This window comes from Bos javanicus, chromosome 2 (genome assembly GCF_032452875.1).
Source record: "Bos javanicus breed banteng chromosome 2, ARS-OSU_banteng_1.0, whole genome shotgun sequence".
NCBI classification, from domain to species: Eukaryota; Metazoa; Chordata; class Mammalia; order Artiodactyla; family Bovidae; genus Bos; species Bos javanicus.
In genome coordinates this window covers 39,095,257-39,239,435 of record NC_083869.1, presented here as the reverse complement: position 1 = coordinate 39,239,435, position 144,179 = coordinate 39,095,257, and the positions used below count along the sequence as shown (strand labels likewise).

The window sequence follows — 144,179 nt, the reverse complement described above, 5'->3', positions numbered from 1 at the left end:
CCTGGAGTTTTTAACCAAGAGTAGGGTTTTGTCACAAACCAAAATGGGAACCCAAGAGCTAAGTTGTGTTCTGGTTCTAGTGGGACATGTAACTGAAAGGATCTATCAAACAGCTAAAAATGTATGGCTGGATCTGAAAATCAAGAACAGAATTATGTTTTGGAAGTCATATTTGAAGACTACTATTTGAAGACTAGAGGACAGGAAGATAAAGAAGAAAGGGCAAAAGAGGCAGAAAGGGAAAAGGAATGAGAACAAATGAGAAAGTAGATAACTGAGTACATGTTATTTAGAAGACAGGAAAAAAATCAGGAACTAGAGAAGAATACTAAAATGTCAGTGACGTCAGAAGTGACAAACAGATTCTAAATGCAGTCCCTCAGGGATGATGGAAAAAGGTTTCGTGTGTTGGGAGAAAGGTTGAAGTTTATGATATCTGAGTTCTTTGCAATTCAGAGACTCAAATCGATTATTGTAGCAAAATGTGAAGTGGATTTTGTCAAATTTGACTTTCACATTGCATTTTATGTCTATGCCACTGACTAAGGAATTCATAAATGTAGCTTTTGTACATTAACAGTAAATATTAAAACTGCTAGGACTACAAGTTCCTTGGGCACTGTTTTATATCATGGGAGTAGGGGCCAAGTATAAACCAATACACACACGCGTGCATGCACACACACATGCACACATGTGTAAGCCATATGGGCCCTTTGATTACCCTGTGTGGAGTTTGTTGCACTGCAGTGACCTGATATGATTTGTGACATTTTCTTCCTGTGTGCTACAACCATTTGGAAAGTTGCTCTCTGCAGAAGGAATAGGTAGCTTTTCAAAGTACAAACCATCTACTCCCTGGTTTTTTAAGGGTCTGATACACAAAGTATACACAATAAATGTAAATCATTGACAGAAGCTACCAGGAGAATCTGTAAAGAATGAGTGGTCAAAGGTCACTTCAAAATTATTTCAGTATACAGCACCCAGTTCAGTTCAGTTCAGTCGCTCAGTCGTGTCCAACTCTTTGCAACCCCACGAATTGCAGCACGCCAGGCCTCCCTGTCCATCACCAATTCCCGGAGTTCACCCAGACTCACGTCCATCGAGTCAGTGATGCCATCCATCCATCTCATCCTCTGTTGTCCCCTTCTCCTCCTGCCCAAAACAGAGGCAAACCCAATTCAAGGTTGATGTACTAACATAAGCGGGAAACAAAAAAGAACATTAATTAAATTTCTTTCTTATCTATAGTCTGAGCACATTTTAACTATTCTCTGAATCATTTCTTTATTTTGGTGCTTGAACATTTTCAGTGTGTTCAGGGCAAATCTGCTCTCTTCTCTGGGATCCCACTGGATTATTCTGTTAGAGGATCTAACACATTGTTTAATATGCAGTTTATACAACCAGAAGGTCCCCCAGTTCTCACCACATTGTGAGTGCACTTAAGGTCATACTAAAAGACAGAAACATATTTACTTGAAAGTTCTTTCCTCCCTTCCCAAAGCAGAACCTCTTCCCTCTCCCCTTTATGGGTCTTCTCACTATAGAATCTCTATATGCATACCCATGGCAGTAGACAGTCCCGCAGGTGTTCCCACCATCTTAGCCATCAGTCTGCTCAGCTCTCTGTGTGTGCCCGCTCAGTTGTGTCTGACTCTTTGTGACCCCAGGGACTGTGGCCCATCAGACGCTTCTGTCCATGGGATTTTCCAGGCAAGAACACTGGAGTGGGTTGCCACTTCCTCCTCCAGGGAACCTTCCAGACTCAGGGATTGAACCTGTGTCTCCTGCATTGGCAGGCAGATTCTTTACCACTAGCCCCTCCTGGAAATCTGTCAGGCAGCCTTCTGATGGATGCCTTTGTGATAGCGGTCTCTCGGGTCATTCTGCTCCAGGCCGTGCTGTGCTGGATTACCGCCTGTCACCACGCCAGGGCAGTCCAGCTTGCCACCAACCTCAGCCCCTGTGCCCGAGTCTCTGAGGCACTCTTGGCTTATCCTTCTGCATCAATGCTGCTCTCAGCTGCTGCCCAGTGCTTTAGAGCTAATTCTTGCAGCACCCTGGCATTGCATTCCAGACAGGTCTTGTCTTCCCTTTCACATCTCATTGCCAGGTCACCAAATGAAGTTCTTCTGCTCACTGGGTCTCTAGGGCTTGCAAATAAAACAAGTAGCTTTTTGGGAGTTCCCTGACTGCCCGGTAGTTAAGATTTTGTCCCTCCACTGCAGGAAACGCAGGTTTGATTTTTGGTAGGGAAACTGGAGACCAGGGTTCAATCCCTGGGTTGGGAAGATCCCCTGGAGAAGGAAATGGCAATCCACTCCAGTATTCTTGCCTGGAAAATCCCATGGACAGAGGAGCCTGGCAGGCTATAGTTCATGGGACGCACAAAGAATAGGACACGACTGAGCGACTTCACTTCACTTCAGGGGAACTAAGATCCCAGATGCGGCATGGCCAAATTAAATAAAATAAGAAAACTGCTTTTAAAAAGCAGCTTCTCTTTGTGTTCTGTTCCTTTAGAAAAGCCCCACAGTCCTTCATCCTCAGGATATTAACAATAGCTACATTTGTTGAATGTTCAATACATGTCTGAATCTTTTCTAAACACTTTTAAGGTATTGACTCATTTCATCTCTCTACAAAAACTCTCTAATATAATGCTATTGTTTTGTTGTTGTTGTTGTTGTTTAGTCGTAAAGTTGTGTCGAACTCTTTGCGACTCCATGGACTGCAGCCCATTAAGCTCCTTTGTCACTGGATTCTCCAGGCAAGAATACTGGAGTGGGTTGCTATTTCCTTCTGCAGGGGGTTTTCCTGACCCAGGGATCAAATCCTCGTCTCCCACATTGGCAGGTGGATTCTTTTATCACTGAGCCACCACGGAAGCCCCTTAGATGCTATTGTTAACTCCATTCTTCAATTGTAGAAACTAAAGTACACAGAAATAACTTACCCAAGGACACCCAGCTACCAAGTAACAGAAGCAGGATGTGAACCCAGGCCATCTGGCTCTGGATCTTGTACTCCTAACAGCTGTGCTATGCAGCAGGACTTTGGGTCATCGTGGGTCTCCTAAGAGCCACATGTTTTTCCCCTCTAACTCCCAGGCCCTGCTGGTCACTCTGGAATTTCTGTTTAGTCATTGTTTTCCCTCTAAGAAATACTTTCCTAGGAATTTTCAGTCAAACCTCTACAAAGCAGCTCCTCATTCCAATTCAACTCAGGTGATGAGTACATCACCTGTTGTGAAGTCAGAATTCAAGATTTTTCTCAAGAAGTTTCTAGCCTAATGTAAGTCTAGGGATACCGCCACCCTGCAGTGGGTGAAGCATCGCCTATCCTACCTTGTTCTCGGGCTCATGAGGAGCCCCCTCTCACTGCTCACAGCCATGACTCCCAGATGGACTGGGAGCTTCCATACTTTGTCTTCTGTGTTTTAATTGCATGCATAGCATTTAGTAAGCACTCAGAAGGCAATGGCAACCCACTCCAGTACTCTTGCCTGGAAAATCCCATGGACAGAGGAGCCTGGTGGGCTGCAGTCCATGGGGTCGAGAAGAGTTGGTCACGAATGAGCGACTTCACTTTCACTTTTCACTTTCATGCATTGGAGAAGGAAATAGCAACCCACTCCAGTGTTCTTGCCTGGAGAATCCTAGGGACGGGGGAGCCTGGTGGGCTGCTGTCTATGGGGTCACACAGAGTCGGACACGACTGAAGTGACTTAGCAGCAGCAGCAGCAGCAGCAGTAAAATTTTAACAGACATGTTTAAATGAATTGATTGGATCTTTTGGTTATAATGAGAGGAGAATGTTAAGTAAATCTAGAGTATCGGTTCAAGGCCTACAAAGATGAGCTAAATATTTAGTAAAAGCTATGTAAATATTTGCTGTAATATCATTAATATGCAGAAGTGGCACGACTGGCTTTGAAACTCTACTAAGAAGATGTAAGACAAAAATATCACAAACAGAGTTGAACCAATAATGCAGTAAGAATTCAAAAATGAGTGTACAAGAAAAAGTTTCATATTTCATTGTTTATTAATTTTATTTCGCAAATTCTATTACTATGGGAAAAATTGGTTCTAGTGAGAAGTTTGAATTTTTTAATACATTTAGAATATTTACAATTCAACTGTAGTTGCCACTCTGCTCCAAACAGTAAAATGCCAATATACAAACACGTGTCTTAGAATGTATACAAAAAGAATTGTTAGCCCCAAGCCCCCAGTAGAAAGTTCTGCCTGTACATCCTATTGCCTGCACTTGAGAAACACTAATAGAGGTAGGTGGAAAGTGCATATGACATCGGCTTTCTCTAAAAACAGAGGAGCATAAAGCTGCATCTGTTTCTAGGGTTTTAGGAACCTAGTCTCTGGCTGTAAAAATACTTGCTATAGTTTATTCCCATTTCTCCTTCAAATATGTTTTCCTCATGTTATTTGTTAGTTGGTACATTAGTTTTCTTTTGTGCAGCAACAGATTACCATAAACGCTAGCTTAAAACAGCCTAAATGCATTATCTTACAGTGCTGTAGGTTTGACGGAGCTCACCAGGCATCAGCATTACTGCTTTCCTTTCTGGAGTCTCCAGGGGAGGATCCATTTCCTACTCATTGGGGCTGTGAGCAAAATTCAGTATTTTGTCATTGGGTGACCAAGGTCTATGTTCTCTTGTTGCCTATAAAGTGAGGATCCCTCCCAGGTTCTAGAAGCTACCGCACTGCTTGACTCACAGACTTTTCCTTCATCTTCAAAGCTCTTCTTTTTCCCTCTTCCATTTTTAAGGACTATCTAAAGCTATGACATAAAAGTTAGCATTAAAAAGCAGAGACATCATTTTGCCAACCAAGGTCTGTATAGTCAAAGACATGGTTTTTCCAGTAGTCATCTATGGATGTTAGAGTTGGACTATAAAGAAAGCTGAGTGCTGAAGAACTGATGCTTTTGAACTGTGGTGTTAGGGAAGACTCTTGAGAGTTCCTTGGACAGCAAGGAGATCCAACCAGTCCATCCTAAAGGAAATCAGTCCTGAATATTCATTGGAAGGGCTGATGCTGAAGGTGAAGCTCCAATACTCTGGCCACCTGATGCAAAGAACTGACTCACTGGAAAAGACCCTGATGCTGGGAAAGATTGAAGGCAGGAGGAGAAGGGGACGACAGAGGATGAGACGATTGGATGGCATCACCGACTCAATGGACGTGAGTTTGAGCAAACTCTGGGAGTTGATGATGGACAGGGAAGTCTGGCGTGCTGCAGTCCATGGGGTCACATAGAATCAGACATGACTGAGTGACTGAACTGACTGACTGATTGTGCTTAGATCAAGTCCACTTACATAAATCCAGGATGAGCTCCTCATTTTGAGTTCTTAACCTTAATCATATCTGCAAAGTCCCTGTTTCCATGTAATGTGACACATTGGCTGGTTCTGGTTATTATAGCATAGATTTCTTTGGGGGGGATGGTCCTGCCTATCAGACTTGGCCACCAAGGATCCTTGATACAAAAGATCATATTGTCTCTATATGTATAGTATCAGGCTGCATCACCTTCATATCTCCATGTAATTGCTTTGCATGTTTCCCAATATTAAAGAAATGCATTTGTGTTCATATATATATATATTTTTTACTTAAACACCAGAATTGTGTGATGCCCTTGTTGGCATAGTCTGTAGTTCAGTATTTGCAGGTTTACTTTGGTTGCTTAGGCACAAAGAAGACATTTTTATTCATCAATGTGTTCGAGATTGTGATCTTTAAGTGGAACTGTGCAAACAACCACAAAGTCTTAATATCACCCTGGAAATGCAAAAAGTTGATCTTTATTCTCAGACTTTAAATTGCCTATCAGACCCTATAAAAGACAAAGTAAAGACAATAAAAACAAACGTTGGGCATTGTTATGGAAAACCAAGAGAAAAGAAAATCATCACACAATTTTGTCAGCAAACATTATTCTGAGATTCATCTATAGACTCATTTTTGAGTGATTGCTTTCTCCTTTCACTGCTAGGTCCTATTTCCCTACACAAACCATTAATTTAGAAATATAAATAAGGCTTTGGAAGCCATTCTTATAGCATCAGAGAAAAATGGGAGAAAAATAAAGAAAATAAAATCTAAACCTGCTTAGGTAATTACAATAGGAAAGTCATGAATTAAGAATGGTAGTATTGAAAACAAAAATATGGATCCCAATGTACAGCATCATGCCAATCTTTATTCTAGGCTGTATATTTTTTATATCAACCTGAGCAATTCTATTTCTTATCAAGTTGTCTGTGATCAGGAGATGCTCCTTAAAGTGAATATTTATCTATGCTTGCATTATATCAAGATTTCCCAAGCTGATTTTTGTATAAAACACTATTGCTCCATGCATGTACATAGGGATTCCTCCTCTAAGAAATACAACTATAGGGAAACTCAGTGTTTCCCCAATTTACCAAACTATAGCACTTTTTATTTTAACAAGTAAAATGAATAGTCAAAAAATTATTGGATATATTAGAAGACAGCAATTTATTGTTTGAATAAGGGAGTGATATGATGAAAGTAAAGTTTATGGTAGATTAATCTAGTACAACTGTGGGATAGATAGGAAGTAAGAGAGTTGATTCGAGGAAGCCAGATCAGAGAACATTGCAGTTAATATAGAAGGGCTTGATTTAGTATAGAAGACATAAAAATTAAGCATGTAGTCATGAATCTAAAAGACTCATATCCACTCTGGGCTGTTTCTGTCACTAAATCAGAGTTCACTTGTTTTACTCTATTAGCTATGTCAGTGCTTACTTGACTCTATGCTATCATTTAGAAAACTGCATTTCTCTCTCTCTTCGTCTACCTCCAACCTGCACCCCCCGACCCTGCCTGCCATCCCCTCCAGGTAGAATTTGATCTGACTCATATAATCACGCTCTCCAAGTTGGCCACAATGTAGAGGATTACACAGACTGTGCTAGCAGCCACACCATGTATCTGATATGCATTTAATAAACTGATTTCTCTTGATAAGTCCTTAGTTCTGGATTGTAGCTGCATTCCTTTACAAAGGGTTTTTAAGTTCTTAAGAGAAGTTTCAATTTGATGCTGAACAAAATAAGCATTCATGAAGACTGTTGGGTAGAAAATTTCTTTTCTTTCCATATTTTCTTCATTTATCATTCTAAGAAAACAATGAGACAATATGCCTTTATATTTTACTTTTCCTGTGGTCTCTTGTTCCAATAGGCTTTTTTTCTATCGTGAAACATCTGTGGAATGGACAACTATAAATATTTTTCAGCTGGAATCAAGAAGTGTAAGATTGTCCATAAAATAAAAATCCTGCAGCAGTTTTGGTTCTCTCTAGTCAAAGCTGCTCCTAATCCAGGCTATTACAGAAGCAAGAATTGAAAACAATAAGAATCAATTTTGGCCTACAGATACATTTTGTTGGCAAAAATATTATTTTAAAAAACTTATATGTGAATATCTTTAAGCAGAACATAAGTTTTCTATTTTACCCTAGTCTTCACCATTCCCCATCACTTAGCTTCCATCATGGGATTGCTTCAATCACTGAATTTGTTTGCTTGGCCACTGAAGATATATGAATAGCAAACTCTGGTTAAAGGTTCCTCTTTACATTTAAATTCCTTTAAAATCAGTTTACTGGACACAAAATAATTTTCAAAAATATGGTACTAGACACACAGCAGAATATGATGAGGCTAAAACCTGAAGTCCTGCCTTTATAGTATATATAAAAAAAAGAAAACTCTATCTTAAAACACTGCTATTCTATGTTATTTTGTGCCATAAAGTAAAACCTGCTTAGAATAAAGACATGGATTTGAATCTGAACTTTGACACTTACTACCTATGTGATCCCAGTCAATTATAACTTTACTTAAGCTTCACAAATAATGTTGAAAGTTTCATCAATCATGCAAGAAATATTTAACAAACAGTCAAAGTTTTGAGCAGAAGGAAATGTGAGACTCAAGAGGAAACACGGGCCAGCACTGAAAGAGTCCACTGGCCTTGCCAAAGCATCACGTTTCATAGTTGGATGTTGCAGCAATCAAGAGCCATAGTGAAGTACCAGAGCCCTGGGAGAGGACGTAATGATTCTGGGAATCTGTATGGAGGAGCAATACAGTAAGGGATATAAACACTAAGGAGTGGGCAATGGTGGGAAATGTTTCCAAAGGAATTGAGGAGCAGCTAGAGATTGGGAAAAAACAGGAGACAGCAGTCATAGGAAAACAGGGAAAGAGAAAAGTATAAAGGAAGTGTGTGGCCACATAAATGCTCCTCAGGGGTCAGATGAAAGGGACTAGAAAGCTACCTCCTTACCAAGAACAGAGTGACGGTATGAGATACTGACAACACAAGATGAGAGTAGAACTGAGGTAAAGACAATGGAGATGTAAAAAAATCTCACAAAAATCCAGTAAGTAAAAGAGAGAAAGATAAAAAGCTTTAGCAAGATGTGTTGGTTTATAAAAGATTTACTTAATGGAAGAGATTACATATATACTTGTATTGGAAAAGCCACATTAATCTCCTCCCTTACTCTTACACTCACAATACTTCTGACACCAGATGTGTGGGTTATCTACACGAAGCAGTTCTGACACTAACTGCCTGGAGTTAATGCAGGTCAGATTAAGGACACAGTCTCACAAAACTGCCTACCACTTCAGATGCCAGCCTCAAGCAGAATGTCCCCAGGTTATCTACAACTTCTGAGTTTGCTACAAATCAGAGGTTCCCATAAACCCCTCTTGTGTGTGTGTGTATGTTAGTTGCTCAGTTGTGTCTGATTCTTTGAGACCCCATGGACTGTAGCTGACCATGGGATTTTCCAGGCAAGAATACTGGAGTGGGTTGCCATTCCCTTCTTCAGGGGATCTTCCTGATCCAGAGATCAAACCCAGGTCTCCAGCATTGTAGACAGATTCTTTACCATCTGAGCCACCAGGGAAGCCCTAAACCCCCTATTAGATTCTATAATTTTCTAGAACAGTGCATAGAACTCAGGGAGACATGTTTACTGGTTTATTATATAATAATCAATATGATGAAGGATATAGTTGGACAGTCTGATGAAGAGGGCAAGGTCTGGAAATACCCTAAGTGCAGGAGCCTCTGTCCCTGTGGAGTTGGGTAGACCATCCTTCTAACATATACATGCATATTCACCAGTCTGGAAGCTCTCCAACCCCTGTACTGTAGGGAATTTTATGGAGGCTTTATCATCAACTCAGTTTCTAGCTCCTCTTCCTTTCCTAGAAGATGAGGGTTATGGTAAGAAAGTTCCAACCTTCTAATCATAGCTTAGTCTTTCTGATAACCAGTCCCCATCCTGAAGCCATCCTGGAGTTCACCAAAAGTCATGGCATTGGAATAAAAGACAATCCTATCACTTCAGAAATTATGGGTTTTAAGAGGCCAGTGTTAGGAACTAGGCTCACCTGTTAGCTGTCAGAACCATTCTTCACCCTTACCCTGCTCATCTTTACATCACAGGGAACAATATTGGCTCTCCTACTAGTGGGTTTCTATTAGGTTCAACTTATGGGAAGCACTGGTGGAAGACAGGAGGGCAGGGGGACAAGTCAGGGTTCTGATGATTCTTTGGTGTCTTTATCTTCTTTCTCCCTCCCCGCATGCCCATCTTCTAGAGGTGATATCCCCAGCAATGGACACTTTTCTTTTCTGGCTCCAGATCCTGCTAGAGAGTCCCTCCCATGGTGTCCACACCGTCTACCAGGCAGGCTCAGATCTTGGGCTCTGTTACACTACCTCCTATTTTTGACTCCCCAGCCCTGTAAATGCAGACCCTTCTGGATGTGTCTGAGCCTTAGGTGCCTCTCTGCATTTCCTTAACTTTCCGTTACTTGTATAACCAATTACTTGTATTGAATTTTCTCTGCTTATGTTATCTAGGGTAGTTCCTGATTTTTCTCATCATATTCTAACTGAAAAAAGGCTAATGGATTGATAGAAATAGAGAGACCAGATTAAGAGAAGTAGTAGTCTTGTGTTCTGCAGCGATCAAACCACACTTAGATTCTTTGCTTTAGCTCATTTGAAGAAAACTATCTCTAAACAGGATGTCTGGAATAAGACAGACTCTAATTATGAGGGATATAGAGACCTCACTACATCAGACAAAATAAAAGAACTTGGGAGCATAGTTATAGGAATCACCTTGAATGTGACTATTCAAAGTGTGGTCACACTGAAGGAAAAACCGGACATATTTTATGTTTTACAGTGTGAAATGAGGAGGATCAGATTATGAAGAATCTTCCAATAAATAAAAATGAATGGACTGCGTCATGAAGTTTGTGTTTTTAGTCATTAAAAATGACCAAGAAAAGGCTATAAGGCCATTTTCAAGAGAGTCCTGTACTAGTGCTGGGCTGTACTGGGTGATGCGTAAAATTCTTTCCAAAGTGAAAAGTATATGGCATACAGTATCGGCAGCACAATCCATGAAAGAAATAGTAATTGTCTAACAGTTAAAAAATTCTCTAAGAAAGGCAATGTCTAGAAAATGAGAAGCCACAGATTGGGAAAAAATGGTTGTCAAAGACATACGTGATAAAGGACTTGATCCAAAATATATAAGGAACTCTTAAAATTTAACAATGGGAAAATGAACAGCCAGATTTTGAAATGGCCCAAAGACCTTAACAGACCCTTCACCAAAAGATATACAGATTACAAATAAATATTACGAAAAAGCACTCCACATCATAAGCCATCAGGGAAATGCAAATTAGAACAAAAATGAGATATTATTACATACCTATTACAAAGGCCAAAATCCAAAACACTGACAACATTAAATGCTAATGAGGATGTGGAGCAACAGGAACATTCATTGCTGGTAGGAATAGAAAATGCCACAGCCACTTTGGAAAATATTTCGGTAATTTCTTACAAAACTAAACAGACTCTTACTTACCATAAGATTCAGCAGTCACACTTCTTGATATCTACCCAAAGGAGTTAAAAACATATATCCACAAAACACATGCACACAGATATTTATAGCAGCTTATTCAGAATTGCTAAAACTTGAAAGCAGCAAAGATGTCCTTCAATAGGTTAATAGATATGCAAACTGTGGTACATCCAGACAATGGAATAGTATTCAGCACTAAAAAGAAATGAGCTACATAGCCGTGAAAAGGCAAGGAGGAAATTTAAATGCATATTGCTAAGTGAAAAAAGCCAATCTGAAAGGCTATCTACTGTATAATTTAAACTATATGACATATTGGAAAAGGCAAAATTATAGAGACAGTAAAAAGATCAGTGGTTGCCAGCAACAGGGAGTATATGGCTTACCCAGGTCTCTGCAACCAGATCAAATATAGTAGCACAATGAGAGCACGGTACCATGAATCCATAAAATTTCCTCATTTTAAAGATACCTATTTAAGTCAACCAAGTTCAAGTCCATGCACCCATCTCCAAAGCATCTCACAGTTACCAATTTACATTTGCAAGAAGACTAAGATATGGCTCATTTTATATCATGTTCCTCTCAAAATAAGCTCTGTCAACTTGTGGTGTGCTATCTGAGTGGAAATTATCAAGAAGATTGCTATTTCAATAGGACTGATACTTGCCCATCTGGGAAGATCCATATCACAACAGTTCGCTGATAGACATATTTTGATAAAAATCTAAATTGTGTTTTATCTCTACAGATTTTTTCACCTCGCTTTCTTCTTGATTTTATCTCAAGTACTTTGAAATGTTCCAATTTTGACATCAATCCAATTGCAGAGAACTCTAGCATAAAATGAAGAAAGATACATGAAAAGAACAGCATTAACCATATAAAACATATTCATGCTACATTCAAAGCAATCGGAGAAAACACGCTTACATACCCAAGATATGCAATCTAATATGTGTGACATTCTATTTAATAAAGGAATACATTTTTTTAATTTATGCTGGTCAATTACATATTTGCTTTTTCTTTTGGCCACACCACAAGCATCCATCCCCTAAGAGGAACTGAACCTGTGCCCCTTACATGGAGGCACAGTGGCAATGTGTCACAGTGCCCCCCTCATGGCAGTCCAGTGGTTAAGACTCCATGGTTAGTCATGGAGTCCATGGAGTCCTAACCACTGGACGGTCAGGGAATTCCCTTACATATTTTCTTTAACAATAACTAGAAATTAAATGGCATCTAATCACGATATTTTCCATGCTAAAACAAAAAAGAAATTCTTGTGTATCAACTGCAGTAAACATAGCACTTATATCTATTTTTCTTGCTATCTTTATTATAAATGTCTTTTTGCTTTGAGCCAATCCATAAATAAAAATACAGTATTTCTATATATAGTATTAACAATGCTGCATGATAAAACCACCTCAACACCAATGGCTTAGGATAATAAGCTTTTACTTAGCTTGCAAGCCTTCACATCAGCAGATCAAGTTAAACTGCTGGGCTGGTCTTGGTTGGGCTTACTCACACATCTGGTGGATAGCTGGCTAAAGTGACAGTAGTGACTAGGTTATTTATCTTTCATCATTCAGGAAGCTAGTTTGAGCATATTCTAAAGCTGCAAGCAGAGAAGAAAAAAAAAATGGAAACTTGCACATGTTTTTCCAAGACTCCCTCATCTCAAGACGGCCACCAACCCACTGGTCAAGGAAGTCACGTAGCCAATTTCAGAGTCACTGTTGAGGGTATAAGTAATTTGTGTGGGTACAGCATAGCTGGGTAAATTGGGGCCATTGATTCCACATAAAACAAATCAAGAACATGTTCTTAAGTACACAGTTTATGCAATCTGTGTACTAACCAATCTATTGGTATGTGTAATAACCAATCTAACAAAGGGGTAGATGTATCCCTTTATCTGTGCTAAATGTTTAAATTAAAAACTTAGATGCCATCTATTTACAATATTTTCCTTGACAGAAACCTTAAAATATTTCATATTTATCATTTGCTAATTAGCTTAGTTATCTACATTTACTCTACTTCTTTATTGTAAAAGTCTTTTCCTTTCAGCTCAATGAATAAATAAAAATTTAAACACCTTGTTGGTGTGCTGTTGGTTTTGCTGAAGAGCTTCTATTCTTGAATCAAGATGCTGACTGTTTATTTCCATGAGTCAAAATGAAAATTTTAAGCATATCAAATTGCCCACTGTTCATGGTTGGATCTTTGGCAAACACAATGCAACAATTTAAATATGGCTGTGGAAATGGTTACGGCTGATGACACAGAGAATTATTCATCATCAGCTCGTACTCTCTGTTCTTTATCTTCTACTCCTCAGGAATATTGGAAGGATAGCTGTTGAAGCTGAAGCTCCAATACTTTGGCCACCTAATGTGAAGAGCTGACTCATTGGAAAAGTTCCTAATGCTAGGAAAGATTGAGGCCAGGAGTACAAGAGGGCAACAGAGGATGAGATGATTGGATGGCATCACAGATTCAGTGGACCTGGTTTTGAGCAAACTCCAGGAGCTAGTGAAAGACAGGGAAGCCTGGTGTGCTGCAGTCTATGGAGTCGCAAAGAATCGACACTTTAGCTACTAAACAGCAAACTCAGAAATAAGACTGATCACCATTAACTGACCATATCCGAAATAATTAGTAGTCATAAGCCCCTCCCCCTTTACCAAATACTTAAAAAAAATAATTTTTAAAAAATTTAAGAATAAATAATCCAAGTAACTTTTGTTATCTACTAAACCATAATTTTTAAGTGTTCATGCAAACCAATACCTCCTCAAACTTCTGAAGTAATTGAACAGGTTATATTACAAAAAGTAGGAAAAATCTACTAAAGGTCTTTTTTCTCACCTTCAAAGTGGTTCTTCAAAGAAGATTCACAGTAATAGATAGAAACCAAAAGATTATTTCGTGTGAAATTTCCCTTTTGCTTTATTTTCCTCCATTCAAAAGAACACTCATACATTGGCATGAATATCACTTGTCTCATTATAAACAAGTATCCAAACAAATGATCACATTTTAAAACAACAAAGTGTGTACAAAGATCAGTCTTCTGGAAAATGTTTAAAAGACAACATGGATTTTTCCATTTACAGAAGCCTTATTGTTTATTCCTCTCCACATCTGCTGTTCATTTGAGTGACTTCCCAACAATTCAGTGAATAAAGGTGCCAAAATGTTGCTACTAGTAATTCTCAAGAATCTTCTTTCTTTGCTTTGAATAAAAGGTCTTCAAACACATCGAAAATTACTTAGTTTCATGTGGACCAGGATTCTTAACTACAAATCCTTAGTTTTGGTGACCCTATTTTGTGAAAACATGATGCATTGACATTTAGGGGGATTTAATCCCCACAGTGTTTAGTTTGTACTGTCAGAGCAGCTAAACCCAGGAAATGAGGACCAGTTCAACCTGGGTGTCACCAAGATTGCTATGAAATTTAGCAACTTCTCTAAGTCCTAGTTTTCTCATCTGCCTATAATTTTTATAACCATAATTGTGACATAAATGTCTCAAGGAAGCTTACTTACTGAAAAAAAGAAGGCAGGAAAGAAGAAAAGGAGAGATGGAAGAAGAGAGGGAGAGAGAGAGAACGAAGGAAAGAAAGAAAAAGTTTGTAGAAAATCATTCAGTAAAAGACAGTATTTTGTAACACAAATCCCAATCTCTCTCCGTAAATGTAGATTTTTGCATTTTGATTTTCCTAAAAAGAGGCACACCTATATTTCTAGAATAAACAACGACAAAACTTTCCTAGTTTTGGAGCTGAAAATATGAAAGTAATGATGTTTTTGTCCCACTGGCGCAGATGCTTTAAAAGAACCTCCTACTTCTTAATCCCTCTCTCCCTATTCTTGCCAAGCTCTCTGGAAATCTGAGTCTTGGACACCCTCCAATCCCACATCTCATCCATCTGCCTGCCCCAGAGGAAGACATTCCGCAGGCTCTTTCCTTCACTCTATGAATGATTCATATGTTAAAATCTTAAATACTAGCCGAACCATGAACCTAATAGCTTGAAAACCTGATCTGACGTCAAGGAAATGTGTTTTAGGTCCATGCTTCTAAAATTGGTTGTTGATCCTCGTTCCATCCAGAACCAGAAATTCCTGTATTAGGCAAGCAGAAGGCATGGATTTTTTCCCCTGAGATTCACATTTCTGATGAGGACGTCAACTCTGATATCAAAGTGGGTCAGTGGGCTTTTGTTGACCACAATATGTTTATGTTTATGCTAGGAAAAGTAAGTGGTAAATTAATTCAATTATTTTTCTCCAAGAAAAATAAGCCATACTGAAAAATCACTTTTACCATGTATAGCAAAATTACAAATTAAAACACATCTAGGGAGAGTTGATAACTAAAAAGAGTAGACAAGTAAGAATGATCCAACTAGAGGGTATGTCCAGTAAAAGGAGGCTGCCTTATTTAGTAGCAGGTCAATGATTTTTCTCTGGACACATGGAACTAGAGATCCCAGAACTTCCAGAACTTGAATAGAAGCTAGTAATCTTTATTCTTACTTGAAATCTCTCAAGTTTAAATTTTGGCTATTAATTGAGGCAAATGAAGACTATATGGGCTTCCCTGGTGGCTCAATGATGAAGAATCTGTCTGCAATGCAGAAGACCCAGGTTCAATCCCTGGGTCGGGGAGATCCCCTGGAGGAGGAAATAGCAAATCACTTCAGTATAAGCCAAAGTCTGGTGAAGACTGTATAAGCCAAACATACACATTTGTAGGGCATATTTGACCTGTTCTGCCAAGCAGCCTTCGACCTATAGCTTACTTTCTGTTATTTCATTTAAAGGTGTTTTAAATGTTGCATTGTTGTTTAGTCGCTAAATTGTGTCTGACCCTTTTGCAACCCCACAGACTGTAGTCTCCAAGACTCCTCTGTCCATGGGATTCTCCAGGCAAGAATACTAGAATGGGTTGCCATTTCCTTCTCCACGGGATCTTCCAGACCGAGGGATCAATTCCACATCTCCTATATTGCAGGTGGATTCTTGACTGTTGAACCACCAGGGAAAACCTTAAACATTATAGAGAAAAAATTAAACAGAGCCCAGATTCTTTAAATCATCAGTAAAACTCTGTTGCAAGACTATAAAATAGTGAGAAAAGAAAATATTTACCTTGTGGAACAAGGAGAGAGTACAGGTCTCCTGTGAGTTAATGTCTTGTCTTCATCATCTGCTGGCTGAGGCAACAAGAGAATGTGATCTAAACTCTCTAAACTTCAGTTTGAGAAATGGTGATAATGATGAAAGTGAAAGAGGAGAGTGAAAAAGTTGGCTTAAAGCTCAACATTCAGAAAACTAAGATCATGGCATCTAGTCCCATCACTTCATGGGAAATAAATGGGGAAACAGTGTTAGAATTTATTTTGGGGGGCTCCAAAATCACTGCAGATGGTGACTGCAGCCATGAAATTAAAAGACGCTTACTCCTTGGAAGGAAAGTTATGACCAACCTAGATAGCATATTCAAAAGCAGAGACATTACTTTGCTAACAAAGGTCCATCTAGTCAAGGCTACGGATTTTCCAGTGGTCATGTATGAAAGTAAGAGTTGGACTATAAAGAAAGCTAAGCACCGAAGAATTAATGCTTTTGAACTGTGATGTTGGAGAAGACTCTTGTGAGTCCCTTGGAGTGACTGTAAGGAGATCCAACGAGTCCATTCTAAAGGAGATCAGTCCTGGGTGTTCTTTGGAAGGACTGATGCTAAAGCTGAAACTCCAATACTTTGGCCACCTCATGCGAAGAGTTGACTCATTGGAAAAGACTCTGATGCTGGGAGGGACTGGGGGCAGGAGGAAAAGGGGACGACAGAGGATGAGATGGCTGGATGGCATCACTGACTCGATGGATGTGAGTTTGAGTGAACTCCGGGAGTTGGTGATGGACAGGAAGGCCTGGCGTGCTGCAATTCATGGGGTCGCAAAGAGTCAGACACGACTGAGCAACTGAATTGAACTGAACTGATAATAATATTTACTTCACGCAATTGTTGTAAGAAGAATGCATTGTTTACATGAATCTCACAGTCATAGAGTTCCTAAGACACAGCAGGAACTTAATAAGTGCTACCTACATTCTTGTTAGTGGGCTTCTCGGGTGACTCAGCAGTAAAGAATCCACCTGCCAATGAAGGAGACAAAGGTTCGATCCTTGGGTCAAAAAGATACCCTAGAGGAGGAAATAGCAACCCAGTCCAGTATTCTTGCCTAGAGAATCCCATAGACAGAGAAGCCTGGTGGGCTACAGTCCATAGGGTGGCAAAGAGTCAGACACAACTAGGCATGCACACATTCTTATTAGCACAATTTTCATGATCATTTTGATAATAAACCTATATAGGTTATTTAGGAAACTAATTATATTAGCTAATATTTGTTGAGTCCTTACCAAATAACAGGCAAAATTCTAATTCTAATACTTTTAATCGTTAAAGCAATCCTACAAAGTAAATTCTATTTTTAACTATACTTTATACATAAGGAATGGCACCCCACTCCACTACTCTTGCCTAGAAAATCCCATGGATGGAGGAGCCTGGTAGGCTGCAGTCCATGGGGTCGCTAAGAGTTGGACACGACTGAGCCACTTCACTTTCACTTTTCACTTGCATGCATTTGAGAAGGAAATGGCAACCCACCCCCATGTTCTTGCCTGGAGAATCCCAGGGATGGGGGAGCCTGGTGGGCTGCCGTCTATGGGGTCGCACAGAGTTGAACACGACTGAAGTGACTTAGCAGCAGCATACATAAGGAAACAGGTCCAGTTTGACTGATTAACATACTCTTGTGTTTGTGTTCAATCACTTCAGTTGTGTCCTACTCTGTGAACCCAAGGACTATAGCCTGCCAGGCTCCTCTGTCCATGGGATTCTCCAGACAAGAATACTGAAGTGGGTTGCCAAGCCCTCCTCCAGGAGATCTTCCTGACCCAGGGATCAAACCTGTGTCTCTTGCATCAGCAGGTGAATTCTTTATCCACTGAGACACTGGGAAGCCCGGTTAATATACCCGAGATTTCACAAATAATAAAGTGAAAGTTGGAGGCTGAGCAGAATTTAAACAAAGATGCCTGCCTCCAGCATCCATAGTCTTCCCCATTACACTAAATTTTAAAGTACACTATATTCAAATTAATCTTTGAAATTGTTCCAAGCTATAAAGGTCTTGGAATTTGGAAAGGCATTTCAAGAAAGAGTAAATAAGGCTCCTTCTGACTACAAAAGACCACCCCAAGCAATTCAGTGTAAATGTTTCTCTTTTAAACTTGGAAGAAAAATCCAAATTTACTCTGAACTGTGCATAATAACCTGGGGAAGTAAGATAAATATCTCTCCTTCGTATGCATGTATATGACTCTAAATCTCTTGTCTTGATGTAAATTGAATCATTCTTTATATATGAGGAAGTTGTAATTAGTTAATAGAATTCTTTGATAATAGTTATGCATAATTAGTTTTATTTAGAAAAAGCACAGGGGCCTGCAAAAAGTATACATTATATATTTACTAAAGGCAGAAAAAAAGTCTCTTTCACTTAAGTCCACATCATTTATCATTTTGAAAAACTTCAGGTATTCAAAATCCAACCATCTTCCATTTCTTCTTTTTTCTGTCAGAAATTCGATTTTGTTCAGCTTCTCACTCCTTCCTATCATGAAAGGGAAGATGAGTTCTTTCCCAGCTCCGGAAAGGGATCCTGGTTAATCCAGAAATGGATTTCTTCTAGAGTTTCCTACAGATTTAGACACAAGCACATGACCTGAGTGGGCCAAGTCAGACTAAAAGCAGAGACTTGCATTCCATGCTAGATGTAAAGAGTGGCCTCTGGCTCCGCTTGCGGGGAGCAAGACTCATATACGTAACTGACACAGGGAATCATCTTCCCCTTGCTACCAGAGAGAACCAGACTCAAAAGAGGCCTCATGCTTAAGATAGAAGAGAAGTTCAGAAAGATCTGAAGTTTTTCATGAAATTATTCATTCATTAGAGTTCACTGTTAAATTTTGTGTGATAATGCATGTGTGCTGAGTTGTTTCAGTTATGTCCGATTCTCTGTGACCCCATGGACTATAGCCCACCAGGCTCCTCTGCCCATGGGACTCTCCAGGCCAGATTACTGGAGTGGAGTGGGTTGCCATGCCCTTCTCCAGGGGACCTTCCGACCCAGGGACTGAACCCACCTCTCCTGTCCCCTGCACTGGCAGGCAGGTTCTTTACCACTAGCACCATCTAGCAAGCCCTGATAATATATAAGCTTATTATTATCAGAGGTTTTTTGTTACTTATAGTGAAAATCATTCTATCTGATAAACCATAGCTTTCACATAATATATGATTAATGAATATTTTAAATAATTCAATATATTTGATTCAATATATTAACTCTGCCATATGGAAAACCAAAGAATTAAGATTCTGTGTCTATGGTTCAGTAACAACCATCTTTCTCATGGTCAGATGTAGTCACAGAATCTAAAAGGAACTTAAACAGCCTCTGCAAAGTTATGTTACTAACTTTCAACCTTTAGCCAGTGCTGGGAAATTTCTCTCCTTTCAAACTGATGTGCCCACAATTGTAGCTGATATCTAATTTCCTTTGAAGCAAAAATATTTATTTCTCTTAATTAGTAAGTTCCATGAGGTCAGAAATCACATTTGTAAATATATGTCAAATGCAATTAATGTTTTCTCTTTCCTGTTCAAATTAGAAATAAAATTTTCTTAGTCTCATGCAAAATAAAGAGATATCAAATAAGAAATTTATTAATAATTATGTCTTAGTTTAATCCATGGTTCTCAGCTTTAGTAGAACAGTAAAATTATCTCTGGAGCTTTTAAAGAATATCTATGCCTTCCTTCCATCCCCAGAAATTTATTTTTTGTTGGTCTGAGACAGGACTTAGATATAAGGATTGGATTAATGTTTCTAGGTGATTTTAACAGAAGCTCAGGTTATAATGCAGTAGTTTAAATTATCTAAGTAGAAGTGTCCAAGCTATATCACTATTTCTTCTTCAGATGAAATTTCATCAGTGTCTCCATGTAAGTACAATACATTTCCACATTATATATTTTTCAAAAGTCTCAAATAATTCTTGGTATAACCACATTATTTTCAAACAATTAGTTATAGCATCTGAGATATTATTGTATTATTTAAGCATTAAAGCTTTCTTTTTTCTATTTTGAAAACATAGAAGAAATCCAGAGCAGATTTCATGAAGATTTTCTTGTATATAACTATGTGAGTCATAAAAGAAATTCTTTGCTCACATTCCTGAAAAAAATTCAGAAAAACACTTTCAATATAAACAAATGACTCAAGGAAGTTAAAGTGCAGGTTGACTTTCCAAATCACTTCTTCCAGTATTTTCCAAAGTGTGATCTTCAGCCCACCTGTGCTAAAGTTGCTACAGTCACATCCAACTATTTGTGACCCTATGGACTGTGGCCTGCCAGATTCCTCTGTCTTTAGGACACTCCAGACAAGAATACTGGAGTGGGTTGCCAGGGGATCTTCCTGATCCAGGAATTGAACCCATGTCTCCTGCATTTCCATTTTTAGAGTCACCTGGGAAGACCAGCCCACCTACAGCAGGTGCTTATTAAAATGCAGATTCCAAAGTCCCATCCCTGATCTACTGCATCAGAATCTCCGAGGAGGGAGCCTAATAAAGACATTTCAAATGAAACCACATGATTCTAACAAACACTAATGAACTCCAAGCTTGGGAATCAAAAATAATGGCATCCAGTCAGATTCACTATTCAAGAAATTGTTGAAATCTTTCTCTTTTTTAAACATAACTCCTTTTGACCCATTGAGATTCTTACACTTGATTAGGGGGAAATGTTTTAAACTTCCCATAATCTTTGCTGATAGCTTGACGGGAATTCAGATAACCTCTTAGTGATATCCTCTGTATTTAACTGTATTTACTACAGTATGAGAACACTACACACGTATTTTTAGATTAGTACCTAGGAAGGCAGTCATTTTGAAAAGACACACAAATATTCAGATCCTAAAGATTTACATTTGTCTCTTCAAAATGTATGAGTATAGACTTTCAAAAAGCATTAAAAATTGGTCAAAGTCCTTACCATGACAAAATTGACTCTTCCAAAATAAGCATTAATAGTGACACTTTTCAACTTATAAAGCACTGTGTAAACCATTTCACAACACCCAAGAAGTAGATGCTAGTTTTAGAACATTGGTGACATGACTTGTCTCAAACCATGTTGCCAATGTGTATCAGAGTTAGAGACCTACAAATTCCTGCTTCGTAATGGCTACTGACTCAAAAGTATTTCTCTAATCTTTTGCCCAGAAGCCAAGGATTCATTCTGTTCCCACTCAGAGTTTGCCCTCTCCTCAGTTCAGTTCAGCCGCTCAGTCGTGTCAGACTCTTTGTGACCCCATGAACTGCAGTACACCAGACCTCCCTGTCCATCACCAACTCCCAAAGCCTACCCAAACTCATGTCCATCGAGTCGGTGATACCATCCAACCATCTCATCCTCTGTTGTCCCCTTCTCCTCCTGCCCTCAATCTTTCCATCAGGGTCTTTTCAAATGAGTCAGCTCTTTGCATCAGGTAGCCAAAGTATTGGAGTTTCAGCTTCAACATCAGTTCTTCCAGTGAACACTCAGAACTGATCTCCTTTAGGGTGGACTGGTTGGATTTCCTTGCAGTCCAAGGGACTCACAAGAGTCTTCCCCAATACCACAGTTCAAAAGCATCAATTCTTCGGTGCTCAGCTTTCTTTATAGTCCAACTCTCACATCCACACATGACTACTGGAAAAACAATAGCTTTGACTAGATGGACCTTTGTTGGCAAAGTAATGTCTCTGCTTTTTAATATTCTGTCTAGGTTGCTCATAACTTTCCTTCCAAGGAGTAAGTATCTTTTAATTTCATGGCTGCAATCACCATCTGCAGTGATTTTGGAGCCCAAACTTTTCATAAAAGGTCTCTTGTTACCACACAATGATTCCTGTATAGCAAAGATAAAAGAGTTCATCTCTGAACCCAGTAGATCACTGGTGATCTCCCTAAGCACTTGTTCTTTTCTGTCACTACGTCATCACCAAAGGCCCGTTTTCTGACCCCAATTATCAGGAATTCCTTACCATACATTTGCACAGTAGGACTGTTTCACGCTACATAAGGCATCATTACCCAAGAGGGCACCGTATCAGTAGGAAATCTAGCCCAGGCCCCTCTTAGCTAACTTTGACTCAAACTAAGACACAAATACCTTTTGGTAACTGATATGCCTACAGAGGGACACCTTTTAAACAGTTTGTTTGCCAGAGGGAAGCACCTTCTTCTGATTTGTGTTAGAACATTGTATCTGCCTGTAGAGACTCAGACTATGTACATAGTCCGAGAGTAGGGGAAGGCTGGTGCTTTTTAAGGTTAAATTTTGCTTTCTTTTGTCTTCCAGGGACAGTTCTATAGCTTGTGGAGAACTGAAATTCACAAAGAAACATCCAGTTCCTTATATATTGCCCAGTCCAAGCTTCTGATGTAATTGCTCCTTCATTCATTAAATTTCACATTGAAAGTGAAAGTGTTAGTCGCTCAGTCATTAAGGATAATGAAATTAGCCTTTACCCAACTTTTCACAGCCATAAAACTGGATTTGCAGCTACCACTGAAGAGTTGGTGAATGCTATAAGAGCCATGGATAAAAATAGGCATTAAAAAAAAATCTATGTAATAATAAGAAATCCAGGGTTCAATGTTCTCAGACCTTAGAGTTGCATAAGACTCACCTGGGTAACTTGTGAAAAATGCTGATTCCTGATTCCACTCCAGCTCTCCTGATTTGGATCTGGGGTAGGGCCAGCTCTATCTCCAGGATTCTATGAAGTGTAGGGCTTAGGGGAGGCCATCTGGTTGGAAGAGGAAGCTGGGAGCTTTGCCACGAGGCTATGTTTGCAAAGCAAGCACTCTCTTTTTAACTTAGTGTGTATGTTACAGAGCACTATCGATATTAAAGTTTCCTAAATAAACTTCTAGTCACACTTTACATAAGAACGATTAAATTGGACATATTAAAAATATATTTTATTTATGAATGGAGGAAGCTGATGGAAATCAAGGCAGCTACAGCCCTAGGTACTAACAATGAATGGAGCCCAGGCATTTGAGTGGAGCCCAGATGTCTGCCCTTCTAGTCATCACCATGGAAGAGTCTTGTTTACTAATTCACTCATTCAACAAAATATTTACTGAATGTGCCAGGTATTGTTCTAGGTAAATTATTGGGATATAGTGATAAACATAATTAATAAAATAATTACTAAAAGTCCTTCCTTATGGATTATATTTTAATCAGGGAAAATAGGCAATAAACAATAAATATAAAATATCAGATATTGCATGGTATGTTGAAAGATATTTCTCATCTTTGAGAAACATAATCTGAGCAAGTAACACATTCCTCAGTGAGACACCCCATCTCCTCATATATATACTTAGATCATTACTAGGGCATTTCCCCAGGAGACAAAATTACTAGAACTAGAAGCAAACAAAATGTGTTTCCCCAGGCTTCAAAATGACAAATACCAAGTGTGTGTGGTTTGGGAGGCAGGCATGTGTGTGGGGGCTATAAGTGTAAGCTTGAACACCTCGTGGAGAACTATCAAATCTTATCTATATCTCTTTAGATTACAAATCCCACACCCTTTGCACTATACAATGCTGCCTTTCCAAGGAATGAAGCAAGCCTTGTGGAATCTTTGAAGGGACAATTATGAGCTGAACCAGTTGCATGCCTAAACATTTATGCAGTTAACAAACACACACACACATTTGTAAGTATAAAATAGCTCAATAATTCCTTTTTCTACAAAAAAAAAAGATGCAAAATTCATTTAGAAAGTTAAAGAGAAATAAATTGACTTTACACTAATTCCATTAAATTAATCAGACCCAATGTCAGGACAATGTTATTTAAAGCCCTTTAATGATTTTAAAACAAATGGTCCCCGTAGCAGGAAAATAGCTAAACTAACATTGCTAAAATTAATTTAATTTCTTTGGAATTGAAATATTAAATGAACCCATTCGATCCTATTTACTTTTCAAACAATGTCAGAAAATACCTGAGGACCTCTCAGCAAAAATCTAACAGGATCCTTCAATCTGTTCATCAGTTCAGTGGAAATGTAATTGTATGGGAATTTGGTCGTAAGTCAGTTCTATTTGGTACATAGAAAAGAGTCTATTATCACTATGTATGTCTCTCTACAACCTTCCTTTGTGAAAATTCCAGGCTCAATTTATCAACAGCAGAAACTTACTTAGCATGGTTGTATATTCTATATATATTTTTTCCAACGTTAATGTGAGTCATCATAGCATATCTCCTTAACCATATGTGCTAGAGCTAAGGACAGACAGTTATTTTAATATTCCTGGCCTAGAATCCTTCCCACAACAAACACATTTGATGCTCATACATGGTCCCTTTCTTGCCGACACTCACGCCTGTCAAAATGGCATGGTGCCTACTCAACATATGGACTGCTAGCTTTTCTCACTGGGGCACAGTTGCCAAAGAAAGATGGGTTAAGCTGGGCACCCTGTGCAGCAAAGCAGGTGACAGCTCTCCCGTCCTCCATCATGTAGCTGCAACTGCTCTAGCCACATGCCACCCTCTAACCTCTCTTTCACGGTAAAGAGAAAAGGAGAGGGACCTTGAACAGTAGTAACCTCTTTCAGACAATTTCTGCTTACTGCCTTTGATCTCACTACCTTTTATACAAAGTGAGGAATCTCTCCTCTGCCAAAAACATGCTAAAATTTCAAAATCATTTGGAAGCACAAAGTTGTAAGAAAACTTGATAGCCAGCAAAGGCTCTAAGTAGATGTGTGTGCATGCATGCAGGCTCTCACACACACACACACACATACACACACACACACACACACACACAGAGGAAATGTGTGTGCTTTCCTCCCCGCTGCTTTTCATTTTCCACCTAGAATAGAACAGAGCTGGGCAGCAATAGCAGCACTAAGTATTAAAGAAAGAACTGGGCGATTGTTTAAGTCTTGCACAAATAGAGCCTATCTAATTACGTTAATCCAGTGAATCATTTCCTCCTGAACCAGACTACATCCTGTTTGGTTAGCAATTTTTGTTTTAAAATTTCCAAATCAATTTTTATTTGTCCAAATGAGTTTGTCTTGGCAATAACAGAAAAGTATCAAGTTTCCCCAAACAAAGGCTTTTCCTTCATGTGCCTTCGTCATTCTACAGGAAACCCAAATAAGGTATTTGATCTGAGTCGGACTTCTGAGGCCAGAGACCACAAGAACTTTTACCAAACAAGTCCATCCGGACTTAAAGATACCCGATTTAAATTGTAGCCTGGAGTTGGTGGCCATGGATTAGCCAATTAATAATCTTTAATGACTACTCTAATGTCAGGTACCTTTACAGGAATGATTTCATCTGACCATGTCCACATCTCTGCAGGGTAGGAGTCATTTTTTCCATTTTAGAGATGTATATAAATCTGATCAGTATTTCCTACATGGAAGCTGTTTGGCACTGTTCTCTAATAATAAAAATAGCCAACATTCATTAAAGTCTTACTGTGCACTGTTCTAGAAACCTTCTGCATATCAGCTCATCTACAAAGTTATGAAGTAATCCCTGTCAATATTCATAATTTATAGATGAGGAAAAGACAGCAGTAAGAAGTTAACTGATTTTCCCAAGGTTACAGATAATAAGTGGTGATGCCAGATTTCAAATTCAGTTAGTATTACTCTGGAATTATCATTCTTAACCACTGCTCTAACTGTATTGGTGATACTAACATGTATCTCTGACCATTCTTTAGTTTTGCACCTTGTTAATATTTTAAGGTCTAAGGCAAATGTTTCCTTTCTTTAAGGTACTGTTTTCATCTCGCTTCTCCGATCAGGGTCTCCTATGGCTCTGCATTCCCCGCAAAATAAAATCCAGATTGGCACCTTGGCATTCACAGGACTTCAAATATACCCTGGCCTCTATCAAACCCTCCACAGTGAATTTTCCAATTTGGCTATATGTGCTTTATTCTTGACCATTTTACACATTTACTCATGTGATTTGTTTTGTTCCTTAATCCAAGATGTCCTTGCTATTTCTCTCTATCCATACAAAGCCTACCTTTCAAACCCATTTAGGTTCACTTCCTCTCTGAGTACCTCCCCTGTCTCTTCAGCCCACAGCAATTTCTCCAACCACTAACCGTCTGGGTTACTGGCCAATGGACCACGTATTCAGAATGCTTAGCCACAATGTCATCACAAGGCTTGCTCAGAATATTTATCACATACCACATACTGTTTTTAGGTGTATATGTGCAATCTCCCCAATTAGTACAGCCACTCTTCGAGGAGATGACTCATGTCTTGTATCTTGATGGTATGTTATAACACCTACCATATCGCTTAAGTGACCCCCATTTTTTGATCAGTCTCCAATAATTCTTTTTTTCTTTTGCCATTACTATATTCTGTACTCCTTGTGAGTGACTCTTAAGACTGCAGACAGTGTAAGGTCCGATTACAGAGTTGGATGTGATTACCTTACAAAAGGTTGCCTGCTAACCAGTACCATTTGCATCACTGTGAAAGGTCAGTACCCACGTGAAGATAAAAGAATTCCATAACACTAAAAGATCTCTCAAAGATGAATTCCTCCCAAACGTTATGTTTTGCAGAAGCTGAAAAGTTGCTTTAATTTCTTAAGAGTTCAGTAACTTATGCTGGGAAATGGAAGACCATTATTAAACTTATTTCATCTTTTAATATTATAGTGCCTGTCATTTGCATGAATAAATACATCACCAAAAATGAAAACTTGCATTATTCTAAGCAGTTAAGATTGTATATTCAACGTTCAACTTTTAATAGCCAATTGTTGCTTAGAATCAATCTAAAAGTTGACTCAGTCATGTGTGAGTAAATGTTAGTGGTATTCCTGGACAGGCTTTTCTGCAATCCTGCCAAGAGTCCAGAAAATTGACTAGTTGACTTCTCAAGTCTGTTTCAACTGATTCTGGGAATCCAGGATTCTTTGCCTGTCTACCCGTTTCTGGTTAAAGGCAACCACTTTGGTCTCATTTTCTCTCGAACACTTTGGAAGGTCTCCAAGTGTAAAATGGTACAACATATGTAGCCCGCAAGCAGGGCAGGCATAAGAAACACCATAAGGATACACTGAAGCAAACCTCAAGCTGTGGGATGCTGGGAAACAATCACAGGCAACACACCAACTTGGCATAAAACAATCAGAGAATGAGGTGGCTCTTTTTGAGCAAAAGCATAATACTGGCTAAGATGCAAAGAAGACCACACAGATAGAAATATTGTACTGAGCCATCCATCCTGCCAGTCAAGGGTAATCTTTGGAGGCGCTCAATGCCAAAAAGCTGATGGTCATTCTTTCTTTCCATTGGCATTCACATGCCCGAAAATACTGCCCCAAGATCAGCCTCTTTGACTGTAACCACATATCCCTGCAACTAAATGAAACTTGTTCTCCTTTTGCAGGCTTTTTTCCCCCTAGTAAATTTCTACTCATCCTTAAGAATGTAGCTCAAAAGCCAGCCCCTCAGTAACTGCTGTCTACCCTCAGAAGAGTTAACAGCTCCGTATTCTGCAGGCTTTCCGTATTTTATGCCATTTCATTTATGGCAATAGCATGTTAGGGCTCCCCAGGTTGTGCTGTGATAAAGCATCTGCCTACCAGTGCAGGAGACACAATAGATGCGATCCCTGGGTCAGGAAGATCTCCTGGAGGAGGAAATGGCAACCCACTCCAGTATTCTTGCCTGGAAAATCCTATGGACAGAGGAGCCTGGCAGGCTATAGTCCATGGAATCACAAAAAGTCAGATGCAACTGAGCATGCACACATATCATTATGCTGTTTTTACTTATATGCTATATTTATATACTTACGCTATATTTATTGATGGACCTGTCTTCTTGAATATACTGCAAACTCCTTTAGAGCAGAATTCATGTCATTTTTCACTATCATATCCCAGGTGACCATTATGATGACTTGCACATAGAAAATACTGCCTAAATATCATTAGATGAACAAAGGAAATTACCTATTTTTCCATTAGTCATTTATTCAATCAATCAATATTTATCAAATGCCTTCTCTGTGTGCCACTCCAGATACTAAAGACAGCAGCAAACAAGAAGCACACTCTTCCACCCTAGAGATTATATTATATTAGAAGAAGACAGAAAATATATATGAAAAATAGGAAGATGTTGATGTTGCATTACAATAAATAGTGAGAAAAACAAAACAAGCAATGGGCTAAAGAATTTAGAGAAAGGTTGTAATTTAAATACGATGATTAGAAGTGACTCACAGAGAGTATGTCATTTAGGTAAAAACTCAAGGAGATGAAGGATGGGGTCATAAGAATATTAGAGAAAAGCAAAGAGTAGAGGAAAGCACATATGCAAAGGCCCTGGGGCAAGAAACTTTATAAGCACTTAATGTCTGTAAATCATTCCTAGGATATGTGATCAGTCGTTTCTGTCATTGTCCGACTCCGCAACCCTATGGACTTATGCCCACCAGGCTCCTCTCTCCATGGGATTTCCCAGGCAAGAATACTGGAGAGGCTTGCCATTTCCTTCTCCAGGGGATCTTCCCGACCCAGCAATTGAACCCTCGGCTCCCGCAGCTCCTGCACTACAGGCAGATTTTTTACCACTGAGTCACCATGTACAATGATTTGATCTAAAAGAGACTCAAACAAGAAAAATATTGGCATAATTTCTAATAAAGTCTCAAGAAATTCTTTGATCACATTTAAGGTAAAACAATTACTAAGCATTTTCTATTTACGTATTCAGTCAAATCTAAATTCTGTGTTGCCTGGGTAAATGCAACAATCTCTCTCATGGCTGATACATTTATTCATAGTGGGGAGAATTCCTTTAACCTCAATCAGACTGAATAGGGAAGTCTTAGTTTTCTTCTCAGACAGACCTACCTCTGAACCAGTCTTCAGCATGGTTTGGCCAATAGGACCCTTTCCAGGTCATGAGCTTTTCCTAGTTCCAGATCTGTATAGGACTTTCCTTCCACTTTCCCATTTCTGACCTCAATCCCCTCAAATCTTGTGGCCCACCTATATATTTACTACCATGAAAATGTTCTCAACGGATCTTCAGAAATGCATAAGACTTGCAACCAAGGTTCCAAACATCAAATTCTGAAATCCACCCTATGGTTTACAGAATTCTCTTGCCATTGGCACTGACTCAGGCACCCACAAAGGTTGAAACAGTCAATCATAATAGGAGAAAATTGCCACACATTTTGCTTAGTGTTACTGTTTTCTTAATTATGTTCTTTTAAGCTGTCTCAGACACACATCTATAATTTCAAGTTATGGGGGAAAAGTAAGCTTCACTTTATATATAAGTTTATTAAGAATAATTTCCCTGGGACTTACTCTATGTTCCCAGTGCAGCAGGCCCAGGTTTGATCCCTGGTCAGAAAACTAAATCCCACCTGCCTCAATTAAGATGTGGTGTGGCCAAAAATAATAATAGTAATTTTCCTATGAAGGGGTGTAAAAGAAGTTTTTATACTATAATCATACTAGAAGAAAGATCTTAACTTAGTACTATTTGATAAATAGTTGTATTTTCAGGACAGAGAGCCTATGGTTTTCATAAAATTCTCAAGAGTATCAGTCATGTATTTTTTTAATATTAAGAATTAAAAAAAAAAAACATTTCCACATGTCAAAAATAACAGACCTATGAAATGATATTTGGGGGTGGAAGGCAGTGTGTACGTGCCCAAGTTATAGGCAATGTTACCAAAGAGATTGTGTACAACATGGAGGATATAGACAATATTTTAGGATAACTATAAATGGAATATAGGGCTTCCCAGATGGCTCAGTAGTAACAAATCTGCCTAGCAATGTAAGAGATGCAGGAGACGAAGGTTTAATTCCTGGGTCAGGAAGATCCCTTGGAGGAGAAAACTGCAACCCACTCCAGATTCTTGCTTGAAAAGTCCCATGGGCAGAGGAACCTGGTGGGTTACAGTCTGTGGGGTCACAGAGTCAGACACAACTTAGCGACTGAGAATGAACAGTAGAGTACAGCCCTTAAGAATTGTTAATCACAATTTTATACACCTGTAACTTATACAATATTGTACAGAAGCTATACTTCAATTTTCAAAAACAGAGATCATTATTCAATACTAACTTACATTTTAGTCAGTGATCTCTCATTAAAATATCTAAAAATGCCCATTAGAGGAACAAAGATACATTCCCTTTCTTTTTTTTTTGATAAATTATTTATTGGTTTATGATCAATTTATACTAATATATTATTTGATTTGTATATAAGTATTTGTTAGTAAATTATACAAATATTTATCCCACACTAGGAGTTCAGTCATTCTCGACTAATCTAATATCTCTTTTTGATTTTATATTGGAGCATAGTTGATTAACAATGTTGTGTTAGTTTCAGGTGTACAGAAAAGTGATTCAGTCACACATATGTATGTATCTATTCTTTCTCAAAGTCTTTTCCCACCTTGGTTATTACAGAATATGAAGCAGAGTTCTCTGTGCTATAAAGTAGGTCCTTGTTGCTAATCTATTTTAAATATAGCAGTGTGTACATTCTTAACGGTATAGTTCTTTGTGAAAAGTTATCTAAAGGAGAAGAATTTTGGACATATGTAATTTACATGGAAGCTACAACTAATGGCTTATTATATTATTTTTAGAACTCTTGAATACATACACAAGATGTAAGTGTATCCTCCAGTTGTGGCAATTATAAATATTAAAAGCTCGAAAGCAGTTGTTTCAGAACATGGGAGCTTGGGAAGCTGCTCATATTTTCTTTTTCTACTTTTGTCTTAGGCTCACTTCACTGAATCTCAGGAAGATGTCTTAGTCCTTTGACCTCCATTTTCTCCCTATAACCTCTTGTAAATTATTTACTCAAGTCTATTCAGAGCAAATTTTTAATCTCAAGCTGGGTTTCTATTACTACTCAAGATATTCTATTAACTGCCTGACAAGTGTATACCCCATCAAGAGATACAAATTATTTTCAATATTGTCTTAAGGACTGCTAAGTGAATTCAAAGAATTAATCAGCAAGTCACACAATATATGTCCTATAAAAGTGAAGACACTCAGTCGTATCCGACTCTGAGACCCCATGGACTGTAGCCTATCAGTCTCCTCTGTCCATGGGATTTTCCAGGCAAGAAAACCGGAGTGGGTTGCCATTTCCTTCTCCAGGAGATCTTCCCAACCTAGGGATTGAACCTGGGTTTTCCACATTGTAGGCAGATGCTTTACTGTCTGAGCCACCAGGGAAGTCCATAGATAGATATAAAATAATTTAAAATTATATTTTGTTTTAGTAACAATCTCATTAATGTTGTCTTCTAGAATAAGGCAATGTTCAACAAAGGTGATGCACGAACCCCAGGGTGTTGTTTAATACAGTCTGTTAGATTTGGAAGGAAAATCAGCCTTGTATTTATACTTACATTTTCTTTCTTATCATGCTCTTTGTTTCCTATATTTTGTGTACATAATAGAATATAAGGTGAACTACAACATTTTATAATGTAGTAGACACTAATTAGTATTAGTACTAGTTTTTAATATATTGTGCTAATGTTACCATTACTACATTATTGTTGTTTTTGTGGTTCAGTGACTAAGTTGTGTCTGACTCTTTGCAACCTCATGAACTGTAGCATGGCAGGCTCCTCTGACCTCTACTATCTCCAGGAGTTTCTCGAATTCAAATTGAAATTCAAAGTCAGTGGTGCTATCTAACCATCACATCTTCTGCCACCCCTCTTCTCCTTTTGCCTTCAATTTATCCCCACATCAGGGTCTTTCCCTCTGAGTCAGCTCTTTGAATCAGGTGGCCGATATATTGGAGCTTCAGCTTCAGCAAGTCCTTTCAGTGAATTTTCAGGTTTGTTATTAATAAAACATACACTATATTTTACATTTTCCAATTTTTTTATTATTATTTTTTTTAGAGTTTCTTTCTTTTTTTTTTTTTACTTTACAATATTGTATTGGTTTTGCCATACATCAATGTGAATCTGCCACGGGTGTACACATGTTCCCAATCCTGAGCCCCCCTCCCACCTCCCTCCCCATACCATCCCTCTGGGTCATCCCAGTGCACCAGCTCCAAGCTTCCTGTATCCTGCATCGAACCTGGACTGGCGATTCATTTCTTATATGATATTATACATGTTTCAATGCCATTCTCCCAAATCATCCGCCCCCCTTCTCCTACAGAGTCCAAAAGACTGTTCTATACATCTGTGTCTTTTTTGCTGTCTCACAAATGAGGTATTTTAATGATAATATCAAATTTATAGTATAGTTCTATACACATATAAATTATCTATGAAATATATAAATATGCATAGTGTGTAAATGCATGTTCAATAGCATGAATTTATTACTGATGGAGTAAATGATTGAAATCAGTTTGGAGACCACTGGTGCTGTAATGTGATGCTTAAGGATTCATTCAAAACACAAGCAAAAATCTAAATATATATAAAAAAAATCTAAATGTGGAGAAGCACAGTGGGTGAGGATAACGGTTGTTGCCATCACTGTTGACACCTGTGAAGTGGAATTTTAACAAAGCATATTGCAGGGTGGTTAACACAGAGGATTATGCTGGGGGAAGCATATGGGGGAAAGATGTTTCTTTGAAAAGAGCATGGAACACTTGAACGTGTCTGGTTGCGAACGTGTCTGAACAGCAGAGATGTGTACACATCTCCCCGTGCCTTGTTGGCCTGCATCTCTGGGAAGACTATAATTAAGAGCCGCAAGTTTCCAGTGAGCAAGGTAAAATGGATTGAAATTGGGACTGGGAAACAAGCATGAAGAGACTATACATGAAATTCAGCACAGTGCCTCTAGTTCTAGAATGAGAAGGCAACATGAAAAGAAAAAAAAAAAAAAAGGACTGGCACATTAGTGAGATCTCCAGGACAGGACTTGCCACACACTGACCTTGACAATGGAGACCTGAAAGCCACTGCAGTTTGTTCCCATCTCAGAAAATAAATTAGAGGAATGACTAAAATACAAACAAAAAATTATGCAGATGAAACTACAAATATGTAAGTTATTCTTGAGTTGAAATACAATGAAAATTCTAGGTTCTGTCTCAGAGGACTAGGTGGTTAGATTCAACAAATTTTAGTTGCAGAAGGTAAACCGTCTTGTGTGCACATCTAAGAATCAATCTAATGATTGATTCACCCAAGATTGGAATAGAACATAGCAGAGAAAGACAGCGTCTACAAAGGACCTGGTGTTCCACGGCAGACAGGCACTGCTTGAATCCTGGTACTCCCTGACCCATGTTCCTGTTATTGCACTAATGTTCCAAAACCACGGCATTCCAAAAGGGGACAGGCATAATCAGGCCCAAGAACGATCTGAAACATAAATGTGGCTCAATTTTTAGATGATATCAGATGTGGAAATTAAGAGTTCTTTAGCTGTCTTCAACTTAATGGAATTTTTAAAAATCTGTTTGTTGGTGAGTCAGTCTGCACACTGCTCCTTGTCTCCCCACCCCCGTGTCCCTTCAGATGCTCTATGGTGCTCTTTGATGCACGGTGACACCTGACACCCCAGGAGACGTTTCCTGCTTGCCTTCGTGTTTTTCCTCTCTCCTTCAGCTGTCATTCCTTCTCAGTTTATCATCATCATCGATAAAGCCTAGAGGTAGCTTGTCTGCCATAAATACCTATCTTATAAAGAAGGGAAAAAGCCTTTTGGAACACGTAGGTGGCCTGTCTTGTCCATTATTTGCCTGGGGAAATGTGAGAATTTGTAATCCCTATTGCTAGAGATTTCTGGTCATTTTGAAGCACCATTAAAATGATTATCAAAGCTTTAAATTCAGCAGTGAAACACATGATTCTCTTAATGACAAGGTCAACTTAACTGGGTGTCTGTCCTACGTGAAATATTGCTCATAACTTGCATCCCCCCATGAAGTTTAATCTAAAATAATTTAAGTTGGAAATTTTAATTTTTTTTAATTTTTATTTTATTTTTTAATTTTACGATATTGTATTGGTTTTGCCATATATCAAAATGAATCCGCCACAGGTATACATGTGTTCCCCATCCTGAACCCTCCTCCCTCCTCCCTCCCCATACCATCCCTCTGGGTCGTCCCAGTGCACCAGCCCCAAGCATCCAGTATCGTGCATTGAACCTGGACTGGCGACTCGTTTCATATATGATATTATACATGTTTCAGTGCCATTATCCCAAATCATCCCACCCTCTCCCTCTCCCACAGAGTCCAAAAGACTGTTCTATACATAAGTTGGAAATTTAAAAAAAAAAAAGCAGTGTATAGGAAATGAAACTTACGAATACACATCCAGGTCTGAATTTTATAGCAGAGATTACATGAAAACATAACCAATCAACAATCTTTATCAATTAAACAGATTTTAATTAGTCCTGTGCTAATAGGGAAATCTGAGTCATATCATTTCCAGCCCCATCTTTCAAGAAAAACTTGTTTAAAATTTGTTAACTTGATTTCTCATTTATTTTCATTATTAGTAAGGTGAAGCACTAGGTGAAGGCTTCTTCTTCTTTGCTTTGTCCCTGTGTCCTTGCCTAGAATCACAGATAATATCTCAATTGTTGTGATTATATTTACTGATGAAATGTTAATGTCTTACCAAATTCTCAGCCCAGTCAATGCATTTAATGCCCACTTAAGCTGGTAAAGAATCTGCCTGCAATGCAGAAGACCCCAGTTTGATTCCTGGGACAGGAAGATCTGATGGAGAAGGGAATGGCGACTCGCTCCAGTATTCTGGCCTGGAGAATTCCATGGACTATATAGTCCATGGGGTGGCAAAGAGTTGGATATGACTGAGCAACTTTCACTTCACTTCAATGCTAACTTACAGATGTGCATTCATTTGTCCTAGTCCTAATTATTTTCCAGTACTCACTGGGCTAGAAAATTTTAAAATTGCTTAATGTGAAACCACATTTCCACCTACTCTTTTCCTAAAAATTGTAAATACATGGCACAATGGAAGCCCTCACTCCATGACCTCAGGGAAACTGCATTAAACAGCACTTGGCACTGAGCATTCAATGTGTATAATCATTATGGCCGGCAGTGTGCCAATCCCAGGAATACACAACCCTCAGCATGCAAGGAACAACAAGTATGGCAGGCATCCCATTGAAGAATGAATTAGTGGGCCTCCTGGCCTTATCAGATTGGTCAGTAATTATCCTCTAACAAACTTCATCAGATTTTAGAAGAAAATGCCATTTGAATTGATATCACTGGTTTCAATTCATTATGTAAAAGCTACCAGTGACTACACTTTTACATAGGACTTGAACAATGCCCCAGTGGGTGGTGAACATTAATGTCATGTTCTCCTGCCTGTCACAGAAAACTAATCAAACTGATTGCATGGACCATAGTCTTGTCAAACTCAATGAAACTATGAACCATGCCATGTAGGGCCACCCAAGATGAGCAGATCATGGTGGAGAGTTCTGACAAAATGTGGTCTGCTAGAAAAGGGAATGGCAAACCACTTCAGTATTTTTGCCTTGAGAACCCCATGAACAGTAAGAAAAGGCAAAAAGATAGACCACTGAAAGATGAATTCCCCAGGTCGGTAGGTGGCCATTATGCTATGGAGATAAAAGGAGAAATAACTCCAGAAAGAATGAAGAGATGGAGCCAAAGCAAAAACAACACCCAGGTGTGGATGTGACTGGTGATGGAAGTACAGTCTGATGCTGTAAAGAGCAATATTGCATGGAAACCTGGAATGTTCAGTCCATGAATCCAGGTGAATCGGAAATGATCAAACAGGAGATGGCAAGAGTGAACATCAACATTTTAGGAATCAGCAAACTAAAATGGACTGGAATGGGTGAATTTAACTCAGATGACCCTTACAGCTACTACTGTGGGCAAGAATCCCTTAGAAGAAATGGAGTAGCCATCATAGTCAACAAAAGAGTCAGAAATGCAGTACTTGGATGCAATCTCAAAAATGACAGAATGATCTCTGTTCATTTCCAAGGCAAACCATTCAATATTACAGTAATCCCAGTCTATGCCCAACCAGTAATGCTGAAGAACCTGAAGTTGAACAGTTCTATGAAGACCTACAAGACCTTCTAGAACTAATACCCAAAAAAGATGTCTTTTTCATTATAGGGGACTGGAATGCAAAAGTAGGAAGTCAAGAAACACCTGGAGTAACAGGCAAATTTGGCCTTGGAGTATGGAATGAAGCAGGGCAAAGACTAATAGAATTTTACCAAGAGAACGCACTGGTCATAACAAACACCCTCTTCCAACAACATAAGAGAAGACTCTACACATGGACATTCACCAGATGGTCAACACTGAAATCATTGATTATATTCTTTGCAGCCAAAGATGGAGAAGCTCTATACAGTCAGCAAAAACAAGACCAGGAGCTGACTGTGGCTCAGATCATGAACTCTTTACTGCCAAATTTAGACTTAAATTGAAGAAAGTAGGGAAAGCTAGTAGATCATTCAAGTATGACCTAAATCAAATCCCTTAAGATTATACAGTGGAAGTGACAAATAGATTCAAGGGATTAGATCTGATAAACAGAGTGCCTAAAGAACTATGGACAGAGGTTCATGATCTTGTATAGGAGGCAATGATCAAGACCATCCCCAAGAAAAAGAAATGCAAAAAGGCAAAATGGTTGTCTGACAAGGCCTTAAAAATAGCTGAAAAAAAGAAAGCTAAAGGCAAAGGAGAAAAGGAAAGATATACCCATTTTGAATGCAGAGTTCCATAGAATAGCAAGGAGAAATAAGAAAGCCTTCCTCAGTGATAACTGCAAAGAAATTGAGGGAAACTGCAAAGAAATTGAGGGAAACTGTAGAATGGGAAAGACTAGAGATCTCTTCAAGAAAATTAGAGATACCAGGGAACATTTCATGCAAAGATGGACACAAAAAAGGACAGAAATGGTATGAACCTAACAGAAGCAAATGACATTAAGAAGATGTGGCAAGAATATACAGAAGAACTATACAAAAAGGATTGTCACGACCCAGATAACCACAATGGTGTGATCACTCACCTAGAGCCAGACATCCTGGAATGTGAAGTCAAGTGGGCCTTAGGAAGCATCACTACGAACAAAGCTAGTGGAGGTGATGGAATTCCAGTTGAACTATTTCAAATCCTAAAAGATGATGCTGTGAATGTGCTGCACTCAATATACCAGCAAATTCGGAAAACTCAGCAGTGGCCACAGGACTGGAAATGGTCAGTTTTCATTCCAATCTCTAAGAAAGGCAATGCCAAAGAATGCTCAAACTACCACACAATTGCACTCATCTCACACACTAGTAAAGTAATGCTCAAAATTCTCCAAGCCAGGCTTCAACAGTATGTGAACTGTAAACTTTCAGATGTTCAAGCTGGATTTAGAAAAGGCAGAGGAACCAGAAATCAAATTGCCAACATCCACAGGATCATCGAAAAAGCAAGAGAGTTCCAGAAAAACAACCACTTCTGCTTTATTGACTACACCAAAGCCTTTGACTGTGTGGATCACAACAAACTATGGAAAATCTGAAAGAGATGGAAATACCAGACCACCTGACCTGCCTCCTGAGAAATCTGTATGCAGGTCAGAAGCAACAGTTAAAACTGGACATGGAACAACAGACTGGTTCCAAATAGGGAAAGGAGTACATCAAGGCTGTATATTGTCACTCTGCTTATTTAACTTTTATGCAGAGTGCATCATGTGAAATGCTGTCTGGATGAAACACAAGCTAGAATCAAGATTGCCAGGAGAAATATCAATAACCTCAGATATGCACATGACACCACCCTTACGGCAGAAAGCGAAGAAGAACTAAAGAGCCTCTTGATGAAGGTGAAAGAGGAGACTGAAAAAGTTGGCTTAAAACTCAACATTCAGAAAACTAAGATCATGGCATCCAGTTCCATCACTTCATGGCAAATAGATGGGGAAATAATGGAAAAAGTGAGAGACTTTATTTTGGGGGGGCTCCAAAATCACTGCAGATGGTGATTGCAGCCATGAAATTAAAAGATGCTTGCTCCTTGGAAGGAAAGTTATGACCAACCTAGACAGCATATTAAAAAGCAGAGACATTACTTTGCCAACAAAAGTCCATGTAGTCAAAGCTATGGTTTTTCCAGTAGTCATGTATGGATGTGAGAGCTGGACTATAAAGCTGAGCGCCCAAGAATTGATGCTTTTGAACTGTGGAGAAAACTCTTGAGAGTCCCTTGGACTGCAAGGAGATCCACCAGTCCATCCTAAAGGAAATCAGTCCTGAATATTCATTATAAGGACTGATGCTGAAGCTGAAACTCCAATACTTTGGCCACCTGATGAAAAGAACTGAGTCATTGGAACAGACCCTGATTCTGGGAAACATTGAAGGTGGAAGGAAAAGGGAGCAACAGAGGATGAGATGGTTAGATGTCATCACTGACTCAATGGACATGAGTTTGAGTAAGCTCTGGGAGTTGGTGATGGACAGGGAAGTCTGTCATGCTGCAGTCCATGGGGTTGCTAAGAGTCAGACATGACTGAGCAACTGAACTGAACTGAACTCCTGCCTGTAGGCAACCCGAGTCATCCCGACTTCTTCATCTTATCCCAATTCTTGGGGTAGCTTTTTCTTTTCTTTGACCTTAATCCTGGTACCACAGTTATGTGCCCAAGTGTTGGATTGATTCAACATACTGATCCCCCTTTTCAGTGTGATTTTAATCCTGTCTGCAACTTCAAATGCAAGGACTGTTCCTTATCATCTGTCCCCAGTCCTGACTCTGGAAGAGATTTCATAGATGTTGCTTGTGAACACCTAAGGACTAGGCATTGGTCAAGTGATAATGCTTTGTCAAGTGATAATGTTTGAGACAGCATATTAAAAAGCAGAAACATTACTTTGCCAACAAAGGTCTGTCTAGTCAAGGCTATGGTTTTTCCAGTAGTCTTGTATGGATGTGAGAGTTGGACTATAAAGAAAGCTGAGCACCCAAGAATTGATGCTTTTGAACTGTGGTGTTGGAGAAGACTCTTGAGAGTCCCCTGGACTGTAAGGAGATCCAACCAGTCCATCCTAAAGGAAATCAGTCCTGAATGTTCTTTGGAAGGACTGTTATTGAAGCTGAAACTCCAATACTTTGGCCACCTGATGCATAGAGCTGACTCATTGGAAAAGATCCTGATGCTGGGAAAGATTGAAGGTGGGAGGAGAAGGGGACGACAGAGGATAATATGGTTGGATGGCATCACTGACTCAATGGACATGAGTTTAAATAAACTCCGGGAGTTGGTGATGGACAGGGAGGCCTGGGGTGCTGCAGTCCATGGGGCACAGAGAGTCAGACACGACTGAGCAGCTGAACTGAACTGAACTGAACTGAATGCTTGAGAACTAGATGACTGATAACTGGTTAATCTACCTGAGGTGGAGTCTGTGGGAGGGACTGCTTCTGCTGCTGCTAAGTCACTTCAGTCATGTCTGACTCTGGACTTATTTATTCTTCCAGGCTTTAAAGTAGAATAAGAAATGCATTTCAACACCTTCCCCGATAGTAGGCATCCATAAGTCTTACAAACCAGGAACTGAGCTACTTGAAGTAACTTAAGGGAGAAAAGTAAAAGCCAAGTATAGTTAGGACAGACTTTGATTTGAGAGAAAATCATTAAAAACACAATAAGTTCAGGTGCTCTCATAGCTCAGAGTCACACCAGAGCATCATGGAACTGAGAACCGTAGCAGATGAGCTGTAGGTGGTACTGTACTCAGGATCACTCTCTTGCCCTCACATGCACTTGAGGAGAAGACTGCAGCGTGGCATCCGTTGAAATCTGACAGCATGCAGATCTTCCTTTCTCAATTTTGACAGGACAGTGACTGTGGACAACTGGGAAGAAGAAAATCATCAGAGTTATTTTTGCCTCAGCAATGTTGCCGAAGAATCTTTTTGTTCCCTCAAGTAGTTAGGCGTGGAAGGTCCCTGTCACTGATGTGTTAACCTGAGTATTTCATGCACTTCAGGTATTACTAACCTGAGATGGAGGCAGATAAAAAGTCAAGTTTCCTTGACTAACTTCCCTACAAAACATCCCTTTTTCACTGACAGGAGTGTGCTGATTGCTCAAATCTTTCTTAGAAGTAAAGAATTCAGGAAATAATATACTCAAGACGGTAATAGTCACCCAGTCATCAGAAGAAAGTAATCCCTGAGTCAGGAGTTGAAACTATGTCTTCTCTCCTCCACTTTTAGATGACTAAGGACTTTTTACTCTTACACAGGACCCACATGCTTCAATACAATCTTAATATATAGCAACAGAAAAACCTGTCTCAACCCTCCACCCTGGGGAACAGGTAAATCAGTTGCTCAGTAGAGGCGGTCTTTAACAAAAGGTCAAACAAAATTGTTCTGGAGACTTTGGGAGACTTTAAGTAGCTGCTTAAGACAGGGAGCCACTTGCAAAGGTGAGTCCTCTATGCAGGGGTCTCCTTGCTGCCTCCATGTACGTTAGGTAACCCCACATCCCCCTCATTTGCCCGCCCTCTGCTTCAACCCAAACCCCACTCACACACAAAGCCTTGACATAAATTGAGGTAAGCAAGAGGTTATCAATTTAGTGAAATTTTGTTTAAAAACATAAAATAATAATTGTTGATTTAAAAAAAAAAGGACTATGCTTCACAGAGTTGGCATTCATTTTTCTGTTCTGCCACTGGGATCAGGCAAAAAGGTAGTCAGGTGGAACCGGAACATTTTAAATGTTTTGAGGTTGAAATTTGAAGTCAAGTTGCAACTATGGCTCTGGATAAAACTCTGGATTCTTTTTATAATGGTAACTTGTTTCCTGAACGCTTCCTGAAAAAAATTGGGTTGCAGTATCCCCAAAAACCCTGCCAGGCTGGTAGATGATGATTCTTTGTTCCAAAATAATTTGCTCCAGTGCCTTACATTTTAAATGGCAAGATATAGTAAAACTATGAAATACTTGATCTTTATGAAAATCTCTTAAGGCAGGAAATCTAAAAGAAGGCTAGCAGATTAAAATGAAAAAAGTGAGCAAAGCATTTCACAAGAAGGAAAAAAAGTCTTTGCAGAAAGGTTTTTGTTAACAGAACAACAGTTGGAAAATCAAGAGACAGTATACAAAGAATGCTTTTTTACAGCTAAGAGACTGAATGAAGGATATTTACAGGCTCTTCAACTTCCAAATCTTAAGATGGACATGACTGTCATGGGAAAGGAATAAACTCAACTTGGTACAAGCCAAGAAATCCTTTTAGAATAAAAAAAGCCAATGAAGAATGGAACAATGGCATCCATGCCAAAAAAAAAAAAAAAGTAAGACATCGTGGATATAAAACACAGCAAGTTTATATTTAGAGGTTTCTTTTTACCTTCTTGCTTTCGAACCCAAACACACTAAGAGAACCGCTTAATAAAACTAGCATTTCACAAACTCTTGTTTCAGCATCTTAATAAATAGGTCTATGATATGTCAGGGATTATATAATATACAGATGTTGGTTACGGGAAGGGACTCTCCTCAGTTGTGAACAGAAGTAACAAACACTGAGTTACAAACCCTGCTTAAAAACAGATAAAATGGATTGTCCCTGTGGATTAAAAAAAATGCTTTTCATTTTCACCCTCATATTAATATTTCTTACCCAAGGGTATAGGAAGTAGTGTGCTTTGGAAATGATAACAAGTGCTTTGAACTTTAATGATTCTTATAAAATTAAAGTCTTTTGTCAACAATTTTAGTTATTTGTGTTCTCAATAGACTTACAGAATACAAAAGCACCATCTTGTGGCTAAAAAGGAAAAGTACTTCAACACAAGCCAATGAATCACATTTTTTTTTCACACATACTTTTTATGAAATATTTGTCAAATTTAATTTTAAGCGCTTGGTAACTTTTTTCTAAAACAGATGGCTAACTGACTTAATACAATTTAGAAACGAATGTATCTTTAATACATTTGTATATGGATATGATTCAAGATAACAAATCGCAGTATGTGATAACCATATGAGATTGAAATTCCTTAGTCAAATTGAAACAAAAATAGAATTTAGCTTTAATAAAAAGAAAATTTAGTCTTTGTGTTTTATTAATGAAACTCTTAATTGATCATTTTAACTTAGAAGTATAGTCAGTTGTTTGTCCAGCAGGAAGTAGAAATTGCTCTCCCAGAATTATTACAAATAAAATTTTTTTAAATGTTAGCATTTGTATATGGTGAATTTCTTTCATAGGGAGAAGAAAAATGATGAGATAAGAAAGACTGAAATGGCAATAGATATTCTGACACAATTTGACATAATAAGAGGTACAAAACCAGAGGATATTTTTGTCTTTTAGCAATACTGAATATCTTATACACTGCAATTTCATTACTATTTTACCACTGCTCTCACTTTAGAACTGGGATAACCAAAGTACAGAGAGACCGAGTAAACTGCCCAAGTTCATAGTGCCGGGAAAAAGCAGGAGCAGAATTGGAATCAGTACCTCAGGACCCCCGTCCTCATTTTTCTAGTTCCCAAACCCTGTTCCTCAGCTATGGCTGGGATGGCTGCCCCCAAATCATCAGGAATGTTTTTCCAATTCTTGGACATTTTTATTTAGTCGATAAGAACCTGAAGTCCGAGTCTGAAAAATTCCCTGTAATTCTAGTGAGAAAAAGCTAAAAATAACAGGCAAGATAAATATTGAGCAAAAAATTGAACATCAGTGAATTCTGTTCATTTTAGTTATGTCTCAGAGTATCGCAATTCATAATGCCACTTTCAAAATCTACCAAAAAGCACACCTACTTTAAAAGTTTTTCCAGATGAGTTGAACTCCTTTTGTCAATTACTCCTTTGTTACATAGACATGCTTAAAAATAACATCAACAACTGCTACCTATATAGAAGATATTATGCTGGATGTTTTAGTTTATCACTTTTAAATAATGATAAAATATACAATAATCTTTATTGCAAATTCCATATAGCCAACTGATTCTCATAGAATACTTCTGTTGACTTTTGTCCATCTCTTTATCTATAGCCAACCTATGGTTGCATGTGAGAAACAACCGTAGCGCCTAAATATAAATTGATAATTCTATTTAGGTTATTAAATAAAAGTGAAAAAAAAGAAGACATGTGTTGGACTTCATTCATTCATCAGTGATTGAGTGACTATTTTGTTGAATTGAATAACTGCTTCAAATACTAGAAGACTATGTCCTCAGTTTCTGTGCTATTGACAATGTGACAATTAAAACCATGACACTTCTATATTTAATCCTTTAATATAATATTCATCACCATTTCCTTGAATATAGAAATCAGCCAAAGGATAATCCCTAATTTATATGGTCAGCAATTTGTGTACAGTATATAATATTGTATGTTATTTTCACCCTATGAATAACATTGACATAATGAACTTCAAAAACATGTAATGCTAAGGTGCTACAAAATAATTAGGAGGTCATGAAATTTTTAGTATATGTTACCTTTGATTTTAACATAATTTATTTAATTGAAAGTTTATATAATTTAATTTTTAATAATGACAATGTTTAATAATCAGATTTCCAAATTCCTGAAAATTAAGCAATCGGCTCTTGCAAGCCAATGAGAATAGATTCTACCATACTTCTAACTATTCACACTTTATAGATGAGAAAAATAGGTAATCCAAGTGTGATCTATCCTATGTCTTAAAGAATATAATACACAGATCATGATTAAAAAATCGGATCTCTTCATTTCCAGTTGGTACTTTTGCCCAGTCTCTGTACTATCTACCTACACGGTCCACCTGTATAACATTAGTCAGCTCTTGCTTATATATTGCTTTAAAATATTTTTCAAACATTTTTATGTGTGAAGTTTTATTCCTGTAATTTGAATTTTGTGTCCTTTTCCTTCTAAAATCTCCCATAAAAATCTGATATATTTTTACTGTTAGTAAACTCTCAAAATTTTGTTACTTGAAAAAATTCAACTATAAATTAATTTAAAGCTACCTGTTGTCAAATTTCAAGATAGCCTTTAGAAGTTAACTTAAAGTTAGCATTAGGTCTAATACAGAATACTATTTTCTTTTGGGAACCATTTTATTTCCAGATTTCTTTTTTTGAGTTATGTATTAACTGCTTTTCTTAAAGATCAGGACAGTTAAGGAATCTACGACAGAAGTCACTTATAAAAAAAAAAAAAAGGTCCTATCATTATGAAATTCACACCGGCAACAGGAGAGGTAAATAAGATAGTAAGAAAGATGAGTTTTTTAAGAAATTGATATAAAATAAAATTCAATTTTTTCTCTATTGAGAACTTAACTTAAATGTTTCTAAAGTCCATGTAAATTTTAAATCTAGTAAATTTTTCAATAAAGGAGCATTTAAACTTTGCTTATATAACTTTGTTTCTTCCTTTCTCACTTGAAATGGAAAATAGAAACTTTCTGAATGTAATGTTAAGTGTAAAATTTTGTCTGCACTTTTATCTCACTGAGGAAAGTTACCTTGGTAAACATGTTGTAAATTTGAATTTGAAAATTAAAAATCAATAGTTTGTCAGCTACTTTGAAGGAAACTAACCCAAAATTATCCTCATCAATTTTTGATGAATAACAAAAGGAACTAAATAATTGCACAGCAATATAGCCACATTAATTATTTGAATTGTAATTTGATTATGTCTTACCCTTAAAATTAAAAATAATAATGGCTAAGCGTTGACATGAAAAATGACCCTAAATATTAGAAGATTAGTCTGTATGTAATATTATGTGAGGAACACTAAGAGTTTTCCCAGCCACTGTTTAAAATAGCCCTAGTCATCACTGGTCTACCATGGCTGCCTAAATTCCCATATTACTCTTTCAGATATTTCAAAAAGACAAGAAGGCATGCAAACCAAGTTGTTACCACCCACTAACATCTCCACAGAAATTATACTGTCATATTAGCTAGTCACTCTGAAGAAACTACTCAGGAAAATCAAGTTGTGAAGTAACTGGAGTAAAGAAAATGGATGTCTATGAAGTTAAACATATAGAAATTTTCCATCACCTATGAAAGGCCACAGTGAGGGGAGATGGTTCTGCTACCCCTGGAACCATAATAAAGGGTCCAAATAGAAAAAAGGGCAACACTGAAACAGTGTTAAATTGCTAAAATACATAAGTTGGTAGAAATTTTGTTTCCCTTGGAAGAAACAAGAGGAAATAAAATTTTAGGTCTTTTATACTTTATATTTTATTCAACTTAAGTAAAATTCATTAATTCATAAGCCAATTGATTAAGATTTTATTATTTCACTAAAAGAAGATCAGCCCTGGGATTTCCTTGGAAGGAATTATACTAAAACTGAAACTCCAGTAGTTTGGCCACCTCATGCGAAGAGTTGACTCATTGGAAAAGACTCTGATGCTGGAAGGGATTGGGGTCCGGAGGAGAAGGGGACGACAGAGGATGAGATGGCTGGATGGCATCGCTGACTCGATGGACGTGAGTCTGAGTGAACTCCAAGAGTTGGTGATGGACAGGGAGGCCTGGCGTGCTGCGATTCATGGGGTCGCAAAGAGTCGGACACGACTGAGCGACTGAACTGAACTGGACTGAGAAGTTGTTTTATTTTTCTTAATTTTTGTTTTTTTAAACAAATCAAAGTCATTGTGTTTATAAAGAAATAGGTAAAATATTCCATCTGTCTTTTAAAGTAATAGAATGGGAATCAGTAATTAATTTCAGTTTCAGCTTAATGATCGGCTACACTTGATCTCAAGAGATAAGCTCGTAAGCCTAGGTTTGTCCCAATAGAAAAAAGATTTTAGATTAAATGCACCTGAGATACATACTATTCTCTCCTGCCCTTCTGGAATATCATAAGCAAATCCCACGCATAATTTCACTTTCTTCGTAAATACTTCAGCATATGTTTCTAAAAAACAAAGCCTTTTTTTTTTTACCTCTAATCACAATGTGATTATCACAAAAAAGTTCTCAACATTGTCAAATATCCAGTTAATATATAAATTTTCCCTATTGTCTCATAATTTGTTTATAGTTTATTTTTTCAAATTGAAATTCAAAGACCACAGACTGCAATAGCTATTAAGTCCTTTTGAATCTATGTATTTCCCCTTCTAGCTTTTCTTTTTTTTTTTAATTTAAATTTATTTATTTTAATCTAGCTTTTCTTTATTGTCTTTTCCCCCAGTGTACTTACTGAAGAAGCAGAGTTTTTGCTAGTAGTATTTTTCATACTCTGGCTTTTGCTAATGGTATCCCTGTGGTGTCAACTAGCAAGTTTCTCCATCTCCTCTTATATGAGTTGGTAGTAAGATCTTGAGGCTTGATAAGAATAATGTTCAATGTTTGGCAAGACTGCCTCACAGGTGATGACGTGTATACCTTACCTCCTACACACAGTGTTTTGAGTGTTTTGGCTGTTAAGATTGATAAGGGTGTCAGCTTGGTTCATCCACCTAAAAATTCCCATCAGCATAAGCTTTCACCTGTTTTAACAAACTTCAATAATCATTCTCCAAATACGTTGTTTTATTAAGGAAAGCAAAATGATGATATTTTGATTTTGTTATAGGATGGAGTGGTGACTTCTAAGCTCTTTCAAGCTGAACCAGAAAACAGAATTTGGAACGTTTTTCTTTAAGGAAGGATTCTGCTCACATGTTTTGTTTAATCTGCTAACCCGCTTTTAGACTTTTCTGGCTTAAGAGATTTTCATAAAGATCAAGTATTTCATACTTTTACTATGTCTTGCCTTAAAAATGTAAGACACTAGAGCAAATTATTTTAGAGAAACAATTCTTCTCCATAAAAAAAAAAATCAAGAGAATGAGGAAACAAACTACAGACTGGAAGGAAATACTTATAAAACACATATCTGATGAAGGACGGTTATACAAAGAACTCTTAAAACTCAACAATAAGAGAATGAACAACTCAAATAAAAACGGACAAGAAACCTGAACAGATATCTCAACCTGAGATGTCAAATAAGTACATGGAAATATATTTAATACCACATATTAGGGAATTGCAAATTAAAATGACAGTGAGACACCATAACACACTATTAGAATGGCCAAAATGCAAAAAGGATATGGAGCAACAGGAACTCTCACTTCTTGCTGTAGGGAATATAAAATGATACAGCCACTTGGAAGATGGTTTGATGGTTTTCTTAGAAAACTAAACATACTCTTACCAAATGATCCACCAATTTTACTTCTTCACATCTACCCAAAGTAGTTAAAAACCTGTGCGCACACAAAAACCTGCCCACAAATTTTTATAGCAATTTCATTCATAACTGGCAAACTTGAAGCAGCCAAGATGTCTTTGGGTAGATAAATAAACTATGGTATAATTAATAAACAATGGAATATTATTAAGTACTATAAGGAAATAGACTCTTAAGCAATGAAGAGACATGGAGGAAATTTAAATGCATATTACTAACTGAAAGAAGCCAATCTGAAAAGACCATACTGTATGATTCCAACTATGTGACATTTTGGAAAATGCAAAACTATGGAGACAGTAAAAGATCAGTGATTGCCAGGAGCTAAAGGAGAAGCAAGGATAAATGGGCAAAGAACAGAGGATTTTTTAGGGCAATGAAAAGTATTCTGTATAATCCTACAATGCTGGTTATATGTCATTACACATTTGTCAAAACTCATAGACAGTACCATACCAAGAGTGAACTCAAATGTAAACTGTGAACTTTGGGTGATGATGTGTCAATGTAGGTTCATCAATTGAAGTAAATGTACCCTATGGTCCAGGATACTGATAGGGGGGAGGTTTGGGAGGGGTGGAGTGTAATGGGAATGCTGTACTTCCTGCTCAAATTTGTTGCTCTAAAAATGTTTTTATTTTTTTAAAAAACACATATACATTGGGATCAAAGAAGTTTCATTCTGAGATTGATAATCTAAGGATAAAAATGATGATTTTAATAACTTTCACTAGTTCCTGCCTTTTAAAGTAGGTAGGCCTATGGGTTTTATTCTGGAAATCACTGATGGGTCACACCATTATGTTTGTATTATGTTATTTATCAACTAAACAGCATTTGAAAGAAAAATCCAATTTCTTTAATATGCCCTCTGATCTTTTACAGCATCTCTTATTTGTGATGCAGTAGGACACTTGCCTGTGTTAAAAGGGCCAAAAGTAAATGCCTTTTTTTGTTGAACATGTCTATAGAGTTGGCAGTTAATGCTGAAATTTGTCAAGTAGCCCTTCCAAAATTAAACTTGTAAAATACACAAAAAATAAATGTCTACCTAGTAAAAAAAAAAAAAAAAAAACACATATACAGAAGAAGAAAAACCTCCCTTTATCAACTATTCAGTTACCCTGAGATACAATTCATACAAAAAGTCAAGATAAACAAGGTATTTCCTGTTACTTATTAGAATGATGAGATATTCTCTTGCATTTTCCAAAGGTTCATAGGTTTTTTAATACTTAAATGAAATAACTTGTATGATAGCAGAATAAATATATAATGTATATAGTCCATGTCTTTATTTGCAAACAGGCACATAAAACTTTTTCAAAGTCACACTTATCTTTCATTATTATATCTTTAGAAGAATTATGTATATTTGTTGCTGTTCAGTTGCTAAGTTGTGTCTGATTCTTTGTGTCCCAATGGACTGCAGCGTACTGGGCTCCTCTGTCCTCCATTACCTCCTGAAGTTTGCTCAAATTCATGTCCATTAATATACCTGTATTAAAAATGCTTAGTGACACCACCTGGTCAGGCAACCTTGAGACTGTACCTTAACCTATCTTCACTTTACCTTCCCCATATGTAAATAGGCATGATAATACCTAAGCTTTATGAAGAAGGCAATGGCACCCCATGCCAGTTCTCTTGCCTGGAAAATCCATGGATAGAAGAGCCTGGTAGGCTGCAGTCCGTGGGGTCGCTAAGAGTTGGACACGACTGAGTGACTTTACTTTCACTTTTTACTTTCATGCGTTGGAGAAGGAAATGGCAATGCACTCCAGTGTTCTTGCCTGGAGAATCCCAGGGACTGGGAAGCTTGGTGGGCTGCCGTCTATGGGGTCGCACAGAGTTGGACACGACTGAAGTGACTTAGCAGCAGCAGCAGCAGCAGACCATACTTGGGTTTTAAAGACAGGAAGATTATCAGAGACCACTCATAAAGGGTTTTCAGCCTTGACATAATGAGTGCTATGAGCTTGATAGGTCTTTGCCTGGGAGAGGACTTCACTCGTACGTTGTGCATGTGTGCAAAGCTCACTTCAGTCATGTCTGACTCTTTGGGATGCTATGCATGTTAGCCTGCCAGGTTCCACTGTCTATGGGGATTCTCCAGGCAAGAATACTGGAGTTGATTGCCATGCCCTCCTCCAGGGGATCTTCCTGACCCAGGGATCTAACCCATGTCCCTTATGTCTCCTGCACTGGCAGGCAGGTTCTTTACTACCAGTGTCACCTGTGAAGCCCTTAGTATACTGTAGGATGTTTATTCAACAACTTCAGATGGTAAAGAATCTGTCTGCAATGCAGGAGACCTGGGTTCAATTCCTGGGTCAGGAAGATCCCCTGGAGGCCCACTTCAGTATTCTTGCCTGGAGAATTCCATGGACAGAAGAGCCTGGTGGGCTATAGTCCATGGGGTTCCAAAGAGTTGGACACAACTGAGCGACTAACACTTTCACTCTCATGCCTTTTTTCTACCCACTAGATGCCAGTAGCAAACCTCCCTACACATTTGTGACAACCAAAAAGTCCTCCGGACGTTGTCAAATGTCCTTAGGTGAGGGGAGGAGAGCTAAATCACTCCTGGCTGTAGAGTAATAGTGACCTTCAAAATGTAAAAGATAAAATCATCTTGACCTTTTCCTAGAAAAATTGCCCTCATACTTTAAACTTTTCCTGCTTTAAGTATGACAGGCTTTTTTTGACCAGAACTGTCTTTGTGGTTTTTCTCTGAAACTCACCCTGGTTTTCAACTGTATGGAAAGACAAGTAATAAAAGGCCAGGTACTAAATTATTTTGAACCTTTATACTCATATTTAGTTTCACTATTGTTCTACTATTAGCAGTTTGTTATGGCGGTCGTGATACTGACTATGCAGAGAACGCGCATGCTCTGTTTCGAAGCCGTGTCTCATTCTTCGTGGCCCCATGAACTGCAGCCCACCAGGTTCCTCTGTCTATGGGATTTTCCAAGCAAGAGTAACTGAGTGGGCTGTCATTTCCTCCTCTGAGAGATCTTCCCCATCTAGGGATGCAGAGTAAATATGTTCAAACATATTCTCTCTCCACACGTTGAACATAATCTTTAAAAATAAGATTTAAAATCTTTCAAATCATCAGTTTAAATAGCAAATCATAATAACGTTTTTATGCTATATTTTGACATATTTTCAGTGGATAGTTTGAAGATCACAAAAATTAATCAGTTTTCCATAAAAAATAAACAAACACACAGTCTTCAAAGAAGGACCTTATAGGAGCCCTAGAAGTAAATACCCCCTTCTTTCCGTCTAGCCTAGCCTCAAGACGCCATGAAGACCTCTATCTATTGCCATCTCGTGTACCAAGAATGACAAGCTTAGTCTGAATTAAAACTTGTTTTGATTAAACCTACAGCAAGCTGTTCACCAGAATTTCTAACAAATAAGCCCTTCTGTTCACTTGTTAGAGTCATAATCAACAAGAAGCCAAAATAAAAATGTTGTTAGCCCATTAGATTCTTTAATCACTGAAAAAAAGAAAGATTGAGAAGAATGAGTCACTGAGCTAGCAAAGAGTTAACCATTGGTTTAAGATGGGTCACATGACAAAAAACTAAAATATTTCTTCTCTAAAAGTCAATATTTAATACCATGCTATATGGTTATACATTTCAATGTCCGTGTCAAAGATAAACCTATACACTGTTGTTCAAGACTTTCTCATAACAAGAGAATGACTTCTAGTGAGGGAAAAAAAAACACACATTTAAATTAGTATTCCCATAACTCTGCTTGTGAAACTCAGTATCCACTCAATAAAAATCAGTCCTTATTGACCAATTACATGGCATCAAAGCAATATAAATCCATCCATTTGACAGATTTGAGAAAATCTGGGAGAGGGAAGAAAAAACATGGAAAGAAGTAAAATTTCCTTTGACTCATTTTCCAGTGGCATCCCCCCACAAATGACTATAGATAAAAAGGAATAACAAGTTTAATACTAAGTTCTAAGATAAATTTTCTCTTTGATCTTTGTGAGGAAAGCTTAGATATTTGTAAATATTCCCTGTTAAAAAGATAAGGCTTTACAAGCGAGAAAATCCTTGAAGAGAATCATCTTGTATTAGATGTCACTGTTCATATAACTGCTAATAAAAGTAATAATTACAAAGATACCATAATTTGCACACATACTATATGCTTTAAATATTTAATCTTCACCACAAACATGAATGTGGGATTATTATCTCTGTTTATAGGTAAGAAAAATGAATGCTATATTAAGCAAGTATTTTTTTCAAAGTCATATACCCAGTATTATCAATTTCATAATTCACATTTTTATGCGTATATGTGTGTCCTTCTGAGAAATCTCCTCCAAACATGTAGCAGAAAGATTTTTCCCTATGTTTTATTATGGAAATTATTTTAGTTTTAGCTCTTAGTCTTACATTTAGGCCTATAGTCCATTTTGAGTCTGATAAGGGTGTTGAATTTCACTACTTTGCATCTAGATCCAAATTTTTCAATCTCATATTTTCAATAAAAAATAATGAAAAAAAATATTATTCATTCTCCATTAAATTACCTTGGCACCTTTATCAAAAATTAATTGACTGTATATGTGTAGGTCTGTTTCTGACTTATTCTGTTCCATTGCTCAATGTATCTATCCTTAAATCAATACTACATTATTTTATTTAGGATGACTTTATAAAAATGTTTTGAAATCAGGTAGTGTGAGTCCCCTCTGTTTTTGAATATTTTAAATTATTTTGGGTAATATAGGTCCCTTGGATTTCAGTTTCTATTTTAAAAAAACCCACTGGAATTTTGATGAGAATTAACATTTTATCATTATTGAGTATTCTGATCCATAAAAACATATTGCTCCCAGTTATTTGCCTTCTTTGTTTTCTGTCAATAATATTTCATTGTTTCCAGTATAATGGTCTTGCATATATATGTTTATACATACACTAAAAAAATTTTTACTAAGTATTTGGTGGAATTTTATGCTATTATAAATGGCATTTTTAACTTCAATTTCCAGTTTGTTTCTATATATGGAAATATAATTGATTCTTATATGTTGACTTTTGTATGCTTTTCCATATCCATTAATATAATGTTATGACCATTTCCTTATTTAGTCTTTTAAAATAGAACATTACAGTAACTGCTACTTAAATAATCAACCAACCTTGCATTCCTGGGATAAATCCAGGTTGGTAATTATGTACTATTATTTTTCTGTATTGATAGATTTAATTTATTAATTTTTTTGTTAATCGTTTTTATGTCTTTATGAGAAACACTGGTTTCTCGTTTCTTATCTTGTAATGTCTTTGTCTAGTTTTTCTACCAAGTATTAGGGTAATACAGACTTGATGAGTTTAGAAGTCTGTCCTCTCTTGTTTTTCTGGGAAGAATTTGTAAAAAGTTGGTAATGTACATCATTTCTCCCTTAAACATTCAATAGAATTTACCAGTGAAGATAGTGGAATTGGAACTTCCTTTGTTGAAAGATTTCTAACTACAAATACTACAAATGTAATATCTTTAATAAATATAGGACCTTTAGGTTATATGTTTCTTCTTTTTCTCTTTTGTTTCAGTTTGAATGCTTTCTATTGATCTAATTTTAAGTTAACCAATTCTTCCCACTGTTGTATCCAGACTGCTGATAAGCCCATCAATTGAAATTTTCTTCTCTGTTAGCATGTTTTTCATTTCCAGCATTCTTATTGGATTCTTTTTTTATCTCCATATGCCTGCTGAAATTTCCCATCTGTTCATGCATGTGTTTCTCTTTTCCACTACACTCTTTAACATATTTAACATAGTTATTTCAAAGTACTTCATCTAATGTTCCATAATCAGGGTCACGTTCTGATTTGATTCTGTTGATTGTTTGTCTCTTGCTAATGGGTTATTGTTGTTGTTGCTGCCACTTTTTTACTCATTTTGTAATATTTAATCAAATGCAGGCATTGCATATAAAAGAAAAATAGTGAGATAACTGCTCAGTATTATGTAACAACCTAAATGGGAAAATAATTTGAAAAAGAATAGATATATGTATATGTATGACTGAAAAAGAAATGTATTACAATCCCAGGCAAGGAAATCATTGAATTGTACACTTTAAAATGGGGGAATTTTATGATATGTGAACTATATCTCAATAAATCTGTAATTTTAAAAAGAAAAATAAATTGAGAAATAGTGAGGTCAATTTAAAACAGCAAATGGACACATTTCTTTATCTGCCAGTCCATGAGTGTGGAGGATGAGTCAATCCATGCAACAGTGGAACTCGGTTTTTGTTGTTGCTCTAACTAAGTTGCTAAGTTGCTTCAGTTGTGACTGACTCTTTGCGACCCCATGGACTATAGCCCACCAGGCTTCTCTGTCCTTGGGATTTTCCAGGCAAGAATACTGGAGTGGGTTGCCATTTCCTCCTCCAGAAGATCTTCCTGACTCAGGGATTGAACTCAGGTCTCTTAGGTCTCCTGCACTGGCAGATGAGTTCAACCAAGTTTTTCCATTCACTAGTGGCAGACAGCTTTTTCCTTCTACTCCTAACCCAGTGGGAACCAAACTTTGCTTGCCATCAATCAGGGCATATGGAGAGTTACCTACCCCTCCCCAGTGGCAGACATCTTTCATTCATGTAAGAAAAAGATTCAGAAAAGCACCAGACATTGCACCTTTCCATCGATAGCAGGCAGTCACCATCCACATCCTGTACCACTGAAGAGTTCCCTTCAGGTTTCCTTGCTTGCCTCCAATCCTATTCATGAGCACACAGGTAGGGCTCCTGGACAAGCATTGGTGAGCACTGGCAAGCTCTCTTTTGTGTGGGGTTTTCAAGAAATCTAAATTGTTATGCTCAGTCAAATTTGACCTTCAAGAGTTTGCTAAAATTTTAGTTTGTATTAGTCACGGGTCTCCAGAGAAACAGACCAAACAAGATGTGTATGTGCATGAACGCATATGTGTGTGTGTGTAAAGAATTTTATTGTAAGGAATCGGCTTATATAATTAGAAGCTAAAAAGTCCAGACCCAAAGGAGCTGATGGTATACTTCTAGCTTGGGTCTGAAGACCTGAGAAGCAAGAAATGATGCAAGTTCCAGTCCAAATCTGAAGGCTGGAGAAGACCAATATCTGAGCTCCAAGTCAGGCAGAGAAAAAGAATACATTTGTACTCGGCCTTTTATTCTATGCAGGTCTTCCCAGATTGGAAGAGGCCCACCCACATCAGGAAAGGTGACCTACTTCACTCAGTTTACCAATTCAAATATTAATCTCATTCAGAAACATCCTCACAGACACATCCAATAACAATGTTAATAAAATCTAATAATAATAAACAATGTTTAATCAAATATTTGGGCATCCTATGGCCCAGTCAAGTTGACACAAAACATGAATATACACACATTGGTTTTCTTCTTACCTGATTTTATGGCTGACTCCTGTTTTTTACTGTATTCTATCAAAGGCAATTTTTGCGTGGCCCTTATCTCCTTGGGGGCTTTCCAGGAGGCTCAGCGGTAAAAAATCTGCCTACCAAGCAGGAGACACAGGTTCGATCTCTGGGTTGGGAAGATCCCCTGGAGGAGGAAATGGCAACCCACTCCAGTATTCTTGCCTGGAAAATCCCATAGACAGAGAAGCCTGGCTGGCTGTAGTCCATGGAGTCACAAAAAAGTTGGACACAACTTAGTGACTAAACAAAAATACCTCCTTGGAGGGGCTTGTCATCTTTTGAAATTCAGTGACACTAATTGTCTCGAGTCTCTGATAAGTACAAACAAATTATGACTTTGTAAATTATCCCATGCTTTCATAGTTAGAGTAGGAGCAATCTATATTTAAAAATAGAAACAGTATTCCTGCATACTCCTAACATTCAGAGTAAAAAAGCTCTTGAATCAAAACATGTTCACTGAACACCTGTCAAGTTTTGTTTTTTACAACTGGAAAGATAAATAATAATGTAATAATATGATGTCTCTACTCAATGCATCACTAACATAGTGCCTGAGAATGATGGGTGGTGTAACAACAAATAATACCAATATTAATAGTTTAGTGAAAATAATTTAATAATAATATTCCTTACGCTAAGAACCTAGGTCACAGAAAATAGACCCAATTCTCACAATAAATATATTATTAAGAGCTCAGTAAAAAAAAAAAAAAAAAAAAACAATTAACTGTTTTATGAAATTGTTATTTGAAAATTGTTTTAGCTCCTTTGAGAATTATCCCAGAAATGTTGACTAAAAAGTAATAGCGTCAAGGAAATTTTGTAGGCAGCAGCCGACTTCGACTTGCTTTTCTCCCCATTTTCCCTGTTACAGGCCATGGAAAGATGTCAGTGCAGTTGGAATCCTTAATAGAAAATGTTCACTCACTCTAACAGTTTAGCCCACTCACTACAAAACAAACTAAGGGCCAGGGGTCAGTGCCAACAGCTCTTTTCTGTTTGTCTTGTTGTTTTTAAAATATGATATATGACAACTGTCCCCTGAATTTCAGTTTCCTGAAGACAATATGATAAATTTATTTCAACTATTCTGATGCAGAAAGCTAATTAAGTAAACTAGTTTAGCAACCGATCACGTTTCACTAATTTCAACCATCTGCTTCAACATTTGTTCCTATGTGCACTAGCTTTCATAGCTTCTTTCCTCTAATAGCAATTAATGAAATTGTTAATAAGCTACATATATGATATGATGTTGCAACAATTTACCAAAGGATTACATTATGAGGCAAATTTAACAAATGTAGAAAAATGACTCTGATAATCAAATGTTGTACAACAGCAACTAGTTTTCTTCTTAACTCATACTTCTCAATTAATCGTCTAATTAACACACATTTTATACATAATTCATAATTTTAAACTCATGGTCATATTTACCACCCCTTTTTACATGCTAACTGCTTATATAAGACACATATTAATGAAACACAACCTCTGTGCAAATTCTGAGCCTTGATTTTGTTTTAATTCACTGAGCATTTTCATAACATTTACTTTCAATTATTGTGGAATGCATCAGGAGGCAAGCTATGCCACTATCCAGTTTCTATGCTATATTCAGAGAATGGTCTATGCACAAACATACACTTACATCATGATTTTAGTATTTTTAAATGAGATTAACTTATAAAGACCTTGAAACGTGAGTCCGATTGAACTACTTTAGCTTACTGCAATAGCTTGATACATTCAGTAACATTCATACAAATGAAAAATATAAAATATCGTTAGACTTTACTAAGTATTGGGGCTTTATTTTCATGGCAATTTAAACAAATAAATATTAACACCTCTTTAATATGCTTGCATGAAATACATGGTCAGTGCTAAAAGTTCACCTCATCAATATTGTCTCCCTCTGGTTTTAGCTACTACTCTTGCCCAAATATACATGCCTATACAGTTGATCCTTGAACAACAGGAATTTGAGCTACTTGGGTCCACTTACACGAGGATTTTTTTCAATAGTTGATACTACAATTCTACACAATCCATTGTTGGTTGACTCTACAGATGCAGAGGAACAATGAATATGGAGGAACCACCAATATGAAGGAGGAACCATCAATATGAAGCTATGAATTATATGCAGATCCAACTGCAGTAGGTTGCACCCCTAACCTCCTGGGTTGTTTCTGTGCATGCCCTCACCCATACTGAAAACTACTCCCTTCTCTCTGATGACCACCACCTTCTATTTCCATATCCACAATCAAAATATTGTTATAGAGGGGAATAAAACTGGATATTGTGAAATATCCAAAACATCTTTACAAAGGTGCAAACTTTGTTTATAGATGTGTATATGTATGTATAGATGATCCTACACATTCTTCTTCCAATAACTTGTTTGGATAACATAGACCTAAGTTAGGAAATTTTTAAATTATTTTATCAATTTACAGTGAATGATATGAATAAGAAAATATATCTGAGATCATAATATAACAATGAAAATATACAACAAGTTTCCAAATGACTTGAAAATGCAAGTTGGGGTCTCAATGAATCATAAAATGGATATATTCATAGACTTATTCCCATCTTCCACCAAGCAGCATTCATCCTATGACTCAGGTATATGAAGACTGGACACAACTGAAGGACTGATTAAGCAAACTTACAAAAATCTGTTTAAAAAGGATATTACAGCAACTCATTCCAAAGGAGGAGAGAAAAAGGCACCAATTTGGTTCAAGTTCAGAAACTCAGCATTGGTGAGGCCAAGCAAATGAGAAAATCCTCCATTCAGGGTATTGCTAGCTTAGTTCCATAAACATGTGTTTTTAATCTCCTTTAACCCATGAGGAGATTGAAGTTTAAAGAATTTTGGTCAACATCATAAAACTCAAAATATAACCATTAAATTTACAGCAACTTGCCTAGAAACATAACTAGCATTAATCTGTATCCAGATCACTAATTATCCATCAATCATTCTCTGTTCCTCAATCAATTGGCAGATTATATTTGTCCTTCCCTGCCTAAAAAATTTAATACCAAACTATTGGGAACACCTATATATACTTCTCACGAAAAGCTTACTTCTCAGATTTTGCTTGATATTATAATTTGTGGACATAAGCAAAAATACAGTATATTGATACAGTTGCATTTAGAGTGAGGATTGAAGAAATATAGTATGATACTAAGCAGTCTTGGTTCTCCTGTGTTTTACATGTTTTTGTATAATTTAGCAATTCTAATTTAAACTAATGTCATTTTACCATTGGTATATAGACATAATTTAAATAACAGAATAAAAATAAAAAGAATTCAAAACATAAGAACTACATCCTTAGAAGGAATTGGGAGCCATGTTAGAAAGATTAAACTCAAATTGATAACATAATCTGGCCTCCTTTAAATATGCCACTTTTTATGATGTAAGTAGCTTTCATTTTACAATGGATACTCCATGGCTTAATTAAAATAATCAGGTTGAAAATACCTTGAAACAGAGGCAATAGAACTGAGAAACACTGTTTTCTTCAAATAGGGCGAGAATAAAACTGTTAATCTCTCAGCTGTGTCTGAATCTTTGGGACCCCATGGTCTATAGCCCACCAGGCTCTTCTGTTCATGGAATTCTCCAAACAAGAATACTGGAGTGTGTAACCATTCACTTCTCCAGGGGATCTTCCCAACCTAGGGATCAAACCTGGGTCTCTGCCTTGCAGGCAGATTTCTTTGCCATCTGAACCACCTGGGAAGCCCTGGTGTGAGAATAGTAGGGAGAATAATTCCACCCCAATCTAGGATTCACTGAAATTGCTCATCAACAAATTACTTCATCAGTTATGTCTGTATCAGTTTCACCACTTAAAAAGATTAAAGCCACTGTTTATATTTTGTATTTCATCCTAAGCAACATTCACTCTTAAATCTAGTGTCCACAGTTTTGAGAGCACACTAATCATAATTCTACAGTTTCTCAGTAACTCAGTGACAGAACTAAAATGTTATACCATGCCCCAGTGAAAATAGAAGTTGTGCATGGGCCATGAAAAAGAAAACTTCTCTTCCTTACATCAAAAGAAAAAAGGAAAAGAAGGGAGGGAGGAAAGAAAAAAAATTGTGTCATGATTACATAGTATGTAAATATCACACCCAAAGTCATAAAACCCAATAAATCTGTATTTCACTAAGGACCAAGTCAATGATGAATGAGTGAAAAAACAAGTGTGCCCAGTTCAGGGCACTGTCACCATAGATAAGGCATGACTGACTGTCATGGCCCAGGGAAATTTGTGTTTTAATGGGTACAACTTGAGTGCCTTTTGATGTTTATTAAACACATATGAGAGCTTCTAAGTTTGACTTGTCATTTTCTAACACTGTTTACAATCACAATTTTTACATTGTCTGAAACATTCTACCCCTTTCCTTTTTATTTTATAATTTTCTTACCTTTTTCCTTTCTATTCCAAGAAGCCTAAGGAGTGGTTCAAGTTAATTTTTTATCAATTTTACTATAGAAGATACATATCAGAAGACAAAGAACTCATTCATTAAGACCATAATAAAGAAAAAAATAAACCATTTGGCAGAACCTGAAATAGTTTTAATTTTTTAAATGGGGTAAAATGTAGCTGCAATATTTAAGCACCAAATTTAATCTTTAAACCAATTTAAACTGAAGCCAAGGGCAAAAGAAGATTAAAATGTTGGTGTCTAGTCCCCTAGCTATTTAGAGTCCTAAGAATGGAGCTTCCTGTCCCTACTGGTAAAGAACCCTCCTGCCAAAGCAGGAGACATAAGAGACACAGGTTCAGTCCCTGGGTGGGGAAGATCCCGTGGAGGAGGGCTTGGCAACCTACTCTAGTGTTCTTGCTTGGAGAATCCCATGGACAGAGGAGCCTGGCAGGCTAAAATCCATAGGGTCGCAAAGAGTCAGACATGACTGAAGGGACTGAGCACTTAGCACATGGTGAGAAGCAGGATATAAGCAGCACCAGCAGCCACAGCAGAGGGCCCCTGAAACAGCTAGTCTTCTAGGCAGAGACTCCTCTGGTATTCTCATTCTGGCTCCATTCCCCTTTCCTAAAATAACCTCTTAATCTTGACCTCCATAACCTATGCGGTGGATAAAGACAGAGACACACACCACAAAACTGGACAAGTGCGGCTCATTGGCTGGCAGCGGGAAATCTGGTCCTAAAAGTTTCCTAGATCAGGGATCTAACTCCGCAGGCTTTGAAGGAGTAAGCACTTAGACCACCCCTTCCCTTGACCACAACTCCGAACACAGCCACTGAGCAGCCATATTTCATTGTGAGGGTGAGACAGAGGAGTTCCAAATTAGTGGCTTTGTTCATTAATAATACGCCAATCATTTTCTATAATGAGCAAAATCTAATATGTCTAGCAATGTCAGGAAAAGCAACTGTTTAGCCTTTTTTTTTTTTTTTTTACCGCATAAGTAAAACAAACTTTTAACAATGACACTTTTGAAAACTATCTTTTTAAGAACAGCATTTAACCTGTAATGACAATTTCAGGGTTATCATTTTGATTATTAGTTACTGAATTGGGTATAGTGAAATAATACCCTAGGAAGGCAGGTAGAGCTGCATAAATGATCCCTAGTCACTGTTCTTTTGCATGAAGAGTCTTGTGTCCTTCATTTGAAACCTGCTATTATTTCTCATGACTGTCAATATGCTACCACTTTTCATCTGCTCCCTTACTCTCTATATGATTGTCTGGGTAAGGTTTTGAAAGTGTGCCAACCTCTCCTCTGGAGTAAACTCTGGACTGTCATTTATCATTTAGAGGACTGTTTCACTTACTCCCTGGTTCACAATTTGATCTCAAATCATGAGCTAAAATCTGCCTTTTGGAGCCATTCAGGTTCGCCATATTGTATATGTTATTGTTGTTTTCCCAGAGAGCATGATATGTTTAAACTAGATTGTCTTCTGTTACCATAAACAAGACATAAGAACTTGCCAAGAGTTTAATATATGGCCTAATAGCTTTAGAGAAATTCAGGGAACCTTGAAGTTTCATTCTCATAGGCGTCTTGGGTTTCCACCCAAAAATGTCACTTAAATAAGAAAAATATACCTATTTTCTTCATGACTAGCTCTGGTTATTTAAATCAGGCCGACTCAAATATATACATAAAACCTTAAAGCAAATCTTAAATATGCGCCAAAGTTTATAGCTTTCTTCATGAGTTTCCTCTTAGTTATTCCTAATATAGTCCTTCATTTCAACTTTACTGAACCCCAGTCTTCTGAATCTGTGACCCTTAACTTTATTTCTTCTTCTGGTGTCTGAGTTTCAGGTTTTTTCAGTGAACCTGACTTGGATGTCCTTCTGGCTTTTGACTATGAATTACCTCTGGTAGAAATCTCTTGCTATAATAGCTCCAGGAAAGGAAGGAAGGAAGGGAGAGGGAGGGAGGAAGAAAGGGAGAGAGAGAGGGAAAGAAAGGGAAGGAGGGAGAAAGAAGCAGCAAACAGATATCTAGTCATAGGAGCTCAGACATTCACCCTTTACACTTTATATAGAGAGAGTATTTAGACTTCCAATTTCAAAGTCACTGTTAATTAGAGCAAGTTCAACTCCAGCTGATATTTTGTACAATAGGAAGCAAGTTACTTTCTATCTACCAACAAAGTGGTAGATAGACACATGGAATAGGAGAATGGGAAAATTATTTCATGACTTTTTTCTTCATCATATGCATTTAACCACTTCACAGAATTAAGTGTGTGCAAACTTAATCAGAAGCATGTGAAAAATAGTGATTATGGAACAAGAATATTTAACTCTTCAAAAACATGAAAATTGCCAGCCACAATTTTTAATAACTTGCTGACTATTCTGTAAGGATTTCGAGGGGACTTTTCCTATTGTCTTAGAAATTCTGTTGAAGCTCCAATATGAAAATGGTAGGCAAGAAGTACATTTATCTTCTGAAAAATATACTACACACTCTGTGCTCAGTTCAGTTCAGTCACTCAGTCGTGTCTGACTCTTTGTGACCCCATGAACTGCAGCACGCCAGGCCTCCCTGTCCATCACCAACTCCCGGAGTTCACTCAAACTCACGTCCTTCAAGTCGGTGATGCCATCCAGCCATCTCATCCTCTGTCGTCCCCTTCTCCTCCTGCCCCCAATCCCTCCCAGCATCAGAGTCTTTTCCAGTGAGTCAACTCTTCGCATAAGATGGCCAATGTATTGGAGTTTCAGCTTTAGCATCAGTCCTTCCAAAGAACACCCAGGACTGATCTCCTTTAGAATGGACTGGTTGGATCTCCTTGCAGTCCAAGGGACTCTCAAGACTAGACCTGACTAAAAGATGGCAGAAACAATCTAATGATTCTATCAATTACAATGATCCACTTCCTACCTCTATAGAGTAGAAAATAAACTGGAAAGGGTTGTTGAAATGGTTCATCAAATAGTCTTGTGTCATTCATTTCCTTTCCCAACCTTTAAAGAAGAGAAAGAAATTACTTCCCAATCACAAGTGAAGAAAGTCTGAAGTGCCTTCAATTCAAACAGGCATTTAACTTCCCAGTGAAATATTTGCTAAGCTAAGGAAATCTTGCAGAACCAGAAGTAAATGAGATAATGATGTGATTGGAGAGTTTGCAAAGTGCTCATGGAGACCAACAACACAGTTGAATGAAGAGATTGACAACTGCTGCCTGCTTAGAAAATGTTGAAGGCAAAGGACCTGGAGGGATTGTCAGAGGAGACAATTCAGCTGCGAGATAAACCAGTCTTTTAAGCAGATGATGTTCTTAAGAAAACGTAAGCCTCCTCAGGCTGGATGGTCACCCACTTATAGTAGCTGGACTCAAGGCAAGTCAATGGGATCTTACCCAAGATGGCAGCCTTCTGGATTAAGGATCTCTAATAGAGTGGGGTGTTCCACCAGAGTCAGGAAGAATGTCACACAGAATTCACTGCTATGTCAGGGAATGGGAGCAGGTTCCGAACAAACTAGGAGTTTGTTATACTATGAACCTAATCTTCCAGCAAAATCATCATGTGTTTTGGACAAGGGACTAGTCAGCATTTGCCAAAGGAGTTTTAAAATTCCAAATATTAGTATCAATTTCAGATGATAGATTGTGACCAATTCTAAAATATGTTCTGAAAAAAATCTATGATGGACTAGGCTGCACAAACAGATCTGTGCTTAAAATAGCACCAAAAATCACATTAGAGCATTCTACCACATCTTGCACTATCAATATTCTACACCTGATGTGGCTCTAAAGGCTATGTAGTGAAAGACAGAACTATGAGAACAAAAGCCTGAAGTGGTTGTTAACTCAATGAAATAAGATGTTGATTTAACATTAAATAGGGATATTTTACCCTTATGGCAGAAAGTGAAAAGGAACTAAAAAACCTCTTGATGAAAGTGAAAGATGAGAGTGAAAAAGTTGGCTTAAAGCTCAACATTCAGAAAACTAAGATCATGGCATCTGGTCCCATCACTTCATGGGAAATAGATGGGGAAACAGTGGCTGACTTTATTCTTTTGGGCTCCAAAATCACTGCAGATGGTGACTGCAGCCATGAAATTAAAAGATTCTTACTCCTTGGAAGGAAAGTTATGACCAACCTAGATAGCATACTCAAAAGCAGAGACATTACTTTGCCAACAAAGGTCTGTCTAGTCAAGGCTATGGTTTTTCCAGTGGCCATGTATGGATGTGAGAGTTGGACTGTGAAGAAAGCTGAGCGCCGAAGAATTGATGCTTTTGAACTGTGGTGTTGGAGAAGACTCTTGAGAGTCCCTTGGACTGCAAGGAGATCCAACCAGTTCATTCTAAACTAGATCAGTCCTGGGTATTCTTTGGAAGGACTGATGCTAAGGCTGAAACTCCAATACTTTGGCCACCTCATGCGAAGAGTTGACTCATTGGAAAAGACTCTGATGCTGGGAGGGATTGGGGACAGGAGGAGAAGGGGACGACAGAGGACGAGATGGCTGGATGGCATCACCGACTCGATGGATGTGAGTTTGAGTGAACTCCAGGAGTTGGTGATGGACAGGGAGGCCTGGCATGCTGCGATTTATGGGGTCACAAAGAGTCAGAAACTACTGAGTGACTGAACTGAACTGAACTGAGGGATATTTCAAGTAATGACTTGGACTTTTGTAAACAAATGTTGAGGAGGACTTCTAAAAAATAGTATGACAATACTCCCAAAGTGGTAGATTAGCACAACTAAAAGGCAAGGACCCAGCCCAAGTGGCTATGCTCATTCATCCACTGACAGGCAGGGAAAACCCTGGGATTTATGTCAGGGTCAATCACAATACTAAATGTGATTTTTACCCTCCTTTCTAAAAATAGCCCCCTTGATTGACTATGCTATGCTAAGTCACTTCAGTCGTGTCCGACTGTGGGACCCCACAGACGGCAGTCCACCAGGCTCCCCCGTCCCTGGGATTCTCCAGGCAAGAACACTGGAGTGGGCTGCCATTTCCTTCTCCAATGCATGAAAGTGAAAAGTGAAAGTCAAGTCACTCAGTCGTGTCCAACTCTTAGTGACCCCATGGACTGCAGCCTAACAGGCTCCTCCGTCCATGGGATTTTCCAAGCAAGAGTACTGGAGTGGGGTTCCATTGCCTTCTCCGCCTTGATTGACTACAGTGAACTTAATGAATGAACGAAATGACAGTCCAAATCTGACACTTTTAAACAAAAATTAAAGGTAATACTTCTGAAACTAAAGTATTATTCAGTTCCAAATCTAAAAACAGTAAGAGATGAAAATGTGTATTGTTTAAGAGAGGGGGAAGATTTTGGATTTAAATAAGTGATTTGATCATGAGGTGAAATCTTTCACTGTGAACCACACACCTTCTATACTTTAAAAACCCATTGCTACTTTTCTAGACACAATTCTGCCAATTTTAGATCCTCCTCAAATGTCACAATTTTGATTTCTAAAATGATTTTGTTTTGATATGCCAAGTCACATCCTATTGTTTTCAAAGTCTTTTAAGTTTATCAAACTACTAGAAATGACCTTTTGAAAACAATACCTGGAATATCCAAAAGGAAAAAAATCTCTAAATTTGAAATTCACCTTAGGTTTAACAATTTGGAAAAATTAAGAGGGAATAACTTGGAGTTTTTGATTTTGTTTAACTCAAGGTTTAACTCAACTCAGGGGCTTCCAAACACCAAATGTGGGGAGTATTTTGCTCTTCTTCCTGGTAGAGTTTGTTTTTTTTTTTAAAGGAACCTTTTATAATCATTCTCATATTCTTACATTTTTCAGTTTATTAAATACATAGATGATTGCTAGGTAATTAAGATATCCTTATGTCTTTCTGAGTCCTAGAAGTTTCAAAATATTTCAATTTTAGAGGTAAATAACGCCAAACACATTTTAAATTAATATAAGAGGGAAATCAGACTTCCCCAGTGACTCAGCAGTAAAGAGATGCAGGTTCAATCCCTGGGTTGGGAAAATCCCTTGGAGTAGAAAATGGTAACCTACTCCAGTATTCTTTCCTGAAGAATCCCGTGGACAGAGGAGCTGGCAGGCTACAGTCCATAGAGTCAGAAAGAGTCAGACATGACTGAAGCAACTGAGCACACGCGCACAGAAGAGGGGAAGAACATACTGTGTTAATAGCTCAAGATTTCAGTCAGGCATCTTTTGTGCCCTCTGCCCTTTTTGCTGTTTTTAGTATATGTATGGTAGATAAATGTGGCTCAGCTGTAGAAACACATCAGGACATGTGTAGACTAACTTGAGCTTCAGAATTTAAGGCTCCTCTGGTATCTTTCCTCTCCTGAGACCGGGCAGGACACACCAGGCGAGACAGGGTTGGGAATAAGTGAATTCTCTCGCTGAATCCTTTGTAACTAAGGAATGACTGTTTTTCTACCATCATGTCCAAATGACAAAGAAAAAAACTCAAAAAAATAAAAAGTTTGCATCTGTTAGGTACCACCTACATCTGCCTACGTATCTTCATGACACAGACCAAGAACAACATGTGTATTTCACTAGCAGAGGGGGCTGGAGTTCATAGCATGAATCCCATTGGCAAAGACGTATTTTAGTGGGTTGAATTACACCCATCTGATAAACAACATTTGGGTTCACCGCAGGGAGGGCTTGGAAAGAGACAGGCTGCTCATGAGGAGATACTGACACTTGGGAGGAAAGCAGGGAGGAAATGCAGCATAACAAAATCCCATTTAGCTACTCAAGATGACTTCTCCAGCATGAGAGTATGCTGATCTTCTTGGAAGAAGTTACACAGATATTGATATGCTCAACTTAAAAAAAAAAAAGTTCGTTCTTCAAATACCTTCTTTTAGATTAAGTTTTTTCCAAATAAATATACCTGTAGAATTATGCTGCAAAAAAAGACTATAAAAACCAAATATCAGAGAATTTTAAGGACATTTGTGATAAAATCTTCCCAGATATTCAATTGGATTAAAACTAATTCCTCTTATCCTCCAACCTACTGAGAATTTGCTTATCCCCTAGCCCTGTTCTGCTCACTTTTCTTATAATAACCTATAATGGAAAACAATCTAAAAATATATATATACACATATGTATGTATATAATTGAATTACTTTGCTGTACACCTGAAATTAACATAATGTAAATCAACTATATTTCAATATAAGTGAACCTAATTCCACTTCTGAGTCTGTCTAAAACTTTGTGTTTGGCTAGGTGAGTTAGTGATCACTTATTTTTGAAGTTTATTTTAGCTTTTAAAGTGTATATAGTGTGTAGTATATCTGAAAGCAATCAATATTTTTTCTATTGACCTCTTACACAGCAATGTTGCTAAATTGACTTAGAAATTCTAATGATTTAGTTATAGATGCTACATAATTTTTTATGTAAGCAATCCTATCACCTGATATAAATACAATGACAATTCTATTTCTTTCTTCCAAATTCTCATAGCTCCATTTTCTTGACTCACCACACTGGCAGAGCCCTTAAGAAAATGTTGAAAAACAGTGAATATTCAGTTAGATTTTTCAATTCCTTAAATCAAAAGTAAATCTTTCAGCAATCCTGGTTCAGGATGGTATTTCTGGATTTTTTTTTCTAGATATTCTTTATCAAATGGAGAGTCAATCCCTTTCTAGTCACAGTTTGCTAAGACTTTTGATCATGAATAAGAAATTTATTCTATCATAAGCTTTTTCTCCATCTATTGAGATAACCACATGATTATTCTTTGTTAATTTATAAATGCACTGATTTTTTTAAATGGAAAACCAATTTTGCATTCCTTGAATAAACCCAGTTTAATCATGATGTATCCTTTTTGGATATTGCTATATTGGGATTGCTGATACTTTGTTTAGGGTTTTTATATCTATTTTCATGAGTAAGATTGGTCTGTACATTTTCTTTTGTATAATGCCCTCCTGAGGTTTTAGTGTCAAGGTTATATTTGCCACATAAAACAAGTTGATGAATGTTCCTTCTTTATTCTCTGGCAGCATTGATCTAAATTGATGCAGTTCTTTTAAACAGATAAAATTCATCAAAGATGACAAGTGGCTTGGGAATATTTTTTTGTGGCAGAATTGGATTTTTTTTCTGTTGGTTTAAGTTTATTTATCTTTTAAATTCAGGATTCAGTGTCTTTAACAGTCAAATTATTGTTCTTTTTGTGTTACTTTTGGTCAGTTTTATATTTTGGGATCTTATCCATATTTAAATTTATTAATATGTAGTTCATAATATCCTCTTTTAATATTTTTAATTGCTGAAAGATCTATAATGTAATTTCTTCCATTTTTATATTGATTATCTGTGCCTTTTAACTTTTTTTTCTTCATTCTTACCAAATGTTTATCTGTCTTAGTCTTTGCAAAAAAACCAAATTTTGGCTTTGTTTATCCCTATAGTATGATTGATTTTTATTATATTATTTTATGCTTTATTATTAACTTTCAGTGGATTTAACTTGCTTTGTTTAACTAAGTTGTTAAACTTGCTTTGTTGATGTTCAGTCATTCTTTTTTAACATATAGACATACAAACATATATCAGCTTCCTTGGTGGCTCAGATGGTTAAAAATCTGCCTATAATGCAGGAGATCTGGGTTCAATCCCTGGGTGGGCAAGATACCCTAGAGAAGGGAACGGCTACCCCTTCTAGTATTCTTGCCTGGTAAATCCCATGGACAGAGGAGTCTGGAGGGTTACAGTCCATGGGGTCACAGAGTCAGACACGACTGAATGACTAACATGTTCTTTCACTTTTCATACATACATATATATATATATCTATATATATATATCTCACAAGTTTGGATGTGTAGTGTTTTTGCAATCATTTATACATTTTCCATTTTTTACTTTGATTTTTCCTTTGACTCATTGGTTACTTGGAAGTACACTCCTTTAATTCCAAATACGTGAGAATTTTATGGTAATCATGCTGACTAGTTTCTAGCTCAACTGCATTGTAGTCTGATAAGATACTCTGTTTTCATTCATTTAAAATATTTGAGACTTGATTTGCAGTCTAAAATAATGTGTCTCTTGTGAAGGGGTGGGGTGAAGATGGCAGAATGAAAACATCTTGAACTCACTATCTCCCGCAGACAGGGCAAAACTACCACTACGCTCAGGATAATTCTCTGAGAGCAACATGAAGACCAGCAGAACAGCCCTTCCACAATTAAGAATATTAAGGAAAAAACACATTGAGATGGGGAGGAGGGGCAGAGATGCAACCTACTCAGTATTCACACCCCCCACAGAGGACTCACAAGCAAAAGGGATTTCTCAAACTCCCAGTACTCCCTAAGGAGCAAGCGATTCAAGCCCCATACTAAGCACTCCCCAGGGCTGGGGTTTGGCACCAGAAAGATGAGCCCCAATAACTGGCTTTGAGAATCAGCAAAACTTACCACCCAGAGAGGCAGAAGTTTGTAGGTAGCCAAGACTCTGCTCTTAAAAGACTCATGCAAAAATTCACTGACTCTCAGAAAGAGAAAAACAAATATGTATTAACACACATATATGGAATCTCGAAAAATGGTACCGATGAATATATTTGCAGGATAGGAATCGGAACACAGACAAAGAATAGACTTGTGGACACACAGGGGAAAGAGAGGGTGATATATGCATACTTATGGCAGATTCACATTGTATGGCAGAAACCAATACAGTACTGTAAAGGAATTATTTTCCAATTAAAAACAAAACAAAGCTCACTGACTCTGGATCAGCAGCCCTTACCTGACCTCCCCTGTGTTGACTCGCTCACAGTCTACCGGCAGCCACAATGATCAGCCATTACAGAGGGCTGGATTCATCTAAAAGCCAGCTCAGCATCTGCTATTGGCCAGACCCATCGTCAATCCCTGAAAGAGAGAGGTGAAGACCGCAGAGATTTGTTAAATCATTGTTCAAACTTTCCATCAGTCGCCAAGCTGAGGGTGGTATCTGCCTTATTATTGGTGAAGGGGTCGGCAGACTTTATAGCAGTATGGAGACAGTCAGCTGATTCATCGCCTGGAGGATTTATGGAAAAGGAGACTAGCAATGAGGAATGACTGGTGCCCTCTCACAGTAAGCAACACTAGGTCCTCCCACGTAGGGCTTGGCCTGCAGTAGCCTCATGTCTGCAGGCTTCCAGAAAAGCTGATTGTGGGGCCATACTCTCCTCATACTGGTCATATTGGCTATGGCCGAGACCATTACTAATAAGTGAGCCAATCAAAAATCAAACTGGGTCACTTGGTAAACCCATTACAGAGTTGCTGTGTGTGTGTGTGTGTGTGTGTGTGTGTGTGTGTGTGTCAGTTGCTCAACCCTGTCTGACTCTTTGTAACCCCATGCACCCAGGTTTCCTGCATTGCAGGCAGATTCTCGACTGTCAAGCCACCAGGGAAGCCCAAGTGTTGCTGTTGAAATAAGCTATTTTCCAGATTTTCAATGCGGGAAACCTGTCTTCAATCCCTGGGTCAGGAAGATTCCCTGGAGAAGGAAATGGCAATCCAGTCCAGTATTCTTGCCTGGAGAATCCCATAGACAGACAAGCCTGGTGGGCTACAGTCTATGGGTTCACAAAGAGTTGGACATGACTAAGTGACCAGCACACACACACAACTGCAAGAATACCTCTTAAATTGTATTAAATAATTAGTTGCAGCCTGATGAGTGTTATAAATTGCTCTAGTAAGTTGGGGGAAGAAAACCTCTATGTAGCAGATTGAAAAAGCACCTGATATTCTAGCTGACCTGCCAAGACTGCCCCGGCATGACTCTGGCCATTACCCAACTCCAGCTTCAGCTCTCCCAGCAAGACTGCAGCCCTCAACACACACAAAAAATCACAGCTGTCCCTGGGCCCCGGGACACCCCAAGAAAAGCCTTGGTCTGTGCCCATGGCAATTTTAGCCCTACTGCCAAATCTACCAAGCACACGCAGTCTGCATAGAGTGCAGTCTACACAAGGCCATGCTCCTAAGATGCACAAAGATAACTGTTCTAATTCACAGAAGTTAACAGAAAGTCAAACAAAATGAGAAGACAAAGGAGTTCATTCCAAATGAAAGAACAAAATATAACTCCAGAGGAAAACTCTAATGAGAAGTCATTTACCTAAAAAAGAATTTAAAGCAATAATCACAAGAATGCTCACCAAACTTGGCAGAAGAACATAGAAATACAATAAGAACTTCAGTAGAGTTAGAAAATATAAAAAAGAATGAATCAGAACTGAAGAATACAATAACTCAAATGAAAAATGCACTAGAGGGAATCAACAGCAAATTATTAATAGGTGATTCAGAAGAACACATAAGCATCCTGGAAGATAGAATAATGGAAACCACCCCTCTTTCAGAGAACTTCCAGATAGTTGGGACAAAAACTTATTCCATTTTGATATTGCAAGCATTTAGCACGATACCATGAAGATGGATACTGTGGATGAATAAATGCAAAAAGAGGGAAAAGGAAGGCCATTTCTCCAGATACTTGAGGATCATAAAATGTTCTCCTGCTATGAAATTCTTTTCTTCTTGAGTGATGCAATACACTTGGACTAGAGGCTTTAAACTGTGTGCAGTACAACATCTGGAATATCCTGACAGCAAGTAAAGTAGCTGCTGTTGGTGTTCAGTTGTTAAGTCGTGTCTGACTCTTTGCAATCCTATGGGACTGTAGCATTCCAGGCTCCTCTGTCCTCCACTATCACCAGGAATTTGCTCAAATTCGTGTCCATTGAGTAAGTGATGCTATCCTACCATCTCATCCTCTGTCATCCCCTTCTTCTCCTGCCTTCTATCTTTCCCAGCATCAGGGTCTTTTCCAGTGAGTCAGCTCTTAACATCAGGTAGCCAAAGTATTAGAGCTTCTGCTTCAGCATCAGCCCTTCAAATGAATATTCGGGGTTGATTTCCTTTAGGATTGACTGGTTTGGTCTCCTTGGTGTCCACGGGACTCTCAAGAGTCTTCTCCAGCACCACAATTCAAAAGCATCAATTATTTAGTGCTCATCTCTCTTTATGGTCCAAATTTCACATTCATACATGACTACTGAAAAAACTATAGCTTTGACTATATGGACCTTGGTTGGCAAAATGATGTCTCTGCTTTCTAACACTGTTTCTAAGTTTGTCATAGCTTTCCTTCCAAGGAGAAAGCATTTTTTAATTTCATGGCCGCAATCACCATCCACAATGATTTTGGCACTCAAGAAAATAAAACTGTCACTGCTTCCACTTTTTCCCCTTCTATTTGCCATCTTGAAGTGATGGGACCAGATGCTATGATCTTAGTTTTTGGAATGTTGAGTTTTAAGCCAGCTCTTTCACTCTCTTCTTTCACCCTCATCAAGAGGCTCTTTAGTTCCTCTTCACTTTCTGTCATTAGAGTAGTATCATCTCGATATCTGAGGTTGTTGATATTTTTCCCTGCAATCTAGATTCCAGCTTGTAATTCATCCATCCTGGCATTTCGAATAATGTACTCTTCATAGAAGCTAAATAACCAGAGTAACAATATATAGCCTTGTATATTGTATATATGTGCTGTGTGCACTCTAAGTCATTTCAGTTGTGTCTGACTCTGTGCAGCCCTATGGACTGTAGCCCACCAGGCTTCTCTGTCCATGGAATTCTCTGGGCAAGAATACTGGAGTGGGTTGCCATGCTCCCCTCCAGGGGATCTTCTTGACCCAGGGATCAAACCCACATGCCTGTGGCTCCTGCCTTGCTGGCGGATTCTTTACCTTTGAGCCACCAGGGACCTTTCCCAATTTTGAAGCAGTATTTTGTTTCATGTATGGTTCTAACTGTTGCTTCTTGACTAACATACAGGTTTCTCAGGAGACAGGTAAGATGGTCTGCTACTCCCATTTCTTTAAGAATTTTCCACAGTTTATTGTGATCGACACAAAGGCTTTAGAGTAGTCAATGGAGCAGAAGTAGGTGTTTTTCTAGAATTCCAATGTTGACAATTTGATCTCTGGTTCCTCTGTCTCTTTAAAACCCAGATTGAACATCTGAAAGTTCTCAGTTCATTTACTGCTGAGCATAGCTTGAAGGATTTTGAGTATAACCTTGCTAACATGTGAAATGAGTGGAATTGTACAGTAGTTTGAACATTCTTTGGCATTGCCCTTCATTGGGATTGGAATGAAAATAAAGTAGATAATTCTATGTTAAAATGAAATGAGAAACTCTTTTTAAAAAGAAGAGAAAAGAAAAAAAAAGCCTATTTCTTCCAGTTATAAACAGATCTCTATGTTAAACTTTCAATAACAATTAGTTAATATGTCACTTTTTTAATTAAAAAATTAACATTTTGAAAAACGTGGAGGAAGGTAATTTTTTTAAATGAAGTTTGTTTGACAAAGCTCAGTTAGATAGCTGGTCATTCATATTTTCTAACAAGGAGTCCCAAAGACAACACTATACTTTTAAATTTTCAGTTCTTGGCCTGAACCCTGAAAATTATTTCTGTTAACATGACTAAACATTCCCATAGCAAGTACTGTAGACTGAATTTCTGAATAAATACACACATGTTCCTGTCTTTTTGAACAGCATGTCCTTCCTTGAGAAAATAGTCACCGTTATGTAGATTAACTGATTAGTTAAGTCCATACCACTCCAAATTTAAAATAGCACAAAGGGCTATATTTTCAAACTCATAAGTAAGGAGTTTTTGATTTGCATTGAGAGGTGCTTCAAAGTGTTAACAATAGCAGAGTAAGACAAATCATTCTCTGTGACTAAAGAGTTTCTCCAGCTAATGATTGAGAGGAAATCAAAATGTATCCCAATATTTTAGGGAACCTAAAGAGAACAAGGAAAGAGAGATCAAGTTTCTCTGATAGTCTTGTGGTCTTCGGTGGTTATGTTAATACACTACAAATGTCTGTGTACAACTTGTCTGACTGCAAAGAGGGTCTTCAAAAGACTTTAAAAGTAACACAGGTAACTTCTATTCAAAATGTAAAATGTACTTTTGCCACAGAGTGGAAGCATGTGACCAGAACAATATCATCAAAGAAGAAATAGTCACAGCACTCTCCACCCACCTAACTCAACCTCCTGGAAGCCAGTGTTGAGACTGGCCTTAGGTAAAGAACAAGAAGATCTCATTTTATTCTAATTAATATGGAGAAGATTATTGTGGTTTGTCAGAGAGAACTTTGAGTTGAACAAGGTGTATAAGAAGATAGTGAAAAGCACAGGTTAAGGAGATGGAGTAATAGTCAAGCCAAAAGTGGATAAATATTGTACTTATATACAGTGCAAAGTTGCAGTATTACACAGCTCCAAGGGCACCATTCTCAAAGAACAAGTTACTGATGACTCTATAATCATGCAATTCATTTCCCCTACGGACTTCGCCGGTGAGGATACATGGAATCATGGTCGAGACAGTAAATGCTCCATCTGACAGGACAAAGAGTGAATGGTGACAAAGTCAAGAGTTTAGTAACTACAGTTGCTGCTGTAGATATGTTAGAACATACAAAGACTGCAATAGGGGCTGCTGATTCTCCAGTGCAGCTGTGGCTCTTGTAGTTCTTTTAAGTAAAGCACAAAAATTTATAGCAAGCTCTGAAATTGAAGAGTGAGAAGCATTAAATTTGAGTGAGAAAATTCCTTGATGTAACTAAATCAGTGACCTCAGTGGGCTGAATGATTTAAGGAGAGGCCAAAGGCCTTGTACACAAAATGTCACCAAGGTCAGCCACTATATGCCATTCCTCCCATGTAGCCTATGTTTGGTTTTAACGTTAAAGGGCCTTTGGAAGCAAAGGTACGCGGCAGCACCCTGAGTGTCCCAGTCACACAACAATGAAGATGACTGCTTGTTGACTTTTCTTTCCAGGCTGGGCTCCTTCAGAGACAGAAAGATACAATTTAGTGAATGAAATTCCTCATAAAATCAAATTCTAGTAAGTGTTACCACCCCATTGGAGCTGGAGGTTGAGATACACATGAAAGAAAAAAATACATGATATTATACATGTTTCAATGCCATTCTCCCAAATCTCCCCACCCTCTCCCTCTCCCACAGAGTCCATAAGACTGATCTATACGTCAGTGTCTCTTTTGCTGTGTGGCGGATTCATTTCGATATTTGGCAAAACTAATACAATATTGTAAAGTTTAAAAAAAATAAAATAAAAAAGAATTATTTCCTTAAAAAAAAGGAAAGAAAAGAAATAATTTAAAATTTTGGTTTTCAGATCAGATCCAATCAGTCGCTCAGGCATGTCCGACTCTTTGCGACCCCATGAATTGCAGCACACCAGGCCTCCCTGTCCATCACCAACTCCCGGAGTTCACTGAGACTCACGTCCATTGAGTCAGTGATTCCATCCAACCATCTCATCCTCTGTCGTCCCCTTCTCCTCCTGCCCCCAATTCCTCCCAGCATCAGAGTCTTTTCCAATGAGTCAACTCTTTGCATGAGGTGGCCAAAGTACTGGAGTTTCAGCTTTAGCATCATTCCTTCCAAAGAAATCCCAGGGCTGATCTCCTTCAGAATGGACTGGTTGGATCTCCTTGCAGTCCAAGGGACTCTCAAGAGTCTTCTCCAACACCACAGTTCAAAAGCATCAATTCTTCGGCGCTCAGCTTTCTTCACAGTCCAACTCTCACATCCATACATGACCACTGGAAAAACCATAGCCTTGACTAGACGGACCTTTGTTGGCAAAGTAATGTCTTTGCTTTTGAATATGCTATCTAGGTTGGTCATAACTTTCCTTCCAAGGAGTAAGCATCTTTTAATTTCATGGCTGCAGTCACCATCTGCAGTGATTTTGGAGCCCAGAAAAATAAAATCTGACACTGTTTCCACTGTTTCCCCATCTATTTCCCATGAAGTGATGGGACCAGATGCCATGATCTTCATTTTCTGAATGTTGAGCTTTAAGCCAACTTTTTCACTCTCCTCTTTCACTTTCATCAAGAGGCTTTTGTGTTCCTCTTCACTTTCTGCCATAAGGGTGGTGTCATCTGCATATCTGAGGTTATTGATATTTCTCCTGGCAATCTTGATTCCAGCTTGTGCTTCTTCCAGTCCAGCGTTTCTCATGATGTACTCTGCATATAAGTTAAATAAACTGGGTGACAATATACAGCCTTGACGAACACCTTTTCCTATTTGGAACCAGTCTGTTGTTCCATGTCCAGTTCTAACTGTTGCTTCCTGACCTGCATATAGGTTTCTCAAGAGGCAGATCAGGTGGTCTGGTATTCCCATCTCTTTCAGAATTTTCCAGAGTTTATTGTGATCCACACAGTCAAAGGCTTTGGCATAGTCAATAAAGCAGAAATAGATGCTTTTCTGGAACTCTCTTGCTTTTTCAATGATCCAGCGTATGTTGGCCATTTGATCTCTGGTTCCTCTGCCTTTTATAAAACCAGCTTGAACATCAGGAAGTTCACGGTTCACATATTGCTGAAGCCTGGCTTGGAGAATTTTGAGCATTACTTTACTAGCGTGTGAGATGAGTGCAATTGTGCAGTCGTTTGAGCATTCTTTGACATTGCCTTTCTTTGGGATTGGAATGAAAACTGACCTTTTCCAGTCCTGTGGCCACTGCTGAGTTTTCCAAATTTGCTGGCATATTGAGTACAGCACTTTCACGGCATCATCTTTCAGGATTTGGAATAGCTCATGGACCCTGAATTCAGTTAAGTTCAGTCTAGTCGCTTAGTCGTGTCCGACTCTTTGTGACCCCATGAACCGCAGCACACCAGGCCTCCCTGTCCATCCCCAACTCCCATAGTTCACCCAAACCTATGTCCTTTGAGTCAGTGATGCCATCCAGCCCTCTCATCCTCTGTCATCCCCTTCTCCTCCTGCCCTCAATCTTTCCCAGCATCAGGATCTTTTCAAATGAGTCAGCTCTTTGCATCATGTACCCAAAGTATTGGAGTTTCAGCTTCAACATCAGTCCTTCCAATGAACACCCAGGACTGATCTCCTTTAGAACCCAATCTTAATCCCCAAAATATGTTGTAAGCACTTAATGTTCTTCACTGGTGGCTCACATGGTAAAGAATCTGCCTGCAATGTAGGGTCCTAGGTTTGATACCTGGGTCTGGAAGATCCCCTGGAGAAGGGAATGGCTACCCACTCCAGTATTCTTGCCGGGAGGATTCCATGGACGGAGAAGCCTGGCTGGCTACAGACCATGGCAATGCAAGAAGTCAGACATGACTGAGCAATTAACACACAAACACACACAGCAGCATTTAATAGACTTTACTTTTTAGGGAAATTTTATTTCCATGAAAAAAAAATAAGAGGAAGTACAGAGAGTTCCCACATATTCACTGTCCCACACATGCACAGCTTCCCCCACTATCAAGATCTTGCATCAGCGTGGTACACAGTGTTCTCTTAACTTAATAAATTTTAAGATATCTCCTCTTGATGAAAGTGAAAGAGGAGAGCGAAAACGTTGGCTTAAAACTCAACATTCAGAAAACTAAGTTCATGGCATCTGGTCCCATCACTTCATGGCAAATTGATGGGGAAATAGTGGAAACAGTGACAGACTCTATTTTGGGGGCTCCAAAATCACTGCAGATGGTGACTGCAGCCATGAAATTAAGACACTTGCTCCTTGGAAGAAAAATTATGACCAACCTAGACAGCATGTTAAAAGGTAGAGATATTACTTTGCCAACAAAGGTCCATCTAGTCAAGGCTATGGTTTTTCCAGTAGTCATGTATGGATGTGAGAGGTGGACTATAAAGAAAGCTGAGCGCCGAAGAATTGATGCTTTTGAACTGTGGTGTTGGAGAAGACTCTTGAGTGTCCTTTGGACTGCAAGGAGATCTAACCAGTTCATCCTAAAGGAAATTAGTCCTGAACGTTCATTGGAAGGACTGATGCTGAGGCTGAAACTCCAATACTTTGGCCACCTGATGTGAAGAACTGACTCATTTGAAAAGACCCTGATGCTGGGAAAGATTGAAGGCAGGAGGAGAAGGGAACAACAGAGGGTGAGATAGTTGGATGGCATCACTGAGTCAATGGACATGACTTTGAGTAAGCTCCAGGAGTGGGTGATGGACAGGGAGGCCTGGTGTGCTGCAGTCCATGGGGTCACAAAGAGTTGGACATGACTGAGCAACTGAACTGAACTGAACTGAAGATATCTCCATCCTCTCCATGGAATTTGTGGCACCTAGCACATGGAAGTTTCATGTGCCAAAGGTTGATCACAAATGCATACATGAAAGGCAAGAAAAAGTTGAACACATCTCAATATATATTCTTAGAAAAATACAGTAGTCATATCATGAGGGAATAATAGGATTCATTCCACATATTATCATATGTACTTGTATTTCCCTTCAAAGAGTCAGTCAAAGTAGAAAAGAGATGGGACAAAATCATTGTAAACAAATAGGAGACAATCAATTGAAAATGTTGTTTATCATTCCCAAAGTACATACTGTTATGAAGAATTTGATTGACTCTGTCTTCATAATACAGATTAAAAATGAAAAGTAATCAAATTAGTGTCTGGGATTTTTTTAAGCAATTTTTTGGCACTACAATGTTTTAATAGATTCTGCTTAATCAAGTGTGCCTTCTTAAATTGACTTTTAACAAAATTATCATGAAAATCCATTATTATAACCTTGGGATTAGTCAAATCTTGAAACACCTTCTGAGTTAGTCTTAAAAAGATAAAATAATTTTTATCAATGCAGGGTTAAGAATGCTCTGTTGTATGAATCACAACATTTCCAAGCATGAGAAACTGAAGAAAATTTTTTTCAAAATGTCATAGTCCTCTCATATATTGTAAACATATTTTTGTATCCATTTATTGAGCAAATGCATAGGAACAAAATTCCTATGACTTTAAATGAATTTTTATTTTGTTAATTACAATGCTGTATTAGGGAAATGGTTGAGTATGTATTTACATATGTATGAAGAGGAGAAAGAAAGGCAAACTGGTGTTGTCATGTCAGTGCTCACTGCACATATATCCATGGTAATACCATAGCAGCTTCACAACTTCCAAGTGTCTATAGGTCACACTTTTGTAAGTATTGGTTCATAATGTTCTAGTTTCCAAAGAGCTAGTTAAAGTATATGGAAACTCTCACACATTCAACCTGTACGATGAATCCAAATAGCCCATTCCCAGCCATTTCAGAAAAATCAAAATCATAGCTGACACTTGTTGAATGTTTTATTGCCTATGCACCTCTAAGCCCTCGAACTGTTAATTCATTTAATCTTCACAGCAGCACTGTGGGGAGGTCCTCTTATTACCCTTCATAATACAGATGAGGAAACAAAAATCCAGAGAGGTTAAAATGCCTGTCCCAGATCACAGAGCTAAAGAGGGTAGAACCAGAATTCAAACCCAGATTGTCTGTCTCCAAAATCTCCGCCTCATCTACCTCAGTTGGGTAGATATATTTGGGATGGCATAATTCTGGATCAGATGAGAGTGTTCCATACAATGCAGGACATTCAGCTTTCCTTCCCTCCTCCCATCCAATGCCAGCAACAGTCCCCAGTCGTTGTGACAATCAAAAGTGGTTCCCAATCCCCAGCTCTTACAGGCATCCACTTGGAAGAGGACTCCTCTAGGTTAAAAATACAATAAGCCTTATTCTCCAGGCAACGTGACAGCTCACTGAGGGTCTGCACGCACGCACACACACACACACACACACACACACACACATGCGTGTGCACACGCACACTCCAGTATACACACACATATTCACATACTGATACACAGCTAGGATCTTCCCTTCAGGGAAAAAAAAAATGTTAACCAAGTTAAACGCTTTCTTCCTCATGTTATTGTCTCAATGAAGACTGCCTTCCCTCCATCTCTAATATTTAGAGGGTACAGGTAGGATGAAGGAAAGGTAAGGAAAATAGAACAGAAAAAAAAAAAAAACCTAAAAGCAAGAAAAAGAAGTAGGTGAAAACAGAAATCAAATAGAAGACAGAAGAAATTGTATGTTTAGTACCTATTGAGATAGGATTCACTGCTCATAAGTCACTGAATAAAATAAAAGCAGTCAGAAAACCAAAACCATTATCAGACTCAACTCCCCTTAAAAGGTGTTTGTTCATACCCAGAAAGGTATGAATATTTTAGAACCATTGAATTTCAGAATGGAGATGGCCCAGCAATAGCTACAGTGCAAACCCCTCACCAAATGGAAAAATGCCCCCTGCAACTTCTGTAACAGATGGCCACGCAGCCTCTGCCACATGTCATTTCCAAGAGTAGGCAGATCATTATCTCCTTTTAGAAGGAATACATGTCTCTTTTGTGTAGTACTAATTGTTAGAAAGTCGTTCTCATTTAGAACAGAAATCTGCTACGCCTCGGCCTCATTTCTAGCCTCTGGAACCATATGGAATGAGTTAAATCCTTCTTACATGATATCTCCCCAAAATTTTGAAGCAGTAATTATGTTGCCCTGTGTCTCCTTTTACCCAAAATAAACATGTGCACAGCATAGCATCTGCCCTCCAAAAATCAGTATACCTGGTAGTATGACCAGTGTCCTCAAAAACCCTGTTTCATTTCCTTCTCAATAATAATCTTTTTTGGAGCACTCAGAATCAGCACATCTGGTGTGTATTTGTTTGGGAGTGCTCTGTGAACTCTGTACATACATATGTGTATAAATATGAATATGTACACACAAGCATAAACCACACATGGAGTTTGTATGTTTGCACATAAATATATAGACACATATGTGTGCACACATGTAAAACATACACATTGCTCATCTCTCCTTTTCTCTCGAGTATTTCTTCTTTGCATGGCTCCCATCCAGTCCAAGCTCATGGAGAGAGTTCATCTATTTCCAGGCTTATTTCATTCCCCTGGAAATAAGGTGGGGACTTTAGGGTTATATTTACATTCCTTAGTTCAACCATGAGCAGATGCTTGCATGTTCCTATCTCCTACATGCCCAGCCTTGAGTAGCTAGCTAATCTTCAGCTTCCAAGGGGAAGAAAAACACTTAGAATTCTATATCAGAGGAGCTGAGTAACTCTGAAGATGTCATCATGTAAACAAAATTCAGGTCCTGTGATAACTGCAAGCCTGACATTAATCTAAACCCCCTTGTCTTTTCCTCTCTTAGTTTTATTTCCAGTTAAATATCTCTTCCCATCATTTCTGGTTAGTTCAGCACTTGTCCATTTCCTATCCTATTTTCAGAAAGCAGAAAAATGAAATCCTCCTCCTTTGATATCAAGGAAAATGTCCAAAGGGCCATGAGTTCAAATCGCTTTCATTTCTCATATTGTAATTTGAGTTTTACAGTTCAGTACTTCAGCAAACCTCCAATGCAAGGGTTGTTTCCAGGTTATGATAATGTAATTGGATCCAAAGTCATTGTCATCCTTTCATCCCACAGAAAGTTATTTTGATCTTGCTCCTGGGGGCAGAAATTGAGTTGGAGGTGGTGGGGAGAGATATGAAGCAGCCTCTAGCTCTTTTTCAAGTATTTCATTTCATCCTCCTTCTTCACAGCACACAAAAGTGCCTTCAAGTGCCCTCCATAGTGCCTGCCTTCTTCCCCTCCCACAAGATTTCTATCTCTACTCCTTCTCCACTCTTCCTTCTCTACTCTTTGTTAAAATGAAGGCTACAGAGAGAACAGAATGGTTCCAGGGTGGGACAATAAGAAGAAGACAAAATCAGGACATGTCCTGAGGGCATCTTTGGTACAGCACCTGGAATTGGGCAGAGGTGGTCCCAGCTGAGCACAGAGGACTCCTCGGGGCTCGGGGCAGAGGGAGGGAGCCAAGCACTCATTTCACTTCACCTGACAGTTTTGCTCTGGCCAGCCCCTACAGAGACTCACTCAGGTCTTTGTTTCTTTAACTCAAGCCTTGCCTATGAGTCGTTGAAACTCAAGTGGGTGATATTGGAGAGTAACTGAAGATGAATCCAATTTCTGCCAAAAGAGACAGAGGGGAAATTTTTAGATCATTAGTGACAGGTTTGTGAAGGATAAAGTCCCTAACATGCCTGTGGTTATTAGAGAATATTTCCTTCCACCAAGCAAACAAAGAAACACCCAACAAAACCCTAGTATCTGTAGAAACTACTAATGCCTCAAGAGCCAACCCTTCTGCTTCCTATAGGAAGCATCCCATGACATCCTCCTCTCCACCACGCTGGTTAGAAACCATCAGTCCATACCTGCTTCTCTATCACCCTGTGTCATTCCGTTCACGGACACTATGGACTGTCTACACCCCACTCTGTTCTGCTCTCACTCAGTGTGTTTCCCCTGGATTAGAGGCATCGGTTTAAAAGTCAGTGGGATGCTCCAAGCTCTCTGACTGTCTTTGCTCCTGTGGTGAGTTAGCTGCACTTCTCTCTCTTCATAACAACTGATTCCAACATTCACCAAGTGTCTTGTCCCCTGCCTACCAACTCCCAACTCCACTGTCTATCTCGTGCTTATGTAAAATCATTGGAAGCCCATCGTGTACAAATTCCCTGAACTTTATTTCCTTCAACTCCTCTCATTTTTATCTGCCCTGGAACAGGTACAATTTCAAAATGAAACATGCCCCTAGTCATTTCTAAATTGAGTTAAATAATCCACCTGTGTTCTTAACCTTATTTCCTGTCTCCTCTGGGACCTCACTTTAATCTGATAAGGCTTTACCTACTCTTTGTCTTCAACCTCCCCACCCCTATGCCTTAGTCTTCAAAAACATTCAAGTCTAGCTCATCTGAAAATAAAAAACAGTTCATCAAGCCACTGATTAAACCCCTTTTATTTCCCTATTTATTAAAAAATTATACTATAAATGCATTTATAAAAGAGATATAATTTATTTATTAAAAAGTATTCTTATTTATAAAAAATTTTGTTACAAAAATTATTTGTTTAGAAGAGATATTACAGTGCAGTGTATGCAGTTTTCTCAGTGAGGTGTTATCACCTTCAAGAGGCCAAAAATTAGTTTTTGGGGGATGCCTCAAAAACATTCTACAATATTGCAATGGGTTCTGGCCCTCCAAAGCTTAGGGTTAGGGTTAGGGCTAGTGTTAGAAATACAAAGTAGTATTTCTTAGTATTTAAATTCTCTCTCTTCCGGGAGAGTTTTAAATTAATTTTTCTCCCAAGGAGTGGGCTTTGATAACGAGAAAGAGATGGAGAAACACTGATGCAGAGGATCCAGATCACATCCTAAGTCCACATCCTGAACCCACCACTACTTGGCTGGCTGTGTGACCTTTGACAGGTTACTTAATCTCACTGTCTCAGTTTTCTTACCTACAAAGTGGAGATATCAGTACCTAAATTATAAAGCTGATTTTAAGTAAAGACTACATGAGGTAATATAGGTAGTGCTATAAATGTTAGTCCACTCTTTCAACCAATTGAGTCATATACACAATAAATTGGCTAGGAAATCTGGACCCTGCCTACCTTTTCATCTCCTCACTCATTCTACTCTAGCTACACTCACATTCTTATCAGTCCCCAAAATGCCAGGCTTGCTTCCAATTTCAGATCTTGATTTTTCTGTTTTTACCATCTGGAATCTCCTCCCCCAGATTTTCTCATGGCTCACTCACTCTCTTACTTTATTCAGGTTACTGCTCAGATGTTACCTCTTAAAAGAGGTTTCCCTGATTTATATTCTCTTTTCTTTCCCTATTTCCTTTAACTTTCTTTCTAGCATGCGTGAGTACCTAAAATTACACATTTTTGTCTGTTTATTTTGTTGTGTGTGAACTGCAAGATGATGGAACTTCTCTGGTTTAGTCACTATTGCATTCTTGGTGCCCAGAACACTGTGGAAAGTATTATTGATTGAGTAGTAGACTCTAAAGATACCGTGGTAAGTAAAAGAAATTCAGTCTTTGCTTTCATGGAACCTAAAATCTAGTGAGGGGTCAGACATTAAACAAGAAAATATACATTAATGCTTAAGAAATAACCACAATTACACAAGAGCCTGCTTTCCCAGATAGTCCGAAGCAACACAGTACAAGTCATAGATTCTGCATGGCCCAGATGATCCCCTCTGACAGGACCGCAGATCCTTCTTAGGACAGAGACCTAGGACCTGATTTCTTGTAAAACTTCAGGCTATACTAATGGCTAGTCACATTTTTGTCCTATCTGAAGTGTTATTAAACTAAAATGCTTGTCTTCTTGTTAAGAATTATTTTTATTTTTCATTTCTTAATGCTTTATAGAGGTATAATAGACATTCAGTGAAATGCATGTTTTAAGGTGTATGACTTGATAAATTTTGATGTTGTGTTACACAGGAAACTATCACCAGGATCACAATAATCTATCATATTTAAAAGTGCCTTTGTGTCCCTAATAGATAGCAAAATTAATTCATTAAAAATGGACAAAATGTATGAATAGGTCCTTTATCAAAGAATTTATGCAGATGACCAACAAGCACATGAAAATTTGCTCGATATCATTAGTTATTGTTATTGTTGTTTAGTGGCTAGGAAAACATAAATTAAAAACCACAAATTGATGTAACTGCATACCTAAAAGAAAGACAAACATTAAGAAGCCAAATGTTGTTGAATTTGGAGCAACTGGAACTCTCATACAGTATTGGTGGAAATATAAAACTCTGTTGATATAAATTTTTTGGAAAATACTTTGGCAGTTTCTTAAAAGTTAAACATACCCTAGGCTTTTAAAGATGGGGTAGAGGCATTTAGTTGGCTCAGTGGTAAAGAATCCACCTGTAAATGCAGGAAGACACAGGTGACACAGATTTGATCCCTGGATCAGGTAGATCCAGTAGGAAATAGCAACCCACTCCAGTATTCTTGCCTGGAAAATTCCATGGGCAGAGTAGCCTAGTGGGCTACAGTCCACGGGGTCACAAAGAATTGGACACAACTGAACAACACACAACTGAGCAACTGAGTGACTGAGATTACACGCACATGCAGAGGCATTTATAGTGTGCTTTATCTGTATTCTAAGAGTTTGTATATTTAATAAAGCCCATTCTTTTAGTAGGAAATGATTCTGTATATCTAGAAAAATATCTTTTAAACAGTCTGCTGCTGCTGCTAAGTCACTTCAGTCATGTCTGACTCTGTGCGACCTCATAGACGACAGCCCACCAGGCTCCCCCGTCCCTGGGATTCTCCAGGCAAGAACAATGGAGTGGGTTGCCATTTCCTTCTCCAATGCATGAAAGTGAAAAGTGAAAGTGAAGTCGCTCAGTCGTGTCCAACTCTTCGTGACCCCATGGACTGCAGCCTACCAGGCTTCTCCATCCATGGGATTTTCCAGGCAAGAGTACTGGAGTGGGTTGCCATTGCCTTCTCTGATTAAACAGTCTAAACACCTACAATTAAAGTTTGGATTTTAATCCATGTCTGATTAGACTGTTGGCAAGAAGGGCAGTGAAAGTGAATAGGGAGCATTCATTCTAACTGGTGTCCCAGCCCACAGCTTCAGTTCAGTTCAGTTCAGTTGCTCAGTCATGTCCGACTCTTTGCGACCCCATGAATCTCAGCACGCCAGGCATCCCTGTCATTCACCAACTCCCGGAGTTCACTCAGACTCACGTCCATCGAGTCAGTGATCCCATCCAGCCATCTCATCCTCTGTCGTCCCTTTCTCCTCGTGCCCCCAATCCCTCCCAGCATCAGAGTCTTTTCCAGTGAGTCAACTCTTCACATGAGGTGGCCAAAGTACTGGAGTTTCAGCTTTAGCATCATTCCTTCCAAAGAAATCCCAGGGCTGATCTCCTTCAGAATGGACTGGTTGGATCTCCTTGCAGTCCAAGGGACTCTCAAGAGTCTTCTCCAATACCACAGTTCAAAAGCATCAATTCTTCGGTGCTCAGCCTTCTTCACAGTCCAACTCTCACACCCATACATGACCACTGGAAAGACCATAGCCTTGACTAGATGGACCTTTGTTGGCAGAGTAATGTCTCTGCTTTTGAATATGCTATCTAGGTTGGTCATAACTTTCCTTCCAAGGAGTAAGCGTCTTTTAATTTCATGGCTGCAGTCACCATCTGCAGTGATTTTGAAGCCCAAAAAATAAAGTCTGATACTGTTTCCACTGTTTCCCCATCTATTTCCCATGAAGTGATGGGGCCCACAGCTTACCTACTACCAATTCTCCATATAGCCACTAGTTTTCTATTTAAAAACATGAGTGTATCACACTCCAACTTTAAAAAAGCTCCAAATGCTTCTATTCCCTGAAAGAGAAAATTTCTAAATCCCAACTTGACCTAAGAGCATATCTCAACCCAGGTGCAGCCAACAATCTGTGCCTCATTGCTTGGCAATCCACTATAGAATCCAGTTATTTCAAGCAGTTATTCATCCATGTCATTCTCAAGTCTTTCTCCCTCAGTGCTTTGAGGCTGGTCTTTCCTCTGCTGGAATATTCTTCCTAAGTTTCCCCTTCCCTATCTGTAAGGTGAATTCACACTCAATCATTACCACCAGGAAGCCTTCCCAACCACCCTGATAAATTATTAATCGTTTCTTGTTTTACCTTTCCCATTTTAATATAAATGTTTTCCTTTGCCACTAAACCAAGTGTAGGTTTTGATCCATTCATATCAAACTCATTTGATACTCTAGTTAAGAATTTAGATTCCTGTGCCTTATATCCAACCTCACAATTGTTGAGAGTAGAAGATGAGAATCTGTATCCCTGCCCATGAGATTTTTTGATGTGAAAAAATTTGAAAATAACTACATTAAACTGTGAGTTTTAGCTTCTTAGTTTTCCTAGAGCCTAGTGCACAGTTGGAGAAGGAAATGGTAACCCACTCCAGTTCTCTTGCCTGGAGAATCCCAGGGACAGAGGAGCCTGGTGGGCTGCCGTCTATGGGGTCGCACAGAGTCGGACACGACTGAAGGGACTTAGTAGCAGCTTAGCAGTGCACAGTTGGTACTCAATAAAAATATGCTCACTATATACATGGTTACATATTCCACATGTATTTCAATCCCAGCATGTTACTATCTGAACTTCTTTTTTTCCCAAACTATCATTATTCTTCATACTTTTTCTGTCTGTATTAGTACAGCCTTTATCAAAGTCATCCTGAGCTATTTTCCTTTTTCCTCCAAATTTATAGTTAACCAATACCAATGGCTCTGTTAACTTAGTATCTGAGTTAAAAGTCTTGAGTTCATTCACAACCTGTTTCTTAGGGCAATTTTTTTCCCCTTCTGATAACTAGTACAGTTCTTTATCCAAGGTGGATACTCAATAGATGTCTTATTTTTAATTTATTAAGTTTTTCTTAACCAAAATAAAATATTAAAAAATTTAAGTTGGTGAGGGACCTATGAAGCACAAATGTTGGCTAGACTCCACTCTTCAAATATTAATGATACTTGAGGTCTAAAGCACAGTGTATTATCTTTCAATGGTAGAGGGCTTGCTTTCTTCAAACTCGGGCTAAATGGATTATGATTTACCACCACTAACATGGGAAAATTTTTCAAGGGCATATGTTGGAGGGAAGATCACAGCAGTCTTCATTTTCTGGGCTTTAGACAATGAGGCTGTTTGTTAACCAGCTTCCAAATCTTATAAAAAAGTATACATGCACCAGTGCTTCTTGGCTGCCAGTTGTAGTCATCCATCTTTACTGGAAGAATCAGTTAAATTGTAATAAAATTATCATTTTTATATTTATGCCACCCATGGATTTTATAAAAACTTCAGCTTTTAAATTATTGTTTTCAACTTTCTTTTTTTCATAAAATTTGTTCACAAGACCATCTTATTTTCTTGAATACAATTTCTCTTTTTACCAAAAAAGAAGAATTCTGAAAGAAAAAAATGATCATATTAAAATACAAAAGCAAAATGATATTTAATATTTACTTAGGTTTCCCATTCAAATTTCACAAGTGAATAATTTCTTCATCCCATGTCTTTAACTGGAATCTCCAAAGTTAAATCTAAATTCAAATTTAGTGATGCATCTGTAGATTCTCATTATTCTGTAAAGAATACACATTTAAAGGTATTGTCCTTGTATATCTTTTATAATTAAAGGTAAGCAATTGAGTAAATATTATAAAAGTCAATAGCTATTGGTTATTCAGAATATACTTTACATAGTCAAAAAACATTCAAATATTCTGAGAGAGTTATTTTAGATACAAATCCAGGGAACTGAAACCAGCACTTCTAATATTCCACATTCTGATGGGGGAAATTTGAGAAGAGAAATTTTTAAAAATGTTTATTGAACTCCTACTGATTATCAATAAGAATGATTCAGAGATACTCACCATGGAAGCAGAAGAAAGGTACATAGATTCTACTATGTGTAGAACTGTCCTGCTAAACAGTTTATGATTTGGCCTAGGAGAATCCAGTGTCAGGCACTCAGTAAATTCTCAATAAATGATAGCTATCAACATAATAATTCCTATAGCAAACAGATAAAGTTTAAGGACAGATTCTTCTACTGATATACTCATTTTACAGAAGAAGAAACTAAAATATATTTTTTAAATTTTTTACTACATGCTGCTGCTACGTCACGTTAGTCGTGTCCGACTCTGTGCGATCCCATAGACGGCAGCCCACCAGGCTCCCCCGTCCCTGGGACTCTGCAGGCAAGAACACTGGAGTGAGTTGCCATTTCCTTCTCTAATGCATGAAAGTGAAGAGTGAAAGTGAAGTCATTCAGTCATGTCAGACCCTCAGCGACCCCATGGACTGCAGCCTTCCAGGCTCCTCCATCCATGGGATTTTCCAGGGAAGAGTACTGGAGTGGGGTGCATTGCCTTCTCTGTTTTTACTACATAGGTGGACTCAAAATTAGAATTAGGGAACCCCCTTCAAAAGCCTCCCAAGGACCACTTCATAGCCCTAGGGTTTTAGAATGATACCTACTTGAACTAAGTATGCACAGACCCTTGTGAAATTTGACCAGGTAAGTCTACCACTGGGGATGACAACCAGGAGTACCTAACCCACTTATATAATTAGTCCTCTTCTGGTAATATGGAAATGAATACAGCTAAGCCAAACAAGAGAATCTTTTATTTATATGAAAGTTCATCTGTTGGATAAAGTGCATTTTGACTACTCTTAAAGGTAAAAGTTGTTAATTTCTTTGTTTTCCATTCTTTTTTATTCCTACTTTGTCATTGCTGTGAACATCATGGGAGTCCAGCTAAAAGGGGAAGAAAAAGAGGAGAAATTTATAGGTTGTGGGGACCACCAGTAGAGATTTTTTACTGAGTTTCTGAAGATACTTAGTATTGAGTCTATAGAGGGGCTTATAATCAACTTCTGTCATCCTTACGATTCTCACAGACTCGCTGGACAAAAGATGTGGAAAATACTGGGAAGAAACCTTGAGAGAAGCTCTTTCAAGTGTGACATATCGGTGGTCATGTGTATTAATGGTCAAATCAGTGCTTGAGACAGGTCCATCATTCCACTCCTTCTTTTCTAGGAATTTCAGCAGTGTTTCTTTCCTCTCGTATACTCTTTATGTCTTATCCTGAATTCTATGTCAGGGGGAAAGGAAGACTAAGGCACAGTTAATTAGTAGCTTTACTTAGGGTAGATAAACCAAGATTTTCCTTTAATTTTCTTAACATTTTCTCTCCTATTGCAAGTAATTTATGTTTCAATTAATATGGACAGATTAGAGAAAGAAAGAGGAATAAATCATTGTTCTTAGATCAAGTAAATACAGAAGACATAGGATATTTTTCAAGCAGTGTTTTAAAGCTGTCAGACATAGTAAGGATGTAACAAGTGTTGACTTTTCAAATAGGAGTTTGAGCAATTACAGCTGCCATTTGGGGTGGGGATATGATAAGATAAGACTTAAATATTGGATAGTATTTTCAAAGCATTCTATATTCATAGTCTCAAAATATGCAATGCAAGCCACTTATCCATGACACTGAAAAAAATTTTCCTACTTTATTTGGGAAGGTGGATCCTAAATAGTTGTGTTATGCTGCAAAGGTTCTATTCATGGTAGTTTTAAGGTCATTGGGGGCAGAAACAATATCATCTGCTTCATGCTTTGAGCATGTAGGGAGTTCTTAGTGAACAATTGTTTATTGATTCAATCCATAATAAAAGGAAAATAAGAACAGCAAGAAAAAAAAAACAAAATGCTCAGATGTACTTCTTGTCCTATTGCCAAAGTCATGTTTAGTCATCAGTCTTCTATTCAGTGTTTGTGAAGAACAGGTATGCTTTCTCCCACATGCACCCCACATTCCTATCACAACAAAGTATCAGCAATATTATTAATGGCAGTGACTATCATTTAGAGAGTACATTCAAATGACAAGAACTTAATTTTCTCTAGTCTTTGCATTCATCTACAAAACAGAAATAATTTCCTTTTGTATAGCTAAGTAAACACATAAAATGAGCTACCCTGCAAGGTCGTGCAGCTGGAGAAGCAGTGCTGTATAGTATTTAAGCACATGGACTGTAGCATCATATACTCACTCATTCCAAATCCAACTACTGCATCGTTTTTTCACCTAAGTTATTTCTTTTTGCTACAAAGTGATGACTAGAATCATATCATTCCCATTGGATTGTTGTGAAGATTGAATAAGATACTCAATGGAAAGAGTTTAGCAAAGAGTTTGGGGCATATGGGGTACACGCATACACATAATCCTGACTTTCTGACCATGTTGTTGTTGTTGTTTAGTTGCTAAGACATGCCCAACTCTTTGTGACCCTGTGGACTGTAGCCCACCAGGCTCCTCTGTCCATGGGACTACCCTGGCAGGAATACTAAAGTGGGTTACCATTCCCTTCTTCAGGGGATCTTCCCTACCTAAGGATCGAACCCACGTCTCCTGCATTACAGGCAGATTCTTTACCACTAAACCACCAGGGAAGCCCAATCATGCTGGTTCTTAGAAATGCATGCTTCCCATAAGTACTATGATCATAAGTAATCTCTCTTCACTTCTATGTTTTTGCTAATTTATCTGTTTTTCACCATCCAGTTAGTATTTCTTTTTCTGGAACACAGTATGAACAAAGATAATTATGTTCTTGTTTATCCTTCAAGTCTAAGGATAATTTCACCAAAAATCATCCCCAAAGAATCCAGGATATTGTTCTCTCATACTATTTACTCTGTGTTTTATGGTACTTATTACCTATCTATGTCCCCCACTAGACTGTGAGAGCTCAAAAATAAGAACTAGGTCATTCTTACTCAATATCTCTCAACACCCAAAACAAGGCCTGAGTGATGGAACAGACTCAACAAAATGTTGGAAGGATGGGTAAATGGAGGCATGGATGCATGGAGGAAATGACTCAGCCACCAACGCTGCCATGGGTGCATTCCAAACTGGAGGGTAGGCATTGAGTGAAAAGAAAAATTGGAGATTCAAGAAACACATTACCATGCCTGCATTTATCTGGGTTCCTTCCCATGGGGTAAAATACAAACCTATTTTGTCTATGAAAGACAATGTGTAAGTATAAAAAAATTCAGAATCTTTCCTTCCTATAATCCCAAGTCTATGGGAGCCTAAGTTTATCTCAAAGCAGGGACACTATACTGCTCCTAACACTGCAGTAATACGTGGCATCACTATCTGTAGATCATCCAGAGGCCCTGAGAGAACAGTGCTCCTAGGCAGTGCCTCTCAAACTTTAGGTGAGGTTAAAATGCAGACTCTTGAAAAATAACAGATATATGTATATGTAGAACAGAATCACTTTGCTGTATACCTGAAACTAACACAGCATTGTAAATCGCCTATACTCCAATATAAATCACTTATATTCTAATATAAAATATAAATTAAACTCATAAAAAGGCAGATTCTGGTTGAATGGTTCTGGGAATGTATAGTTTTTATTAGGTTTTACTCTGGGAGAAAATTTCACAAAAAATTGTGGGCAGTGTTCAAAAACCCAAAAAATCACAGTGAGGCATTTTATTCTAGGGCAACCAACTCCAGTATTTTTGCCTGGAGAATCCCCATAAACAGAGGAACCTATCAGGCTACAGTCCCTGGAGTCGCAAAGAGTCAGACATGACTGAATGGCTAAGCACAGCACAGCACAGTGTTTCTCAACTTTGGCTGTACATTAGAAAGATGCGGGAAGCTTCTAAAAACACAGTGGAGACCAGTGGTCATCTTTACTCCCCCCGCATCAATCGATCAGAATTTGGGAAGATTTCTTCCGTGAGATTCCGTTACAAAGCTGTGAGAACCAGGGTTCTACCTACCAGTCCACCAGCACCACTCAAGGGGCTGATCCAAATTTCTGATTCAGTCTGTAAACTGTTGCATCTGCGACAAGATAAGTACCCAAACAGAGTAAGAGTTTAGAAACTTTTACAGCAACGTGACAAATTAAGTTTACGTCTACTGAATCTAGCAATAAAATAGATGAATTCGTTTAAAACAAAAAGCTGACTTCCAAAGAAACATTTTGATTACCCTGCCTCAAAGAGGCATTCTGAATAAACACCCATCTCTGGTATGGAGGATTGCCCGGACCCTTCTCTAAGCTGTTACCTCTCAAAGCTGAAACATGGAGGCCAATAATTGCTGGGGCAAATTACTTGGAGACCTGGGTACAACAGGGTTAATAAACAGGACTGTGGTAGGTGGGGTTACAAACCAGGAACACATGCCCTCCAAGTTAGATAGCTTTCTTTAATTGCTCTGAAAACAAACACACTCTCACATAACACGGAAGGTGAGAGCTGAATGAAGTTTTCTGGGTAATGGCTTGAAATGTTTTCCTTATGAGAAGTGGTGTTGAGTTACAGTGTGCAGACCGAGAACTGGGAGGAGAGAAGCCGCAGCCCCAGCCGGGCCCCCACCTTTCCTGGGGCTTGTAGGAAGGTGGACATGGGCTCATGGAGATGAGATGAGTGATCTGTTGAACTGTCTGGTGGCTGGAATCGACTGCTCCCAGAGTGACCAAAGGGCAGTATCGAGCAGGGCTTCACCAGGGGCCAGCTGAGCAGGCACGGATGCTCTGCTGTGAAATGCCACGCAGGCAGAGACTGACAAGCCGTAGGAGCTGAGCTCTCCCCTTGGACGGCTGCTTCCTGCTGTGTTCACGGGAGGGGGGCGCTTTCTGGCAACTTGGCTGCTGCAGCTACTGCTACTGCTACTACTTCAGCTCCCTCTCCACTCAAGGTAAGCAGGCTCAGAGGGAGGGCAGGCTGCAAGGGAAGCCTTTGTACCATGAACAAGATCCGAAAGTTTTTCCGAGGAAGTGGGCGAGTCCTGGCATTTATATTTGCAGCTTCTGTCATCTGGCTGCTCTTTGACATGGCAGCTCTCCGCCTCTCATTCAGTGAGATCAACACTCAGATCCTGAAGGAAGACATTGTTCGGAGGGAGCGGGTAGGGTTCAGAGTTCAGTCAGACCAGGTGAAGAGCCTTGACAGCAGCAGGACAGAGATGAAGCCCCCACGGAAGGGACACGGGAAGGGCATGTGGGGCAAAGAGAACTTTAGGAAGACTGAGGAGAGTAAGCTCAAGGTCGAGGATGATTTGGACCAAACCCAGAAGGAAAGAAAAGTACAGAACGCCCCGGGAAGAGGCAAGGTTGTGCCTTTGTGGCATCCTGCATATAGGCAGACTCACCCAGTGACTTTTACCAAGTGGAAGACAGAGGGGCGAGACATCCGACCTGCAGTTTCCTCTCACCCCATGACACCAAAGCAAATGACAGCTCAGGGGCTTGAGAAAACTCCATTCATTGCAGCAAGGGGAACTCCACTGGCCAAAATATCTGTGCACACAGGACCTGTCGGTATAAACAAGCAGGGCCCGAAGAGCCATGGTCTCAACAGTGACATATCAAAGCAAGCAGCTGAGAGGTACCCCACTGTGACTACCAGTCTTAGTAATGACAGATTAAAGCAGAGGTACCAGGCAGGAGTAAATGAAAGAAACTATCCTGCCAGCCCACCAGTGCCAAGACCCAGGGAAGCCATAGCCTTAAATAAAACTGAGACTCCGAGCAAAGAACTGAATGCAAATAGACACAAAGCCAATAAGAACCTTACCTTTTCCAAGTTCATTGCCAATTCAGATCGCTTAAAGAAGCCATCTATTAATGAGATACAGTGGGGAGGCTTGCTGAAGGATGACAGAGCCAAGGTGGCTGGTGGGAAGAAACTCAATTTGTCTGAAAGCCATGTAGTAATTATAACCAAGGAGGAGGAGCTAAAGACAGACACCAGAGAGGTCCCCAATTCCAACACCAAAACTACATCTACTATAGTATTGGGCAAAAGCCAAGAGAAACGCATTGGCATGAAGAACAGTGAGGCATCTTTCTCTTCACTTGCTCTACAGAGAGCAGCAGTGTCTCAAACCAATCAAGCCTTAACTGAGGGACAGGAGTTAGGAAAGATCAACTTAACTGCCAAGACCCGGCCTGCACAACTCAACCAAAGTCAGACAAAAGCCCTTTCACCTGAAGATGGCAGAATGCACCGTGTGTTAAGAATTGATGCGACACTTTCTCCAAGGGACCCCAAAGCTCCAGGTCAGTTTGGACGTCCAGTAGTTGTTCCCCACGGAAAGGAGAAGGAGGTGGAAAGAAGATGGAAAGAAGGAAATTTCAATGTCTACCTCAGTGATTTGATCCCAGTGGACAGAGCCATTGAAGACACAAGACCTGCTGGGTAAGATCCATTTCTCTTCTCTTTCCTCAGCCCCAGGTATTTTGGGTCTTATACAGAAAAGATTTATTTCTAGATACTTCTGTGTGATTTTTGGTTGCCTAGAGAATTAGAGAAATTGTAATCACTAGGCAGAGTTCAGATAGTCTACCATCCTCCCAAAGAAAAGTTCTGCCATCAGCAGACCCAATGAACTCTCTTTATTCCTTTACTTCTCTGAGACTTTGGCCCTCATCCCCGTAAGCTCATGGTTCTCTTCCCTTTTCTTTAATAGGTATTGAAAACCTACTAAAATGATGAGATGAGCTCAATTCCTAATAAGATGTATATGAACAGTAGAGCTTAAAATGTAATTTCATTAAAACAGTGACAATGAAGTGAATTCTCAATTTTGGAACTTTTTATTACCAGCAAGTTTGTCAGGAGTCTATTTGGAAAAGGAGCATGGGGAAGGAGGCTTCTAGGCCTCTCTGGAATCATATTTTAAGCAGCAGAATTCTGCCTAATTGTGAGTAATGATTATCATAATAGCAAGTGAAGAAGTGACTCTACTCCCTAGAATTTAATAGCCTTTAGAGATGAGGATGGTAGATAGCTCAGGAGCTCAGTGATGCAGGAATAATAATGTTGGAAAAAGTCAATCAGCTAATAAGTAGCAAACACCTGCAAGACACACAAGAATATATTTTATATTTCTAGAGCTTCACTATTTATGAAGCAACTGCATACAAATCACATGAACTTCATAAGAGCCCTACAAAGGAGGTGGCACATATTATGGGTTCAAATGAGCAAATGAGAACACTCAGGAACTATGTCTCTTTCCCAAGGTAACTGAGCTCTACCGCTGCCCAATGAGTCTTCATGAACCAGGTTTTAAAGAATTAAATTCCTATAACTAAAAGGTAGATCACAGAACCTGATCTGATTCAAACATAGTTGGTTCCTGGCTCTTTTCGGCTCACTCATAAATGAAGGTATAGCCATATGTTGTAGCCACATGTTTAGTTCCCATTAATTGTTAATACAGCTTCATACATGCCTTGATATTCGATTCCTGAGCCAAACAAGGTTTGCCAAGAAGTTGAAATTAGGGAGTGTCAAGATTCAGACTTACAATATGTAGTATGTAAATAATGCCCTTGTTTGGCCTATGTAAAAGTAAACAACTCTTCTTTGTGATCTGGATATCAGTCTTACTAGGAAGAAGGCTGGAGAAGGAAATGGCAACCCACTCCAGTGTTCTTGCCTGGAGAATCCCATGGATGGAGAAGCCTGGTAGGCTGCAACCCATGGGGTCGCACAGAGTCGGACATGACTGAAGCGACTTAGCAGCAGCAGCAGCAGGAAGAAGGCAGTTAGAGATGTGCCTGTATTCATACTGGTAAGAAGGGCCTCGTCATTGTGATGTTAATCATTTTCAGCTCTTAGCCATTGACAGAAGTCTATCGGCCATGCATTAATCACCTGTTTAGAATAAGCACTCTGCCATTCATGTTCCTCTCCCCGGTGAAACTCACAACCTTGAGGAGAACACAAATAAACCTAACATCCCAAAATAAAAATAAAGAAACTGAGGGCCTGGGAGGCTGTATTGTGTTCATAGAGCTAGTAATTATAGAGAAATGATTAAAATACATGCTCAAAATTATGTTGTGCTATTAATCGCCCATCTCTTGCTAATTACTACAACAAAAAATCCCCCAAATTATGTTGGACCAGCTCTGATCTGAAATCCTGTATATCACATGTCAAATATATCACATATATTTATGATACACTATATCACTATACTGGGGCTTCGCATGTGGCACAGTGATAAAGAATCTGCCTGCCAACGCAGGAGACACAGAAAAGGCAGGTTTGATCCCTAGGTCAGGAAGTTCCCTGGAGTAGGAAATGGCTACCCACTCCAGGATTCCTGCCTGGGAAATCTCATGGACAGAAGAGCCTGGTGGGCTACAGTCCATGGGGCCCCAAAGAGTCGGACACAACTGAGCAACTGAATACACACACATATCACTAAATTACTACATATATACATTTTATATGGCATATTCAAATATGCCAGTATACAGCATATACTATATATGCCACTATGAATGGCATATTACTATACATACCCTATGTCGCATATACTATATGGCCATATACTACCCATGGCAACTTTCAATACAAAATGCCAGGAGTAAAGTAGCTTTATTTTAATATCCCTTCTGTGGTCTGGCAGACTGCTATGGAGCTTGGGGAAAAAAAATCAGACACTGCACAGAAGTCCAGGCTTCAGTTACAAACCAGAGAAAGGGCAATTGTATGAGAGCCAAAGCAAGCAATAATGATGTTATCGTCCATGTGATTTATTGGAAGCTCAATGGCTTCCAGTGCTCGTTATTTTCTAAAATTTGATCTCTGAAAGCTAAGGGTTGCTGCCCAGGAAAGTCACAGTCAGGCTGTCTTTTCTGAAGGAGGCTGTCCCAACTGTAGGAGAAAGTGACACGTGTGCTTGAGAGCATGAGTCAGACAGCGTGTGGCCAGGGCCTCTCCCTCTTATCACACAACCTACCTTGGCTAAATATAGGTGCCCCTAGCAAGCTGCCTATCTGATGCTCTACTCTTCCAACAGGACGGAGGTGACAGTTTAACCAACAGGGATGCTATGTACAGAGCCCCTTTTGTGCCATTCTTACAGGAAAGAGAATAGATTATTTTTCTTTTCTTTTATCCAAACACTGACTACAAGTATGTGAAAATTATGTATTCAAATGGATAAAGGTTGGAAGGAAATACATTTGGTGTTGGTGAAAAGGTTGGTGAAAAACATTTGATTCTTCAGGTTGGCATGATTTAAAGTTGTCTTATGTTGATTTTATTTTTTTCCAGCTTTGCTCAAAAGGTATATGAGATGCTTATAAGTACACACTTACAAGATTTTTTGAGATAATAATTTTTAAAAGTCTGCATGGGGGAAATTGCTATATAATATAGTAAGAATATATGTATGTGTATGTGAAAGAGAGGGGGGAGAAGAGAAAAGAAAGAAGCCAGAAAGAAAAACACCAATACAGCATACTAACGCATATATATGGAATTTAGAAAGATGGTAACAATAGCCCTGTATACGAGACAGCAAAAGAGACACTGATGTATAGAACAGTCTTTTGGACTCTGTGGTAGAGGGAGAGGGTGGGATGATTTGGGAGAATTGCATTGAAATATGTATAATATCATATATGAAACAAGTCGCCAGTCCAGGTTCGATGCACGATACTGGATGCTTGGGGCTGGTGCACTGAGACGACCCATAGGGATGGTATGGGGAGGGAGGAGGGAGGAGGGTTCAGGATGGGGAACACATGTATACCTGTGGCGGATTCATTTTGATATATGGCAAAACCAATACAATATTGTAAAGTTAAAAAATAAAATTAAATTAAAAAAAAAAGAAAGAAATCTATAAGAATGCAGAAGAACTGGGCTTAAAATTAGTTGCAGTAACAATCCACTGAACCCTTTAAAGTTTAAGAGATCTGGGGACTATCTCCCTTACTGCTTCTTTCATTTCCTCCAAATCTGTGTCATAACTGGCTATTGAATATACATTGAATCAAAACAAGGATTAAAAATCATAGGTTTGCTAGTATGTTTGTTTCGATTTAGTTCCCCCCTGGTAAAGATAATAAGTAGTTACTAGTTCTTAAGAATGATGATTTAACTGATATGCTAGGATGAGGGTAACATGGAGAAGAAGAGAGAAGCAGGATTTCTAGGACAACGTCTCCTGCTCTTGTTCTAAAACCAGACTCTTTAAAACCTGCTCTTCCCTCCTTTTCTCCTGAGTCCCAAAGAACCATTCTAAGGTGTTGAGATGCAGTAATGGCCTTTTTCAAAAGCACAAACCCCTTTCTGTCATCAGCATTATTTTACTGTCCTTTTTAGTGTCACCTAGATTTCTACCCCTTGCCCTGTGGCTATCACTTATGGTGTGTGCCAGTCTCTCCAATGTGGGCCTTTAGCATAAGGATAGTTAGTCTCATGATCTTTTTCTACACATCAAGTTCATTACTACCCACTGATGTTTTTCTTAACTGGTCCCTTCCCACAGCTTCCTACTATCCTCACCTTGTAGTCTTCACCCCCAAACATCTTAACCTGACATTGCTTACCATCTAACTGTATCTCACTTCCACCTGTACCATGATTTGACTTAACCTCTGTACTTCAGTGACCCTTAATGCTCTTGTTGTTACTAAAACACTCCTTACTATGTGCTGTGCACTAACCAGAGCCTTGAGAATCTGTTTCACCTTGTCAGTGAAATTCAAAGCTTCAGGAAGAAACTCTGTCATTTACTTCATTTTGTATCCCCTTAGCACAGAGAACCAGTGGTGAAGAATCCGCCTGCCATTGCAGGAGATGGGGGTTTGATCCGTACGTTGGGAAGATCCCCTGGAGGAGGAAATGGAAATGCACTCCAGTGTTCTTGCCTGGGAAATCCCATGGACAGAAGGAACCTGGAGGGCTCCATCCATGGGATCTCAAAAGAGTCAGACACGACTGAGTGACTAAACAACAGAACTGAGCACAGGGCAGGGCACTCAAAAGATTCACGTTTATGCAATATGGTTTTAAAGACAAGTTTCTCTTAAATTATTTTTGAAAATTGACACTATTTTTGTAAAAAAATGAATGACAGATACCTATTCAAATTAGGTTGTGAGAAGTCACTTTACAAATTAGTAATAATGACTTAATAGTAACTTCCTAAATTTTCATTTTGGATATATAGAATATGTTAGTGTCTTGTTTAAGGTAAATATGTCCTCTTCTAACACTATGATCTATTCATTAAGTCATGTTTATTCACTAATTCATATTTCTGTTGTTGTTTGTCATGCATTTTAATGTTTTGATTTTCAATAGATGAAAATCTCCTTGCTTCATTCATAAGAAAGTTTTCTGCCCATAAGTAAAATGCAATTTCATTTTTGCCTAGAATTTTTGCCTATAAAATATGCTTCAAATAAAATACTTTTTTGACAGTCATTTCACATTTCCATATTTAACCCTTTCTTTATAAAAAGATAATCCTTGCAGTTCCTACTCGTATTGAAGCTTGGTTTAGCCAGCAATAATCAATACACCCACACAAGATTTACTAAGATAGAGTCCTGCCTACTGGAAATGCAAGCCAATTCTCCTTAGAGAGGTCTGTCCTGTGGCCTGCAGCTAGAGGGAAGATGAAACTCCAAAAAGGAACCTATTTTAAGAGTGCACTTCCTGAATCTGCATTTAGAGAAAAATGACTCAAGGACACGTTTGCTGCCAGCATTTAGTTTTTTAGAGGACAGTAAGAATTACAGCGTGCTCCTCCAGCGCTGCTGCGTTGTCATGATGTTAGTCGATTGTTTAATTTAATGCTTTGCTTTTCCTACAGTATTCTGGCAAGCCCCTCTATAAAGCAATTAAAATGGGTCTATTCTCTTAGCCTAGAGCTGGGACTGTCAACCAATAATTTGATTCCTTCCTACACAGCTAAAGAGAGTTTTCTTTTGGCACATGTGAAAAGCAAAAGATAGCACCATGCATTTGCCACAAACCAGTCTAATTCACTGAGGGAAAAGAAGAACCTTTCTAGATCCTTAGTTTCTATCTGCCCTGTTCTTCCAATCCTAGTAAGGTCCAAAACCACAACTAATGAACTCCTGGAGGAGGAGCTCGAAGAGAGAAAATAGACTGATTCCAGAGCTCTCCATACTTCAGGCTTCTAGATGTGTGTATCAGGCTGAAAGAAAAAGAAACTGAACAGTGAGATGAAGCTCAATCTCCTTAGTTTTACATTGGATTAATATTTCACTTGGTGAAATGAGATAGCTTTTGTGATTTCAGTGACTGGAAAAGCTATGAGATCTCCCTAAGAAACCAAACAAGGGCAGAGGGGGAGAAAATCTCAGAAGATGGATTTTAATAGGTTGTTTCCTGCTTTTTCTTCTATAAATGTACACAAAGCAATGTTGCGTGTTGCTTCTGAATTGTGCGTGTGTGTACACATTCATGCACATTTGTGTGTTTGTGTGTGTTAGAGGGCAGTGTGCCATTTCACTAAAAAGCTGTATCTGAAAGCTGGAAATACACAGCAGAATTTGTTTAAAAGGTGCAAGATAGACCATAACAAAACAAAGGGTAAATGTGGCCAAAAGATGACTATAGAGTTTTTGGTGTTTTTAGTTATCACACTCTCCTCACAATTGGGGTGATAAGGAGAGAAATGATCAGAAGGTATAAAACACACTTCCGCTACTGACTTGAAGAGAAAAAAACAGGTAAGAAATGACTAATTAATGTAAAACTGAGAAATGGTAAAACAAATCAATGACTTTGTCTCCTAAATACAGCCAAAGACCTAGAAATATTTATGGGAGAAAGGAATTGGTAAATGTAGAAATTTGAACCTGTGTACACTTCTTGGTACAGACCTCATCCAAGGCCCAGTTTAACCATTGTAAAATAATTCATCAAATTCTTACAGTGATATTGCAGTGAGTACTCTTGTCCCATAAAATAGCTTTCTTTTGGGCTGTTCTGGGTGAACCATTCAGAGCAGAGTTTCCTAAGAAGAGAACAGTTTTAGGTCAAGGCTCAGAAAATTGGGGAAAAGTAGCAATATTTAGAAGCTCTGTTTTGTTGTTTGCTTTCAGAAGGAAGGGAGCATTTTAGAATCTCCTCTATGTTTAAAAAAAAAAAACAATCTATATTTTTCTACACTAAAATACCTTCTAAATTGGCCCCACTTCTAAAACATTTGTGTATGGATATGCGTGAGAAGGAGCTATAGAGAGAGAAGCAGAGTATTCACAAAGGGCTTTACTACTTGCCTTCTCATTTGTTCCTTAAACCCATCCCTCAAGACAGGTACTGTCACCATCCCAGCTTCACCGAAAGAGAAACTGAGACTTAGAGAGGAGGCTGAGGTCTCAGATGGCAGTTGGTAAGGTGGTTGGCACAGTTCATTCTATTCCACATCTGTTTGCTCACTGCTTGTCATAACCTGGGCAGCTGGGACCTTTTATCTTCCATGTACATCATCTTACATGATCCTTAAAACAGCCATACCAGATTGATAAAGTGATACAGATGAGCAAACAAAGCACATAGAAAGGTAACTTGCTCAGGGACTCACAGCTCATGCATGGCAAGGTTGGGATCCAACCCTTAGTCTTCCTCACTCAGCAGTAATTCTATACCCCAGGCTGGCTCTCACATAGACACCTGCTCTGCCCTCATGGCAACCATCCTATCTCCACCTCTCCCGAGATTGTCCAGGTCTCTCTCAATAAGGGATCTCTCCCTTGCTGAGCCTCACCAAAATGGTGCCTATTATGCTCCATGTAGTGATTGTGTGAATGCATTTGTGTGTTTTATATGTGTGTGTTTATTCTAACCAATCCTCACAGTCACACTATGAAAGACATACTTTCGTATGTGATTTACAGGTCAGAAAAGTGAGACTCTGAAAGAATAAATGATAAATCTGCTGTCCCAGCAAACTAAGAGCAGATTCGCAGTTCAAAAGAAAGTTTTCTGTCCAATTCTAATACTCTTTCCATTGGATACAGCTCCTCTCTCCTTTGTTTCCCTATAATCATATGACTTGAGCAGAAATTAAAACAGCTGTCTTCCTTATACTCGGGAGGGAGTGGGGAATAGAGTCAGAGGTATTTGAGGAGAATTAGTTTTGCACATCAGTTATCTTGTCAGGGAGAAAATTTATAGGAAATCATCTTCTATTCAGCATTAAGCAAAGATGATTCTTTAAAACTGCCCAACAACCACAGCTTAGCAGTGAACAAATATCTCTGAGCTCCTTTCTACTCTGCCGTCTCACATCTGAGCATAGATCCTGCCTTCAAGGCAAATAGAACAAAATGTTCCTTGGAAATAGAGTGAACTACTCAGGCAAGGATGAGAAAGGCTGAGCCTGGCCTGAGAGAGGGCACAAGTGTTTGAGCTGCAAACTGAAGGGAGTTAAAGACATAGGGGGAGGGGGTAAAAAGAGTGATCCATTGAGAAACAGGGAAATCTGACCTGAGATTGGGGAGAGCAGAGAGGGTGGATATGAGACCATAGAAATAAGCATGAGTCCAGACCAAGTAGGACCTTGTTAAAGTGCTTCAAGGACCAATGCGAAAATACCCAAAGACTTAAAACCCAAAACAGCAATTTAATTTACCTTTTCTCAGATGTCTTCTGACCCAGAGGGAAGCACTAATGGGTGAATGAGGCCAAAATTGCATAGAGCATTACAGAATATTAACATTAGATAAAACTTCCTTCAAAAGATCTCTAATCCCACCCCTTACATTACAGAGAAGGCTGAGGAGGGAATGACTTGCCCAAGGTCCCAGGACCCTCCAGGAGAGACAGAACTACCTTCACAGTGCTCTAACCTCAACCTAGAACTATTTCTGTCACATCACGCCACATCTTGCTTTCCCCCCTCCCATCCATCCCCACTCTGACAGCTGCCTGCTCAATAGACTATTGTCAAAGTGGTGAATGCTGTGGCTGGTGGCTTCTATTTCTAAGCTTGAGTCCAGTAGCTTTGACAGGTAGACGGTTGCCTCAGGACTACAGATTCAGCCTTTGGAGTGTGACTAAAATCTTCTCAGTGATCACAGGTGATTCTGATTAAATGTCAGGGCTGGGCTTCCCTGGTGGCTCAGACGGTAAAGAAACTGCCCGCAATGTGGGAGACCTGGGTTCTATCCCTGGGTTGTGAAGATCCCCTGGAAGAGGGCATGGCAAAGCACTCCAATATTCTTGCTTAGAGAAACCCATAGACAGAGGAGCCTGGTGGGCTACAGATCATGGGGTCACAAAGAGTTGGACACAACTAAGTGACTAAGCACAGCACAGTCTACTCTTGAAAGAACAAAACCTAAAAGTAAAAGTTTTATAGAACAACTATACCCCCTTATCAGTGAGAAGAATAGAAGAAGCCGAATAATTCCAAGGTCTTACAGAAAAGAATATAATTCTGGACAGAGCTCCTCAGATAGATGCTCTATTCTCTCTGTGATCCTCCCGAAGATACCAGAGCTTGGGGAGGGAAGGCCCCAGAACGCTCACACTGAGGCAGTAGTTGAATTGCAAATAGAAGCTGAGAGAATATTCTCCTCAACCTTCTGTTCAAACCTGCGAACACTGAGACTTGACCCACATAGTCCATTTTGACTGTTTTGGAATAAAAATGAAAAATTCATAGACATGAGGGAATATTATCATCCTCTCAATCATCTGATTTGAAACCTTCTTTATTCGATAGGATACATTCAAAGCAGTTTAGTGGCTGAGCCGTCAGCACACACAAGGCAAGAAGGCAAAACACATCACTTTCTGAGTCTCTTGGTAAATGACGAGTCCTCGATGGATTTGGATTAAAGGACTGCCTGGGAAAAGGGCAGTGCACCCAGTCAAAATGTGTGCATGTGTTTTGTGGATAATCATATGACCTTGCCGTTTTTGTTTTTTCTTTTTACCATGGAGTTTACAAAGTATTTTTATCTCTATTGTCTCATCAAATTTTTACAGACAGTCTGTGATGAAGGCACTGTGATTTCATCCTGAAAATGAGGAAACTGAGATTCTGAAAAGTTCTGACTTGCCCATAGTCATGCAGTCAGGATCAGAAAGGTCTAAATCTTGAGTTCCTTGTCATCCTCCTCAAGTTCAGGGTGTGTCTGTCTCACCAGAGTAGTGTATCCACATGGGCAGGACAGTGGAGTGGCCACATTAGTCTCCATTTGTTTTTAGTACTTGAATTGACTATAGTAATCTTTGGGTTAGTTTGTAAGTATAGCACAAGGTCTGTAGACTCTAAATACCTCACTTGTGCCATGCATGGGCATATAGGATACAAATATGATTTCTTAACCTCAAAAAAGCTTTTGAACTCAGAAGTATCTTGTATTAACTTAGACTTTACCTGAGCTGCAACTCTTCCTTCCAATATAGCAGAAAGGTTTCCAATGGGCAAATTGGAGGAAAGGAAATTTGCTTCAGTTGGGTCAGTGTCGGATAACATTTAAATAGTTTCACCACCTACGGGAAGTCGATGACAGTCAGTGGTTAAGAATTTTGTAAGAGTTAATAAGACCAAAAGACTTTCCAGTTTGACACACTGTGCCTTTCAACAAAACAAGCATGCTGGGTTTTCTAGACACCTGGAAACATGTTTAACCTGTTTAGTGATGCAGAAAACCAGGTAGCTTTATATGTAGAGTGGCCAAGCATCTCAGCCACCCGAACCAAGACACACTACAAAGCTTTGTATTTGAAACCCCCCACATCGCCTTCTGTGTCCCTCTTCCCATCTTTAATGTCACCCTCTTTTCCAGGCACCGTATGACCTGTAAACATAATCTTCCACAGGATCACCCTCAATGTAATTCCCCAAATGCGTCTAAAATATATATTTGTTCATAACTGGCAGAGGTGCCATCTCCTGGGATAGAAATCTACATATTCATCTAGTGAAATTCTTCATGATCAGTCCTGATGGGGAAATTAAAGCATCACGTAAGTAAGGTTGAGAGGTGAGGAGGGACAGATTATTTGGTGAAGAGTGCTGCCTTTCCCAAACCTCTCAAATTTCTGAGGGTTCTGTCAACCTCTAATTTCAGAGTGGCTCATATTACCTCCTAGAACTTTCTTCTGAAAGAGACCAAAACTCTATTGAATTATACTATGAAAAGATCCATCGACTTTAGCCTGCTTGCCTAATTCTCCCCAATGTATTTTCATTTGTAACTAGATGTTTCTGAAGTCAACCGCATTTTAATGATAAGACAACTTTGGGACTTCACAACTAAGGCTTGTTGATTCACATAGCTCAGGCAGAATTTATGCAGCTGACCCTTCCTTTTTAGAACTGATTTATTTTTTTCAGGGGCAAATGTTGTGAAGAATATTTAGGTGTGAAATGAGTATTTCCCATTCATTTACACTATAAAATTAGAGATGAGGGAGTCACAGAAGGTCATTGATGTTTTCTATACTCTTCTTTCATTCAGGCTAATCAACTCTTCGCTTTACTTTCTCTTACCCAGCTTAGAGCCTAAGGTGGGCTATTTAACCAGACTACACTAGTACCTTCAAAATCTTCCACCGCTTTTGTTTCTACCTCATTTTCTCTGATGATCCCCAGATCTGGATTAAACCATCTGTTCACATTTCCATACACAGCCTTCCTAATGAATGGTGCTGGGTAGGTCATTTAACTTCTCAAGCTTCAGTCTGCTCTATTTGAAGAACAACATAATAGTATGCATTTTAAGCAGTTGTTAAAAAGATTGAATTTATGTACATAATAGTATTTTACCATGCAAATGGTACTTTACCATGCAGTAAAGTGCCATGCAAATGTGTTTTTTCTATGGTTTTTACTCATATATTGTTTTATTTGTGGACTAAGCACAGTGCCATTATGCTGTCTCACAGAAATGCCTGCTTCCACAAAATGCCACATCTACTGCCAGCTGCTTTTATTCTTGTGGACTTACAACTTCCTGAATAGCTATTACAGGAACCAAACTGGACCAGAGCTTGAGTCCCAACTCCACCATTGACTAGCAGTATAATCATGGCATAGTCTCCCCATGATTTCAATTATTCTTCTATAAAGAGGGAAGAAGAGATGCTGTTGGTTTGAGGTTTAAAATGAAATAATGCAGAAGGCTGATAATATTTATTTATGATCATCATAATTTAATTATTACATTACAGAGAGTGTCTGAGTTAGAAAAATGGCAAATACTCTTTGTGAGTGTCCACTGGGTACCATCATGTGAAGAGTTACCCAGGCAGGAGATGGAAGACTGCCAGCAGTGAGGCTTGATGCACTTCAGGGTATGGAGAAAACCCAAGACCAATTACAACCCACCTGAATACCAACTCCCACTATAGTCATGTTCTCATTTCCATGCCAGCAAAATGATTTCAACTGTGGCTACCCTGGAGCACAAAGAATCTCAGCAAGGACCCCTTAAATAGATACGGAAGCTATCTATTTAAGAGTTTAAGTAGTGTATAATACATATCATATATATCCATAAATACATTCACATGCAGTAGGAAAGAATATTTTCTTTGGCACTTGGCAGAAGGCCAGTTGAGAAGGCAATCATAAACGGCTTTATAGCATTAAGTGAATTAATGTTAATTAAGTAACATTAAGTAAGAGAATAGGAATGTTCTCTTGTGGTCTATAACCTAATTGGGAAAGCAGTAGCTACCATTTGGTGAATTCCTCAGCCCAGAAACTGTGCTAGATATTTTATTTACATGCATTCTCACTAAGTTGTAAATCTCTTTTCAATAAGGCATGTTACCTCATTTTACATATGAGGAAACTGAGGCACAGAAGGATTAAGTAAAGAATCTAGACGACAATTTGAAAAATTTTTGGTGGTGAGCTTCAAAATAGTGTCTTAACCCCCTATAAAGCCAGTGTCCTTTCCACTAAAGGGTGATGTCTTCACAGGAAGTTCTCACGTCTTGCATGGTTAGGCCTCTTAGCAACAATTGTCACTGGGTCTGTCAACATGCAGGAAGCAACAGGTTAGACCCCTCAGTTGAGAAGATCCCCTGGAAGAGCAAATGGCTACCCACTTCAGTATTCTTGCCTGAGAAATCCCATGGACATAGGAGCCTGGTGGGCTACAGTCCATGGGGTTGCCAAAAAGACAGAAATAACTTGGCAACTAAACAAAAACAAATATCCTTCCTCTGCTCTTTATTTTATTTATAACTCTCTCCAACAAAAGTGCACAAGAAAATCATCATATAGATAGATGGATGGATAGATAGACGATGTGTGCATGCTAAGTCACTTCAGTCATGTCGGACTTTTTGCAACCCTATGGACACAGGCCAGCCATGCTCCTCTGTCTGTGGAATTCTCCAGGCAAGAATACTGGAGTGGGTTGTCATGCCCTTCTCCAAGATAGATGATAGATAAACAAAGAAATAGATGATAGACGGATTGATGGATAGATAGGTAAGTAAATAGATGACTGATAGATAACTTGAGTGTATGTGTATTTACACACAATTGCACCTTGTGGGTTTTTCTTAGAGGACTTACAACAAGAATTTTCTCATAGTTCTAGAGTCTGGAATGGCACCAGCGGGTTGGGTTTCTGTGAGGCCTCTTTCCTCAATTTATAGACAGTCATCTCTCTCTGTGTCCTCAGAGAGAGAGAGAGAGAGAGAACTCCATTTCTGCTGTCTCTTCCTCTTACACCTTGTGGATCTTGTTGGCACACTTTTTGTGCTCTGCTTATATTCTGGCCCAGGTGTGCCGAGCAACTTGTTCACAATAACCTCCCAACCACCAGTATCATCATGTGCTTTGTGGATGAGGTGTGGTCCACTCTCCTGAGGTCTGTACATAGCGTCCTCAACCGCTCTCCTCCCCACCTCATCAAGGAGATTCTACTGGTGGATGACTTCAGCACCAAAGGTAAGAAAACTACTCCCTGGAAAATCAAAGTTTGATGTGAGGCAATAACAATTCGGATACAAAAATTACAGGATAATTTGATAAAGAATGAATGATTTATAAATGCCCAATCGTTGTTTGATACTGTGGCTTAGAGGCATAAGTCCAAGCATCTGTGAATTACAGAAAGTCATCTCAACCACCCATGGCCTTGTCCAGCTAGTCACCGCAGACTCTCCTTCAGCTGTGACTTCTCTGTTGTGTAGGAGTGATTTTCTAATTACAGGTCTTTGGAGATGGGTGCTTTGAGGTCCTGGAGACCAGAAGATGTTCTCTACAATTGCGTAAATGCCTTTTTATGAAATCTAACAAGCAAAGATGCCACAATTAACAGAGTTAGTTATAGAAGACAATGAAATGTAAGCCCTACGACTTCTGCTTTATTATAGGTTCAGCTAAGAGTTGAGAAGACAAGTTGCCAATGGGACCAGAAAAATGAGGTTCTAACAGAGTTCAAAGGCAGAATTCACCACTGTCTTTACTTTTTTGTTTATTACAGTGAAGAATCTCTCTCTTTGAACTGTAAAAAACTGGGTATGTAAGTGGTCCCATGACTGCCAAAGGTCCTAGACCACATTACAAAAATCCCCAAATGCAACCCACTTCAGAAAAACTTAAAAAGTAGCAAAGAGACAGCAACCTTAATAGAACACTTTAGCCTTGGTCATGACAACAAGGACATGAGCCAGTTCTCACTTCTCTCTCTTAGAGTGCCTACCAGGGTCACACTGAGCTCCAGGAGCAGGGAGATATATAAGGAAAACTGGTTGAAAACGTTGAGAAGTAGTCTTGAAAGCATCGACAGAAATAGAATCTAGTTACCAAGCAGATAACAGTCCCTTTAGGAATGGCCTATTCAGATTTTGTGGCCCTGAAGGATCTATGCTGCTGCTATTGCTGCTAAGTCACTTCAGTCGTGTCCGACTCTGTGCGATCCCATAGATGGCAGCCCACCAGGCTCCCCCGTCCCTGGGATTCTCCAGGCAAGAACTCTGGAGTGAGTGAAGGATCTATGAAGTCCTCTTTAAGAGAAAGATGACACAATTGGTAGGAAAGCGAGCAGCAGAAGTATTCACAGAAGCCATTCCTACCTGGGATATGTCAATACCTTAATCATACATAGAAGTAACTGTAAGCTACATAAATATACCACCCCCCCCCACAAAGAGCAAGAAAGCAGAGGTGTGATGGAGAGAGTGTCATAGTAGGAAGTGGCAATGGTCTTAGCCAATTGCAGTTGCAATATCTTTCTTTTGCAAATTTTTCAATTTGCATACAATGCATGGCCTCTCTCCTAGGTCTTAGAAGAGGCCTTTACAAGGGGAAAAGTTTGTGCAGAAACCTAGCTTCATTTATTTCAAGGTAAATTTGTACCTGTCCTGACAAATGCTCAGAAAAAGTGAGCCCTTCTCTTGGTAACTCACCTACAATGAAAGGTGGATTTGAGTTTTAGGAAAACAGAAACTTAGAGTATTGAACCCAAAAATCCATTTAAGAAAATGACATCATGGCTCAAAGGATAAAATATAGTGACTATGGTAAATATCATAGTTTTGGGTATTTGATCTGATCTTATTTGATCCAGATATTATTTTTAAAGTATTTCCTTGTCTAATTTCTCCCTGATATAGACTACCTAAAAGATAACTTGGATAAATACATGTCTCAGTTTCCAAAAGTTCGGATTCTTCGCCTCAAAGAGAGACATGGCTTAATAAGAGCCAGGCTGGCAGGGGCACAAAAGGCAACAGGTAAGAAGCTGCTAATTTTTTGTTTTCGCTGCATCTTTATTTTAGTTTAATCTTTTCCAAATACATATCAAATTTGAAATAATAGTACAATGAGCACTCCTATGTCCATCATTTCATTCCACCAGTTTCTAACTTTTTGCAATATGAATCCCACTAAACTGTTTCAATGACACACTGAGGGGTCACAACTCTGAAAAACTCCAGCTAGGTACATTTTAATTACTTGCCACTATTCAGTAGAGGGTATATTCCCAAACTATCACAGAAGGACATTCTTTTTCCTAATTAACATTGTTGTGGACCCCTTTATGAATGATAATAAAAATGAATTACCTAAAAACAAAATGGGAAAAATATATAACTATATACACAATTATATATACATATATCTAGATATATACATAATTACATATATATGGGTATGTGTCTATTTGAACACTCATATATATGAACTAGACAACAAATTAACAATTACTCTGGCAAGCTGCTGTGAAGTTTCAAAACATGTGTTCTCAATTTCTGTCCCTGTCTCCCTATGGGTGGCAGTGTCTATGACCCACACTTAGAGCAGCAATAATGGAGGGCTGATTTCTGAGTTTGGAAAGAAGCAGAAAGATCTATTTGAATGGAGTTAGAAATAGACTCATCTAAGGATAAATTCAGTGGCCTTAAAGTGCACCTGACCCTGTGGGGAGTTTAAGGAAATTCAGGGTCCTGCACCAGCTTTAGTTCAGTTCAGTTCAGTTGCTCAGTTGTGTCCAACTCTTTGCGACCCCATGAACTACAGCACGCCAGGCCTCCCTGTCCATCACCAACTCCCAGAGTTCAATTAAACTCATGTCCATCAAGTCGGTGATGCCATCCAACCATCTTACCCTCTCTCATCCCCTTCTCCTCCTGCCCTCAATCTTTCCCAGCACCAGGGGCTTTGCAAATGAGTCAGCTCTTTGTATCAGGTGGCCAAAGTATTGGAGTTTCAGCTTCAACATCTGTCCTTCCAATGAGCACTCAGGACTGATCTCCTTTAGGATGGACTGGTTGGATCTCCTTGCAGCCCAAGGGACTCTCAAGAGTCTTCTCTAACACCACAGTTCAAAAACATCAATTCTTCAGCACTCAGCTTTCTTTATAGTCCAACTCTTACATCCATACATGACTACTGGAAAAACCTTTGCTGACAAAGTAATGTCTCTGCTTTTTAATATGCTGTCTAGGCTGGTCATAACTTTCCTTCCAAGCAGTAAGCGTCTTTTAATTTCATGGCTGCAATCACCATCTGCATGCAGTCATTTTGGAGCCCCCCAAAATAAAGTTAGCCACTGTTTCCATTCTTTCCCCATCTATTTGCCATGAAGTGATGGGATCAGATGCCATGATCTTCGTTTTCTGAAAGTTGAGCTTTAAGCCAACTTTTTCACTCTCCTCTTTCATTTTCATCAAGAGGCTCTTTAGTTCTTCTTCACTTTCTGCCATAAGGGTGGTGTTATCTGCATATCTGAGGTTATTGATATTTCTCCCGGCAATCTTGATTCCAGCTTGTGCTTCTTCCAGCCCAGCATTTCTCATGATGTACTCTGCATATAAGTTAAATAAGCAGGGTGACAATATACAGCCTTGACGTACTCCTTTTCCTATTTGGAACCAGTTTGTTGTTCCATGTCCAGTTCTAACTGTTCCTTCCTGACCTGCATACAGGTTTCTCAAGAGGCAGGCAGATAGTATTCCCATCTCTTTCAGAATTTTCCACAGTTTATTGTGATCCACACAGTCAAAGGCTTTGGCATAGTCAATAAAGCAGAAATATACATTTTTCTGGAACTCTCTTGCTTTATCGATGATCCAACAGATGTTGGCAATTTGATCTCTGGTTCCTCTGCCTTTTCTAAAACCAGCTTGAACATCTGGAAGTTCATGGTTCATGTATTGCTGAAGCCTGGCTTGGAGAATTTTGAGCATTACTTTACTAGCATCTGAGATGAGTACAATTGTGTGGTAGTTTGAGTATTCTTTGGCATTGCCTTTCTTTGGGATTGGAATGAAAACTGACCATTTCCAGTCCTGTGGCCACTGCTGAGTTTTCCAAATTTGCTGACATATTGAGTGCAGCACTTTCACAGCATCATCTTTTAGGATCTGCAATAGCTCAACTGGAATTCCATTACCTCCACTAGCTTTGTTCGTGGTGATGCTTCCTAAGGCCCACTTGGCTTCACATTCCAGGATGTCTGGCTCTAGGTGAGTGATCACACCATCGTGGTTATCTGGGTCATGAAGATCTTTTTTGTACAGTTCTTCTGTGTATTCTTGCCACCTCTTCTTAATATCGTCTGCTTCTGTTAGGTCCATACCATTTCTGTCCTTTATTGAGCCCATCTTTGCAAGAAATGTTCCCTTGGTATCTCTAATTTTCTTGAAGAGTTCTCTAGTCTTTCCCATTCTATTGTTTTCCTCTATTTCTTTGCATTGATAGCTGAGGAAGGCTTTCTTATCTCTCCTGGCTATTCCTTGGAACTCTGCATTCAAATTGGTATATCTTTCCTTTTCTCCTTTCCTTTTTGCTTCTCTTCTTTTCTCAACTATTTTTAAGGCCTCCTCAGACAACCATTTTGCCTTTTTGCATTTCTTTTTCTTGGGGATGGTCTTCATCCCTATCTCTCGTGCAATGTTAGCCAAGACTGTAATTCAGGGACTGTTCAGGGCCCTCATTGAGCAGGGCTGACCAGCCTAGTGAGTCCTCCCAAACTCCCCCGGAGCACTCCCCAGCCCTCACAGGTAGAGTACAGGCAGCAGATGGCTCTGGGTCTGAAGAGTCTCTGTAATCAGAGATCTACATTGATGCCACTGCAGAATCTTTTCTAGAATGCATAACCAAACAAAAAGATCAAAGATAAGAATCTGAATCCAGAATCTCATAGGCCTTGAGCTACTCATTTATCCTTTAGGATTCAGGGAAAAAAGAAGAGGAACCACAGGCAAAGTTGAGATTAGCTAGTCGAGGACATGGGAGAAGGCAATGGCACCCCACTCCAGTACTCTTGCCTGGAAAATCCCATGGGCGGACGAGCCTGGTAGGCTGCAGTCCGTGGGGTCGCAAAGAGCTGGACACAACTGACTGACTTCACTTTCACTTTTTACTTTCATGCATTGGTGAAGGAAATGGCAACCCACTCCAGTGTTCTTGCCTGGAGAATCCCAGGGACAGGGGAGCCTGGTGGGCTGCCATCTATAGGATGGCACAGAGTCAGACATGACTGAAGCGACTTAGCAGCAGTAGCAGTAGCAGTAGCAGCAATCAAGAACATGCAGAAGCTGAAGTCGAGTTGGCCTCGTTTTGGTCTCAGAGAGTCTTTTAGAGTCTTCCACAGAGAAATAAGGGCAAATCTGTAACTCTTTAACTTCAAGCAATTTCCCTCCACATTCAGGCTCCAGGGCATGATAGATTCTTTCTCTCCATCTCATTCAGTCATCAATTGTTTACTGAGAATGAGGAATTAGGTCAAGCAGGATTTCAAAAATTAAAAGACAGGCCTTGGTCAGTGGGTCTCAAGGGAAAGTCTTTTACATAAAGGCAACAGAAGTAAAAAGAAAAGGGGTAATTTGGATACAAAAAACAAGCCAGATATCATGATAGTGTTGAACACACCAAGCCAGTTATAACCCTGACAAGAGCAGCCTGCAGGTGGGCAGGTTTGATAGTGCTCTGATTCTGGAGGGTCAGAGTAGAGATCAGATTCTCATTTCCTATATAACACGGCAGTTAGCAAAATAGCTGTAATGCTGTGAGCATTCCAAAGAGTCAGTTGGCTAATGTTAAATATGTGGACAACAAGTGACATCTAACTTCCAATGCCAATGCTGACATTCCCTGAAGAGCAACAGTCCTTTTATAAATTTCTACAACTTGTTTCTTCTGCAGGTCAAACAGGTAGCTTCCTTAGCATCACTTATAAATCATTCTTTAAAATTAAGTGAGCAGCAGGTCCACATTCATCAAGGAACTCTAAACACAACACTATCACCAACCAGTGCTAGCAGCAGTATCCTAAGCTGGTCAGCTAAATCTAAGGGGGGTCGATGCTCAACAAGGAGCCAAAGCTATTTGGCACATTGAGCATGTCTGAGTTGGCACAAAAAATTGAAAACTAAGTAAGTTACAACCAAACCCATCTGCAAACAATCCAGTATGTCTGGAATCTACTCTCAGAACAACCTTCCAGGTAGTTATCAATATGGAGTTAGTTATTTTGAGCTCTAGCCTGAACAACGGTTGAAAACCAGTCATCGTAATAGCTATCTATTAGGAATCGAGGTTATTAGGTATACTTTGAAATATCTCCATAATGTAAAGCTCAAAGAAATTAAGTAATTTATCCAATGTGGCCAAGAAAAGTAGAGCTACGATGAAGACAGTTCTGGGGAAATTCAATCCTATGCCATTTCACCATGCCCACAAGTGGGGAAATAAATGCACGTTTGAGGATCCATCTTGCTGCCACTAGGGAAAGGCAATCTAGTAGAGACTAGACTCTTTAAACGCCTCGACTGAATGGACCAGGATAGGAGTGGTGAGAAAGAAGACCATCTTTTATACATTCTATACAGCTAGACAATTTGTGTTTAGTTGCTCAATCATGTTTGACTCTTTGCGACCCCACGGACTGTAGCCCCTGCCAGGCTCCTCTGTCCATGGGGATTCTCCAGGCAAGAATACAAGGGTGGGTTGCCATGCGCTCCTCCAGGGGACCTTCTCAACCCAGGGATCAAACCCAGGTCTCCTGCATTGCAGGCAGATTCTTTACTATCTGAGCCACCAAGGAAGCCCAATAGGACTAAGCAAACATACTTGTATACCTTATACACCTAGATGAACCCTAAAAGCCTTCCCAGGATAAGGAGAAGTCTATGCAAGAGGGCACCCTTAGAAAACAATAGCTTCCATTATCAAGTAATCCATAACTCCTGGAAAATAGGAACCCCCTCCCCCAATCCCAGCATGATCAGGAGATGTAACTGCACCTCCAAGAGTAGTAGATGAGGTAGGGAGGGGGCTTCTGGCTAGCACAGCCTGTTCCTATCTAAAGAGACATCTCAAGACCATTTCCCATCAAGACTTTGTCTAAGGTTAGTCCCTTCACCTTTATGCAAAAATTCCATTGTTAATCAGGTAATTAGTAAGATCTATTCATTAAGAAGTAGTTTAGAGATTTCAGTGGATAATAATCTATTATTCAGGTATTTATTTGCACCTTTTTCTTTGCCTGCTGCTGTCTTCTGCTTTTACTTTAAGCTTTCCCATACTCATATCTCTGTCTCTTTCTCATTTGCAGGGGGTGGGAGGGGAGAGGCAAGAGGGTGTATGCAGATATTTTCTAGTATCAGGCTGCAACTTAGCTTTGCAAACTTGGCAAAGTTGCCTAAGTGTTTCATTCCTCATAAATGCGGATAAAACTTAGACCTATACTTTAGGTTTGTCACAAGGATAAACCTTAAATAAGACAATAAGACAATCATTCAGAATGTTCAGAACAGTATCTGGCACAGAGTAAGCATCAAATCAAAAATCAGTGATGTTATTGTAGGTTTTTCAGATGCTGAGGGGTGTAGCTAAGAGTCAGAGTGGTCAATTAAAACAATAAACCAAAGTAAAGGTAACAGTCAAGTCTTCAAGCACTTCCTGCAATCACATAAGTAAAAAGTATAGGTAGGAAGCCAGACAGAAGACAGCACTGACTCCCTCAGTGCTCCGTATTTTCCCATGGAAGAATGGGCTGGTGGATCGGAGCAGATGTGTAGATCATCTTACTGACCAAAGAGCCTGAAATAAGGTTCCTCCTGTTTTGGAGCCAGGGGGCCAGGATTAAAGAAAGGGAGAAGGGCTAGTAGTAAGAAAAAAATGTCCTGAAGATCTACCCATCACCCACAAGGTGAGAAAGAAGTCTTGGCCTGAGGCAGTCTCCAGCTGGGTGAACCTGGGTCAGGAATGCAGTTCTTTATAAGTGCATGTCCAGCTAAGGGGCTGGGGGACCTGAGTCCTTGACTATATCTTCCTTCAGAGACTCTGGGGCACAAACTGTGAACCAATTCTGTGTGGAGATGGCAGCTTTCCCTCAAGAGGCCTGCCAGGTAAAGCTTTTGTAATAGCTTTGGGCCTCGGCTTCCCAGGTGGCACTAGTGGTAAAGAACCTGCCTGCCAATGCAGGAGACAATGAGAGACGTGAGTTTGGTCCCTGGGTCAGGAAGATTCCATGGAGAAGGGCATAGCAACCCACTCCAGTATTCTTGCCTGAAGAATCCATGGACAGAGGAGCCTGGTGGGCTACAGTCCATAGGATTGCACAGAGCTGGACACAACTGAAGCAATTTAGCATGCATACATGCACGACTGGGTCTGAGATTATACATAGGATTCTGGCCAAGACCCAGATTCCTCTGGTTATTATTCACACACACACACACACACTCAATCCACTTGTACAGAATAATTTGGAACAATGTAGACCATTGCTAAAATTTTCATTGGAAATAAAGAGTGTTACTTCACACAACTAATAGAACAAAAAGAATTCATAATTATTCCTGTCCTCCAAGTTTCTTTTTTCTTCTCCTGTAACTCTTTTTTTTTAATTATGGTAAAATACATATATAAAATTTACTATCTGAGCCATTTTTCAAGTGTACATTTCACTGTAAAGTACTTTCACATTGTTGAGCAACCGATCTCCAGCATTTCTCTTGTAAAACTAAACTCTATACCCATTAAACAATTCCTTGTTCCCCCTCTGTAACACTTTTTAAACTACCTCCTAGTCTTACTAGTTCCCCCACTTTAATTTCTTTTCACTGTAATAATGTGGAATGATTTTTCCTCTTCATCATTTCTAAGGCTAAAGTTGGAATCTCAGATTCTTCCTTGTCTTCCACAAAACAAAGTTTCAGTCCTCCACCACCAAGAGTTAATGGGATTTACCCTCCTTAGAAAGGACAAAAGCAACTACCTTTAATACTAAATATTCCCTTCAGAGCCTTGACTCCTCATTCTAAGTGGCTTATCAATTTTTTTTTTCAACCATAAATGATACTTGCCTCAAAAGACTACTAGAAACCAACTTTTTTTCATTTCACTACAGAATGAAATTAGAGGGACAAAGAAGAAATTCAGTAAGAAGAAAAGACTACTATGCTTACAACCACATTTCTGGAACAATCTCCAGAACTTATGAACACGAAATACACACACTAAGTATATTGCATTTTCAAATTGTTTTTTTCTGGCTCTCTAGGTGATGTATTGACATTCTTAGATTCTCACGTGGAATGTAACATTGGCTGGTTGGAACCTCTCCTGGAAAGAGTTTACTTAAGCAGAAAGAAAGTAGCCTGTCCAGTAATTGAAGTCATCAATGATAAGGATATGAGGTAATATTGTCATATTCCACAGGATACTTCTAAGTGACTTTTTAACCAGTAGCAGAAGGTAGTGGTCATACTCCTAAAATGTACAACTTTGCAAATCTAAGTAATACATGGTTTATCTGTTTAAATAAATTGAAATAATTGATATATCATGAGATCAAAGCAGATCTATCCAATTGTTTATTTGATCATCACAAATTCTTAACCCTAAATGTCAATAAATACTAATACTCAGTGTCCAGGACTCTCCTCTTTCTATACAGCTGAACACCCAAATATTTATTTTTCTTAAGATTAGTTCTTCTTTTTGTGGTGTGTATATATACATATATACATACACACATATATATACATATATATATATATATACACATGTATATTCTTAAGTAGAGTTTTTTTTCCCCTCAAAATGGCCAGAATATTATTAAAAGAAAAGTATGTTAAAAGCAAGCAATCCAGCACTAATGCTAATTATATCCATATCTCTCATTGAAATGTTATTAAAAGCTTTGTGATGATCTAAAATCATCTTCGCAAGTGCTTGTTTCGTCCACGTGCACAACACGTGGTGTCAGGCTGATAATGTGAATGACCTCAGGTAGCATTTTTTTCCCTTGACTAGTTACATGACAGTGGACAACTTTCAAAGAGGCATATTTGTGTGGCCAATGAACTTTGGTTGGAGAACAATTCCTCCAGACGTTGTTGCAAAAAACAAAATTAAAGAGACTGATATAATAAGGTAAGTGTGTGAAACTTAAGACGAGGAGGGAGTCATGTATCTTCTTACAAGGCACAGGAAGCAATTCCACAAAACAGGCATAAGCTGTCATTTACAGAACACCAAGAATTACAGTTCTAGCCGACAGATTGACCAAAAGCAAAAACCTTTCCTGGGAAATTACTCGTCCACAGCCAAAACTCACCTTTTAAGTGGGTAATTATATCTTATTCAGCCCTCAACTCGAGAAATTCACTGATACTATTTCTGTTCTCTGGGATTTGCAAACTACGAAACATAAGCCACTTAAACGTGCTGCATAAATTCTATATAAACACATATAACACTGAAGTAAACATGAGTGAAAATTAAGAATAAATAATAGTAATAGAAATATCATTCTAATTCTTTTTGAGTCTAGTCCTATACTGTCATTGGGAGGAGTGCCAAATTCTGTGAATAAAGTGAGAAACAGACACAGACGCTAGATGCAAATTGAAGTTGGGGCTTTATTGCTGGGGAAACTGGATTTAAGAACAGATTTTAGACCTGAAGCTAAAGTGGGGGCTTCCTAACCCCTCCCCCAAAGTCTAGACCTGTAGGACAAGCACTCTGTCAGCCTCAGGCAGAGCAGCAGGAACCCTGGAGCTTTCCTTATTGGAGAAAGAACTTGAGCAGACTTAAGCCAGAAAGTCCCAAAAGAAAGTCCGAGCCCAGCCTGTACGTTGCAGCATCCTTTCCCTGAACTCACCCCTCCAAACAGTGCCTTATATTCTTCCAAATGTGATGTTTCACAGTTGACACTCCTAACAAGTGAAGGAAGAGTACGACCATTTATTAAGCACTGTGCAACCTCTCTATAACTCTAGGAGGGAGATTGTGGTTTTTCCATTATAGAGATAAGGAAATAGAGACCTAAGAGAGTTAAGTAATTTTCCTGGGGATATTTGTTGCTGTTGTTCAGTCGCCAAGTTATGTCCAACTCTTTGCAACCCCATGGACTGCAGTACACCAGGCTTCCCTATTCATCACTGTCTCCCAGAGTTTGCTCAAACTCATGTCCATTGAGTTGGTGATGCCATCCAACCATCTCATCCTCTGCCACCATCTTCTCCTTTTGCCTTCAATCTTTCCCAGCACTGGGGCCTTTTCCAATGAGTTGGCTCTTCATATCAGGTGGCCAAAGTATTGGAGCTTCAGCTTCAGCATCAGTCCTTCCAGTGAACATGCAGGGTTGATTTCCTTTAGGATTGACTGGTTTGATCTCCCTGCAGTCCAAGGGATATACAGCTTGCAAAAGAAGAAATTGGGATTCAAATCTGAATCTGCCTGGATATAATATACTTGCTCTGATCCTACACCTAAAGAACCTCTTTGCCTTTTTCAGACTCCAATTCTGAGAGTCAATGTAGTGATTGAGTTCAAATTTATTCAATGTAATGTTAGAGAATGCATTCTGGATAGTCTGGAAAGGACAGTTGGGATTCAGAAAAAAAAAAAAACAAAACACATAAATCATGGGGGAAGAGAGTTAGGTGTGGGGTGAGGTTTACATTACCATTGAGATTGCTACAGAGCTTCCATACAAACCTCTTTCAGCTGGCTCCATGGCAACCACCATGGGACATGATTACTGCCTTTTCTAACTGCTGACTCAACTGTAGTTTCTCTTCCCCATGATCAATAACAGCAGTGAAGACTCCAGAGTCGGACTCCTTGGGTTTAAATCTCAACTCTACTATGTACTAGTGGTGTGAGCTTTAAAAAGTTACTTAACCTCTTTCTGTTTCTGTTTCTTCATTTTTATATTAACACTAACAGAAGTAGCTACCTCTTGGATTGTTTTGAGAATTAAATCAGATAATAGTATATATAAAGTGTTTTAAAAAGTATTTGCCAAGAACTTCCCTGATGGTCCAGTGGTTAAGCCTCTGAGCTCCCAGTGCAGGGTTCCATCCCTGGTCAGGGAACTAAGAGCCACAGCCCTGCAGCCCAGCCAAGAAGGAAAAAAAAAAAAAAAAAATATATATATATATATATATATATAAGTGTTTGCCACATAACAAGCTGTTATAACGTTTCTATATTGTTGATGCAGTAGAGTAGAGAAGAGATCTTAGAGTCAAGCCAGATCCCCTAAATTTGAACCCCAGATGTACATCCCACAGACCGGTGGGTCTGTAAACTTGGGAAATTTTCTTGCCTTTTGGGGCTGTAGTTTCTTAAGGGTACATACTCAAAGGATTTTTGTGAGGCCTGAGTTAATACATCTATAACACTTAAAACAGTGCCTGACTCATCTTTCCTAAATAGCACTAAATAACTGGTTAAAAATAACATCTTTGGAGAATTTTTGTTGAAGTGTCAAAGCCAAGGAAGAATCCTAGTTCTAGACCCTGTCTTTGCTGCCTCTAATCAAGTTCTGCCACAAGAACCAGGGAACTTGTCACTTAGGTGTTCTTTGTGACTTTATCCAAGACCTCCCTGCATGTGGTAATTATTCTAAAATGCCTCTTGTTAGGGAACACTCCCTAAAAGTTGAGCTCCCCTGACATGCAAGATTTAAAAGCCAACTTTTCTTTTTGTAGATGTCCCATCATGGCAGGTGGATTATTTTCTATTGATAAAAATTACTTTTTTGAACTTGGAACATATGATCCTGGGCTCGATGTTTGGGGTGGAGAAAATATGGAGCTCTCTTTCAAGGTATCGCTGAGTGTTTCTCAAATTATCTTTACAATTAAGAGTCTAGCACTTTTAAATGGTTTCATTTTACTAATACAATCAGATATATGACTGCCTCTGGGAGGAAACTTCACAGAAATATTAGGGCCTCTGGATTAATGTCTTCATATCCCAGATTGAATTTGGAAGAATCAATAACCCTCATGAAATTTATTACCATTCCCTCATATTTCACAACACAGTTTCTGCATCTGAATGTGAGGGAAATAATTGTCTGCCATTTAGTGAAAAGGCTGTAGGATGAATATTTGATGCAAATAACTCATATATTTTTCTAATGTATTAGAAGTAATGAAATTATTTAGTAATAGGCCATCTTGGAGCGCACAGACAGAAGAATAAAAAGAGCCACTACAGCAGGCCACCAAAAGGCCATACTACAGCAACTTAGGGAAGCTCAGATAATGCTGGGTATTTATATAACCATTGATTAATAGCTGAGAAATCAGTGGCAGCAGCCATAGTGCAGAGTATCCATATCACCTGCTTTCCTATGGAGTTGGGTGTATATAGTAATACGGGTGTGACTTTGAGCCCTTGATCAAGAAGGATGGTCTTTAAGTTGTGTTCCACAAGTCAGGTAGATCATCCCAAATGTGAGAAGGGGATACTGAGAAAACGGAAACATACACTCTTTTCCTTGATTCTACTAAAGCAGGAACTTGTGTTACACATTTTATACATAGGGATTCTGTGAGGATTTCTTTAGGGGGGTGGGGGGGAAAGATTTACAATTCAGGAGAGGAAAAGAGAAATATATATAATTTAATAATCCTAAAATGGTTCACAGCAATAGAATAAAATTAAATAAACCTGTTGAGTTTAATTTTCTGTTGAAAAGGGTATTAGAAGAGTATTACTCAACAGGGGGAAAAAGTCGCCAGATGGTTTTTTCGTTATTGTTAATTGCCCATGATTTGTGGACAATCATTTGATAACTGGTACTGTTCCAGGTGTGGATGTGTGGCGGTGAAATTGAGATAGTTCCCTGTTCCCGAGTGGGACACATATTCCGAAATGACAATCCCTACTCCTTCCCCAAAGACCGGATGAAGACGGTGGAGCGGAACTTGGGGCGGGTGGCTGAGGTCTGGCTCGATGAGTACAAGGAGCTCTTCTACGGCCACGGGGATCACCTCATAGATCAAGGGTTAGACGTCGGAAACCTTACCCAGCAGCGGGAACTTCGAAAGAAGCTAAAATGCAAAAGCTTCAAGTGGTACTTGGAGAATGTTTTTCCAGACTTGAAGGCTCCCATTGTGAGGGCGAGTGGTGTGGTAAGTTCAAGCAGCAACTTCAAATCTGACTTTGTGAAAATACAAGGTAAAAACCTTTTTGAAAATGTGTGGGAAAGAATGAATTATTACTTTATAAATAAGTACCAAGTATGAGTGCAGAGGAGACAAAGTGTGGTTTGTCTTGACTGCCCATATTAGGTAAAGTTGAGGAAGGCTTCCAGGAAGGCATGTTTATTGATTAATTCAGCAAACACCCACAAACTGTCATGAAACCAAGCATTATTTAAGAACTGGACTACAGGGTAATGAATAAAGTAGATTGATCCCTTCTCTGTGGAACTTAAAGCTGAGTAGGATAGAAAGATAATAAAGAAATAAGCAAATAAAGTATAAATTTAAAAATATAGTAGCTTTTAATCAGGGAAGTGGCCACAAGTGATGAATTTTTCTTAAGAGTACTCAAATCTGTGAAGACATTGAAGGTCAGGTCTGAAAGACCAAGAGTCCACCATGCTGTAAAGAAAGAGAGCCCCAGGCAAAGGATGTCACTTATGCAAAGATTCTGACATGTGGCAGTTTGAGGCATTCAGGAACTAGAAAGAAGGATGTTGTTATCAAGGTTTGAGGAGGCGGGAGGAATGGCACCAGATGAAGGTCAAGAAGGAGAAGGAGTTGGATCCCACAGGTCCTTGTGGGCAGAGTAAGGGTTTTCTCTCTCTCATCTTTTTCTGTCTCTTCCTTTTTTCAGAATGCAATTGGAAGTTACTGAGTAGGGTTAAGCAATGGGATGACATGGTTTATTTAGAGTTTTATAGATTTCAAAGAGGGATTGAAAATAACAGAAATTGTCAGACAACAGCAGAGAAAATTCCATGGCACAAAATAACATACTAAAAAGAAAGAAGTCAAACTTGATAGGTTTGATAGAGTATAAAGCTAAGAAAAAATTAAGGAAGGAGAAAAACTCTTTTAAAAAAGCCATTTCAAACCCATTTTAAGAGTGAGACTTAATTTGAAGAGGATGGCAAGAGATGAGGATTTTTATCATATAATAAGTTTAGAGATGATTAGTCAAGCCTTGACCTAGAGGTCTTCCCTGATCATGCAAAATTTTAATCTCTTTTACTATTTTATTTCTCATGTAATTTTTACTTATAAACATTCCCAGTGCTGTTTTCTTTTTCTTCTTGCAAAATGTTCAGACTTGGCCCTCAGTAAGCCTGCTCTTTTTACACCATTTTTTTTTTTTTCAGTTCTCCCTAGCAAGTGAATTGTACAAACCAATCTTTCTCTGCCTACCAAATTTCCTGATAATAAGACACTTAGGCCATTTCCCTTGATGGTATAAGGGAGATTCTGGAAAAGTTGGAAAGAGAGAAAACCAGTCTAAGAATTTGTTCTGCTTTCATAAAATTCAACTGACGCATAAGTATATGTAACCGGTTTATATATAACATAATTGCCCATTTTTGTAGGTCAAAATGCAATAACTGCTACTTCAGAGGTTCAACTTGATTATTTTATCTTAGATAATTCTTTAGGAAGAATACCCTGAGTTTATATACTGTTCAAGTAACATGCCTGTAAGATAAATTTACATTTTTTAAAACTCTATTCAGCCCACCAGGCTCTCCCATCCCTGGGATTCTTCAGGCAAGAACACTGGAGTGGGTTGCCATTTCCTTCTCCAATTTCTTAAGTAGGATCAAAGAAAAAGACATTCTCATCATAGTAATTTTTTCCTGTCCTAAAAACACAGAATCTCAGTAAGAGCATTACTGGACTTTAACCACCAGAGGGAACTAAAAAACTGTCTTTTGCCTCCTCTTTGAGGTTAGCTTGTCTAATAGTTTTCATTCAAATTTTGAAGAACTCTTCCAATGAAAGTGCTTTCTCTTGATGCCTGAGCTACAGTACAACAAAATGCAGAAATGATTTTAATAAATTCTTTCTTTCTGTTTTCCTCCTTATTTGTTGCCTTCCTTAGACAAATTTTAATAAAAATGACATTGGTTCCCTCCGAAACAAGAAGTAGGGAGCATTATTACCATTAAAAAAAGGACCTTTCTCCAGGAAATTCAGAGGAAGGTTAACTAAATCATTGTTTTGGATAGATAATCTTGTAAAGTTCCAAGAAACTGAAATCCAGAACTTTTTGTTACTTACTCCATATCATTCCTTCTTTCAACCTACACACCTAGGAAAGTTTGACTTTTTAAAAATTGGAATAAATCTTTTCTCACTGAACCAAAAATATTTTAAAATAATAAAAGAACCTCAGCAATAATTTGAACTTATATTGGATTTAACTCAGCAAACAGCTTCTAGTCTAGTGTTTACCAATTCTGGGATAAACGGTAGAAAACTCCAACTTCCTAAATTGGAAAATGAAATAATTCAAAATGGATTATGTAAAATTTATACATACTTCCTGATTTTAAAATAAGATTGATATGGTTTACAATAAAAGCATAGATGTGTTAAGTGAGAGCCCAGTTTTCAAAACTATTCCTAATGAGAGAAAGAATATCAATTCCTTAGCATTTCATAGACCATTTCTATATGAATGAAGGAAAGCTGCTGCTGCTGCTAAGTCGCTTCAGTCGTGTCCGACTCTGTATGACCCCATAGACGGCAGACCACCAGGCTCCTCTGTCCATGGGATTCTCCAGGCAAGAATAATGGAGTGGGTTGCCATTTCCTTCTCCAATGCATGCATGCATGCTAAGTCGCTTCAGTAGTGTCCGACTCTGTGCGACCCCAGAGACAGCAGCCCACCAGGCTCCTCTGTCCCTGGGATTCTCCAGGCAAGAACACTGGAGTGGGTTGCCATTTCCTTCTCCAATGAATGAAAGTGAAAAGGGAAAGGGAAGTCGCTCAGTCGTTCCCGACTCTTAGCGACCCCATGGACTACAGCCTACCAGGCTCCTCTGTCCATGGATTTTCCAGGCAAGAGTACTGGAGTGGGGTGCCATTGCCTTCTCCCATGAAGGAAAGCAGTTTCCCCAATAATTTCCAAAAGGAGGGAAGAGAAACATATCTTCAAATGAAGTGGGGGAGAGGAAGGCAAGGAATAGAAAATATTTCTCTCCTCGTGCCATTTAGTTCTTGGAAGAAGGGATTGTGAGAAATAAATACAAAGCAATCAATTAACCAGGGGTTCCCAAACACTGTTCTGGGCAAAGTTATGCTGTCAAAGAGGATTCTGTGGTCACATGTATTTGGCAAACTCTTGTACCGCATTCCCTCTGCACTCAGGACCGGAGGTTTTGAGAGGTTCTGGAGTAGGGCAGCCTGGTCAGCTGTCCTGAAGCCAGAGTTTTCCAAACTCACTTGAAGATATTTTCTGCATGATCTACAGGTACAGGAGTTTTTGTTTGTTTTGTATTAAGATCAACTGGGACACCATTTCCTTTCTTTCAACTCCAGGCTTATTCTACCTCCACACATGACTGTTAACTCTCTTCCCTGAAGGTCATGGTGGTGGATTCCTCCTGTGGGTTCTGACTGCTCCCACTAATGATGGAGTGTGTGTGTGTGTGTGTGTGCATTTGTGCATGTGCTCAGTCACTCACTCATGTCTGATCCTTTGCAACCCCATGGACTGTAGCCCACCAGGCTCCTCTGTCCCTGTACTTTTCCAGGCAAGCATACTAGAGTGCATTGCCATTTCCTTCTCCAGGGGATCTTCCCAACCCAGGGACTGAACTTGCATCTCTTGCGCCTCCTGCATTGGCAGGCTGATTCTTTACCACGGTGCCACCTGGGAAGCCAATTGTCTCCTCCCAAATCTGGCACTTTAAATTGTGAATAGAGCTTCCTTTGAGGATTTCTGTTGGAGAGTCTGTTCTTCTAGAATTGTTTTGCATGCGGGTCACCCCAGAAACAACAAAACTGGTAGATTTTAATGTTTGTATGTTTGTTTTTTTCAGTGCTTTGAGGGTTCTGTCAGGGTTCCTAGTCAATGCAAGTGGTGTGCGCATCTCAAACTCAAATGAAGGTTGATGTACGGTTTCAGATTCCCTTGGGAGAAGCTTCCTCTTTGTCTCCCAGTGCTAATGAATAAGTTGTTTTTCCCTGTACACCATTCCACCCAGGGCCTAACGTTTTAGCTTTCCACCATGTGTGGAAGACCTCAACTCTAGGTTTTTTCATATTCAGTATCAGTCCCCTGCTTACCAGTATTTGCCATTTTACCTCTCGTTTTTAGGTTTTGTTCTTCACTTTATGGAAGTGCCCCCTACTTTCTTGTAGGAAAAATTAAGCATGTAAAAGTGCAAACCAAGCCACTGAGCACTGTATTATGAAATCTGACAACTCTGTGAGCACCCCAACTTGCGTCCTACAATGCTCCTAGTTAGAGCTCTTGCTTAGTTACCCTGGAACAGGAGGGGACACAAATGGTGCCCCTGGCCACAGAAACCACCCCACTTGCCAGCACAGGACGCTTCCCTGAGTGTAGACGGAGCTCTACACAGCTCTTCAGAAGTCTGAAAAGTTCAAATTGTGTTATAGTGTTAACCCACCTTCTCTTTAGACCTGCCCAGAATGTCAGAGGGAGCAAGGGAATCAACATTTCTCTGCATTAAATGGGGACTTACAGACAGCTGCCCCCATGTTGGACCCTGCAAATCCATTAAAAACCTGGGGGCTTGCCAGAAAGTGTCTTTAAGCTTGGCTCCATACTAGCGTTCGTGACTTCCCTCTAATGAATTGTAGCTTGCCTGAGTCATTAGGAAGATTCTGACCGGGAGTCAGCTGGAATCTGCTGTTTTTGAAAGACTCAATTTATCTATGATTCAGTGCCTAAGCAGTCAGATAGCTTAGAAGGGTCAGCCAGGGAACAGAGCCCATAACCACTGCTTTGATTAAATTGCACGTATGTGCACTGACTTTTAATATATGCATCAGACAAACTTAAGACAAGAAAATAACTGCTTTTCATGCCACCTTTTGCTCTTTTCCTGTTCAGCATTCCAGGAAAGGGTTAATTAAAAGCTTCTGTGTGTTGGCTCTGTGGCTGAATCACAGGCCTAAATTGACAGATTGAAGCTGTACTTCAGCAAGATTACATTATGTCCCTGTTAGAGATAGCAACCAATAAAATCGTATAGTGCTAAGTAATGCTAAGCTATTAACTTAACTATCTTTAACCTTATTATTGTTTTATATTCTGTGTTTTCTGAATGTCTTGTTCTACTTTAAAATATTTTGTTCTTAATGCGTATTTTATGTTTTGCTTCCTAGCTTATTAACGTGGCCTTGGGTAAATGCATTTCCATCAGAAACACCACAGCCATTCTGGAAGACTGTGATGGGAGCAGCCAGGTACACTGAGCTGGGTTTTCTCTCTCAGAGTCGGTATAGCTGTTAGTGCTAGTGCGGTTGGTAGGTGAAGGGTATGACACCTGCATCACTCACTTGAGATGTTCTTTTTGCCTATGGAAACAATAATTAACTGTCACATTTTTGTATCATCATAAGGTTGGTGACATTTAGGGTCCACCTCTGTATGTAAAAGACAGTGACAAAGGGAATAAAGGTGGATACTGTAGTCAACCCGCCATGGACCCAGTTCTGGTTCCACCATTTGTAAAAATGCATTAACTGCAAATTCCTTAACCCTTAGGTGAATGGCAATGATAATAGTGCTGGCCCCAAAGCTGTTGTGAGGATGGAATTAGATACTACACAGGAAGCCTATAAAATAATATCGAACATTTGGTGCTCTATAAATATTCACTGCTATAGTAATAAAGACAAAAATGAGAAAAGTAACACATCACATATAAAGACAAAATGATAAAAATAAAGTCATACAAATTCTTAAATAATGAATCTAAGGGAGCACCCGTCACCCGTCCTTCCCCCTCCCCTACCCAGGCACTCCTAAGGGAGTAATGCAAATAGCACAATTCATGATCCATGGTGGAAAACTCCATGGCCGAACTTCAACAAATCTGAGCACAGTATTTAGGGGAGGGAGTAGGGCCTGGGAAAACAGAGCCCTGACTCTGTAGAGCTCTGAGCAATGACACCTCCCTCTCCAACATATGCTCCTGCCCACTCTCATTCTGTTCGGACAGTTATCAACTTGGCTGCTATATTAGACTCACAGGAACATGGATTCAGGAGTCGAACTCAGCCCCCTAAAACTGCAGATAACTCTTTGCCAGAGAAATTATTTTGTGATGGGAATCTAGGCTTGCTTTGCTTTGTGTTAGAGATATTACTTTATTTTCCACTATATCCCATGTTTACCTCTTAATTCAAAGCTGCTGCTAGGAAAATAAAAAGATATTTTTGTCATCTCTGTTGATATAATTCAGCCATGGATTGTAAACTTGAGTTAATGGAATTCTTTCTTAATTAAGAAAGAGGAGACAGAAGGGAAGAGAAAAGTGTCAAAAATTAATTGAAAGAAATAATTTCCATGCATTAAGAATTCAAGAAGAAAATCAAGTCAAAAACTATAAGACAAAACCATAAATAGTCCAAATTATGTGAAAGCAAACTATTAAATAATATGTATCCTTCAAGACTGATCATTATAGTGACTTTTTTTGTCTGATTAATCAGTATTTTACCTGAAAACCCAAGTTCTCAATAACCACTGAGTCTCTCAACGGGCTGCTAGGAGATAAAAAGTATAAATCGTGTAGCCCCTGCTCTCCACAAATGTCCATCTTCCTTTTTTGTCTTGTCACTCATTTTTAAATTCTGCTTCATTGGGTTGGTTTGAATAATTAAACGTAAAGGAGCATGGAGGAAGTTAACTTATTTTTGGCAGAATTAACGAGGCTTTGACTGTGTAGATCACAATAAACTGTGGAAAATTTTGAAAGAGATGGGACTACCAGACCACCTGACCTGCCTCTTGAGAAACCTATATGCAGGTCAGGAAGCAACAGTTAGAACTGGACATGGAACAACAGACTGGTTCCAAATAGGAAAAGGAGTATGTCAAGGCTGTATATTGTCACCCTGCTTATTTAACTTACATGCAGGGTACATCATGAGAAACGCTGGGCTGGAAGAAGCACAAGCTGGAATCAAGATTGCCGGGAGAAATATCAATAACCTCAGATATGCAGATGACACCACCTTTATGGCAGAAAGTGAAGAGGAACTAAATAGCCTCTTGATGAAAGTGAAAGATGAGAGTGAAAAAGTTGGCTTAAGGCTCAACATTCAGGAAACTAAGATCATGGCATCCGGTCCCATCACTTCGTGGGAAATAGATGGGGAAACAGTGGAAACAGTGTCAGACTTTATTTTGGGGGGCTCCAAAATCACTGCAGATGGTGATTGCAGCCATGACATTAAAAGACGCTTACTCCTTGGAAGGAAAGTTATGACCAACCTAGAGAACATATTGAAAAGCAGAGGCATTACTTTGCCAACAAGGTCTATCTAGTCAAGGCTATGGTTTTTCCAGTGGTCATGTATGGATGTGAGAGTTGGACTGTAAAGAAAGCTGAGCACAAAAGAATTGATGCTTTTGAACTGTGGTGTTGGAGAAGACCCTTGAGAGTCCCTTGGACCACAAGGAGATCCAACTAGTCCATCCTAAAGGAGATCAGTCCTTGGTGTTCATTGGAAGGACTGATGCTGAAGCTGAAACTCCAATACTTTGGCCACCTCATGCGAAGAGTTGACTCGTTGGAAAAGACTCTGATGCTGGGAGGGATTGGGGGCCAGAGGAGCAGGGGACAACAGAGGATGAGATGGCTGGATGGCATCACCAACTCGATGGACATGAGTTTGGGTAAACCCCAGGAGTTGGTGATGGACAAGGAGGTCTGGCTTACTACGATTCATGAAGTCACAAAGAGTCAGACACGACTGAGTGACTGAACTGAACTGAACTGAATATTAAGCCGTTGACTGTAGGATTCCTCCATAAAAGTTCAAAAGGAATAAAACCCTAGGACTGAACCATCAAGCCCTAGCTTCATCTTACTTAAGATGTCTCCTTAGTTACTAACTTTTCAGTCAGTTAAAATGTCCCTTTTCAATAAATCCTTGTATTATGACACACATCCATGCTTCTCTAATTCAATGTGCATTCAGGTCATCTGGGGAGTTTCTTACAATGCAGATTCTAATTCAGTAGGTCCATCGTGGGGACTGAAATTCAGCGTTTCTAACTAGCTCCCAGGAGATGCTAATGTTAGTCCAGGGACTACTGTTTGAATGGAAAGTTCTACCACAATAACATACTTGATAATCTAAATTAAATTCCAATCACATTACAAATGATGCATTAGATGAAAGTATTAGGTAGATTTTAGCAACAGAATATAATATAATATTTTTCTTATTCTATTTACATTGGTTTAAAACAACCTCAGATATGCAGATGACACCACCCATATGACAGAAAGTGAAGAACTAAAGAGCCTCTTGATGAAAGTGAAAGAGGAGAGTGAAAAAGTTGGCTTAAAGCTCAACATTCAGAACACTAAGGTCATGGCATCCAGTTCCATTACTTCATGGCAAATAGATGGGGAAACAGTGGAAACAGTGGCTGACTTTATTTTGGGGGGCTCCAAAATCACTGCAGATGGTGATTGCAGCCATGAAATTAAAAGATGCTTACTCCTTGGAAGGAAAGTTATGAGCAACCTAGAGAACATATTCAAAAGCAGAGACATTACTTTCCCAACAAAGGTCCATCTAGTCAAGGCTATGGTTTTTCCAGTGGTCATATATGGATGTGAGAGTTGGACTGTAAAGAAAGCTGAGCACAGAAGAATTGATGCTTTTGAACTGTGGTGTTGGAGAAGACCCTTGAGAGTCCCTTGGACTGCAAGGAGATCCAACCAGTCCATCCTAAAGGAGATCAGTCCTTGGTGTTCATTGGAAGGACAGATGTTGAAGCTGAAACTCCAATACTTTGGCCACCTCATGCAGAGAGCTGACTCATTTGAAAAGACCCTGATGCTGGGAAAGATTGAAGGCAGGAGGAGAAGGGGACAACAGAGGATGAGAGGGTTGGATGGCATCACCGACTCAATGGACATGAGTTTGGGTAAACTCCGGGAGTTGGTGATGGACAGGGAGGCCTGATGTTCTGCAGTTCATGGGGTCGCAAAGAGTCAGACATAACTGAGCGACTGAACTGAACTGAAAACAACAAATTTCCTACAGACCCAGTCTTTAGAGTATATTGACTGGGCAGATAGAACGAAGTTTAAAAAAAATTTATAAAAATTAAAAAGACAGTCCCATTACCTAAAACACTATTTATTTTAGACATTGGCAACTCCCCCAAACTGGACTTCTCCAAGAGGAGTTGCTGTGAACTGGGAGATATTAACACAGTGCAAACTGGTGAATCTTTGTGCTATCAGTGAAGAAAGATTTTTAACCTTTCCTATAATAGAACACAGCCTCTAGGAGTCCAATTTTCTAGTATTAAAAAAAACAAGCATAGTAATTCCCATCGAAGTCATTTAGGACTGGGACTTGGCTCTCCCTGTAGCCCCAGTGGCTAGGGGCCTGAATCGTGTGGTGGTTTGAATGCTCCAATACTTCAAATACCAGGTTAGCCTGGCACTCAGAACACTTAAAAGGGCACCCATTCACAGACATGTACTAATTGTACTAAATATTGTTTTATTATTGCAGCTAACATTTATTGATGTCTTACTGTGTGCTCACTATTGCTATCCAACCTAAAAATTAGAAAAATGAGATTAGACAGGGTAAATAATACAGCCATACTATCAGAATTGAAAGTGGCCATACCAAGATTTTGAACATGAAACATCTGACTAGAGTGCCTATATTCTTAAGCATTACTAATAAAAATGTTTAGCAAAGAGTTTGCTGCCGAAAGTCACCTTCTCCTTATACATTTTCCCCACAGCTTCAACAATTTAATTACACCTGGTTAAGGCTTATTAAACACGGAGCATGGTGCTTAGCTCCTGTGCCTGATAACGGGGCCCTGAGGCTGCACCTTTGTGATAACAGAAACAAAGGGCTAAGATGGCTGCATAAATCAACATCAGTCTTCCGTCCAGAACTGGTAAGCAAAATATTTGTACCTCTTCCTTACCACAAATCCAACTTTCCATTAAATGCGACATAAACCCTCCTTGTCAGCTTCCTCAATCAGAGGCTTTAAATGTGTAAGGGACAACAGAGGCAGTGTAAAAGTTCTTACACAGAGATAAACAGATTTTTTTAATATATAAATTGTTGAGTCCTTTTTTATTCTTTTAACAAAATTTACTTCAAATCAGTTCTTTTGGTTATATTTCTGTTATCATCTTTGTTTCTGAAAGCCGTTTGCTTCTGAAAGTCAGTTAGCAATGCCAAAAGTCAGGCTTATGGCTTAGAACTGGTTCTCACTGATTACCAGAAAAGTTAATAGGGAGAGTAGATGGGGAAAGCAAGAAGCAGTGTGCTTCCCCAAGCCCTGCGCTTAGTATAAATCTGTCTCCACTTCCTGCCTCCTTTCCTTAGAGAGATTTTCTCATGTCCTCTGGTTCCTCAAGATTTAGGCTCTGGAGAGTCTAAGGGTGCTGGAGTCTCTGGGTGCTGGAGTCAGTTCCAACCAGCTTGCAGGTGCTGACCGTGTGCAGCTCTTGCCAACTTCACACTCAGTGATGTCACATTGGTGATTTGAAACCAACCATGACAGGAGTATTGACAAAACCCCATGCTAGAAATCAAGGGATGGTTTTCCAGAGGTCAAGTTGTAGATATTAACCAGAACAACCATGCCCTATCCTATTTGCTGTTCAAGTACTCTGCTTTCCCCAATCATATTTTAGTAAGATACAAAGTCATAAGTTTTCTGTAGGATCTTTGAGTGGCAGGAATAATTTCAAGCCTGCCTTCTCAAATTTTCTTCTGTTTCACTAGCGGGTAGCCACCAAACCCACTGAATGAGTAGTGAGTATATGGAGACCATCATTTTGCTCAGGGATGACCCCAAAGTATGCACACTTTTTTCCTTGGGGTGTCTCCATTCTTTCTGATGTCACGGCCAGTGATTGCTTTCTTCATGACATTTTTTTTTTTTTTCCTGCTCAGGATAAAATTAGGACCTAAGCATCACACTCTCCAATCTTCCTTTCCATACCTCATCCTTATTATATTTGATGGATCTCTTTACAACTCACCAGCAGATTATTATAGCTAATCCAGATCTTCTCAGTGTCATCTTTTTTACAAATCCTTGAGGTTATTCAAGTATCATATTTCTAAAATTCTAAAAGAGTGACAATATTCTGTTTTGTATTTTTTTTTTTTGGCTGTGCTGGGTCTTCTCTGCTACAGGGGCTTTCTCTAGTTGCAGCAAGCAGGGATCACTCTCTAGCTGCTGTGCATGGGCTTCTCATTGAGGTGGCTTCTCTCGCTGTGGAGCACAGGCTCGAGGGAATACAGACTTCAGCAGTAGTGGCACCTGGGCCTATTTGCCCCATGACAATGTGGAATCTTCCCAGATCATGGATCGAACCTGTGTCTCTTGCAATGGCAGGCAGATTCTCAGCCACTGGACCACCAGGGGAGCCCAAGGGTGACAGTGTTTTTGTAAGAGTATCTTTAAAATAAATTATTATAAAGTCACCTCTATTTGATAAAATTTTAGAGCATTTCAAAACTTGTGTGTTTGTTAGTGGTTCAGCTATGTTCAATTCTTTGCAACCCCATGGACTGTGGCCTACCAGGCTCCTCTATCTATAGAATTCTCCAGGCAAGAAGGATTAAAATGACCTTTGTCACAGTTATGGATATTTGAGAGGATTGATAGGTGAAAAAATTATAAACTCATGAGCAAGTTGTAAGTAGGTTATTGACAATTTCTAGGATGTTTAATAAGTATTAATCAATAATAGAACCCTCTGAAATACCTGTGACTTCTTCTAGTTATATCTGGACTTTCTGGACATTGGGCATTATGTTCTATCAGAGAACATGGTAAGGAACTCGTAAATAAAATACATCATTTCTAACACATTTTATTCTAAATTTTCATTTTAAGGCATGAACTTAAGAAATTAACTAACTCATTTTTTGTGATGGTGTTTTGTTTTGTTTTTTTTTCTTTACTACCATCCGTGAGGGAGCCAGTCACCATATACAGTAAACACCATCTGGAGATATTTCCTTTAAATAATACAGTTATCAGCCATATCATCAGAAAATTCATCTTTTACTTCATGAAGAACTGAAAGTTGTAGCTTGGAGAGTGTGAGAATTTAGTTTAAGATAAAGACAAATTTAATACTGTCTAAAGTCTGGTTTATGTTATTCATCTATTTCAGGGGAATTCCTAAAAAATAAAAAATGAAATCACCTTTTTAAAAAATTGGTAATTGGTTTTAATTTCTTTACATCACAATTGTTAAATTCAGCCTATGGCTCATTATCAGATCCCCTTTCTTTCCAGGTGAACCACCTTGTTTTTGGAAACTATCATCAGTTGTTATGCTTGGAAGGAGATTTTACTCAGAAGACCCTGAAAGTTGCACCTTGTGACCCAGCAAAACCAGATCAAAAGTGGAAATTTGAAAACTATTATGAAGACTGAAGAGGAAGTGATATTTTGATCTAGGAAACCCACTAGACACTGTGAATTCGACAGTGAATTTGGTGACCATATTTCCCCATGCTAGTTTAAAATTTTCAAAATTAATAACATTTAAATGGAAGATTTTTTTTAAAAATCACAATATTTGAGATACCAAAATTTAACTCAGGGAGAAAAATCCAACATTGGATTGGAGTCCTTCTTCAGCACTAGGTGGCCTTTTAAATTGCCTGCTTTCTACTCTCTGCTGGAACAAAGCCTGCTAGCTGTCGCATTCCATCTAACAGGTAACCAGAAATGAAGACAGAAGAACTTGGAAAAGTACAATGATATTCAATGATGGCTGATCATAACCAGCATTTTTGACCCACAAGTAGGTATAATTAATGAGAAGCTGGTCCTTTATTTGCCAGTTTTTCATCAAAAATAAAAGAGGTAGAAGGAAAGAAAGAAAAGAAGAAGGAAAGAAAATTACTTGAGTTCCTAGACTAAAAGAACTCAGAAACACACAGCTTTCACCTTGATGAAATCTCTCCCAACCACATGCATGTTTACCTAATGTTAGAAATAATATTAATATAATACTCCTTGATGGCAGGGTTTTGATCTAGATGACTGTATAATGTTTTTCTTACTCTGAGTCAGTGGAAAATTTCTAAGTGAGGAAGTCAAATGCTTATTCAATTCTAGACATGGATGTTTCCATTCATTTTGTGCTTTTAAACTGCACTTTAAAAAATGGCCATACAAGTAGCTTCTAGATTTATGTGGATATTAAACAAGAAAAAAAAATGGAAAGAAATACAGACTGCATCACTTCACACAGTAGTAACTGAAAATAAATTTCATCATTGAACCTACTCTAATATGGAACCAAATAAGAGGAGTTAAAATGAATAAAGCAGAAATAGAGCACTAAAAATAAGAAAGTTCTCTTATGTGAAAATCCTACTTTATATTCAGTAGCATTCACACAGATGAAGTATGCTAAAATAGGCTTTACAAGTTTTCAAGGTAGAAATAAAGTGAAGGAGATGTAAAGAAAGGGGAAGAGAATGATAACCACAGTGAAGAAGAGAGTTAAGAGAAAACTGTCCTAGATTTAGCCAAAATAAGGAAGGGGATCTTGCACCTCTGTGGGGGAGAAAAGAATAAATGCCTAGATGCAGACCTAAAGATAACACTGATAAGTTTGGAGAAAATCCCAATATTACTTTGATCCAAATTGAGTACCTAATCTTAGGTATGCCTGCTGCTGCTGCTAAGTCGCTTCAGTCGTGTCAGACTCTGTGTGACCCCATAGACGGAAGCCCACCAGGCTCCCCTGCCCCTGGGATTCTCCAGGCAAGAACACTGGAGTGGGTTGCCATTTCCCTCTCCATAGGTATGCCTAAACTTAGTCATACTGAAAGATATCTTAGAAATTCTGATAACCTTTGCATTCATTTGGTAGAAATTTGATGTCTAGCAGACACATTACCTATCTAAAAATCCCAGGCCAGTTAGTAAGAGAATCAGGATTAGAATTAGAATCAGAATTAGATTAAATTAGATATCTGGAATCAGGATCTCCAAAAATGGGGCCACCAGCCTAACCAAAATTGCTCCATGACATTCTTAAAAAAAAAAAAAAAGCATAAATTTTTTGGTTGAGGTTGGGTGTCTGGAGAATAATCATGCTACATGCTTGTTAATATTTGTAAAAAAAAGAAAGAAAGAAACCTGTGCAATTGAGTTGATGGTGAAACTTGGTATCCTTAGTCTGATTTCCTATTAAAACTTTAATTTTAATTCCCAATTAATTACACAAAAACAGCAATAACTAAGAATTGGAAGGGGAAATAGTTTTGAACATTTGTATCATATTTAAGATATTTTATGTAAATAATTGATATTGCAGATGAGATGAGAAAATGACTAGCAAATGAGATCATTCTTTTCAAAACAGTGCCATGTGGGGGATAAAACATAAGTTAGTTGCCAAAGGACTAATTGAGTTGCTGACCAAACTCAATGCGCTGGATGCCCTATGCAATTCTTTGTGTGAGTGAAAAAATGTTGAAAGGTTTTCTGCCAGTCTAATGAATCTCTTTTTATTCAAAAACAGTTTCCACCATAATTGTCAGCTCTATTCAGAAAAAGATGAGTTATGTTTTGGATAGGTTTATCTTTGGGCATACCAGCTGAAGAAATTCAAATGTTTTTGCTCAAAAGAACCCTCTGTGACCTGTTCGGTGTATTCTCCTCCTGGCTTTACCTTGACATACTTATTATGTGAAGCTATATTTGAATCCATATTGTCAGTATAGCAAAGAAGTATTTTCATACATCACATGTTTGTTCTTGGGTAGAATTTTTAAAACAGGTTTTACCGTGTTTTTCCCGCTTACTCTAAGAAGCAAGGCAATAATCAGTAGTTAGAAATCATATGGGCCTTAAAGGAGTATGGACTAATTGTGAAATCTACTACCAACATTCTTTTAAGCAATGTGCTCTAAATTTTTGTTTTCTGAAGACTGTAATAAAGGTATAAATGCCTCTAGGTATTCTTGTACTTCTAATGATAAACCCTTGGATGAGACACATTAGGGTCTTAATCAGCCCTGAGTTCTTCAATAAGGGGTTCTGTTCTTAGGGCCTTTATAGAGTTTTCTCTGGATTAGCTTAAGCTATTTATTACCTTTCCTAGAAAAATATATTTGCATCTTATTACCTTGAACACAAGCATAGTTGATAATATTTTACAGGTCTTATTGGCTCAAAAACTAATTTACCAAACCATTTGAGTACTTCTGAGCCTTCCAGTTTGCACAATTCTTTTCTCATTTTCAACCACTACTCTCCTGAAGGATGACACAGCTGTTGTTGGTACAACTGTGTTTTATCACCAGCATCAAATTTGCTCAGTTCTGCTTGATGATATTCAATCAACTGTCATTCACAAGGGCGAAAACTACCATGCACCATGATCATAATATATCATTCAGGTCAGTTCAGTCGCTCAGTTGCGTCCGACTCTTTGCGACCCCATGAATCGCAGCACGCCAGGCCTCCCTGTCCATCACCATCTCCCGGAGTTCACTCAGACTCACATCCATCAAGTCGGTGATGCCATCCAGCCATCTCATCCTCTGTCGTCCCCTTCTCCTCCTGCCTCCAATCCCTCCCAGCATCAGGGTCTTTTCCAATGAGTCAACTCTTCGCATGAGGTGGCCAAAGTACTGGAGTTTCAGCTTTAGCATCAGTCCTTCCAAAGAACACCCAGGGCTGATCTCCTTCAGAATGGACTGGTTGGATCTCCTTGCAGTCCAAGGGACTCTCAAGAGTCTTCTCCAACACCACAGTTCAAAAGCATCAATTCTTCTGCGTTCAGTTTTCTTCACAGTCCAACTCTTGCATCCGTACATGACCACTGGAAAAACCATAGCCTTGACTAAACAGACCTTTGTTGGCAGAGTAATGTCTCTGCTTTTCAATATGCTATCTAGGTTGGTTATAACTTTTCTTCCAAGGAGTAAGCGTCTTTTAATTTCATGGCTGCAGTCACATTAGCTTTCAACTAATTTGGTAATACTTTCTTCAATATTAAAGCATCTTTCCTTTAGAATCACCTTCAAGATTGTAAAGGGGAAAATATACCAGTTATAGTGTAGGAATTCAATTTTCCCAGTCAATCTTGATTTTATGGATGGCTTAGAATGATTTTCAAGAGGCTGTCATGCAAGAGAAGGGAGTTGAGGTACACCAGATGGTACCGTTTTTGTTTTAATATCTTTATCTTTCACATTCAAACATAGAAAACAAATTCCATCTCAAAAGAAAGTCCACGATCTTGAATAAAAACAAGGAAATTACAAGAAATAAAGAGAAAGGAGATGGGACTAATTACCTTGAGTACCTACTATGTGCTAGGCATTGTTTGTGCCTCATCTCAGTCTGTGCACAACTCAATGAGGTGAGTCTCCTTCTCCTCATTATGCAGACAAAGATGATTGAGAGGGATTGTCTAAAGGCATCACACTAGAAAGAGTTAAAATCCAGATTCCATTCTATTAGGCTAAAAAAAAATAAAAAAGTGAGCCTCTTTCATTAAATGATGCTTCTATGATTTTTTTTCCTCTTCTTCCTTTTCCTCTTCTTCCTTTTCCTCTTCTTCCTTTTCCTCTACCTCTTCTCCTTCTTTTTATTTTTCTTCTTCTCCTTTTTTTTCTATTTCTTCTTTTATAAGTAGGGCAGGCAACTCAGGTGGGCTCAGTTAAAATCCTTTGGTACAGAGTCACATCTTTTTAGTGATGAGATGTGATTTTTGGTGATTTGATGTGACCTTTTGGCCAAATCTTTTTGGATGTTGAACCAACAGGAAATAGAGGCTTCACTCCTTACTGTTAAACAACTGAAGTGTAGGCTTAAGGATAATTATACTCACACACTTCACAGTGGTCTTATCTCCTGACTTCATGCAGAACTTATTCCTTTCCATTTCCTAGAAGAAGTATGAGAGAGAGAAGTGGACATAGAGAGATTGCTTCTCTGTGAATGATATTACCAACTCTTTGTTCCCTTAACCATTAATCAAAGCTGACAGATTGCTTAATTTGAATGCAGGTGGGAAGTGGAAAATCAGAGTCCAAAAACCAAATCTTGTAACTTTCACTTCACTGTGTAGATTGTCACCAAAGTGCTTTTACAAAAACCTTTGCATGAGTGTATTCAACAATTGCTAGAAACCAAGATACCTTGACATGAGAAAAGGAACACTAACCACAGCTTATATATATATATATATATATTTATTTTGGACAAATAGTCATTCCAAAAACAGCTTTGAACAAGTCATGTAAAAGAGTATCTCCAATCCTTTGGCCACCTGATGCAAAGAGTCAACTCATTGGAAAAGACCCTGAAGCAAGGAAAGATTGAAGGCAAAAGGAGAAGGGGATGACAGAGGATGAGATGGTTAGATAGCATCATCAACTCAATGGACATGAATCTGAGTAAACTTACGGAGATAGTGAAGGACAGGGGAGACTGACATCCTGCAGTCCAAGGGGTCTTAATGAATCGAACATGACTTAACAACTGAACAACATCAAAAATATTATCTAGTCCTGGTGAAGTTTAATGGATGGAATTTCAAGTGTTTCTGGTATTTGTGTCTAAAATAAAGGGAAAAAAATACCATCACACTAAGATTTAATGCCCCTGCTTTCAACCTAAAGAGTCAACCGGTAGCTATCACTATGATTGGGGTCTCTTTGAAAGTTTATGTGAGTCTTTGCTTTCCAAAAACACAAAATTCTTATTTTCCAACAAATAGAGCAACTTCTAATACACTAAGTTTCTAATGACGTTTGCCATTGAATAAGTAGTAACAAATAATTTCTTTGAAAACGAGGCTTTCCTATTTTGTTATTGATGGATGGATTTTTCCCAGTCAAGGATGTTGGTCCTAAATATCTATATAAAGTCTTTATATTAGATATTGAAACTAAAACATATATATAAATGGCTTCACGAATACACAGAAGAACTATACAAAAGAGATCTTCACGACCCAGATAATCACGATGGTGTGCTCACTCACCTAGAGCCAGACATCCTGGAATGTAAAGTCAAGTGGGCCTTAGGAAGCATCACTATGAACAAAGCTAGTGGAGGTGATGGAATTACAGTTGAGCTATTTCAAATCCTGAAAGATGATGCTGTGAAAGTGCTGCACTCAATATGCCAGCAAATTTGGAAAACTCAGCAGTGACCACAGGACTGGAAAATGTCAGTTTTCATTCCAATACCAAAGAAAGGCAATGTCAAAGAATGCTCGAACTACCACACAATTGCACTCATCTCACATGCTAGTGAAGTAACTCAAAACTTTTCAAGCCAGGCTTCAGCAATATGTGAACTGTGAACTTTCAGATGTTCAAGCTGGTTTTAGAAAAGGCAGAAGAACCAGAGATCAAATTGCCAACATCTGCTGGATCATTGAAAAAGCAAGAGTTCCAGAAAAACAACTACTTCTGCTTTATTGACTATGCCAAAGCCTTTGACTGTGTGGATCACAATAAACTGTGGAAAATTCTGAAAGAGATGGGAATACCAGACCACCTGATCTGCCTCTTGAGAAACCTATACGCAGGTCAGGAAGCAACAGTTATACCTGGACATGGAACAGACTGGTTCCAAATAGGAAAAGGAGTACATTAAGGCTGTACATTGTCACCCTGCTTATTTAACTTATATGCAAAGTACATCATGAGATTCGCTGGGCTGTAAGAAGCCCAAGCTGGAATCAAGATTGCCAGGAGAAATATCAATAACCTCAGATATGCAGATGACACCACCCTTATGGCAGAAAGTGAAGAGGAACTAAAAAGCTTCTTGATGAAAGTGAAAGAGGAGAGAGAAAAAGTTGGCTTAAAGCTCAACATTCAGAAAACTAAGATCATGGCATCTGGTCCCATCACTTCATGGGAAATAGATGGGGAAACAGTGGAAACAGTGTCAGACTTTATTTTGGGGGGCTCCAAAATCACTGCAGATGGTGACTTCAGCCATGAAATTAAAAGACGCTTACTCCTTGGATGGAAAGTTATGAGCAACCTAGACAGCATATTAAAAAGCAGAGACATTACTTTGCTAACAAAGGTCCATCTAGTCATGTCTATGGTTTTCCCAGTGGTCATGTATGGATGTGTGATTTGGACTGTGAAGAAAGCTGAGCACTGAAGAATTGATGCTTTTGAACTGTGGTGTTGGAGAAGACTCTTGAGAGTCCCTTGGACTGCAAGGAGATACAACCAGTCCATCCTAAAGGAGATCAGTCCTGGGTGTTCACTGGAAGGACTGATGCTGAAGCTGAAACTCCAATATTTTGGCCACCTCATGCAAATAGTTGACTCATTGGAAAAGATCCTGATGCTGGGAGGGATTGAGGGCAGGAGGAGAAGGGGACGACAGAGGATGAGATGGCTGAATGGCATCACTGACTCGATGGACATGAGTTTGGGTAACTCCAGGAGTTGGTGATGGACAGGGAAGCCTGGCATGCTGCAATTCATGGGGTCGCAGAGTCAGACATGATGGAGTGACTGAACTGAACTGAACTGATGCTTCTATATTTTATACTTTCAATTGACAGAAAGTAAAACCAAGAGTTTCTACAAATAAATAAAAATTTTGAAATGTTTGGGATATTTTTAAGTCTCTTTTAAGTACACAGCTTTGTCTGCATCTGGCCTTCTGTACGAAAAATTCTCATGTGGACTTTTACTCTGGCTATTATTTTCCAGATGTGAGGAGTAACCAAACTAAATTATCGGGATCCTTGTTATTCAGTTTAGGTTTATACATATGTCTTAATTCTTCTTCAAACAACTGCCTGAATGTTGCTCAGTTCAGTGGCTCATTCCTGTGTGACTCTTTGCAACCCCATGGACTACAGCACGCCAAACTTCTCTGCCCATCACCAACTCCCGGAGTTGCTCAAGCTCAAGTCCATTGATTCAGTGATGCCATCCAACCTTCTCATCCTCTGTTGTCCCCTTCTCCTCCTGCATTCAATATTTCCCAGCGTCAGGGTCTTTTCCTACAAGTCAGTTCATCATATCAGGAGGCCAGAGTATTAGAATTTCAGCATCAGTCCTTCCAATGAATATTCAGGACTGATTTCCTTTAGGATGGACAGGTTGGATCTCCTTGAATTCCAAGGGACTCTCAAGAGTCTTCTCCAACACCACAGTTCAAAAGCATCAATTCTTTGGTGCTCAGCTTTCTTTATAGTCCAACTCTCACATCCGTACATGACTACTGTATGGAATGTTCCTAGTTTTATACATATTAGCTATAAGAGGTGGGCATAAAAAAAAAGAAGACAAAGGTTAAATTAGTGAATTTTGTTATTGATTACCTAAGTTTCTAAGTAAATGTTCAATTACCTTTCAAATTCATATCTAAAACTCTTTCAAATTGGTAATTAATTACAAAGCTCTTTGATTTTATAGTTTCGCATAAACTTGGGTGATTTCCACTACTCATTACTACCCATGTGTTTATGTTGATTGCATGTTCTACTTACCTTGTGTTCTTCACACATTTTGGTATTCATATTTATTATGTTACTGTGTGATATTTTATAATATTAGCAAATGTTTGCTATACTTTTGACATTACTTTTTATAGCCCTCTTACTTTTATGGAGCAGTGAAAGTTTAGGCTTTAAAAGAAGTAGTGCCTTTCTCATATGGTCAGACATATTTCTTCTTTATGATATGCTGATGTTTCTTCTTTTTCTATAATTCTCTATTATTACTTATTTTAAATGTTTTCTTATCATTTTGAAAAACTTAAATGCCCATTCTCCATTTGAAAATGTTCCAAAAGTACTACACCATGTAAATACATAAAACAATTACTATAAAAACGTCAGCATAGTTTACAGCAATGTTTTACCTTAGAGACTACAAAGATATATATATATATATATATATATATATGTTCCGAGTTGTTGGAATTAAGATGCATCTCAAACAATAGTTCAGTTCCTGTAAAAATAATAGAAATGTTTCATGAGCATTACATGTCTACCCATCAGAAATTCTTTTTGCAATTTCATATACAAGTATTTTAAGACCTTTTTGAAATAAATAATGCAAATGAGTTAAAATAAGGTGTTCTCTTGATTTTTGAAAAAGCATTTATTGATGGTCTTAGTAGCTGCTGATGTGCGAGGGTTCTTCTAAATTTTAAAAGGCAACTAGAGAAAGTAAAATCTAGACACCAAAAAAAACAAGGATACAAACTTTTATTGAGAACAAGCAAACACAAAATTCTTTGTTTAAACTGTTAATAGGTAGATCGATAGAGTCTGATGTACCTGCTGTGTCTTTAAAGGTAGCATTATATGAAGGGTAAGTTTTATATTGACTGAGAAATAGAGCTGTTATTACTTCCTGTTCACCCAGCATCTAAGGAAGATAAAAAGTCAGGCAAGAAATATCAGCATTTTCATAATAAATCGGTTCTCCCTGCTAACAGCTACCAGAGTCCTTCTTCCATCCCTGAACCTTGAATCCCAAAGACAGTCAGCCTTCACATGGAGCTCTCAGTTTGTATTCTTAATGTGTCCCATATGCTTTTCAAATGTTGAAGACCCACCCACTACAGTTGGAACCAGACCTGTGTCTTTTCCTAAGTTAGAAAGAATCACAGAGCCACCTATCACTGTTATGTGCTTCTGGTTCCTTCATTCTGGGCGATACGGAACATGGCAGCACAGGGCAATGAGCACTGATGCCAAACGATAGTTTCAATGCTCTGCAACTATGCTGCCTCCTCTGTGAGCATTAAGCATTTACTCATTGAACATACCCTGCAATAGTCTTGTTGACGAAATCTTTCATAGTTGGTTAATCATCTGATAAGATATCACAAAGCTAAAAGGGCCAGGGTTACTATATTTTGGAGCCCAATCAGAGATAGTTGATTGGCCACATCAAATGACCACAGACCACACACCTCACTCAAGTTCCACTGGAAGTTGCCACCTCTGCTGAAATAATTCAAAATACAGGCTCTGTTGATTGTAGGTTAACAATGGGTCCTGTCCTATGATGGATAATACAATATTGTGCTTTGAAGTTAAGTAGAAAATTATAGGGGTCACCAGTAATCCAAAAAAGAAAATAGGTTGTCCAGGTAAAAAGATTTAAAGGCACTAAATTAACAGATGACTGTCCTAGTGCATCAATCTTCTACTTAAATTTATCAATAAAGACCTGATCTTCCTGACTTTATTCTGAAAACTTACATTGTCAAGAATAAAATGTATAGATTCTATAGACTAAGCATGACAGACTTTGATATGGTCAGGCTATAAAGTATCTGCTTGAAAAAAACAAAAGGAAAAATTCAAAATTGAGTCTCATAAACACTTAATAATAGTGTATGATACTATGGAA

General features: G+C 38.8%; 2 protein-coding genes across 3 annotated transcripts in view; one reads left to right on the top strand and one right to left on the bottom strand.

Moving 5' to 3' along the window:
* Positions 1-92,077: 92,077 nt before the first annotated feature.
* Positions 92,078-136,765, top strand: GALNT5 (polypeptide N-acetylgalactosaminyltransferase 5). 2 transcript variants are annotated; one of them, XM_061437521.1, is made up of 10 exons: positions 92,081-94,250; positions 107,600-107,766; positions 109,437-109,556; positions 116,837-116,972; positions 117,592-117,711; positions 120,279-120,396; positions 121,389-121,712; positions 126,921-127,001; positions 131,548-131,709; positions 134,083-136,765. In XM_061437521.1, the coding sequence occupies exons 1-10, from the start codon at positions 92,797-92,799 to the stop codon at positions 134,221-134,223; spliced, it is 2,823 nt and encodes a 940-aa protein (XP_061293505.1). In that variant the 5' UTR covers positions 92,081-92,796; the 3' UTR covers positions 134,224-136,765. The 2 variants fall into 2 exon arrangements, with proteins under 2 accessions (XP_061293515.1, XP_061293505.1); XM_061437531.1 differs by lacking the exon at positions 117,592-117,711 and having other exon boundaries at positions 92,078-94,250.
* A 6,241-nt stretch (positions 136,766-143,006) lies between these two features.
* Positions 143,007-144,179, bottom strand: part of ERMN (ermin) — a 7,810-nt gene continuing 6,637 nt past the window's right edge. The window contains exon 3 of the mRNA XM_061437543.1: positions 143,007-144,179. This exon is cut by the window's right edge and continues 1,941 nt beyond it. The gene's annotated coding sequence lies outside the window, so the exon portion shown is untranslated.

Bases quoted from the DNA above. Each gene is read 5' to 3' on its own strand.
- GALNT5 (XM_061437521.1), top strand. From the start codon at position 92,797: ATGAACAAGATCCGAAAGTTTTTCCGAGGAAGTGGGCGAGTCCTGGCA. The intron at 94,251-107,599 runs GTAAGATCCATT...ATTCTGGCCCAG, and splicing joins GAAGACACAAGACCTGCTGG to GTGTGCCGAGCAACTTGTTC. The intron at 121,713-126,920 runs GTAAGTTCAAGC...TTTGCTTCCTAG, and splicing joins TTGTGAGGGCGAGTGGTGTG to CTTATTAACGTGGCCTTGGG.